The following is a 101,655-nucleotide window of genomic DNA, read 5'->3' on the forward strand; positions in this document are numbered from 1 at the left end:
TATCGATCATCGGGTCGTCATTGCTAGATGGTTACATCGATTGATATAGAAAGTTGTTCCTATGTGACGACTTATGTTCGAATCTATAGGGTCACACCATCAGAAGATTTAATCAGATCATATGGCTGAAGAGTCCAATTGGATTGTGATCTGGTGAAGAATCCTACTCCGACTAAGACTCTGGGGGAGAGTCCCATTGGGACTAAGACTCAACTATTTTTAAAAATTAATTAGTAATTAGATTACTAATTAACTTAATTTGATTGAGCAAAGAGCTTTGGATTAAGTCTAATTGAATTAGATTCAGTTCGACTCTGATTGGGTTTGATATGATCGAGTCCGATTACAAAAAAATTTGATCCTGATTCGATCAGATTTTAACTCGGCTAATTCTTAATTGGATTATAAATTTGATAAGATATTTAGATTTTTAATTGAATTAGGTTCATTTCTATTAGTGGATTCAATTCAAATTTGATTTGGATTAGAATTGAATTAGAAATGAAGAGTCTAAGTCAAACTAGGACTCTATCCTTATCTCCTGCACCACTTCTGAACCCATGCCAATCTCTCCATGCTAATTGATTTGGGTTTGATTTTTGGTGTCATGATAGAGGGTCCAATAAGAGTGGGCGGCAATAGCTGATGAGTCATAATATTATCTCTTGTCTAATTTGAATGCGATCCGAATTAAAGATAAGAGGTAAACTAGAAAAAAAAAATTTCATATATGAAATATTGTTGATGCCATTATTATTTTTTTTTTGGAGAATCCTTTAGTACATGAGACTCCAGAATCCTTCTTGACATCCTAATGATTTTTTTGAAATTTTTTGGGATGCCAAAAGGAAGTTTTGGCGTTGACTCTTGGTGCTCTTCCTTGGAAAACTCTAATTCCTAGTCTATAAAAAGAGTCCTCTCTCTTGGACGTCCCATGATCTATCCCTTGCTGGTTTTTATTTTCAGAGCCTCTTCTCCTCCTCCTCTATTCCTCCTCTTGATCCTCTCTTACTTTGGAGTGTACAAGATACTTAAAGAAGGAGGAACAAATCAGCTGTCGAAGTTGCTTGCAGGCTAGCACCTCTAAGTTTCTGATCTACGCCTGTCTTCGCATGGATCTTTCTGTAGAGGCTAGATGACTCTATGTGGCTGCGAGCAACCTGAAGAAACCTTCTCCAACTATTGGACCAGAGGAGATCAAGATCAAATTTGTTTGGTAACGATCTCTAACTTGTTTTGATTTTTATGGTAGATCTAATAGTTGATCTAGAATTTTAGCATCGATGAGATCGATGTGATTTTTATTTTCAGATCTAAAGTGAATATTTTCATATCAAAGATCATGATGTGGTAGTCTAAGATAGGATCTTATACATGTGATTATGATTAAATTTTTAATCAATTATTTTCACTATACAAAATTTTAAAATTGCATGTACTGCACTACCGCATATTTCTTTAAGCAGCAACATCCTCATCTAATGGGTCATGTGCTACTGCATCATCTCCCAACGGTGGCTGGTGGTTCCTATCCTGAAGAGCACCCTATCTGCCGTCTGACATGTAAATGCTCCCATACCCACAGTTGCAGTAACACCAGTAGTCCAGTTATCTCACGTGCATCTACCCTGATGGCCCTGTAGAGCTCACGGTATAAAAAAGCTAATATAGCACTGGCCCAACTTATCTGCCCACATACCTGGAGATCACATAGCAAGGGTAAGTACAACAACTGCATGTGGGATCCAAACTTATCAGTGAATAGATGGCTATCGATAAGGATAGAATAAATGCTCGAGTATGCCGCTGCACGGTCTCATCATCTGCATCATCTGGTAAGTGCTGAAATGTATCATACAGCCAGTAAAATCTCAACGAAGATCCTGACAACATCATAGCTGGTGGTGCAATCCTAAATAACTCCTCACATAGATTTGGCCAGATGATGTGTATAGTACGGTGATGGGAGGCCCATACACCCATAACCCGAGTAGAATAGCAACATCTTGCAGTATGATCATTGCCTCTCCAACATGGAGGTGGACAGTGTATGTCTCCTGACACCATCGCTCTACCATGACTGTGATGAGGATCCAATTAAACTGAATATCGTAAATCCAAAATATACCATAAAAATCAGCATCATGAAGATGCTCTCTGATCATCTCATGTGGCCGCCAGACACATATAGCAATAGATCTTCTGTGTCTACAGCGTAGGGGTCCTGTATCCTCTCCAGAGTATATACGATCACTGTGATGTCGATGCTATAGATACAGCACGGTAGGATATATCGGCCCGGATGTATGTCAGAGTCAGAACCAACCATGTCTAACGTATAAAATGAACATCATAAGCAACACAAATGATACATAAGATAATTTCATAATTTTTTTTTAAGTCTTTACACAACATGATTGTATAACTAAAATATTTTAAAAAAAATAGAAAATGATACATAAAGACAGTTTACCTTCACTAAGTATTAAATTAGAACCAAACACCCTTTCATCCAAAAAAAAAAAAACAAGCATCCTATAGCATTTCATTATGGAGACGAATTTGCCTTCTATAACCCAATATGAGAAATAGCTTCTACTAACCACCTAAGGAATAGATTTGTCAAAACCTATAAATGTAAAAAAAAAAATCTAATAATCCAACATTCATGCTCATTTTCCCATAACAAACAAAAAAAAAATTACCTTCGATCATGAGACAGAGATCTCGTCGGCCGCACGCACGACAGGGAGAGGGAGGGGGAGCTATCGTATGAGAGAGAGAGAGAGGGAAAGGGAGTTGATCGATCGTGAGATAGGGATCTCATCGATCGCACGCATGAGAGGGAGAGAGAGAGGGGGAGCTATCGCACGAGAGGGAGAGAGAGGGGGAGCCGATTGACTGTGAGACAAGGACCTTGTCGGTCGCACGCACGAGAGGAGAGGGAGAATGAGATGTTCGACCATAAGAGAAGGAGAGGAAGAGTTAAGGGTTTTGAAAGGAATGAAGTGGTCAAACGGGCGAAGGGAGTCTCGGGTGTTAAACTGAGTGAGTCACCCTATGATAGGATGACTTATTGTAAGGCAACTTATAGAGTTATTCTATATAATATGACGACTTATATTGTTCGACCTGTCCACCAGTTGGCATAAAGGGTGCTGAGTCAGCATACAAAATGTCCTATGATAGGACGATTTTGGTTGGACAGTATTTTGGTAAATATTTTTGAAGAGCATTATTTTGATAAATACTTTTTAAATCAGCATTAAATTGGTAAAAAATCTCAAAAAATATTGCTAAAGAATTATTTATTTTGTATGCATTTTCCAAAAGTTATTCATGAAACTACAAATGTATGTAACGAGCAGCCTAACTAATAACTAAGCAAACCTCTGGGCAAATAAACATTGCGGAGACTACTTGAGTTCGAGCTAAACTTGAACACCCTCGAACTAGTTTCGCAAGAAAACTTCATTTGTTTTCCTTTTTAGCAAAAGACAAATGGTGGAACTAAGACAATTCTTATTCTGACCACTTTCCCAGTCTCTCACATTGAGCGTGTCATCTTTTCAGGTTGCCGGGTGGCCGTGACGTGCATGGATGCCCGCCGGTGGGTGGTGTACCATGCAAGCGACGACACCGATCGACGAGCGCGATGAATTCGACCTGCCGGTGACCAAATATATCTACGGCAAGGAGCTCCGACGGAGGGCTGCACCGTGAGGCTCGTCTCCTCGCCTGGCCACACCTGCAATATTTTGACCAACTTCGGCAGTGGCCGGTCGGTGTGAAGCTCCACCGCCCCTCCCACGTGTACCCTGGCCTGGTCAAGTACACGGTGGGCCCTTCTACTTCACATCCTCCATGTGCGATGAGCCCTGCCAGTTACGTGGCTACTGATGCTCCCACCTCTTGTATCGGCCTAATTTGTTTTGTTGTGTGATTGCCTTAACAAGGATTAAGGCAATCCCAAATTTTATCCTTATTCTCATCCCTCCCGATATTCCGAATCCGACTCTGACATCAATCGAACCCTTGATCTCGGGTGCTATCATCCCAACGAAAGTTGGGATTTTCTTTCTTTTTTTTTTTTTGAAGAAATGAAAGAATAGCTATTTTATTCCAGAAATCCTTCGAGAATAATTTTAATTGTTGGATAGCCCAAAATGTTGTTTGATTGTAGTAAGTGCTAGTCCAAAATATTAGCTGTAATACGGGCCGAAATAATGAAATCAAAGTTCATATATTTTTTTCAAAAAATTGATAAAATTATTCTTATCCATTTTTTAATTTTGGCAAAGCATCAGACTCCTATTTCGATCTGCAAAATATTGTTATATCTATTATTACTTTGGTAATTTATAATACTAGTATTGGAAAGGCAAGTGAATAATCCCACATTCAAAGATTATAAGAAAGGAAAGTACTTTATATACATTTAAACTAACCTAGTTCTAAAAAGATATGGTGGGAATTTTGGTGGAAAATTCAAATTTTCTTTCAAAAGCAACTCTTTGAAATATTATATATATATATAGACTTGGCACTTGGCAATGGCAGTTAACTAATTTTTTTTTTTAATCTATCATAATATTTTTTTATTGTAACTATTAATTGAACAATCATATCTGTTTTTGAATATACAGGATTTTTATATTGAACAGATACGACTATTGAATTGAACAGATGTAACTATTAGAGTTAACAGACACGATCTATCTTTATATATAGTATCATTTGTAGATGATAAAATATAAATTAAAAAATTTTTATTCTTTCCCTCATATTATCTTTTATCAAATCACACAAATATAAGAAATTAAGAAGTTTTGAAGAGAAATTTCTAAAGTTGCTATTTGTAGATTTTTAGGGCTTTGTTATATCATGGAAGTGATTTGCCATTAATCTTGCAGCAATTATAGTGAGAGCAAATATTACTTTAAGGATATTAATAGTTCATGCCTCAAAGCCTATAAATTCTTGTTAAGATCTCCTCAATTTTCAAACAAATATGACTTTCTAGTAAACATAACAAGTCTCCAGCAGTTTAGGATGGGCCTCCAAAGACTCTCTCTCCCTCTCTCCTCCTTTCCTCCCCCTTCTTTTTCTTTTCCTCTCGTTCCTTCTCCCTCCCATCGCCGGTCATAGGAAGTAGTGACCCTTCGGAGACTCTCTCTTTGCCTTTAATTCCTCTCTTTTCTTCTATTTCCTTCTCCCTCCATCTTGCTATGTCAGTTCAAATCCAACATTGAATGATATGATACAAAGATGTACTGAACCATACTGCCGATCGATCAGTCTGAATTCCAATATGGCATAGCAGGCCTTCAGTATAGCTAGTAGATATTACCTCATAAGTGCTTGGCCTTTAAGAGGTCTCGTATTTAAACTTTGATAGCAATATATTACTACTGTATTATCCAATAATAATTATGTTGGGTTGTTGAACATTGGAAGAGACCTTAGGATATTTGTCAATAGGATGTAATTTGAATTTTCTATAATGATTTTTTGCATTGTCTAACAGGTAAATGATAGTTCTATATCACTATCTTTTGTCATTCCATAACTTCAATCTTTAATTTATATTTGAAGAACTTTAGCAAAATCCTTATTACAATTCACTAATATAGCATACTCATGACAATCAAATTGATTATTTGAATGTGTTTCCATGAAGCTTCTTTCGTATGGCTTCTTAATCTCAGCATTGTTTTTATTAAAAAATAAGGAAAGAACCCAGTTAGTGAACAACATAGGCTATCGTGAAAGTCCTCTTGCCTAATATTTGTACCCATCAGATTTGATCTTTAATAAACAATATATCAAATAAAACATGGAGCATGCTTATCTTTTTTTTTTTTCCCCCTTTTTTTCCCTAAAATTAGGATGAGCTAGAGCCCATAAAAGAGAAAAATAGGCGAGATAATATCAAACCTAGCTTATTAGTGTCCAACATTCTATTAACTTTAGCAACTTAAGTCAATGCATCCTTACACTTATGTATAGTTGTTATGTTTTTAAGTTTTAGTCCATAGAATTTTGATCAATGAAATCACATCTATTCATAAAAATATATATTTTTAAATAAATCATATGCATCATCATTATCATTTTTCATGTCCTTATATTCAATAGGAGACATTATGGTGCCAAGTTCTCTTATATTTTTATATTTTTTTAATAAAAAATATATTTTCGGATAGAACTACACAACATAAGACAGCTAATTTATGTTAATAGCCTACCAAGTTAAAAGTGGCAACTTGCTCCACCATATCTTATACCCTACCCAAACCGACTTTAATGAAGTATATTTTATCCAACTCGCAATTTTGATCTCAGATGAATGTGGGTAATAGCAAAATTTACCTCAAATCCAACATATATATATATATATATATATATATATATAATATATATATATATATATATATATATATATATATATATATATCCCAACACAAATTTCCTCTCTAAGATAATAAAAAAATAATTTATATGAAAAAAAATAATTTTTATAACTTTACTCAATCCAATTCATTCAACCCTCCCCATCCTGCCCGTTTTTAAGGCATAAATGGGATGGATAGAATAATGATCTACTCGATCCATTGCCGTATCTACACTTAGTCAAAATAATTATTATTTTTTGCCAACTAACCGGTGAAAACCAAATCTTAACCACCGTGAAATCTTAAATAAACTGGATCAGTTACCTAATTGTGATGCTGGGGGACCAACAGAGTACTAAAAGTGAGCTTGATGCCATATGGCATGAGCCTATTGGAGAAACGTACAAGCTCATCGCCGTTCGCACGATATATTTATGCAGGGTGGCTGTGGAGATTTTGAATCTTCGCACGAAATAGGCCCAAAGCATTTTGCTCAATAAATGATCTTTTATCATACCGATTCAATGTAAACCGTCCATCTGGAAAATAAAGGATGTTATAGACCTGAGGTTAAAATTAAATGGATCGCTAATGATGTAATTAGTTACCATCATTAATTAACACCAGAGACGGTTAGTAACCCAAATCAAGAAGGAAATTCCAGTAAGAGCCTTCGCCATTAAATTGAACTCCCCTCGATCCTTTTTTAACCCCTTTTGTTCCCCGCCCCCCCCCGTGCATGCCGCCCGCTGCTAAAGTGCGCCGGACACGGATACTTTATAACCCCGCGTCGCCATTTCTCCGTCGGCTTCTCTTCTCCTTCCTCCGAGAAACCAAGAAGATAAGTGGAGAGAGAGGAAGCGATGGCTCGGGAGCTCTTCTCCCGGCGGGGTCCGCATCTGGCGGGCTCCCGGCTCCCCTCTGACAGCACGCATCGACCGGCGATGGATCGCCGGCACCGGGCCCATGCGGCGGCGCGGAAGGGCTCGACGTGCCGGCCGTCGCGCGTCGTCATCATCGGCGGCCTCGGCCTCGCCGTCATCGTTTTCTTCGCCCTGGGGTTCTGGCAGCAGAGCACCATGATCGACGGGCCCGTGGACGACGGTCCGCGGCGCCGGCCCCTCGGTAGTGTGCTGCGATTCGTTCCGGCGGATCTGCAGAGGCGGTTCGAGGAGCAGGGCGGGCTGGATAGGCTGAGATCTGAGCGGGAGCCCGGCATCCGGCGGCCAAGGGTGGCACTGGTGAGTGATACTTGATCCCTTGGGATTGCTTCTTGATCTCTTCTTTCAGGTCCTTGGTTCAAGATTCTGGGTTTTGAGCGTTATTCGTCTCTTGTCATTACTGTTGGATTTGATTAGAGGGAATCTGTGCCAAGAATCTTGCATCTTAGTTCATCGTTCTTTCATGCTTGATTTCTTTTCTCTAGAGCTGGAAATTTCTTTCCACTACAGTTCTGGTGGATCTTGAGGATACACCAGAGACTGTTGTCACTTACCATCACTTGCATTTGGTTTTGCTCTATGCTCTGATTGCAGCTGAACCTAAATGAATTCTGTTGTCTTATAATCCGAACAACTACAGTGCTGTCAGTTTCCAATTCGAACCTTCTTGACGTATTAGGTATTCTTATTACATTACTCTTCTCTCGTCATGTTAATGATGTGAGAGTAGTGGTGGTAGAAGCGAATTATGCAATATAGGTTACATGTGAAGTAAGTGGCACAAACCACAAACTAATACTAATCTGTCATGGAAATGACTGAACTATAATATCTTTTATTTCGTTCCAAATTCATCATGCCCATCAGATCTATATATTGGAATGCTTTCAACAACCCTTATTCCTAGGGAGTATGGCAAGAAAAGAATTTGATCTTAGACTAGTAGTTATTTGAGATTCACCTGCTCACCAGATGAGATCACAATAATTGAACCGACAACCAAGGAATCATAAAGAAAGTACAAGGGCTCAAAGTCAGCTTTGAATAGTATTATTAGCTGTACAATTGAATTGGAATGAAAGCCAAGAATGATAAAAGACATTTGACCTGTACTATCTGTAAATTCACTTCTTCACTTGACCTATCTTTTTGGTCATTTGATGCCAAAACTGAATGCTGATTGAGGTTTACAGTCCTTAGAAATCCTGCTATCTTGATGTATAAACTAGAAGGATCAGGTGGAGCTTTCGGAAGTTTCAGTTGCTTCTCCGAGCCATTGGCCTTTGCTATTTTGATTCAAGAAACTTTTAACATAAAAATGTTTAAGTTTTTTTGCTGGAAAAATCAATCTCTTGGAGAGAATCTTAAGAGTTGCTTTGTTTTATTTCAACAACCTCAACGAGTTAGGATGGTAATAAGATTGATCTTATTTTGCAGATGATGCATTTAAACCATTATGATGTTCTACTACTTGTTTTTAACATTGATCCTAGGGTGCTGAACTGCTGATCTGTCATTGTATAATTAGCCTTCATCCAACATGAATATGGCTTGATTTAGATCCAACCTAGATTTGAGACCCAGCTCCATGTATCAAAATTTGGTTACCATGAAGTTTAAAATCTGCAGTATGGTCTGGTATGGTACCTATCATTGTGTTATATTGTACCAACATAGGGAATTGGCCATATTAAAAATTTTGGAAAAAAAAGTTCAGAAACACTATTAGGGTTCATATCGAGTGGTATGGGGTTGGTATGATGTGGTTTGAGTCCAGGCATATAATTTGGTTTTTAGGTTGGTTATCTTGCGAAATTGTTCCTAGAGATGCTGTATACTAACCGCTGGTTGTTAAGGCACACCACTGGTTGGTATGAAATATTACATGTGATATTTGAAACTTTGGTTCCAATTTTGACTTGGCTTTCCTGTTGGGCCATGCAATTTCATTCAAAACTAGAATGGACTTGCTAACCTAAACTTGACTCAATGAGACCTACTAGGAATCATTAAAAATGCTAGTAGCATAGTACCAAAAAGATCAAGTTTTTTTTAAAAATGTAGAATCACATTTGGGTTTGAATGGTTGATAAAAACCAATTTAGGTTGGTTAGAGTTCATACTAGACCTGGTCGAGGTACATTTCATGTCAAACTTGAACCCTTATGTCTCATTTCCAACACCGTTTAGAACTTCTAATCACAAATTAATAAAATGAATAGCCATCATCAATGCAAATCAACGATTAAATGCATCAAAATCTAGGAAGCATAGATACAGGTACGTGGTACGGGTATTTTATGATACGGATACGCCGATATGGCAAAAATTTAAAATATCATGATACGGGTATGGCTAGATATTTTATATTTTTATTAATATTTGAATATATATATATAATATTTCAATATTAATAAGAATATATGAAAAAATTGAATCATATATATAATATTCAAATGTTAATAAAATTAAGTTCTTAAATCTCAACTAAATTTATAAGTATCATTATAAAAAACAAACAAACACTTGCAATTAATGAAAAGAAAAAAACTAGCAGTCTAAATAAGCAGAAGAAATCAAAATAGTAAGTTTTGATAATCAAGTGATAATAGTTTCAACTGCTTTATTTTTTGCATCATCAGCAAAAAGCTTCTTTCCATATCTGATTTATTAAGGGACAAACTTGCAATCTCAAGAATGCAGAGATAGGAGTATCGGTGCCGCACCGGAAACGTATCTGCATCGGAAACATACTCCGTGTTGGTACACGCCTGAAATAGGAGTACCGGTGCTTCATATTCAAAATTATTTCCTAAAGCAAATTGATTTCTAAAATTCAAGGACTGTAAAAATGTATATTGTTAGCTCATGTATTTGATAGAATAAGTAACGATGCATGTCTGATAGATATTTGAGATGGGTCATTTTTCCAATCCAAGCCTGATCTTTTGATTGAATCAAGTTATTCTTGGGTTAGTTCCTACCTATGGTCACATATGTATTGAACTTTGCTTCATTAATACTTTTTTCTCATCTAAGATGCATTTTTACTGGTTGTTTCTTTGAGATATTAGATTCAGAATTATGTAACATAATTTCTGTTGTATTTTTATTATGAGAGTTTGCTTCCCGTACCTTGGCCTTATAATTGTATATAAAAGATACAGAAAGATCACTTTATTTAACTCCAGTATGAAACACTACATTATTAAAGAATGTGATGCTGCTAGAAAATCCTCTCAGACACTGGTTATGTGGACTTCCTCTTAACATCATAAATCTTTCAGTTGATTTACAGAGCTGGTCTTAATTGTTCTGCATCCCCAACCTTCTTTTTGTCCACCAATCACATGACACCATTTAAAAATAAATGGCTCTAAGTTGAAAATTTCTTAACTCATCTCAATAATTGGGTGGAGGTTTTATGTTCTGAGTTTAATATTAAATCCCTGAGACTGAGAATAATATATTTTTCATTGTGCTGTACTGAGAACAATGGTCTAGAAAGCCTTGTGCACTAAGCCACTATTTCTATACCATGACACAACAATGATAATTTTCTGTCAACTAACTTTTGTGATGTTCATTATCTCAGGTCATAGGAAGTATGGATAAAGATTCACGAAGTTTGATGCTATTAACTTTGGTGAAGTATCTTACAGAGCTGGGATATAAATTTACAGTGAGTTACTTTCACATTCTCCTAGAGAATCTTGTGTCATTTACATGGTGGAAGCTCTTGCAATGCCACATCTCTATATATGTTTGTGTATGCTAATTTCTATGTAGCAACATTGTCAAAACCCAACTGCATTAAACTCATATTGAAAATACATTATCCAAAAGGGTAATGTTGTTAATGCTAAAAAAAATTTCCTATTCTTATCCATAAATGAAATTTGATTTTAATGTCATATAGCTTTACAAGTAATTTATTGGATATGTTCCTGTATCTTGTCTGGAAGTTCTGCTAACAAATTTTAGATACCAAAGTTTTAAATCCTGTGGGACAGGGCTCCCTTGGTTTTCCGTTGGAACAGAATGAGCCGCTATCCTGCCCCGTCCCAACACTTGGGACAAGGGATGTCCCAAGATGTCGCAATTGGGATGTTGGTGGGATGGATTTATCTTGACACATGGGATAGTACTCCATCCCGGTGTCTCGTGGGACATCCCATCAAGATCTGAATTCTTTAATGGTATAATCCAAAGTGCTGACTTTTTCTTGTAAATCTTGTGGTCTTCCATGGATTTAGTTTATCTTAGATTTTGCCTTGCTTATATAGAAACAATAATCATTTCACAGGTTCCAGTTGCTTCTTCAAGAAAGCCAAGACTATTTGGAGTCTGATTTTTATGAGGGCTTTTTAAATAGGGGAAAGTTGTAGGATTGTTGAAGAATTATCATTAGTGGGAGATTCTACATGATCATACAAGAGAATATGAAGTTCACTAGGGCAAATTCTAAAATGATATCAAGGAAACTTCTCTTCTAAGTTGCTGTGGTGTAATTTTTGACTACAATCTGTCATTCCATGTTAATTTTCCTTCTAGAAATGGTAGTTATGGATTTATGGATAATGTTCTTGTTGTAATTTGGAAACTCCATTCAATACTCTAATGTTTGGATAAACTTTCTTGTTTCTGTGACATCAGTACCATTTGTGCATTTTTAACTAAGTGTATCGTTAAGATGAGATCATTGCCAAGATTAAGTGTCCAGTTTTCAATTATGGTAGTCAGTTGGTGTATCTTTTCATGATGTGGTGCTTAAGCCATTAATCTTGATGTTTTGAGTAGAGTTGTTTTTTCAATTCTTCATCTGTGGATACAGTTTTATTGAAAACAATTAGAAATGTTAGGATGGTAAGTTAGTTTCTTTATTTGATCCCTTTATTTGCATTAATGTAATTTCTACTAATATATGCTTATTTCTTAATTGGAAAAATATCATTTTAATGTCATGACTGAAATAAACTTAATAAAAGCTGGAGGCCTACGGGAACAGTGTTCTAATGAAGCTGAACAGTTCTAGAGTAGACGGAATAATGCTTTTGAGGAGCCTTAGTGGATTTATAGAATCATAGTTGATAAATAAGGGATGAAGGGGGGAAGAAAACAAAGGTAATTAGGAGACAGGATGGAGTGAAGGTGGAACTTTGCAGAATGCCGAGTGGACTTTGTGATGACATAGATTCCATTTGTCTAACTTGTGTAGATAGTCTTTAAGAAAGCTTTAGAGTTTAGACAAAGTATGCTTGTAGTAAGTCTGCTAGGTGATACTACCAACTAGAACTAGATGGGACTAAGCATAGCTATGAAGGTGTTGTAGTGAAAAAGATGGAAAATGGCTTAAAAGCTGTTTGTGGAGCACAAGAACTCATGCTGTAGATGCATTGGTTGCCTTGGTAGTACCTAAAAGCAAATAGCAGGTGAGATGCTTTAACTTTTTGGTAATTAAGGCTTCAAATCTGGTATTTTTTTCTCTAAGAAAGTCAAGCAACAGATGGCGATAGGTCCAAGGGAAATCTTAAAATTCTACAAACTATATGCTTGTGTAGTGGGAGAACTTGCAGTAGAGGAGATGTGAAAAAGTATTTAGGATAGAAAATAGAATTGGTGGTTCAACAATTTATTGAAGGCTTGTTTGTTAAGAACTTGATCAAGAAAGATTGAAGAGCTGATTAGGAAAAAGTTGCTTAACATGGGATGGGTATCCTATTGTATTATATGATGAAGATTAGACCTTCAAAAAAATGGGATAGATGGAATAAATTAGAATTCTCGTATTTTCCCATGATAATTTGTTACAATTTGTTTATTATTAGATCAAAAGCTAAAGGACATTTCAAATAAAAATATACATGGCAATCTTGTCTTTCATGGCATGCATAGCAAAAGATCATCTTAAGATATACAATTGGAAGAAAAAAGACAGTGTGGAAGCCATTATTGTCAAGGATGCACCTAGGTGCAAGGTGCATGCAAGGCTTAGCCTAAGCGCCTGGCTTAGTCTTATAGCCCTAGGCAGGGCTTCTTTGTTTAGGTGCTGGAAAAGAATGCTGTTTTAGCACTTTGATGAAAGCCTGAGTGCAAAGGAAAAGTGTGCCCCTCCAACTTTTATCCTCGTCATAGGATTTCAACCACATCTGATAATGATGACAGGCTAAAAAACAAGAATGGGAGAGAGGATTAGGATCCGAAGTCTTCCAGTGAACTGGAAGCTTCTTCTTTTTCTTCTTCTTCTTGTTATTCTCCTTCTCCTTCTTCTCCTTCTCTTTTCTTCTTCTTCCTTTTCTCCTTCTCCTTCTCCTCCTAAATCTCCTTTGCCTTCCTTTCCTTTTCCTCCTCCTCCTCCTCCTCCTTCTGCTCCTCTTCCTCCTCCTCCTCCTTAATCCCTCTCTCCTCCTCCTTCACCTGAAGGCAAGGGTGGAGTAATAGAGATAAGAAGATAGGCAGAGGACATGGCTATTGAAAACCTGATGCATTCCTCTACCATCTCTGTCTGATTTCGATTTTATGTACGCCTGGCTCTTGATAAGTACTGTATCACACCAGTAACTTATCCCACTTATGATTACCATCATTATATCACGTAAACTAATTCCATATATTGTGAGATATTAGCTAATATTATATATTGCTGGTTTTATAATCAACTTTTTTGCTTTAAATATTTTTAAGATTTTATTCAAAAAGTATTTTGATTAATGCAATTTAAAAGTAAATAATAAATTTTCTCCTCCTCCTCCTCTCCTCCTTCACCTCTACCTTCTCCTTCCCCTTCTCCTTTTCCTCCTTCTACTTCGGCTTCTTCTTCTTCTTCTTGCTCTCCTCTGCCGTTCTTGTTCTTGTTCTCCTTTTTTCTATTGTTTTCTTATAAGACAGCCTTACATGTCATGTGAAGGCATGGCAGAACTCATAGAGGTAAGGGGTGGGTTGCGGAAGTGGCTGTTGAAAACCTGAAGTGTTCCTCTGCGAGCTATTACCTTTTGACCTGGATATTTTGATTGGTATAAAGCAGGTTCTTGGTAGTGTTTGTTTCTCATATTCTATATATGCATTCTAGAATTTTGTACATGCTCTTGATATTTCAGATTTCTTTCCTACTCTATTAGGAAAGTGCATCTCTACTAATTCTTTGCTTGGTGTTCTGAAAGTGAGATAAAACTAGATCTTTGGCTTCTAATTCCTAGTTGTTTATGCTTCTTCTTGTCTCTATAATATTCCTTATTATTTTTCCCCAGTTTAGTGATGCTAACATGCTTATGTGATTATTTTTCTTTCTGACCATCTTTTTGTACCATGCTATATAAACTTTAAATCTTAAACAGATTTTCGCACTCAAACATGGGGAAGCTCACAGTTTGTGGACATTTTCTGGTTATGAAGTATCGTTTGTAAGTACTAAGCAAGATTCCAAACTGGAGTATGGCTCTGTTGACTGGTCAAAGTGAGTTTTATTTTGTGACATGCATGCATCCATGAACATTTCTGTCATTATTTCTTTTGAATTGAGTATTTCAACTAAATCTTTTCATTAAGTGTCCTTTGCTTGCATTGGCATGTAGCATGGTTGAATTATCCTTCTGTTTTGGTCATGTTGGCAATGATGGTATTTTCTTGACTATTCTAAAAACTCTCTGTTCATTTGTGATAGTTTCGAAGGTGTAATTCTAAGCTCTCTTGAAGGCAAACAAGTGATTTCAAGGTACGTACCAGTTTTCTTAACTTACATATTTAAACCCCTACACACTTTTTGGGCTGTCAAACCTGTCCAGTTATTGTACCGTGTTCATGATATTGATGTTCACATTTATTGACAAGGGAATCACAAAGGTGAGTAATATTCTCGAAATATTCAGCCATTTTTTTCATATAATAGAGGAATTATAATTCTTTTTTAGGATTAATTTCTACATGGAAGAAACATTATGATGGATTAGTCAAATTAGTGATCATTAAGCCAACTATAGGGGCTGAATTTACGTATCCTTCGATGCAAACCCCTCATTGAGCTGCATGTTCCATTGATTATGGCTTCCTATTTATGTGCGATTTTCTTAAAATTGGTTCAAACTGAAAACAGTGTCCAACTAACATGAAATCCAATTATAATAGCTGAGTTCCATACGCATACCTAAATGCATGCATAAATACTTGTATATATGCAATGATTTATCAAGATGATTTGTTAGTCATGTGTACAAAAGTATATAGGTGTACACACTACACAGGGTTTTATAGTGCTAGAAGTTGGTGTCATGCTGGACTGGCACTACTGTACTATGTGCCACATGCCATGCTTTGCTGTGTTGCATGTAGTTAAGTTTCACGGTCATGCGCTAGAATAATGAAAATACTCTTTCTAAAAATAATTGACCATGTTAAACTTCTTGTTGAGGCTTTTAAATGTTGTTTCATCCAGAAAAAAAAAAAGAAAAACAATGTACAATTTGAGGTAAAATAAGATGGTTTTACCCCTAACAATGCATTGGAGCCAAAAAATGACACTAGGTTACAAAAATAGACAAAACTGTGCTAAAACATGTAAAATCATGAAAAGTAGACAACTCATGATGGAATATCAATTTAATAATTAATAATATCCAAAGTTATGCCTTTACCTTACAACACTTGTAAGTGTTAACATATTAGTTCACAATAACATGTGTCCATAATATCAAATACACGTTTTGCCTCACCTTTGTGCCATATTGAATGTTTATAAACCTGCTCAACATTCTCTTCAGCTTGTGGGTCCATGTTTTATATCATGTATATTATAGAGGTACTGCCACTATTATAAGAAACTTATGTATTATTCATAATAGTATAATGCCATAGCCATAACCATGTGAATCAAGCATTCTTCTAATTATTTGGATTATCACATGTAGTTAATATGTGAGCACCCCTATATCATGCCAATGACTTGCTAACATGGTAGAGTTGCAATTATAGCCTTCTTGAGGTGGCTAATTTAATTGTTTTCTGTTTCTGTGCCTGTTGTGCCAACAAATGGCTGATTCAAATTGGACCCCATTAAGTTGAGTTTATTGAATCCTTTTGACCCAATCATCTGGTTACAACATGCCTAGGTACTTAACTGAATAATCAGCTCAGATTTGGTTTTGGGTCATGGGTCAATTTAACCTAATTATGACTTGTTCAGAAGAGAGGTGTGTGTGTGTAACACAAAACAAATATTATAGATCTAATATTTAAATTTATTTGATTTAAATTGTTAGATGTAGATCAAAACCTAATGGTATGGGTGATGACATTTCAAAGATGAGCGAGGGGAGAGACACTTTACATAAACATCTCCATTCCTTGTCCTAGTGTCAATTCCAGTTCTCCCCTGCCTTTCAACCATAGGATGTCCTCATCCGCTATGGGCATCCATCAACCTTTGATGACCATTGGTGAGACGAGCAGACATTGACAGCCAGTGGCAATCACCTTAGGCCTAATAAACACGCTCTTCATCTCCCTCTCTTTCATCAGCTGACTGGGGCCTCCATCTCTCTTTGTGTACACCCACCTTCAACCGGTATTCCCACCTCTAGTCTTGCTGCCCTCATCCCCATCTCAGCAACTCCAACACTACCCTCGATCACCCAAAAATACCTCCATGTCAAATACAAACACGGACTCTAGTTCAAAATCTTAATCAGATCAGGTTAGCTTATGATGTCAAATACCTGATTTTTGGTCTGATTATGTTTGCAGTGACTTTTTGGCAGCTTGTCCCTTATAAGTGGTTGACCTTACAATAACAGACTGCTAATGTGCCAGTTCCTTATTTCTTACTTTGTTATTCTTTTCCTTACTAACACTTAATCCTTTTCCAATCAAGTATGTCATTGCTTGCCTAAGTTATGTTGTTGGCACAAAAATCTAATAATTGATGAGGTTTGCTATCTTGGTATCGGATATCGTACTGGTACCATCCTATTACAGTGTTGGTATGCAGTTTGGTATGGTCCAAGATAGCATACGGAGTATCGGTATGGTATGAGACACGGTATGCTAATGGTATAGGGTGTACCGGTCAGTTCGCCTCTATAGGCATTCTACGGTTTTCCATTTGCTTAAATCTCTTCTTGTTATGCAAAATCAAATTTGGCATTTGGCATTGTGTGCCATTTTCCTTCAAACTTTGTTTAATTCAGTGTTTACTAACCAAAAGCTCACTAAAATGTTAAGATATTCAAGCTCATTTATGGTAATATGGTTTATAATTTAATTTTCTATTTGCCCATTTCTCTTGCATTTCCGTGTCTATTGCACTCTCTTATTTCTATATGCTAAATATTTTTCCTTAAATTTTTAATTTTTCAAGTTATTCATGTTGTTGTTGGAAAATACTAATTCTTTTTACTCGTGCATGTATATAACATTCCACCATAATGTCACTTTGTTTCTATGCATATTAGTGTTTAGGCTCTCTATTTGTTGTATTTTTGAATTGGTTTTATTTTCTGTGATCATGTTTTGCATCTATCTAGTGCCATATAAAACTAATAATACGTCAGACTCCCTCTGTCTCTCTGACACCTTAAATTCTACAGCTTGAATAAGGGCAAATCCTTCTATCAACTTGGCTTTCACCCAAGGTTTTATGTCCTGATTGGATGGGGGTGTCCTGCTTGTCCCATCCCATTCTTATAAGAAAACGGGATCGGGGATCGGACCTGAAGCCCATCCATGTAGGGAAAAAAGAAAAAAAAGAAAAGAAAGATGAAAGAAGGGAAAAGTGAAAAGAAAGAAAAAGAAGAAAAATGAAAGAAAGAAAGGAAGGGAGAAGAAAAGAAAGGAAGCAAAAAAGGTAAGGAAAGAGAAAAAAAAGAAAAAGGGATGAGATGACAAAAAGAAAGAGAAAAAGGAAAGAAAGGAAGATAGAAGAAAAAAAAGAAAAGAAGGAAAAGAAAGAAAAAAAGGAAAAGAAAAAAGAAAGAAAGAAGGAAAAAAGAAGGAAAGAGAGATGAGGGATATCTATCAGATGCATGACTGAGACGGCTGTCAAGACGGGATGGGACCGCGGGGCATCTTGTTCCATGGAGATACTGGGATATCTCTGTCCCATGGGATTTAAAACCTTGCTTTCACCTACATGAATTGAGAAAATATTTTCTATATTGTATTTGATGAATCTTCATTCAGACAGCTATTATTATTCTCATAATTTTTATTATATCTTACTATATGGTGGTGTTTGAAACATAAAATAATTAAAACATTCTATGAGCTCAAGGTTTGCTGTGCCGGTATTGAGGTTCGTATCGATCGGCCAGTGGCACGGTTCAATATGCCCCCATATTGTTTTGTGCTAAGCTTGAAGAGACATAGCAGAGTAAACAGGGAAGAGGGAGAACTGGAGAGAGGGGGGAGGGAGGGAGAGAGGGAGAGGATAGGGAGGCCGGTGGTGGCCGCTGGAGGGCTGAAGAGGCCCTCGAATATTCAGAGGAGTGAGGGAGAGGGAGAACTGAAGAGAGGAAAAGAGAGAGAGGGGGGAGGAAGGAGGGGGAGAGGGTGGCAAGGATGGCGATGGCTGTCGAAGGGCCACGGAGGCCCCTTGGATGGTCGAATATTCCTCTCCGCCTTCTATCAGATTGAAATAGGGGCGACTCATTCCTGTTTCAATTGAGATTTATTTATTTATTTTTTGTTGACTCAAGGAAGTTGGCAACCCTCTCCACCTCTGCAATTGAAACAGGATTGTTGACTTCAATGTTAGTTGGCAAAAAAAATTAAATCGCTATTAAAACATGGGTGAGTTGCTCTTGTTTCAATCCAATGGAGGGTGGGGAGAAATATTTGGCCATTCGGGGGCTTGCACAGCCCTTCGATGGCCACTATGGCTTCTTCGCCCTCTCCCCCTTCTTACCTCCCTCTCCCTCCCATCTCTCTCTGTATATATTTTTCGAGGGTAGAGCTTTGGAGGCCTCAATGGCTCTCTAGCCGCCTTGGTGGCCTTTCCTTCTCCTTCCCTCCCCCCTCTCCTATTCCTCTCTTTCCTTCTCCCTCCTCCCTCATCGGTGTTTCGCTTCGAATGCTAGATCCATTCTAGATAGCTATTGGTACGGTTCGGTATATGCCCCAAACCGGCTTTAGGATGGTTCAGTGAATGTTGTATGAGATATTTTAAGCATTTATAATTCATTAAGTGTATAATGAATATAATTCTCAAAAGAACTTGCACCAACTAGTTGTTGGTAATTGTGTTAATTTTATAAAATTGTGTTAGTTTTATAAACATTGATCAGGATTCACTTATTTTTATTGTGACATTATTATATATTTATGAGTCTTCTAATATGTAATTATATACGTCATTGTTATAAGTTCACAAGTTATTGCGGATGGACAAGATCACTGTTTGGAACCGTCCCGAACTGGACGGTTTAAGTCATGCCAAACTATACCGACAGGAAATCGGTCCGTTCCGGCATAAAAACGGCACAACAGCCACCTTGGAGGGAGGGAGAAGAAAGAGAGGAAGAGAGGGGGGGAGAGGAGAGGGAGAGGCCATCGGAGGTCGTCCGAGCTCGCGCCGAGGGCGAAGTCAGCAATTGGGTTGCTGACTTGGTGTGATAAAATCCAAAAAAAAAAGCAAAATAGGGGCGAACTGCCCCTGTTTTGCAGTAGAGGAGGGCCTCTAGCCTCGGCCTCCCTCAGGCCCCTTGGCGCGAGCTCGCCGGCTGTCGGAGATGTTGTAGCGGTGTCGTCCTTTATCTGGAGGCCTTCAACGGCCTCTAGACACTCAGTAACTAGAGGAGGGCCTTTGGCCTCGGCCTCCCTTAGGCCCCTCGGTGCGGGGTTGCCGGCCGTCGGAGATGTCGCGGCAGTGTCGTCATTCGTCTGGAAAGCCTCCAACGGTCTCTGGACACTCGGTAAGGACCTCCTCTCTCTTTCTCCTTCCCTCCCTCCACCCTTATCGAGCTCGACAAGAGCTCGGATGGCCTTTGGAGCCCTTCTCTTCCTCTGCCTCTACTTCTTCCCCTCTCTCTCTTCCTCTCTTTCTTCTCCCTCTCCCCTTCTCTGCCCTATCGGTTTGGCCTAGCACAGACCGGCAGGGACCTATACCGAACCATATCACCGGTCGGTCGCACGGGGTCCGGTTCTAGTTCGGCGGTCTTTGGACAAGATAGTAGAATCCTTGATGGACAATTGTTAAAATTAGAGTGAAGACACATTATTTAACATTTTGAAATACGATGAGAAAATATCAGGATGCATTATCTGATTTTGCAATTCAATTTTTCCTCTCTTACATCTTAAGAAATGTTACAGCACATTGCTCTGATATCTTGTTGTTATATCATGTAATGCTATGTTTTCATTTTGTAAGATACCTAAGAAAGCTTGAACAAAATATGTTTAGTTGCTGTAATATGAACTTTTTAATTGAATGAAACATATGAAGTTTAACTTATGTTTTACTTTGATCTCTTTTTTTCTTCTTCTCCTTATTCTAGAAGATATTTATGGTTCATTCTGTTGTTATCTTGTTCTACATGGGTACTTCACATTGTATTAATAACTTGTGTACTGGATGCAGTCTTATGCAGGAGCCTTTCGTATCTGTACCACTTATCTGGCTTATTCAAGAAGATATCCTTGGGAAACACATTTCACATTATACAGAATGGGGCTGGCAGGATCTAATCAGTGAGTGGAGAAGTGCTTTTAGTAGGGCTGATGTCGTGGTGTTTCCAGATTACTCTCTTCCGGTAAAAACCCAGTGCTCTTTATTTTCTGTAAAAGCAGTCACAGTTGACTTCTTTTTAAAAATTAAATAAAGTTTTTTTTTTTTTTTTGACTACCTTCCTATTTATTTTTCAGTTGTTGTATAGTCTGCTTGATATTGGGAACTTTTTTGTGATTTCTGGATCTCCTGTGGATGTCTGGGCAACTCAAGGCTATATTAAATCCCATTCGCGATATGAGTTGCGGAAAAAATATGGATTTGGTGAAGATGACCTACTAATTCTAGTCACTGGAAGCCATTTATTCTATGATGAGTTACCATGGGATTATGTCGCAGCTATGCATGCCTTAGCACCTCAAGTTAAGACACATGCAAGATTAAAAGATCTAGGAGGAATGATTAAGTTTGTCTTTCTGTGTGGCAATTCTACAGATGCCTCTGGCTCTTTTCAGGTACGTTATTAAGTGCATGACTATATGTTTCTACTATCCTTTTGTATAAATTACCTGCAAGAAGCAAATGTTGTCGTTGTTGTTTTCATTATTATTTATGGGCAACTTTTTGCAAGTGACAGATGGTGAAAAAACTTCTCTATGTATATAATTTGTCTTTGTTCTTCAATAAATCTATCAGCATATAGGGTAGTAATATATAACAGTTAGTAAGTTTTTTTTTTTTTTAAATAATTAAGATATCTTTCTTTGAGCTTTACTCATCCTTTTGATGTATTTGTCAACATATGTACTTTGGTGTGTATATGTATATCCATGTGTTAAGAAGCAAAATGAACAATTTATTTGTTTTTGTTCATAGCTTGTTTGAGGCATAGAGCTGTATTTGTATCCATATTTTAATGTGAATGCTGTGAATAGCAATGCATTTGGTATTAACATGTGTCTAGAAATTTAGTCATTATTTATTTGTTTTCTAGTCATTATTTTTTGTCATGTAACTTTCATGCTGGATTTACTAAGAGTTGTTCATTGCTTTACACGTGAGAAATTATAACTATCAATATCAATCAAACTCATAATATCACTTAAGTTTGAATCTTTTATGATGTTAACTAGATGATAGCATAGGCCATACATTTAGTTGTTGCACATTTGAATGCCATCAATTTATCTTGAGATTTCTAACATAAAGGGCTTTTATTATTTTATGTTTTTGAAAATGTGAATGAGGAAATATTTTCTTGGTTAGCTATCTCATGTCCATTTCATCCATCCTAAGTAGGTGCCTAACATGCCCAGGCTATTTAGGGGTATGTTGAGGAAGACATTAATCCTTCCTAACCTAAATGCCTGTGCCCCTACCACCACACAGCCATCTCCTTAACAGTGGTGCGCAAGGTTTGCCATTTTGGTACCATACTCTGTAATGGTGCCATGCTAGTACAGTGTCGATACACCTAGTATGGAGTTTGGTTTGGTATATTGAGACTTGATATGCCCACCGTAATGAGTCTTGGTTAGTTGCTAGTATGGTATGCCCAATTAGGGGTACACAAGATGAAATATTGAGTCTTGATGATGTAATTTGATGCCATGCAAAGCCTAAGTTCTTTCCTTGAACTTAGTCTTGGCAAGTATACCTCGATGATTTTGGATTCAACCCACCCTAGTAATAGCCCAACTTGATGTTGAGTTATTATGGATTGTATCTACAGATTTGTTATTAATGGATGTGATAAGTGAATTTTTGACATTTATTGGAGTTTCTTGGCAAAATAGCATGTAATGCTTAAAATATCTTGGGTGTGGCTAAACGACAGCCTTGTTTATTGTAACTTCATATATGATTATATTTTTACTATGGCAATATCGATCTTGATTCTCATAGTGTGTATGTTTTCTAGCTATACCTAGATGAAAAGTAAATGGCTTGCAAGATTTTCATCTTAGCTAAGACATTTGTTTGCATCATTATTATGTATTTAGGTTTGTATGGTTACTAGGTACTTAACAATATGATGTAGATAAGATATTGGTCCTGGCTACCTTGACCAATATAAAATGATATATCACAATATACTAGCCAAAGTGATATTAATTTATAGGCCAGTATCACTTCATCATCTTCCATGTTAGCCACTACCTTGGTGGCACATGTATCACCTAGGATGTTAAGGACATCATAGAAATGGAAGTTGTTGACTAGTAGGCATATTGGTGGGTGTGGAACATAGGGAAGAAGGGAGAGAGAGCATTAGGTGGAGCATGAAGGAAAGTTGCCAAGGCATCATCTCATATTTCACATCCTAGATCCGAATTTGTCAGTAGGGGATGCGAGAACTGTCGCACACTTGTAGAAAATTTTTCTCATAAGCATGCAAGGCATCTCATCATAATGTCATAAAGCAAGTAGTGGAATTAAATATCAATAAAAATAGTAAAATATGAGTATAAATAGTAAAATTTCATAAAGTGCTAGATAGCCCAGTAAACAAGGAACACTTTAAATATATAGATTAGGCAATAAGATAAATAATAATCTATCAAAAATAATGATATGAAATATATTAGTTCAAAATCAAATATAGACAGGCACCATGAGCAAAACATTGTACAAGTGAAATCAATCTTTCTGAAAATTTAAATTTCATTCATAAATCCAATATCATTCGGAACATCAAATTTATTTTGTTAGCCATGAACTATAACCACATACCATGTGGTTGGGCTAGTTAATGAGCTTAGATAAAGTCGCATTGCTAATGCATATCTCCAATGGCAAGATATCGAAATGCCAACATATAACCTCCACTGGTTGGGTATGGAAGTAGCCACATATAACTCCTATTGATTGGGAATCAAAATGCCAACGTATAACCCATACTAGCAGGATATTAAAATGCTAATATATAATCCTCAATGACGGGATATCAAAGTGCCAATGTATAACCCCTATTGATAGGGTATCGAAGTGCAACGTATAGCCCTTATTGATAGGGTATCGAAATGCCAACATATAATCCTTACTAGTAGGATATTATAATGCTAACATATAACTTTACTGGTAGGGTATCAAATATAGTTAGGTTGTATATCCAAATTCTTCTCAAATTAAAGCTATTTTTCTGAAAAATATATTTTTTGTTCCAAATCAAAAGATAAAATCATGCAATATCAAAATCAATCGAGCATACTATGTCTAAATCAATATGTTGGATCATGAGTCATATAATATTCTAGAAAAAGGTATATTCAATAATAAAATACTATGCATCAAGTTCATAAATCATAAGTGATTTGGCTTCAAAATCTATAATATTTTATAAATTACTAATATAATCTAGAAAAGTAAAGCATTACTTACCTCGCAAAATCAAAAACTAGACTAACTTTGGGAATAGTCTTCAATACCTAATATCCAAAAATTACATCTCTATTAGAATTAATCATGATAAATCCTAAAATTAAATCTGAAATCGTGACACCCTAACATCGAGTTGAGCCCAATAACTAGAGATGGGTTGCTTAGAGGTAGTGTCCTACAAACCGAGTTGAATCATGGATAAAAAGAGAGAAGTGACCTTTCATGGTTCTCACAAAACAGGAAAGAGACGGGCCTATGGTTGAGGGGGGAGAGTGATGGTCCGTAGTGACTGCAGGTGCCATTGAACAATAGAAAGCATGGCAAAAGCTGGAGAAAGGATAGAAAGTAGAAGAAAAGGGCAACAAAATATGAAGAATTTCTCCAAAATAGGGAATCATGAGGGTTAGGTGCTAGATCATCAATTGTTCATCGTTAGCTGAGCTCATGGTCACTAAGGACTCAATTGAGGCCGGCATAGGATATATGGTAGCCAAAAAAGGGGACTTCTTTGATTTTTTTCCTTTTTTTTAAATGAAAAGAGTAGCTTCATGGCCTCCTAAAACTAGGGGAAGATGGGAGGACTAGTGGCTTGAGGGTGGTAGTGGCTAGAGCGTTGTAGTCTGCAACAACTAGGGGTGGCGGCGGATGACTAGTGATGGTAGTCAATGAGAGATAGGTCTAAAAATAACTAACATATAGCTAGAAAGAGGGTTTGATTAGCTCGATTTTGAGCTTTAGCTTGCTTGCCTGTGGTTGGGCTTTGGAATATGGCCTTGGTTGATTGATAGAAAACGGTGGAGATGGTAGCCAAAAAAAGAAAAGAAATTGGCCAAAAATGATGCTGAAATAGGGGATGTCTTACCAATCCAAATTTGGTGATCTCTCTATGGGATCCAAGTCGGTTCCGACTTTTCAATAAAGGGTGAGGTTAGGGAAGATGGTGGCAAAGTCCCACAGCTTCATCAAGGCATCAATGAGGGCGATATTGCAAGAGGCGACGAAACCACCAAGGGGAGCATCGACGATTTTGATGGTTGTCGGTGGTGGGACTCAAGAGGCTATGGTGCATCCTCTCGAGGGATGATGGAGATCTGATATAGTCAGTGGAGGCTAGCTTTTCTAGTCCCAATCAGAGATTAAGGAGTCTGCCTCTTTGGATTGAAAAAAGGATTTTCATCTCAATTTCCGCCACATTGACCCCGTTTCAAGCCAAGCACCAGGCCAAAGCTAGGTCATGACTCAAAGAAAACACTAGGTTGGTTATGTGCAAGGTTTTAAATCCCATGGGATGGGATTGTCTCGATTTTTTCATGGAATGAGACGTGCCGCTGTCCCACCCCATTTCGATACTTGGGATGGAGGATGTTCCAAGATATCTCGATCGAGATGTTGGGACGCTAGCAGGATGGCCCTATCCTGACACATGGGATGGTACCCTATCTCGGTGTCCCGCGGGACATCCCGTTGGGACTGAATCCTTGTTCATATGGACTAGGCTGGATGTTACATCATATTATCCCTGGAGGTTGAGAGAGATATATATATATATATAGGTAGAGGAAACCTAAAATTAGAGGTGGGGGGATGGAGTAATGGAAACATGTTCATGGACTTGTGGTGCTAGTATAGAGGATTGATGCGGTTTTTTTTTGGGGGGGGGTTTGTAGCTGAGCTTGCCTCCATGGAACATTTGAATGGATCAAAGATGTTTTTTTCCCAATATTGATTTCATTGGTCAAGATTTTGATAATTGTACATATGAGATTTAACTTCTTTACTAAGATTAACCAAATGCTTTGTCTTGATTGAGATGAACAAGGTGATTCATCTTGCTATCCTAGTATTGGATTGAGATTAACCATCATCTTGACCAAGATAAATGGGATGTTTGCCTTGGTATTGGGTCACGATCACAATGACTGAGATATCATACTTTAAAACCTTGAGGGTTAGTTTAAGTTGCTAGTCGTAGATTAGTAAGATATCCTTCTTTAAAAACATGATTGTTATATTTATGTATAACTATTGGTTTATTACTAAATTGTGTCAAATATATTGTTTAATAATTTATTGAAAGTTAATGGTTAAATTTTTGGATTCAATAAACTGTTTTGGTTTGCAGATGAATGCGGTGTATGAATTATGCACCATGAGCATGTACCATATTTGTGAGGCCCAGCCTCATGTTGAATGGGCCGGCCTCTTGTCCAGCCCACCAGACTGAGGCTGGAAGGACTGACCCATACAAGGCAGGCCCTTTTCTCTAACATAGGAGGAGGACAAGTCCTCATCTATGGACTTCGTCGGAGGCTAGGAAACCCTAGCCTCCACTGTTATTTAAAGGTCTCAAAACCCTTGTTCTTCCTCACAAGAAATCATTGCATCCACTGCCCTTTTCTTTCCTTTCCTTTGGAAATTGTCGATTGGGCTTACCATCCAAGTAAGGAACTTGATCTTTTTCCCTTCAATTTCTCTTTCACAAGTCCTGCTGCTAGCTCAGATTTTGTTGGAAACATTCAAGGAGAAGAAGTCCTGTTTATCCCCTATTTTCAAAAAACCCCTTTATCCTCCTTTCTTCAGCCTTTCTTTGCTACAGCGCTTGTCGCTAGAGATGGGGATCTGTCTTTTGTGCCGTTCTTGGCTATCATCAGAGCCCCTCAACCAGGGAACATGGAAATATGGAGAAAAGGGCCCAACCCTTTGTTCTTTTTGGCCGTTCCATCTCTTTTTTGTCGCTGACCATCCTATCGTCGACCATTGGTGGCCTCTTGTCTTCTAGCTATTGACCACCACCGTGGTCATCTGGCGATCCTCTTCTTCTTTCTCTTCCTTTTCTTCTCTTGCTTCTTTATTCTTCTTTTGTTTTATTCCTCTCTCCTCTCTCTTCTTTTCTCTCTTTTAACCTTCTCCTTTCTTTGGTTAGGCATTGGCTCTAGGGGGTCCCTCTCTTATAATATGTGTTGTTATCGGTAGAACAACCTTTGGCCATGGGGTAGCGCACTAGTCTTCACCTTGGTCTTTGTTAGACCCTCCTAGATCTGGACATCCTCAATCATTATAAGCCATTTGTACTCTAGTCTAACCTTTGATTTGATGAAATTAGCTAGACCGGACCTAATCGGCTTGTTGGGCCCTACCCCTCAGCCAACGTTGTCCTTCTTCATCCTTGTCATGCATCAAGCTGAATCCCTAATAGTACCTCAATTTTCAACTTTGCTTGGCTTCTAAGATAATGATAAAATTAATTATGTCATAACGATATTGAATAGGTGAAGCTAATCAGTCGAACTGAAGTAGGGATTTTGAACTGAAAGGAAGAAAGTAACCTAATGCTTCAAAGTATGTTTTCTAATGAACTTTGGAAAATTATCATTAGCTTATTGAATTTGGTTATGATCTCTATTTTATGTATGATTAAGTGGATCAAGCATGCTATTATTACTATTATAATTGTTTCGAAAACTGTGATGTATTCTTGTAAGATGAATTTTGGAAAATTTGATTGGGCAATCTATGAAATTTGTTATATATATATACACACACACATACAAACACACACACATACATATATATATTCTCAGTATGGCTATGATTTGGTCCCACCAATGGAGATTATATGTTGGACTTGTTGACTTGTAATTGGAGAAACTAATTTCAACACCAAGCAACTAGTGATTAAAACAGTTTCACTTGTTATGTGGCACTTGTTGCACTATGTATCTATTATCTGACCTTACCATTGGGTTATATGGCCATAGCTTGATGTTGAGTCTATTATCAATGTATGAAAAAATAGATTTTGAAAAAAAAATATGTATTTTGTTTGAGATTTGATTTCTTCCTGGTCAATATTATCCTATTTGATTATTTATTTGTTTGGCATGCTTAGACCTTATTTTGATGTGTTATGTTGCTTACTGGGCTGGCGTAGCTCGTTACTCTTTCTTCTATTTTTAGATCCTGAATCATGTTTGCTTGAGACTCGAGGGAGTGCGCTAGATTGCTTGGAGAAACCTGAGCCATCTGGATTTTTAGTTTAGCCTAATTCAATTTAGTTTTGGATATTGTTTTCAGTTTGAATGATAATAATTGGTTGGAATAGTATGACTCTTGCTACTTTAGGGTATTTGATTATGAGAATGATTTGATTGGATTTTTATTAAATTGATTTTTCGAGGATTGAAGAATTATTGTTATTATCTTGAACAAGGTTCGTTGTACCGGTACCGGACGGTGTGCTGGTGCTGGATCGATACGGTACGGTACGGTACCGACACATGGTACGTCTAGGCGTACCGATTTGGTATCGGTACACAATATTTTTTTTGAATTTTTAATTTTTTTTGAAGTTTTTGAAGTAATATTTGATAAATACAACCTCAAAATGGTATTATATTGCATATTATTGATATATTTGTGTTCAATTTGGAGTTAGATTGCGGTACAAAGACTCTTGATCTAAAATTTCAAACATATATTTATTTACATTATATTTCAACTATGTCATCTTAAAATTAAAAAAAAATATATATAAAATACGCATTAAAATGTGTCTAAATATTTAAGTACAAAACGCAATAACTGATATACGAATCTTAAGATGTACTCTGCACTTAATTTCTTGTCGAGTGTCTGTGACGTTCGTAGATGTCTGGATCATCAACATAGTCTGAAGGGACATCAGTCCAACCCTATAGCCAAGCTGCACCGTACTCTCGAATATTCATCATCCCATAAGGCATCCTCTTTGGATTGTAAGACATTTCAGACCTCTCGCTAAAATTCTGACTCTGAGAAGTATCCTCGAGATGATGGTACGGTTGTGGAGGAGTCCATCCAAATATGCCAGTAGCAAAATCTGATCCGTAAGATGGTCCAGGTTGTATAGGGTAGTAACTACTAGAAGATGATGCCTCGGATGCACCATATGTATATGGATCATAAGGTGGCTGTGGATAATAGGATCCATAATGCGATGATGATCTAGATACATCCATGGATTCTACTCCATGTGCAAGATCGTCCGCAGCTGCATCATGTGCTGGACGACCTCTAGGAGCCCGTCGTCTATATGAAATCGGCTCCCCACGATCTCTACCGATTCGTCCACCATGATCCCTATCCTGTGTGACATGCGTAAACTGACTCATCGATGAATCGAATATCATCCTGTGGCTGTCTCATAAACGGTGGTCTTCTGTCCTCCAGTTCCTCCCTGATCATCAGATCCATAGCTACTACTACCAGTATCATCATCACTCTTCCTGGTGTCCGTATCTGAATCAGATAGCTCCTGTACTCTCGAGAGTGGTGCACGTACAACTGTCTTTTCCTTTCCCTCTTTGTGTCCCTCTGTGACTGAGTTTCCTGTGATTGGGAGGATGGATGCTTTCTTGCTGGCGCCGGGAGGATCGTCTATATATATCTCGTTCGAATCTCTGAGAAGATGTATCGGATAACGAGTTATGTGATGAATGAGTCCCTTGTGTTCCCTCAGACTGTGGCTGATCAGTTGGAACCCTATATGGAATATTTTTTTTCTATCCATTGCCCTGGATTCACCCTGATCTTCTTCGCCACCACACTGGCTGGTCGTGGAGGGGATCCTAGCTCATCAAGCTCTGGCTCCTGCTGCTGACCTGCAAGCCATTCGATGATCGGATCGTCATTCTCGTCAGCATAATCATCCAATGTCGGATCAGTGTACTTCAACTGAACTTCTCCTGAATACATTTTAGCCTCAACCTCAGATTGTAGTGAACATATACAAGATCGTCGAGGCGTTTTTGTGTCAGACGATTTCTCTGTTTGCTGTGGATAAGGGTGAAAGTGGATCAATTACGCTCACAGCCACTAGCAGAGACCATCTGAGAAAGAATACGGATAGTCATATATCTCAAATTTTTTGCTGACGTTCTAAAATAAATCCACCATTCAGCTACAAAAGCAAAATTACATATCAAATTTGATAATATTATTAAGCAAAATTATATATCAATCTATATTACTCATTATTGATATGTAATTTATCTGGATTTATCTGTTTTTTGCTTACGACAGCTGATGGGACTCCAAAACTGTCCGATCCCTCTCTAAACTGTTTCGTCTGAAACAAAATATATTTATTATTTATAAATATATCAGATCGAATTCAGTTGAATAATTATATCTGTTTTAAACTAGCATACCTCTTACAGACACAACGACGCGATTTCTGGATCGGACACCATCTTATATATGACATTGCGAAGAGCAGCAAGAAGCTCGCTATCCATATCTATCCCCGAAATAGTATACTGAAATTTCGGATTCAAGTAATAAGCTGCAGATAAATTTCAAGACTGATTAAGCATACTTTTATTTTCATACTTCGAAAAAATATTTTAAAACATTCTTGAATCCAAACTTACCAGCTAGATGTAAATCTCTGCCCATCTGATAGTCCCAACGGCGCTCAATAATGTTAATGAATTCTTGAGCATGCTTGGGATCATTCTCACTGTTCTGTTTCTTTGTCCTCTCCATCATGTAATATAGGAAGCCCATCTGGGGGTATCTCTCGCTGTCCACGACGCGAAGCACCTCATATAAAGGCTTGATAGCCTTCACTACCTTCTCAGTCCGCTGCCAAAATGACTGACTCGTCATCAAGTTCTCCACATGATTTCCATCAGTGTCGGTCCTCGCATATCTGCTCTCCTGCCACTCGGCACTGACAAACATCTGACGTAGAGCTATTTTTTTCTGAAGAAGACTATCAAGTGCTATGTAGTTGATAGCAAACCGTGTGATACCCGATCGTAAGATCTCCCCCTAGTATACGTCCGCATCAATGAAAGAACCCATGTGTGGTTGTAGATGAATCTAGTAATGGTCTGGGCAATCTCCATTACCTGCTGCACCCTGCGAATCTTTCCGATATCCATCAATATAAGATCAATGCAATGTGCAGCACATGGGGTCTAGTATATCTGCGGTCGCTGCTCCATCAGCAACTCTCCGACAGCCTTATATTATGGTCCATTATTTGCGATGACCTGCACGACATGCTGCTCACCCATTGAATCAATCACTTCCTCCATCAAACCAAGGATATATGTGGCATCGTGCATCTTATTTGAAGCATCAATTGATTTGTGAACAAATATTTTTTCATCACAGTATGTCAAAAAATTAATGATGCTCCGCCTAGTAAGATCTGTCCAACTATCACACATCACTGTCAGACCGTATGTAGACTATTTATTTTTGTAAGAAGCAATCCATCTCTTCAGATCCTTCTTGTTGCTGTCAAGAAGCTGACCATAGATATCCTTAGGTCCTAGAGGATTTACACCCTGGCCGGCAGCCTTTATGGTTGAAATGGCAGATCGGTGGTAAGGATTGGCTGCTGCATTTGCTGGAATATGGCTGAAATGAAATCATGATCCAATAGCTCGCCACATATCCTTCTTCTTATCTTTTTTCAGCATACTGTCAATTCTCTGCTGTTTTGAATCCTTGCTGGGCAAAGTATGTGGATCCAAATCCTGAATGCTAGCTCCTGTTGGAATATCTCTGGAGGACTTCCTCCTACTGCCAAAAGCTCCCAACAAAGAAGACATACTGTGTCTGCTTCCTCTACCACCAGGCTCTTTGACTGAAGTAGTCCTCCTTAACTCGAATTTTCTTCCACCAGTCTCTGATCCAGACTCCAATTCGTAGCATGATGATCCAAATCGCTCTATACCTAGCCATCTCCTTCTGCTGGTACTGATCCGTCAAGCTCGTCTGAATGACAGCCTCAATCTGTGCCTTATCATCTGGAGCAGAAGCCTCCTCTGACTCTCTAGAGTGACAAGAAGATGGCTCTGCAGCTCGACGGTCTACTTCGGTCTTTTTCTGCTGTCTTTTCCTTCGCTGCTTTCGAATCAGCAAAGTACTTTTTCATCAATTGTCGGACCTTTTGCGGATATTTCCGATACATGGACACATCAGGATAACCACCAGCCAGATGCTGTTTCAACCTAGTCATCCCTCTTTCCTTGAATTCTGTGTTGCACCATTTGCATCTCCAATGATGTCGAGCTGAGAGCACTCGTCATGATCCCAACCAATGTCACATTCTAAATCTTTCTTCTTACTCATTTCTGCAAGTATAATAAAATACGACAGTTTAATAATTATTAAAAAAATATTATATATAAATTCAAAAAAATTTCAATAATAATTTTAAAACTCATAAATTCAACAAAATATGTTATATTCTTCAAATAATATTTTTGAATTAACTATAATATAATACTAATTTTGCATATTTTTTATTTGATAATATTTTTTTATTATTTAAATAATTATAAAAATATTTTTAATTTCAAAAATTTAAAAAAAAATTGAGGTTAGATTTAAGTAGCTTGAATCATTCTAAACATAATTCTAAAACTCTGATTTTTTATTTTTTTAATTTATTTTTTTAATATTTTTTTATGAATAAATATATATTTAAAAAATATATAATTAATGAAAGTCAACAAATGTCATGCTCTGAATTTTTTTTCTTACAAATTTCTGTAAGTATAATAAAAGGTAATTTAATAATTATTAAAAAAATATTATATATAAAGTTAAAAAAATTTCAATAATAATTTTAAAACTTATAAATTCAAAAAAATATGTTATATGCTTCAAATAATATTTTTGAATTAAGTAAAATATAACACTATTTTTACATATTTTTTATTTGATAATATTTTTTTATTATTTAAATAATTATAAAAATATTTTTTAATTTCAAAAAATTGAAAAAAATTCGAGGTTAGATTTAAGTAGTTTGAATCATTCTAAACATGATTCTGAAACTCTGATTTTTTATTTTTCTGAATTTATTTTTTAATAATTTTTTATGAATAAATATATATAAATATTTTAAAAAATATAATTAATAAAAATCAATGATTTTAATGTCATCATGTAGATCTTCCAAAGATCTATCATATATGATCAAATCATACCAAAATCAAAAAATTTTGGCATGATTTTCTCTTATTTTCATACTTCTTCATTCTTATCTTTTTTTTAACAACAAAAACATAAAAAATAAAATATTTACTAAAAGAATAATATAGTACCTTACATCCGGCCAAAAATCAGCGTCTCGACCCAGTGCTGCAAGTTGATGAAATTTTTCTTTTTTTCTAATTTTTCAGCATCTTGTTTTCCTCTTAGGCGAGCTCAGGAGTTCTGAGAGAGCTCTCGGATCTCTTAGACAAACCACCTGGGCTGTCACTAAAAGACAGCCCAGACCCCACTACAACCCCCCACACCCCCCACCCCCCCACGTGAAGCTTGTTGGTACGGTTCCGTTCAACATCGAACCGAACCGAACCGTACTGAGCTATACCGCCTGATTTCGAGCGATGTGGCGTCGAACCGCACTGAACTAGGTGTATTGAGCCATACCACCCGATTTTGGGCGGTTTGGCGTCGAACCGTGCCAAACCGCCCGGTTTGATGCAATTCGGAGCTATTTTTCGAGAAAAATGGTCGAACCGGATCGGCTGGCCGTCGGTTAGGTTCGGTATGCCCCGTATCGGGCCAAATGGCCCGATACGGCATTCCTTGGTTCCCAGTAAGATATAAGGCAAATGGTTCAATTGAAAGGTACAAGGCCAGATTAGTGGCAAAAGACTTCATATAGACCTATAGAGTGAATTATCAGGAGATCTTTGCCTCTGTTGCAAAGATGAATACTATCAGAATCCTGTTATCCTGTGCAGCAAATCTTGAGTGGGATTTACGACAGCTTGATGTCAAGAATGCTTTTTTGCATGAAGATTTAAAGGAAGAAGTGTACATGGAGATTCCTCGAGGATTTGATGATAAGAAAATCAAAGAAAAGGTTTGCACATTGAAGAAGGCATTATATGGTTTGAAGCAATCACCAAGAGCATGGTTTGATAGATTCAACAAAACCATGATTTCTTTTGGCTATCATCAAAGCAATGCTGATCATACCTTGTTTATGAAATACTGTAGAGATAAGATCACATTACTTATTGTTTATGTTGATGATATAGTTGTGACTGGGGATAACAAGGAGGAGATTGCCCATTTAAAAAAGCTCTTAGCCCAAGAATTTGAAATTAAAGATTTGGGTAAGATGTAGTATTTTTTTGGAATAGAGATTGCCAAGTCAGATAAAGAGATCTTTATATATCAGGGAAAATATATTTGGATCTCCTGGAAGAAACTGGCATGTTGGGATGTAAGCCTGTAGATTCTCCTATTGAGGCTAATCACAGATTGCAAGCAGGAGTTTGGGAACTCGGTTGACTTGGGAAGATATTAGAGGTTAGTTGGGAGATTGATTTATCTCTCACACACTAGACCAAATATAGCTTATGCTGTGAGTTTGGTGAGCCAATATATGCATGATCCTCGAGAATCCCAGTTAGAAGCTGTGTTTCGCATTTTGAGATTCCTGAAATCTGCACCGAGGAAAGGGCTACTTTTCTCAAAAGCATGGCCACCTACAAATAAAAGCTTTTACTGATATAGATTGGGCTGGATCTCTTGACGATAGAAGGTCAACATCTAATTATTGTACATTTGTTGGAGGTAACCTGATTATCTGGAGAAGCAAGAAACAGAATGTTATAGCAAGATCCAATACAGAAGCAGAATATAAAGCTATGGCTCAGGGTATCTGTGAATTGTTATGGTTGCGAAAATTGATGGAAGAGTTGAAGTTATCAGAAACAAATAGTTTATCCTTGTTTTGTGACAACAAGACTACTATTAGTATTGTCCACAATCCAGTTCAGCATGATCGGACCAAACATATAGAGATTGATCAACACTTCATAGAGGAGAAGATAGTGGATGGCTCATTAACTGTTTCTCATGTGACTTCGATGGAGCAGTTGGCTGATGTATTTACTAAGGGACTAAGCAGTAGAGTATTTCACACTATTAGACGGAGCATCATTAATTTTTTGACATATTGTGATGGAAAATATTTTTTCACAAATCAATTGATGCTTCAGATAAGATGCACGATGCCACATATATCTTTGGTCTGATGGAGGAGGTGATTGATTTAGTGGGTGAGCAGCATGTCGTGCAGGTCATCATAGATAACGGACCACAATATAAGGCTGTCGGAGAGTTGCTGATAGAGCAGCGACCGCAGATATACTAGACTCCATGTGCTGTACATTGCATTGATCTTATATTGATGGTTATCGAAAAGATGGGTAGAGATTTGCATCTAGCCGGTAAGCACGGATTCAAAAATATTTAAAAATATTTTTTTAATACTTGTAAAAGTATACTTAATCAATTATAGAATTTATCTGCAGCTTATTATTTGAATCCGAGATTTCGGTATACCATTCTTGGGATAGATATGGATAACGAGCTTCTTGCTGCTTTTGTAATGTGATATATAAGATGGTGTCTGATTCAGAAATCGCATCGTTGTGTCTGCAAAAGGTATGCTAGTTTAAAACAGATGTGATTATTCAACTGAATTCGATCTGTACTCAATGATATATTTATAAATTTAATAAATATATTTTTTTACAGACGAAACAGTTTAGAAAGAGATCAGACAGCTTTGGAGTCCCATCAGCTGTCGTAAGTAAAAAGCAAATGAATTCAGGTAAATTACATATCAATAATGAGCAGCATAGATTGACATCAAATGCTAATAATATCATAAAATTTGATATGTAATTTTGCTTTTGCAGCTGAACGATGGATTCATTTTGGAATGTTCGTAGAATATTTGAGAGGTGTGGCTGTCCGCATTCTTTTTCAGACGATCTCTGCTAGTGGCTGTGAGTGCAATTGGTCGACTTTCGTCCTTATCCACAACAAGCAGAGAAATCGTCTGACACAAAAGTATCTCGATGATCTTGTATATGTTCACTATAATCTGAGATTGAGGTTAAAATACATTCAAGAGGAAGTACAACTGAAGTACACTGATCTGACACTAGATGATTATGCTGACGAAGATGACGATCTGATCATCGGATGGCTTGCAGGTGAACAGCAGGAGCCAGAGTTTCATGAGTCGGGGTCTCCTCTACGACCAGCCAATGTGGTAGCTAGGGAGATCGGGGTGGATCCAGGACAATGGGTAGAAAGATATTTCACATAAAGTTTCAGCTGATTAGCCACAGTCTGAGGGGACACAGGGGACTCATTCATCACATGACTCTTTGTCCGATACATCTTCGCAGAGGTTTGAGCGATAAATATTTAGACGAGGTCGGCAGTCAGCAATAAGACATCCATCTTCCCAATCACAGAAAACTCAGTCACAGAGGGGCACAGGGAGAGAAAGATAGTTGCACGTGTACCACTCTCGAGAGTACAGGAGCTATCTGGCTCAGAGTCAGAGACTAGGGAGAGTGATGATGATACTAGTACTAGTAGTCATGGATCTGATGATCAGAGAGAAACTGGAGGACAGGAGATCACTGCTTATAAGACACAGCCACAGGATGATATTCGATTCACTGGTGAGTCTCAGTTTACACATACCACACAAGATAGGGACCATGGTGGACGAGTCGGTAGAGATCGTGGAGAGCCGATTTTATATAGACGACAAGCTCTTAGAGGTCGTCCAGCACACGATGCAGCTATAGACGATCTTGCATGTGGAGTAAGATCTATGGATGTATTTGGATCATCCTCGCATTATGGATCTTATTATCCACAGTCACCTTATGATCCATATGGATATGGTGCATTCGAGGCATCATCTTCTAGTGGTTACTATTCTATGCAGTCTGGAGCATCTTACGGATTAGATTTTGCTACCGACATATTTGGATGGGCTCCTCCACAGTCATACATCATCCGGAGGATACTTCTCAGAGTCAAAATTTGATTGAGAGATCTGAGATATCTTACAATCCAGAGAAGATGCCTTATGGGCTGAATATTCAGGAGTACAGTATATCTTGATTAGAGGGTTGGACTGATGTTTCCCAGATTATGTCAATGATCCAGATATCTACGAGCGTTATAGACACTCGACGAGATATTAAATGCAGAGCAGATCTTGAGTTAGTATATTATTTTTTGTGCTTTGTACTTTAAAAGTTTAGATACATTTTAATGCATTTTTATATATTTTTTTAAATTTTAGGATGTTAGAGTTGTAATATAATTAAATAAATGTATATTTGAAATTTTGGATCAAAAATCCCTATACCGCTATCGAACTCAAAAATTGAACCCAAATATATCAATAATATGTAATATAATATAATTTTGGGGCTGTATTTATGAATTAATAACTTGGAGACCCAAAAAAAGAAACAAAAAAAAATTATACCGGTTCCGAATCGGTACGCTGGAGCATACAATGTGTCGGTATGGTACGGTACCGGTACCATACCGGCCCAGCATTGGTACACACTCCGGTATCAGTACAGCGGATGTTGCTGTGAACATCCACTTGCATCCCACTGGTCTCTTTCCCAATGGAAGAGTAACAAGGTCCCATGTCTCATTTTTTGCCAAAGCCCTCGTCTCAACCATAGTTGCCTTCCATTTTGGATCAAGGTACGCTTCCTTTCAACCTTGTAGGATAGAAACAGAAGAAACAGACAAGACAAAGGTCTATAGGAAGAAGACAGAATCATAGGAAACAAAATTGGAAATAGGATGTTAGACAAGTTCTGACTTCTTTTCTGATAGCAATGGGAACATCAAGATCATCAGTAGAAGAATTAGGATTAGAATCAGAATTAGAATCATCAAGGATCAGAGGGAACTCACCACATAAATCTTCAGAATGTTCAAAAACTGAATTCAAGGATGCCGGTTGATTAGGTGTATTATGCTCAATGGCTGTATCTGTCTTGTTCTGATGTGTGTAAGTTCTCAAATCCAGTCATCCAATCTCCCTAGGGGTTGAGGTGGTTGGTCCTTGTTATCCTTATTAAGGTCCGTCTCAAGGTCTATCCCAAGTCTAAGAATCTCCCCTGAAAAGGGTAACAAGAGGACACCTCTTCATTCTTATGCTCCCCTTGAAGAGGTGACTGAGTGGAGAAATAAGGCTCAGATTCCCTAAATGTGACATCCATGCTAACAAAATATTTCTTTGAAGGTGGGTGGTAATATTTATCTCTCTTTTGAGTACCAGCGTAACCCACAAACACACATTTAAGAGCTCTGGGTTCTAACTTTCCAACATTTGTCTTATAAACAAAACAAACACAACCAAAGATCTTTGGAGAAACAGTATAAGAATTACTATCCTATAAAATCTCTAAAGGACTCTTAAAGTTTAGTATTCTAAGAGGCATTCTATTGATAAGATATGCTGCAGAAAGAACAGCATCCCTCCGGTAAGTGTAGGAAGGTTCATGGTAAACATAAGGGATCGAGCCATCTCAAGTAAATGTTTATTCTTTCTCTCTGACACTCTATTTTGTGCACCAATATTTACACAACTAGTCTGATGTACAATTCCATTTGAATCTAAATAGGCATGAAAGACTCTATTTATATATTCAGTACCATTATCAGTTCTTAAAATCTTAACCTAAGCATCAAACTATGTACAAATCATCTTGTGAAACTATTGAAAGCAAGAAAACACTTCATTTTTTGCTTTCATCAAGTAAACCCAAGTCAATCTAGTGCAACAATCAATAAAAGTGACAAACCATCTATAATCGGACAAAGAACCTATTTAGGATAGTCATAAAAGGAACCAAACTCTTATTATTTATTGGAGGATAAGAATGTCTTGTATGTTTAGTAAATTCACAAGCATCACAAACTAGCGGTTCTGGTTTGCATTGTCTAAACAAAATAGAATATGACCCTTTTAAAGCAGAAAAAGAAGGATGTCTTGTCGCCTATGCCACTGGATGATCTTTTGTTCAGCACTCATAGATTGTCCTAGCAAAGCTTGGTTGGGATCAGCATTTGAGAGACTACAATTGTCATCCAAAAGATACAGGCCATCTTGCAATCTACCACTACCAATCATTCTCCCTGTTTTCAACTCCTGAAATATGCAATGAGTAGGAAAAAATTCAATTTTGCAATTAAGGGCTTTAGTAATAGAACTAACAGGCAAAAGATTAATAAGAATGCTAAGAACATGAAGAATTGAAGCTAGATTTATGGTGGTAGTACGTTTAACAGAACTTGTTTCAGAAATAGTGGCTAAGGACCCATCCGCTATGCGGACTTTTTCTTTTCCTGAACATGGACAATAGGTTGAAAATTTATTTGGAGAGTTTGTCATGTGTTTGTTTGCTCCAGAATCTATAACCCAAAAAAATTTTTCAAGATTTGCAAGAAAAGCATTACCTGATTTGACAAAATTAGAAGAGGTAGCAGTAGTAGATTGAGACACAAGCTGAGACAACAAACGTCTTAGGGATTGAACTTCTTCATTGGAAAAAATTTCAGTATTATTTATTTCCTCAGAGAAATCCACTGTTTTAGACACATTCGCTTATGGTCTTAATGAACCTATCCGCTTACCACCACGTCCTTTGGTTGGGCGACCATGCAGTTTCCAGCAATGTTTTTTAGTATGCTAAGACTTGCCACAGTAGTCACAGTGTAATTGATCCTTGTCCGGAGGACTTTGATGAAGAACATATGATTGCTCTCGTGAAGAGGCAGCTACTAGCCCTGCCTTGTCAACAAAGGATGAATGGATCATGACACTCCAACTCTCCTCCTATTGGACATATAAGTATGTTTGCCTTAAGGAAGGTATAGGATCCTTTCCAAGTACTTGGACCCGTATCTGATCATACTCTATATTCAAGCCAGCAAGAAAATCATATATGCATTTTTTTCAATCAATTTTTGAAATTAACAATATCCGCAGCATATGTGGCTTGAAAGTCCTGATAGTAATCCAGTTCCTGTCATAAACCACTTAATTCATCAAAGTACTGTGCAATAGTTATCTCATATTGTTTCATTGCATGAACTTTGTTGCGGAGCTTATAAATCTGTGCATCATTGCCCATTTGAGAATATGTTTGAAAAATTGCATTCCAAATAGTGGCTGCACTGTTCAACAACAAATATCCCTGAGCAATTTGAGGTTGCATAGAATTGATGAACCAAGACATCACAAGTGAAATTTTCGATTCCCACTGAGTATAATTAGAACTGGTAATTTCTGTTTTTGGACTATCCCCAGTAATATACCCTTGTAGTCCCCTAATTTGAATGAACAAATGGCAGGATCTGGACCATGCCAGATAATTAGTTCCATCGAGCTTAATGGGACTGATTTGTAAAGATGGGTTATCACTCACAAATCCCATTTTTGTTTCAGTCACAGTCGTCTTTCCCTCAGTCATATTTTAGCAAATAGGAGAAAAAGCACTGAAGAAATAAAACACTTAGCACCAATAAAAAGAAAAGCAAACCAGATCAAGAATCAAGGCTGGGCAGAGGCGTGACACACGAAAACAAAAATAATAATGCTCTTTACATAGCTCCTATTTATATACATCCACTGGTCCTAGAATAGGAGGCTAAATAATTACAAAAGGAAACATAAATAATTAGGTGAATCAGCTATATACAGAAACTGAAATTAATTCCTAATAATTTGGGATTTCTATAATCATGAGATTCCAATAGATACCATAATTTGGGATTCCTATAATCATGGGATTCCAACATAACCCCTCTTTGTAGTCAGAAGGGTGTTCTTAACATTAAAATGGTAAATAGAAAGAGACTTCCTACCAAGTGTGTTCTACAAGCTAGAAGGGATGGTATACTTTTGAAACGGTTGTGCAAGCTTTTATATATTAATCAAGAATTTAGGAATCATCCATGCTGGTCCATACTGGTATGTTATGTGCCATACCGTCAGAGAATTGGGACCTGGCAACTAGTATTTAAGGTTCTTAGGCGAATTGCTTCAGGGCAATAGTGGCTAAGGAACACCTGTTGATGTTGCTCTATAACAAGTTTAAATGTATGAGGACGCTTATTCTACTACTTCTTTTAAATAGGCCTTCTCAATAGGCATGGCATATCAGTGTGCCACAGCATAGTAGAGTGCGAAATATAAAACTAGTGGTCAGTGGTTTTCCAATTACCAAATTTGAATCCGGCTGCCATTGCCAACCATACAAGAGAAGGGCACCAAAGCATTGAGAAAATGCATTGAGTTGACTACTGTTGGTATCTTGGGATGCCTTGGTCATTGGAATTCATTGACCAATTGGTGAATGCTATTGGCAAGGTCAAAACACTACTGATGTCCTCTTGATTCCTTCTGAAGGTGGGATTAGATCTATCATTGCCAAATCTTTCCATATTATGTCTTCAGAGCTTCAAATTTGTACCAGGCAACCACTGGCTTTCATACCTTTAAACTTTTGGAGCTAAGAATATTTTCATAAGGTCATGGGGCCAAATTATACACTTGAAGCTTCTGAGCATGATCTCAGAATAGGGTTCCTTATTTATCACATACAAACTATCATCTACATTATTTGACAGCATTGTTACATGTATATTCTCTGATGTGTATGCAGTAAAATAAGCTGCTGGATATCTTAAAACTGTGTATGCTAATTTTGCCACATTATTAGTGTTGGTCAATCCTTTTGCTCCTCTGTGATAGTTTGCCCCATTACACATGCATAGAAGGATTCCTTATCCTTGTGTCACTGTACTGCTTTTCAAGCAGGTCCAATTTCTACATTTTTGCATCCAATCCAGTTCATGCTTTTATTTTGGGTTCAAACAGATTCCATTGGGCTAATTATGCATAAATAGTTTACATCTTGTCTTTACTCTCATTTTTCTGTGAAACCTTAACACTAGAAGTTTTTGTTTGAAAAATTGAAAGAGCAAAGTTTTGCTTTGCTTTGGTTTAATAGTTCCCATCTTTCTTCACTCTATCTGACTGTCAAACCATGAAATACTTGTATAGCCATATTACAGACTCTCTTGTCATGTTGCTTGGACTATCAGCCTTCCTGTCGGATTATCTCAGTATAAGTATTAATACATGGCGCATGGATTTTTTCAAGTAGTTAAATTTCTTAATGATGCACTGTTTTTCTTTTCTTGCATTCTTCACAGTTTGATCTTGCATGTACGTTTCAGATTGAATATGTTCTAATGTCAAAATGTTGACTGTTGTCAGCCTTGAGAATATTGGCCTTTAGGTCTTTTCTTGTGGAGTTATACTATATGTTAGTGGACTGATCTTTGATACTGTTGGGACAGGAAATTGCTACTCATTTGGGATTTCCAGAAGGTTCTGTGAGGCAATATGGTATGGATCATGATGTGAACAACTTGCTATTGATGGCTGACTCTGTTCTTTATGGGTCTTTTGAGGAGGAACAGAGCTTTCCTCCACTGCTATTGCGAGCCATGTCTTTTGGAATTCCCATTGTCGCCCCTGATCTGACTACAATAAAGAAATATGTGAGCCTAATTCTGAATCAGCTACTGGTTTTATTTTTCGTCGCATTCTTGATCACTTTTCCTTATTAAAACAATATTTGTACTGCAGGTTGTTGATCAGACCCATGGCTTTATTTTTCATCCTAGTGATCCAGAATCATTGGCTACAGCTTTTTCACATTTAATAAAAGATAAGAAGCTGTCATCTTTGGCTCATGTTGCTGCATCTAATGCCAGAGAACTCTCTATGGACATGCAAGCATCGGATTGCATTGCTGGTTATGCAAAGCTTCTTGAAAATGTACTCCAGTTTCCATCAGATGTAATGCTCCCACAATCCTTTTCTCCAACCCGACAAACATCTTGGTTATGGGGCCTTTTTGTGGGGGATGTCGAAGAAAGAGATTATCATATGCAAACTGAAGGTTATCTTTCAAGACAAAGATCCAGCATTGTATATTTGCTTGAGGAACAATATGCTAAAAATCATATGGATAACAGATCTAGAGTTGAAAAGAAGGCTTATACAGAGGAGTTCCCAACTCAGTTAGATTGGGATATCGTAAGTGAAATGGAAATATCTGAGGACTTAGAGAGACGAGAGATACAGGAGGTAAGCTGTTTATCAGCATTTCTATGTTTGATATTTTGTTGAATCATCATTGCTGAAATGATGTTTTCTTTTTTTTTTTTTTTGTTAATCTATAGCTTGAGGAAAGGATGGAGAGAACTTTGGGGTCATGGGAGGATGTATACCGCAATGCTAAGAAAGCTGAAAAGCTGAAATTCGAAGCAAATGAACGTGATGAAGGTGAACTAGAAAGGACTGGGCGGCCGTTGTGTATATATGAAATCTACAATGGAGAGGGGGCATGGCCGTTTTTGCATCGTGGTTCTATATACCGTGGAATAACTCTTGTAAGCTTTGTTAGCTTAAATAACTTTCCATCTATCAGTTATTCCACTTATTCATTTAGCAATTCTTTGAATTCTTGCTAGTTAGTATAGTAGTCAGAATTCAGAACCCAAATTTTCTACTTATCCTGACCACCTTTTTTGTTTTAAACTTTTATCCTGAATCTAATGATTCTTTCATGCCATAATGCCGAATTTTCTATCTTTTATCTGTTTGATGTTGCCATCTAGGTGATGTAACAAGTCTTGACTTGAGAATTGAGTCTCCTTTTATTGTACTCTGCCATCATTGTTATTTCTTTTTTATAGCTTGTTGCTTCCCCCCTCTAGCTCATGAAGTGTAATTCTGCCCCTATATTTACCTTTCATGATTCTTTCATGCCCTAATGTAGAATTTTCTATTCTTTTTCTATTTGATGTTGCCATCTAGTTGATGTAATAAGTCCTGAGTTGAGAGTTGAGTCTCCTTTTCTTGTACTCTGCTATTATTGTTGCTTCTTTTTATGGCTTGTTGCTTCCCCCTTTTAGCTCATTAGTGTCATTCTGCCCCTGTATTGACCTGTTTTACCATTTTTGTGCTTGCACATGCTGATATGCAGAGCTGGTCTTGACACTTTTTAGATCCGGGGCCAAATAAAAAAAAAAAGAGCCTTCTCTATTTAAAACTAACATATTTTAAACATTAATTATCATTGAAAAATTAATCTATGTGCAATAATTTTCTATAGATATATTCGTTAAGCAGTGTGTAAAACCATTATTAACCTATTTAATTATTTTTCTTGTTATAATATTGTAAAGCCATCCTTATACCCCATTGGAACATCAATGCATGGCCTAGGACGATCGTCCAGTTCGATCTGCCCCAGGGCCGGCCCTGCTGATATGTTTATTGTAGATGCTTGATATGCATACTGCAAGCAATTGTTTTTTTTTTTTTCATTTCGATATATGTCTTCTACTATTTGGTAACATGGAAATTATTTTTTTATTAATTTTAACATGTTTGACACTTCTTTATAGGTATCATCCTCTTTGGGGCCTAAATCACATTTGTGCTAGTTATAGGGCTTTATTAGAAGTGTGATGTGAGGGGACTATATAATGGAAGAATGAAATAACATGTATCTGATCAAGGTTTGCTGTACTGGTTGGTATTGTATTGTACCGTATCATACCGTATCGGATATTGAATCGATATGTACAATCTCATGCCACATTGACACTTGATATGTCTCGTCGATTCATATCGTACCGTATACTGACATTATAACAGGATGATACTAGTATGAGATTCGGTACCAAGACAGCAAACCAGTCAGTACTGTATCATTACTGTATCGGTATTGAATCGATGCACCGTTTCATATCATACCGATACTTGGTATGCCTTGCTGACCCATACCATTCTACATGTTGACACTACAATAGGATGATATAAGTACAAGATCCGATATCGAGATGGCAAACCTTGATTTGGAGATTCTGTAATAGGATGATACTAGTATGAGATTTGGTACTGAGACAGCAAACCAGTCAGTACTGTATCATTACCATATCGGTATTGAACTGATGCACCATTTTGTATCGTACCGATACTTGGTATGCCTTGCCGACCCATACCATTCTACATATTGACACTACAATAGGATGATACAAGTACAAGATCCGATATCGAGATGGCAAATCTTGATCTGGAGGTTTTGTTATGCGTTCTCCAGTAATTAAGAAAATTTTTCAAGACCTACAATCTCGATATCGGTGATTGCAGGTACCAATATAGTTTTGTACCGAGTTGAACCATGCCAATACGTTATGCAGATGTATACAATACTAGTTCACTGCTTTTCTGCCCTTTCTTTTTCGATTTTTTGGTTTTTTAGATCATTTTAACCTTTGTAGATCTTTAAATTATGATTTTAAGTGCATTTTAATGTTATTTTATTCCATATTGATCCTGAGAGATGGTATGATTACTTAATAGATGCAATTATAATAATTAAAATACATGCTTGCCTCTAACTTCTCTGTGTCTATGTTGTTTGTAGACATTGGCATCTTATCCGTACTTGGGCCTTTAGATATGACTCCAACCCATATACTGTGCCAATCCTGCATTCAATAACTTGAGCCTCCATGATTGCCACCCTATTACTGGTCCTCTATCTGAGTTGTGTTGGCCATCCCAATCTCTTCTAAGGATATATGGTGGCAGCAAGATCCGACCTACAATCTGATTGAGACTATGGAGGATAGTAGCTATCCCAATATGATGTCTTAGTCAAACAATATGTTTATGGGTCATACTTTGGTTGTGTAGAATAGGATCTAGTGTATGATAAAGATCCAGATACATGCATGTACCCTACTTTGTGTTCTATATTAGTAGCAGTCATGGTTCGCCGTACCAGGCCGAACCGTCCGGTATGGGCGTACCGAGCCGGACCGGTCCTTTATCGGTCCGGTTCGGGCCTGTTTTTCGGAAAAGGACCCCGAACCGCACCGAACCGTCCGGTTCGGGTGGCCCCATACCGCCCGGAATCGGAGGTACGGCTCGGTTCTGGATCGTTCGGGGTGAACCGAACCGTATCGCCCAGAGAAAGGGGGGAGGGGGGAAGGTGGGGCCTTTTCACGTGGTTGGGGGAGAGAAATGGGCGTGGCCCACTTCATGGGGGGAGGGTTTGGTGTTTTAATAAGCACCAGACTTTTGGTGTTCTTTGAGAGTTCTCAGAGAGCACTCATGGCCGTGGGCAACTTAATCGTTGAGACCTCCAAAAAATTAGAAAAGAAGGCAAAATTTCGTGAAATTGGAGGAGTGATTTGAGAAGAGACTGATCTTTGACCGGAGGTAAGATAATCTGTTATTTTGTTAGTAAATATTTTTTTTGTTTTTGTTGTTAGAAATAGGATAAAAATGAGGTAAAATAAAAATAGGAGAAAATCATGCCAAAATCTTATGATTTTGGTATGATTTAATTATACGTAAAAGATCTTTAGAAGATCTACACGATGACACCAAAATTGTTAATTTTTGTTAATTATATATTTTTTAAATATTTTTAAATATTTATTTATTTAAAAATTAAAAAAAAATAAATTTTAGGAAAAAAATTAGAGTTTAGGAATCATGTTTAGAATGATTCAAGCTACTTAAATCTAATTTCAAATTTTTTTTTCAAATATTTGAAATTAAAAAATTATTTTTTTAATTATTTAAATTAAAAATTTAATTATAAAATAAAAAATATATAAAAATAGTGTTATATTTTAGTTAATTTAAAAATATTATTTGAAGCATATAACATATTTATTTTGAATTTATAAGTTTTAAAATAATTATTAAAATTATTTTAAAATTATATATAATTATTTTAATTATCATTAAACTATCGTGTTTTGTTATACTTGCATATATTTTAATTATATATATATACTGCGGACGATCTTGCACGTGGAGTAGGGTCCATGGATGTATCGGATCATCCTCGCATTATGGATCCTATTATCCATAGCCACCTTATGATCCATATGCATATGGTGCATCCGAGGCATCATCTTCTAGTGGTTACTACCCTATGCAGCTTGGAGCATCTTACGGATCAGATTTTGCTACTGGCATATTTAGATGGGCTCCTCCACAACCGTACCATCATCTCGAGATATTTCTCAGAGTCAGAATTTTAGCGAGAGATCTGAGATGTCTTACAATACAGAGAGGATGCCTTATGGGATGATGAATATTCGAGAGTACGGTGCTGCTTAGCTAGAGGGTTGGACTGATATCCCTTCAGACTATGTTGATGATCCAGACATCTACGAGCGTCACAGACACTCAACAAGAAATTAAATGCAGAGTACATCTTAAGGTTCGTATATCAGTTATTGCGCTTTGTATTAAATATTTAGATACATTTTAATGCGTATTTTATATATTTTTTCTTTAGTTTTAAGATGACATAGTTGAAATATAATGTAAATAAATATATATTTGAAATTTTGGATCAAGAGTCTTTGTACCGCAACCTAACTCCAAATTGAACCCAAATATGTCAATAATATGCAATATAATGCCATATTGAAGTTGTATTTATCAATTATTAACTTCAAAAATCCAAAAAAAAAATTAAAAATCGAATAAAATATTGTGTACCATATTGGACCGGTACGCCTAGGCATACCGTGTATCAGTATGGTACCGGTACTGTACCGTACCGGTCCGAGATCGGCACGCCGTCCGGTACCGGTACAGCGAACCTTGGTAGCAGTAGCATCTTGCCTTGAACCACCTCAAAAGGCCCATCTTCTATATAATATTGTATCCTTGCAGGCCTCACGGGTGTCGTGGTTCGTATCTTGCATGGCATGAGGAAAATGCGACTTATTAGTGAATTGACCCAAATTAGATGGCTGAGTCATATACACCCCCATGTCCATCTCTACCTCCTTACTGCCAGATGTGTTATTGCTTGAATTGTTATTAGTATCATTATTCATATCGCAAGATGATCTGGCCAACCGGTCATCTAAGGATGCAGTGATCTCAAAATCTGAGTAAACAGTCTTCTAGTCAACCCTTTATAGTGGATGTGCAACTTTCTTTACCTTCCCTTTCCTATCATTCTGAAAATTATTTTTTTCCTTGTTGGACCATGTGCCATGATGGCCTCTCCTTAGCATTTCCATCCTCATATCTCCGGATGGATATATCAGGCATAGAACCTTGCTATCTTGATGGACTCCACCTGACCTTTGCTCCTACTGCTAGTCATTGGCTGGTTGTGTGGCATGTATCGCTTTGCCTCTTTGAATTTATCGAAGCCTCCTTAGCCATGACTAGCAAGTTGAAGCAATGATCCGGACTCATCAAACTCTTGTTGCTGTTGCTAGCCTTCAAGCCAACGAATTATGGAACCCTCCTCTTTATATACAAAGTCATTACGAAGTGGGTCATCGCACTTCACTCCCTCCTGAATGCACTTTAATCTGAGCCATAGACTGCAGTGCACATATACTAAGTCATGTGGTCTCTTCTGTGTTATACGGTTCCTTTGTTTGCTATATATTAAGGAGAAGGTTGATCAGTTGCACTCACAGCTACTGGAAGAGATCACCTGAGAGGATTCAAATCGCTAAGCTCTTGAGACTTTTAGATGAAAGCCTAAACATAAACAACATCCAACTGCAAATGCAATCAAGTAAATTGGATATTAGATACTATTTATCATAAAACTTGGACCAATTGAAGTTGGTGTCCAAAGACATAATGTCTTTACTTGCCATAGTTGTCTTGTCACTAAAGCTTTGAGGGCCCTCTGTAAAAGCTTTATTTTGAAAGACATGTGACATATAACATCATGTATCTGCTTGAACTGGCAGTTATTTTCCCACCTGTTAAATTAACTTTCCTCCTTTGACATTCGGCATCAATGAGCTTATCAGGCTCCATCTTCTAAATGACATTGTGCAGGGCAATCAATAATTCGTCTTCTATGTCCATTCACGGGATGCTATATTAGTACTTTGGGTCGAAGTAATAAGTTGCCAGGATATGTAATTGATTTAGTTACCAAATAAAGGATTGCATCATTATATTTTATAAAAATAAACAAGTATATCAATATTCTCCCAACTATCTGGTAATCCCATCTCTCAATGATGTCAATATAATCGTTAAGATATTTCGGTTATACCTGCTTGATCTTGCACTTGGCAGTCATATAATTTGATGCAAGAAGCCCAACTGGAGTTACCTGTTGTTATTCACAATACTACGCACTTGTCATAGGGTTGCGATTGTCATAACTACTCTCTCAGCTCACTTCCGAACTGCTGGCTTGTCATTGATCCCTCCATATGACTCCCTTCCATCCCATTACAGGCATATCTGCTCTTTGCCTGCTCAACACTCATGAACATCAGAAGCGGAGTTGTCTCCTTTCAAATGAGGCTATAGAGTGCGATTAGTGCATGGAGAAGCAGGTGATTGCCGGACTCAATATCTCACGCCCCATGTGCTTCCTTATCAAAGTGAACACTCATGTGTAGTAGTGATAGCTTGGGCTATCTCCATCATCTGCTTTGTCCTGTGAATCCTACCCATGTCCATTAGCATCAAGTCTATGTAGTTGGCAGCACATGCAGTCCAGAAGATCCATGCATCGTGATCATCAGAATATATCTGACGGCTTTGTACTATACAATGGTCCATTGTTGGTAACCACTTGCAAGACATGCATCTCTCTTATCTACTCAATCACCTACTCCACCAAGCTCAGGATGTATGGGACATCATGCACCTTGTCACAAAGATCAATTGATTTATGAAAAGATGTATTTTTTTCATAACATATCAAAAGATGGTATTCATCATCTCATGGGTCTTGTCCAACCATGACACATCAATGTCACATCATAAATCTCCTGCATGGTCTTGTATGTGGTTATCCTTCTTTTTGGCTCTTCATTATCTTCAAGTAGTTCACTATGGAAACACTTGGACCTGGGAGGATCGGCATCCTGATCGGCTTTCTAGATGGAGTTGATAAAAATGGTAGTCGGTGTTGTCAGCGATATTTACAAGGATGTAGGTATAGTGGAATCACGAAGCACTAGCTCTCCACATGTCCTTTTTCCTATCACTGAGGAGCATAGAATCAGTTCTCTGCTGCATGTGGATCTAAGTCATAAATGGTGGCCCCTGCTGATATATATTGGGGCTCCTTGCTCTTCTTGCTGGTAAAGACCCCAAATATAGATGCTATCTAGCTACTACCTTTGCCAACAGCCTTTCTCACGAACTGTCTCCTCTTTAGCCTAGATCTGGGATAGCAGATTTGGAACTAGAACCCATGACATAATGGACCCAAATTATGCATGTTGCTAGCAACCTCCTCCCTCTACCAATGATGTTCAGCATGTCTCATATGACAGCCAAACTCTGATCCTCCTCCATATCATGTGGACTTGTGCCTACAGTGGAATTCTGAAATTATGTGGTGTCTCAGCAACCCAATGATCAATCTTTGCTTATTTCTCCAAACTTTTTTTTTCCTTGCTCTGCCTAATGTCAAGACTAAAAGCATGCTTCTTCATTAACTGTCGGACTGTTTGTTGACTTCTCTTACTTGCAGCCACATGGGGGTAACCGCTGAGCTGATGCTGCATTAATCTTGTCAACCCACCTGCCTCCATTATGCATCTTACCACTTTCACCTTCAATGGTGCCATCCCGAAGTCACTACAACATTCTTTCAACCTATATTAGTTTCTTTACCTTCTTGAATCTATTTCTGCAAGTTTGATGAACGCTTATCACAAACCACCACATTTATTATCATAAATTGGACGAAGTGGATCTACACTTTAAAAATATATAAAATTTATATTTTTAGATAGATAATGATTTTAATAATTTAATTTCATTTAATACATAATATACATTTGATAATTTATAAATTATGTAGAACTATGTTATTGTCCTAGAAAATATGTGCTAATTACTAATACGCATTACTATATTTATCATGAACTTTAGTAGATTTAATAATTATTTAACTAAATACTTAAAGATTAGGCATTTAGATTATATTGAAAAAATTGTTGAACTACTTAATAGAATACTTCTACATTATCTCATTCTATACAAATACCAATTTTCATATTTCTAATTTTGAAATTTTAATTTCTTTTTAATAAATATTGATATTTAATTATAAAATCTTAAATTAGTTTAATTCAACTTAATGTAGAATCCTACTGACAATACTGCATATATTTTTTCAACAAATGGGCATGATGTCTTAATTACCACCTATTTTTGAAATTTATTTGAATTTGGGCTTAGATTTGGTTTAGCCACAACCATGCTCAAATTTGAACAAATTTCTAATAAAACAAATAGCATGGACACCCCCAAACATGCTACCATTTTTCGCAAAGTTTTTGAACTATTTTATTATTATTATAGATCTAATTATATTTTTAATCTAAACAATTACATGGTCATTGAAAAATCATGATTTCTTCTTCAATATGTAAATCACCCTTGAATCTATAGCATATCATGAAATCATGTCAAACTGCAAAATTTTGAAATGATTTTCTCTAATTTTACCCCCTTTTTTGCCTAATTTATGCCTACAAATAAATTTAAAAAAAAAGGAAAATGAAGAGGAGAGAGGGGATTATACCTTGGATTTGGGCTCAAAATCAACAAATTATGCTGCTTCCATGATTTTTCCTCACAAAATCTACTACTAAAAGCTCTCATTATGAAGAAAAGAGAGAATGTCATCTTGTGACTGCCTCTCTTATTAGTGAATGGGGGACTGAACTGGCCCAAATTGCTGACCTGAGTGGACATACCAACATGGTTCTTGGTAGCTAGGGTTGGTACACCCCAAATCTGTTGGTTCTAGTCAGTATGCCAGACTGAAACTACCTTATTGTGTGAGTTTGATTTGTTCAATTTGGACCCTTTTTTCAATTGATTTAGAATTTTTCTTTGCAGTTGCATACTCAAGAAAGATTCAGGCAGATTATCCATCCCTTGTACACTCACCAAGTTGCTTCTTAGATCTGCTTCATTTACTTGGAAAGGCCTCCAGAATTGATAAACAGAAAAAGTGTTGGAAAGACAAAAAAACTGAAGATGTTAAATTTGCAAAAGACATTACATCTGCCTCCATTTCTCTTCCATTTGGGAAAGATAAATCAGATCAGACTTATCATGGTAGCTTTAATCTTTATTCTACTAAAAATCTGGATTTCACAGATCTAATCTAAATTATCTTAATGTTGATAAATCAGATCAGTTTTAGCATGACAGCATTGATCTTTGATCTACTGCTTAAAAAGTAGAGTTTCACCGATCTAATGTTAACTTATCTTGATATTTTTCTGAGAAGCTTCTTTCCATATATAACTATCACACAAAGGTTATTTCCATTTTGTATATTTAATGGAGTTAGACTGCACACTAAAAGTTAAATTTTTGAAAAAATATTTAACAATTCCAAACATAAATGGGATTGAAGATCCACACTGTTAGGTTGGATCTACACCTCTAAAAAATGGGCGAAAATCATAAATTATATATTTTGGAGATCTTTAAGCTACACGTGAAGTGACCACCATTATGAATGGCATCAATTGCACTAGAGTGCCAAAATATCCAATAAGACACATAAATTGAAGATCCATTTCATCGATCATGATCTAGATATTTTAAGACATGGGTAGATTTGAATTCAATTGGTTTGATGATTAGATCATAACAAAACATGGTAATGTGCTACTGGAACATTTTGTCTTTTTTCCCATTTGGTGCTTGTGTGAAGGACTACCAAAGCACATGATTTTTGGTTTAAGGCATTTTTTTAGTGTTGTTCATGTTCATTATTTTGTATCTTTAAACATGGTAATGTGCTACTGGAACCTTTCGTCTTTTTTCCCATTTGGTGCTTGTGTGAAGGACTACCAAAGCACATGATTTTTGGTTTAAGGCATTTTTTTAGTGTTGTTCATGTTCAATATTTTGTATCTTTAAATTAGGTGGTCCATCATTAATATTGAATTATTATATCTTTTACCAAAGATTTAATATTTAGTGTTTAGTCCAACTATATTTAATATATCAATTTATTTTGTCTGTAGACTGTTTTTTACTTTTTTATTATTTTTAGAGGGAACTACTGCCCCTATTAGTTACTAAGTTATTCAATCATGGCCCTCCCTTTTGATATTTATGTCTGATCTGCTTGCTTCAGCTAAGAAGTGCCCAAAGATCAAGAGCAGATGACCTGGATGCTGTTAGTCGTCTTCCTATCTTAAATGAGACATACTACAGAGATATTCTTTGTGAGCTTGGTGCCATGTTTGCGGTTGCAAATGGGGTGGATAATGTTCACAAATTACCCTGGATTGGTTTCCAGTCATGGCGGGCTGCTGGAAAGAAGGTATGTACTGTAATATGGTTTGAAATGCAGTTAATCCTTTTGCTTAAATGCTGTCTAGATTTATACTGTTGGAGTAAGTGTCAGCAATTTATTATGCCAGAATTTGACGGCATAAGTTTATTGTTGACAGCCATTGATCTGAAATCTTCTTTATTTGCTTTGATTTTGTTCTTTATCGACTATACAGGCAGATCAGGGTGAAAACAGAAATCATGTTTCAATTTATGTAACATAGCAAAATGTTCTCTAATTTTCTAATTGAAACTTATTTATCTTAGAATGTATGAACTTTTCTTTTTTATTCTTTTTCTTTTTTCTTTTTTTGGCGGAGTGTGGGTGGGTGGGTTGCATTTGAAGTGCATCCAGAAATTAAAATTAATCTATTCAGACAGTAATTTAATGATGTATTATGGTCAAACATGTAGTACAACCGATGCATAGATGTTTCCCTTTTCCTAAAACAAAAGAAAATAAAAATCTGTATATACTTTGGCGGGACTGGTGTTTTATTTGAAAGATAAAATAGAAATAGTGTATTTTACATTGCAGAGAAGTCATCTATAGACCTTGCACCAATCAGATACATGTACAATAATTCTATTTAGTGCAAAGAAGTAATTGCATTGATGTCTTATAGAAGTTTTACTGGAATTTAGCAGATGTGAAGCTCATTATTTAATGAGAGGGCACGATTGATTTGTAGCTCTCAATCAAGTGGTTGGCCCAACTGGCCTATGAGATGGAAGCATGGCTGGGTGTGATTATAATCTTTTGTTAGCTGTGTACTAAATAAATGTATTTCCACTTCCATTGGTGCAGATCTCATGATTCTTTACCTCAAATAGAACAAAATGAAACTATGGCTGTTCATTAATAGGTGAATGCTTATGGATGGGTGATGCAAGGGTTTAGGAGATGTGGATTACCAAGTCATGGTAGAGGTAGAGATGTTATTTTTGTCTTTTGACATTGGTGCTCTCAGGCCACATGGTGTCATGGAAGGCCTTTTCCATTACAATAGCAGGGAGAACAGCAGGAAAATTAGATTAATTTTTCAATGTTTTTGCCTCATGTATTTTTTACTGCTTTTCTTAGGAAAATAGACATTGTAGTGAACCACATAAACCTTTTATGTGTAAAGTCATGATGGTGATCTTGTCACCAAATTTGAGAAGTTTCCCATCCCAAGCCGAGTCAAGGTTATCAGGAACTTTATTTCCAATTTACTGTGACTGCATAACACAAATACAAACAATAATGCCTTTCTTATATTTTTAATATGTTTTGATAGAAGGTAATCTGATAATAGGCTAGCAGCATTTTTCTTTGCATATTAAGCAAGGCCTTGCTGAAATCTTACAATGGATACGGTTTGTGTCACACCTGTTGGACTCATAGGTCTCAGCATTTAGAAGCTTTGGTGCACATTTAGGGCTTTCTTAAGGGAAGATCACCAATAACCAATATTTCATCAATAATAATATTTAGAAATCAAAAAGCTTGGTATAGAATGTACTAAACCTGAAAACCAATTTGGACAACTATATTATAAATTCAATCTTCCAAAGCAAAATATGTAAATAAAAGAAAATATCAATTTATTTCTTTTCCCTTAGATGAACTTGTATTATTAAGCTACATTAAAACATTTCTATAGTATTAAAACAATTTAGAATCTCAGTTATTATCATTTGACATCTTGATTATTGATAGTTTGGTGCCAAATGCAATGGAAGCTCGATCTGAACCGTTCAATCACATTTGTCCGTTAATTAAAAAAAGAGATAGTATGATTCTTGATCCTTAGGGTAGGTTGTACTGCAATAATGTATTAGTGCAATAATGATAACTGATAACTGATATATTTACTTCATGTTGGTGTGTTGCTTACGGATTAGAATACTTATTCATATGTGAGAATCCCAAATGAAGATGATACAATAAATGTAGATTAGTGCACTTATTAGATACTTGAAGTGAGCTTAATTATGTGTTCTCATTGTGAATCAGAGTCCACAGAATAGATTGTAGTGAAACAATGTATATTAGTGCAACAGTGGTAACCAACATTATATATCATATCTGTGGTTACATATGGATTAGAATACCCAGTTCACATATAAGATCCATATGTTCACATATAAGAATCCATGTGAATATGATGCAATAAATGTAAATGTGGAAGGTTATTTACATCTCCAGCATCTCATTTCAAACTATGGAGCAAATGCAAAGTGATCCCATATTAGATGCCTGAAGTGAGCTAAAGTATGTGTTCTCATTCATGAGTTGTGACCTATCTTGTAGATCCGACATAAGGAAGCAAGCATGTATGCAAATAGGTTTCCACAAAGCAGCTCCAATATGCAGGTAGCTGGAATACCACATAATACAGATGCCATGTGTAGGTTAGAAAATCTGGTTGGTATTTTGGAAGTATTAAAAAAACAAATGAGTTCTACATGTTAAAGGAAAAAGAATTAGATGCATGCTTTTTTGCACATTTAACATTCTTGTTTAGTATAGTAAGACTAAGACATGTCAATAGGGAAAAAATGTTGTCAAGATCTACATCAATCTAGGCACAATGGTGTATTGAGCTAGTTAGCATGTTACTGGATCCAAACAAAATACTTAGTAAACAAGGATTAAAGATTGGTTAACATACCTTACCATCATCCAACATTTCCTTCTCTCTCTCATTCATTTCATAACCTCTCTCTTCTCTTTGTACTTGTAGCATTTATGACCAATTTTTGAGCTTCATACTATATCTGGAGACATTCTCTCACAAGAATGAAGGTTTTACACCCGCTAATTTATATGCTTTGTCATCTTGTTGTATGCTCAAAAGTCAAAAACATTTTATTCTACCAATATACATACCTATATATTTGTTGTACAGATTTGGTTAGAAATCTCACTGCTGTCTCATTTGAGACCTTAATTTTTCAGGCCTTGTAATGGGCAACTATTTTCTATTATCATTTGTTTTCTCCTAACTTGATCTTTAACAAAAGCCATTTAAATGATTAGAAATTTGTTGATCGATGTTTCATCCTTTTCTCAAACAGGTTTCCTTATCTGATAAAGCAGCAGAAATACTAGAGAAGACTATACAATCAGAAAATAAAGGAGATGTCGTCTACTATTGGGCACTGATGGCTATGGACCCGAGGGATGTGGAAACAGAAGACACTGACTTTTGGTCTATGTGTGACAGCTTAAATAATGGGCATTGCAGGTATCTTCTGTCTTTTCTTTTAGAAAAGATAAATGCTCGACTTCTTTAGGCGTGCCATTTTATATGCTTGTAAACTTTGATCAGGCTATCCGTGTTGTTTAGATTACCTTTCAAGTTGTTTCAACTGATATTTGTTTTTAACAATATGGAGGCATGTTGGTATGTGCTCCTCCACTCAATTGCTTAAAATTTTATTTTGGGGGTATAGGTATAATGTTCCAACAAAGGCAGCATGTTTTGATTTTATTTGATGACTTATACAATGGAAAACTTAATTATGCCATAAAAATGTTCAGAATTACTCAAAATGTTCCAGCTTAAGGGTCTTTGTCATGATGCAAGGTCCCCATTGCTGTCTCATATGTCCCTCTATGAATGTTTTTGCAAATAGTATTCATTTAGTATGTTGTTCTTCTCGAAGGTCATTTCATTTTGAAGTATGTTTTTAGTTGATTGCAAGACAATGATTTTTTTTTTCGATAAAGTGAGGGGGATCCCCCACCCAACCCCACCTAGCCGCCGAAGGATAGGTGGGATTTGAACCCAGGTCATTGAATAACATCTCCCAATGACTTTACGAGCTCAACAAGTTGGCACCTGCAGCTATAGTGATAACATGTATGCTAATGCCTTGAGTATGGGTGGACCTTCACTAGGGGTGTTATCATGCGAGAAAGCATAGCATCCAAATTTTTTAATGAGTCAGACTAGAGATTCAATGATAAATACAACAAAATTTAAGCCTGAAGAGGCCTTGGCCTTTGCTACATAGATCCAGAATTATATTCACTAGAATTTGGAGGTTCATGATCACCAAGTCCTTTATGGTATTACTATCTTCTATTTTACATCAGTGGACAATTTAAATTAAGTCATTGATGTTACTAATTGTTCCATGAGCTTGTATGGTTTACAATGTGTAGTTGCCCAAGTCACAATATCTAATATTCTAAATGTAATTTGTGCTTCCATTGGAAGCATTTATTTACATTTCTACTTTTTCATATCATATATTTACACATTCCCTTCTTTCAAAGTCTCTGAAATTTGATGTGTATTAAATGATATTATGTATTGTTTGGTTTTTATACTATAGTTGCACATTCATTCTTTTTCAAGAATTACTGCAAACCAAGATTTGCAGACTCGGTACCGAAATCCATGCCGGTTGTCGATCAATATGGTACTGTACCGTACTGGATATAAAAAAAATCAAAAAAATCCCACTCAATAGCACAAAAAAAAATTGGGCTAAACCGGATCGAACCATATCGAACCGGACCAAACAATTCGGTATCGGGCGGTTCGGGTTGATACTGTACCGAACCGATCGGGTTGGTCCGATTCAAGCCATTTTTCAAAAATTCGAACCTAAACCCGATCTGTTTTCAATCGATATGGTACGGTACAGGATGTATCGGTCGGTTCAAACCGGTATGGAATACCATACTGCAAACAATCTGCTCCATTCATGTGGCATGAATGTGAAGGAACTAAATCTTTGAAAGCATGGATGTGGGGTTTGGATCACTTATTAGGGTCTAGCATTCACTGACACTGACACACCCCCAACCTGAAAACACAGGCTAGGATCGTGGTAACCACTGCATAGTCATGGAAAACTCTCCCTATAAGCTTGCCAGGCATTCCAATAATGATATTATAAAGCAAGCAGAGGAATAAATAATCAATCTAATAAGCCCAAATTTTAAATAACTAAATCCAAACTAAATGTATCACAAAATTCCAAGAGTATCCAATAGTCTTGCTTCATACTTTTATAAAACCTTGAAATAAAATGACTAGAACTCTGTTTCTAATCACTCCCAAAATAAATCCCCATGCTATCTTAGTTCTTAGGATATGTAAAAATAGTAAAATATCAAACAATAAGCTAGATAGTTGAGCAAGCAATGAATACTTTAACTAGACAAGTAAGACAATAAAATAATAATAAATTTGCATAAAATAAGATTGTGGAAATACATAGTTCAAAATCAAAACCAAATATGTGGGATTATCAAGACATCATACATGTGAATTCAATTTTTCTCAAAATTCAATTTGCATTCATGAATCCAATTTCTTTCAAAAAAATCAAATTTATCTTGTTGGCCATGGGCTATGACATGTTTTTTCTATTGTAGGGTTATGATACTGTGCATCTTCTTGTGGTACAGTCCTTCGAGATAAAATGAATGCCAATGTTTAACCTCCATTGGTGGGGTCCTTATGCCAATGTAAACCCCATTTGTGAGGATCTTTACATTTTCAAGCTAAGATTCAAAACCATCTCAAATCAAAACTCCAAAATATGTTTTATATTTTAGATCAACAAAAATGCACAACTATATGGCATCAAAATCATTCAAGACTCGTTTGGTTAACGGAAAGTTGAGAGAGGAAGAGGTAGTTTTTGGGAAGTAGAGAGGGGGCCTCTTGTTTGGTTGAAGTTCTAAGAGGAGAGAGAGTGAAAAAATCTTTGTCGATGGGAAGTTACTTCTCACATTTCATGAGAAGTGGAAACCCAAGGGGCAGATAGGTTTTGGCACTTTCCATGAGAGAGAAGTGGTGGTATTTTTTTTTTCAAAATATTCTTGTAAGATTCATGGCTAAGATTTTGCAAAATATCAGTGAATATTTAGGATAAAATACTGAATAATGATATAATATTATATTAATATTATCTTAATATTAATGTTAACATTTATATTATATTTATATCTATATTAATAAATTTATTATATTAAATATTAATATATATTAGTATTATGTTAACACAATAAATTATTATGGTCTAATCTTATATTATAATATATTAATATTATATTTATATTAATATAAATATAATATTTATATTTATATAAAGTTTGGGAACAAAAAAGTATGGTTTTATATCTACTAAGGGTATAATAGGTATTTTACATAGTTTTTTCAAAAAAATGGGTGCTCAACCAAACATAAGCTATTTTGTAATAAGTCACTTGCTCATGATCAACCAAATATGTCAAAATCTTATTTTCGAAAAATAACTTCCTAGGAAGTAACTTTTTGAGAAGTTACTTTCTGAAAAAAATTCTTTTCACGAACCAAACGAGTCCTTAAGCAAGCTCAATTTGTCGATCATGCATCATATAATATCCCAAACTATAACATATTTAATGGTAAAATATTATGCTTCGGTTTATAAATAATGAATAATTTGACTTAGAAAATATTAATAATTTGCCGATACATCTAGAAAATAGGGTTATATTACTTCCCTTGCAAATGAAATCAACTAACAAGTCCAATTAACTTCGAAAATCTCTCTTAGAGCCTAGTATTCAAAAATTATACTTTTAGCAAAATTTAGCCATGATTGTTTTAAGAATAAAAATCTTAACTGCTAACATCTTTACAGGGCTAGCCTAGTAGGAGTGTCCGACACCCCAGTCGGTCTAAACAAGATGATCTAATCTCATCAAAGTTAGACTAAAGTAAGGTGGCTCAGTCGAAATCGAGGGTAACCAAATCTAGCATTGTCCAACAAGGGCCAAGGTGGAGGCCGGCAAATTACCTAGCGGCCATGGGTCAGGACCCCCTTCACTAGGGTCAATCAAAGTCATTAAGGAGAAGTCTTTATTTAGGATCAAACAAAACCCTAGAGAGATAGTAAAGAAAAAAAACCATGTAGAGAAAAACAAGAAAGAGTGAGGAAAGGAGAGAAGTGAGATAGAGAGAGAGAGAGGAATCCCTTCTCTCTCCAATAGAGGAAGAAGAAGACGTTAGTTGTGACTGCTGGTTGGAGGACCAGTAGTCGGCCACTATGTATAACAACCACGATATCAAATGGCCGACAGCAAAGAAACTAATTGAAAAAAGTGTCAGCTTGAACAAGGGGGTTAATTTTTTGTTCCAGCCACTCGCCAGCGGTTGGGACTCTGGCAATGTGTACAAGGTGGTGCGGAGGACTGGCCATAAGCTTTGGTGACAAGCGCCAATGATGAGGATGGCCAGAAAAAGAGAAAGATGGATGGAATCAAATCAAAACAAGAATCAAAACAAACTCCCTTCTCGACCAAAATGCAACGATTGATCGGTGGAAACGATGATGTGAGAGTCAAGGAAATGGGAAAAACAAGATCAGTTAGAAGATTAGAGGTCATTACCTTGGTTTTGGTGAGATCTAGTAGTGGCACACAGAACTGGTGCTGCAGTGGTGTTCAAGATTGAGAGGAGGAATACCCTAGTGAGGAGGCCTAAGATTTGTTATGAGAGGTTGATGGGAAGCTATGGTGGTCTTAAAAAGAGCCTAGATCCGGGGTAGAGCCCTTCTTGGTGTCAAACTCCTGCTACAGTCGAGGCAGAAGATGGCTCCCATTGGGAGTCCCATCTTCTCTTCAGCACGTGTGGCACATGTGCACCCCAAGTCCAAACCTAGCATGTGCAAAAGATGTGCTGGGCTTAAAAGTCCTTTTTTTAACCCCGGTTTCGGGCCTGATGAGTCTTGGGTCAAGGGGGTTTTGGGTCTAATGGACTTTGGTTGATCCACTTTTTTTCTGTTTTGGGCTGAACTATGCTTCTAGGCCAATCAAACGGACTAGGCCCAGTTCATTTTGGGCCGGGTACTACATTCACGTTGATCATATTGCTGTAAATATATCAATTATGCCATCCATTCATTCATGATGATGCATTGCAAGTAGGGCTTTGGCGTAGTAGGTTATTAGTCGTATTATGTCATCCGCTTTATTGTATCCCACTAATGGCTGAAATATATCAAGTATGCATAAACATGCTTGTTTTCATATGAGCATTCATGTTGCACCAGAACTTTGCTTGCTATCTATATGTTTTCCCATCAAAATCATCCCCAATTTGGCAACTCACTGCATCAGTTTCCATGTAGGCCTTGAGGACTTGCTAACTCTACTGAGCTCATATGGTGTTTGTTTACAAAGCCTGCCATCTTTTTGTAACTTCCATTTGTCTGGACTTTGAGCATGATATTCCAGACTGGAATTTTGTGTCATCCTTTACCCATCACTTTGTCCATCTTAAGCCCTATTAGCTTTGCTTATTTTCCATGCATGTTATGCTGTGAGTTGAGTTTTCAGAGCATTTATGTTCCATACTTGGTTTAGGACTTAAATTTATCTGAGTGTTGGTCCAAGATGAACTTTCAAATGTATACCCAAATTTTTCCCTTTGTATGTATTCACAATGATGTAACTGCAAGTTAGTTACCTCATTTTGCATGATTTACTTGCCTTACCCCCACCCCCTCCTTTGTGAGAATTGTCTCTATAGTGTCCCAATCAACACATATCTACGTACTGATGAGGCTTTGTTTTACACTTTTTAAGTTTACCTGGAGCTTTGATCCTTATCCAGTCATTGCCTTTTTCATCTGATTAGGTTCATATTTACTGGCTATACTTTATGCTTTTGGAGATGGAACGCTTCCACAATTATCTGTGAATTACCTGCCCTTGAAATAAATTCTTCAATTCTGTCACTGATCAAATCTTTATCAACCCTTTTTGGGATTTGAATGTAACTTGTACGCTACATCTCCTTTGCCTTGCCATCTTTGCAAAAGAGGATTAATTGTGCCCACTTCTTTGCCCTCCTCTTTTAACCTCTCAGCCATTTTCTTTGTGTTTCTCTATAAGGTTGTTGCACATCTTGGCATAAATGGCATGTTCATCTTCAATTAACATTCTGCAATCTTAGGTTTATGCAACATATATAACTCCTAGAGCAATTCTAGATTAATCTTTATAGTTACCTAAAGAAGATGACCTTTTGTCTAGATAAGGGTTTGATGTACTGTACTGAATCGGATAGTACGGAATGTACCATGTACCAATTGGTACCAATATGTGGTATAGAGGGTGTACAGACACTCAGTTCACCAAACCGGCTCTATTACCAACACAGTAATAGGTTAGCACTGGCATGGGATCTGGTGCCGTGACGACGAACCTTGATTTAGATCATCTATGTTCATCATAAGGTTTTACGTCCTAGTTGAATGGGGGGTGTCCCGGTCATCCTGTTCTGTTAACGGGACCGGCATGAGGTCGGGACTCCGAAACCCATTTATGCAAGGAGAGAAGAAGAAAAAGGAAAGAAAGAAAGGAAAAAAGTGAAAGGAAAGAAGAGGAAAAATGAAGAAGAAAAAGAAAGGAAAGGAGGAGGAAAGAGAAAGAATAAGAAAAAGGAAAAAAGAAAGAAAGAGATAAGAAAATGAAACAGAAAGAAAAGAAAAGAAAATTAGAAGAAAACGAAAGAAAAGAAGAAAATAATGAAAGAAGAAGAGGAAAGAAAAGGAAGATATCTATTGGGATGCATGATTGGGACAACTGTCGGGATAGGATGGGACAGTGGGGCATTCCGTTCCATGAAGATACCGAGACACCTCCATCCCACGGGACTTGAAACCTTGGTTCATCATATTCATGAGCATCCAAACCTTCCATGGAATTATATTAAACAGATTTTCTACCAAACACCAAGCCTTATCAATAAGCAACAGTGTAATGGTAGACCTGGATACAAGGGTCACAATGGGTTCCCTTCAGTATAAATTCAGTGGGAAAGAATCCGTGGCATTTAAAAGATGAATGCAGTCTAGGAGGCAGTCTTATAAGTGTTGTGATGGAGGAACAGTGGTATAGTTGCATGCAAGTTGTGCAATTTTGTTTCTATGATGTTTTCCTCCCCTTAAACATGGGGTAAAATGAATCATATAGTTCAAACATGTACAGTCCTGATTACTGAATATGTGTTAATGCTGAATTCTACAGTTAGATTCCACACATGAGATGTTTTTTTAAAGAAAAATGTTTCTTTTATCTTTTGGATGTTAGAAAGAACTACCTGTTATGATCGTTTTTAATGTCAGTCTGGAAGTTGCATACATGGATTGCAAAGCTTAATGTTATTTCATTTTCTTACAGAGCTGTATTTGAGGATGCATTCAGAAGGATGTATGGGCTGCCTGATGATGTGGAAGCCCTGCCCCCAATGCCTGTTACCGGTGGCCAGTGGTCTGTTCTCCACAGCTGGGTGATGCCAACCCCTTCCTTCCTAGAATTTGTAATGTTTTCCAGGTAAGTTTTTATAGTGTGACTCGAAATGCTGTACTTCAAATATAACATTTGCTTAACACCTTTTCTACTGAATTACAGAATGTTTGCCGATTCACTTGATAGCTTGAATAAGAATAATAGCAGCACCACTGAATGTGTGCTGGGATCTTCAATGTTAGAGGTAGATTAATGTTTTTTATGATGATATTGGAGTTTAGGTCATTGATGATATTGGAGTTTAGGTGATTGATACTTATTGTTACCTGTCTGTAATTTGTTTCCACTTATTGTAATCTCAGAAAAGGCATTGCTACTGTCGGATTTTTGAAGTCCTGGTCAATGTCTGGGCTTATCACAGTGCCAGAAGGATGGTTTACCTCAACCCAAGCAATGGGAATCTCAGCGAACAGCACCCTCTTGAGCATAGGGATATGTGGGTCAAGTACTTCAGCTTTCCATTGCTGAAGAGTATGGATGAAGATTTGGCTGAAGAAGCAGATGATGGCATGCATCCAGTCGATAAATGGTTGTGGCCTTCAACTGGTGAAGTTCTATGGCAGGGGATCTTAGACAGGGAGAGGGAGCAGAGGTACAGGCGTAAAATGGATAAAAAGAGAAAAACGAAGGAGAAATTGTTAGAGAGACAGAAGTATGGATACAAACAGAAAACCTTAGGGCAGGAACAGAAAGATAAGGTATGATAGCAGGTCCAACAATTCCACAATATTAACCAATCAAAACCTTTAAACTCCAACTGCTATGTCCATATGGAGGTCAAAAGGGTTCATGCAGCTTGAACAGCGATTCTACACAACACTGCCACAGGTACAAAGGCTACATCCTTGGTGTACATATATTCTTCCCCCCTCCACCGCTTCGGATTTTGCCCTGAAGGAGTAGAAGAGATAAAGAACCATGCTGCCAAAGTTTCAGATTTTTCTTTTTTGGGTTCCTTTTCCCTATTTTTGTTAATTCACCAAGGTAGAAGTACCTGAAATTTTTTTTCCCTTATAGCCAATTGACATTCTTTGATTACTGATATAATGAAGCAGCTATACACACAGAACTTTTGCTCTGCTCATGTAATCTTCGCTTCTTGTACATTCAGGATATTAGAGGTGATTTCCACTGAGAATGGTAATTCTTTGCGGAGACAGTGGTCTCTAGTCTATGGCATTTTTCCACCTTAGGTGGACCTCTATTTTTTCCATTTTTAACAACTTTTCAGCAGAGGTTAAGCTTTCATAATATTAAGAGCCATGTGAGAAGGCAGCCTTTTTTTTCCCTTTTTTTTTTTTTTTTGTGTGTGCGCGTGTGCGTGCGTGCGTGTGTGAAACCACACCTTTTCTCAACTCTTGGAAGCCCACCACGGTTCCGATAGGCTGACTGGTTGGCCTCACGGATCAAAGTTGTGGGAACAATTGATGTTGCAATATATTATAATCAGATGGCTAGAAGAATACATGGATGATACCAAGTTTTTTTTTTTTTTTTCTGGTAGAAATGGATGATTCCAAGTTACCAGTATATTTTGAACCTGCATTGCACGTGGAATGAAATAGAATTCGAATTATTAAACTTTTTTTTTTTTTGAGAAAAGATAATTGTGTGAGAGATGAGTGCTTAATTGGAAGGCGGATTTTTTTCCCCCAAATTTTATTATGAGACAGGACTAGCTATTTCAATCAAAAATAAAAAAGAGGAGAGGAAATAGACGATTAGTTAGGAACCAGCTCTCTCTCTCTCTCTCTCTCTAACCATATTCTTATTATGAGTTGGAATCCAGTTTGAAATCTGACTTTTCTATATTAATTTTTCACTTAACCATTTGATCCTATTCCTTTTATGGTGTAATATGACCATTCGCTCGAGTTCTAGTGGAATTTTGTTTTTCTTGCCCGCCAGATGTTGAAGAGGCTCGAAGGGAGCAAGGACTTGAAAGCCTTCATCAAAACAAACCCCAGTTTCATCCCTCTATCTCCCCTGGCCTCTCTCCCTCCCTCCATTCGTCCCTCTCCCACCATCCCTCCCTCTCTCTGTCCTTCTCCCTCTCTCCTCTCTTTGGTTCTCTCTTCGTAGGTGTGCCTTAGAACATGATAGTATGGATCTATACCATATGGAATTGGTCATAGGCCTACATGCCCTTAGATGTCGGTTGGATAGACCTTTTGTAGAATGGCACGTCATTCAGAGTAGATGGAATGTGTTGGTTCAAGATTGAAAATAAATACTAAAAGCAAAGAGAAGAAATGTTGGAAAAAAAATAAATTAAAAAAAAAAATTATTAAAAAAATTAAATTATACAAAGAAACTCCTTCATACCTCACAAAAAAGGATATCTTTATCTCTCTCTTTCTTCTCACAATCTTCTACGTACATCTTTTCTACCGTATTCCACATTATCCACATACGAACAGCATACTAATGATCCTTCTAAATAGAGCATCATATAGATGAGAGTTTGACTCCTATATTAATTCAAAAAGTAAGACTACTAAAACACAAACTCTATCGATCTTTATAAGACAATAATTAAATAGATAATAGTAAGAATAGAATTTTAAAGTTATTAAAATTAGTGATCAATTAAAAATAGAATCCTAATTAGATTGCAAAGTCCATATTAATAATGTTGAATTTATTGATGTCGATAAATACCATAGTAGCCATTGTCATCATTGCTACAATAATAGTAATATATAACAAACTATTGAATCAATAATTAAATAGCAAAATTCTTTTATTGGCTTGAATAATAATTTCTTTGCTGGCCCATTTTCTTTGATGCATATATCGAAGATGATGATATCTTATAGCACTTTCTCTCGGCACTGACTCCACAGTCATGATTTCAAAATTCCTTCGCGTATCTAATTTATGCTAATGAACATCAAGTTGTCGCAGCAATAACTGTGAGCATCAATCATTACCTATAAATAAGTAAAATCAAAAATAAAAATTTGGACATATCCACATGCCTCCATTTGAAGAGTTTCAAGTATCTGTATATTGTTGGCTTCCACATAAATCTTCAAGTATCGAGTCGTTTAATAGCTTAAACTTAGTAGCTTCAAAATTAATTGATGCACCAAAAACCTTGTCAAACACCAAGGCACAATAAGCATCATGTTCACCAAGTGTATGACTTTGCTGCTTGATCTCTAGAATGATTTCAAAATTAGTTAAATTTTCATCCTCATAAATGACTAAATCTCCATATGAAATATCCAAATCTTGGATATCTTCAATACAAGACTCTTCTATATGATTCGGTTCTTCAGTATGGTTCCCCACAACTAAATCAATCGTAGCATCCTTTAACTCTTTTTCAGCAATTTCAAAATTAGTAGATTCTTCAATCACTATCTCTTCTGATATAGTATCTACTTGATCAAGTTTCTCTTACTCAAGATTTTTTTCTGGACTTAATTGATCCTTAAGTTGATCAATCTTACCATACTCTAAGTCTTCAGAAATTGATCCAGTCTCTAATTGATTAAACTCTCCATGTTTCAAATCTTCGTCTTTAAACCAATTTTGTTATTCTTTTAGGGGGTGTTTGATTGGAGGGAGTGGGGGTCCGAAATTTGAATGGGAATGGATGACTTCCATTCCAATCATTTGATTAGGATTAGTTCTATTTTAATTTTGATTCTGATTTCGAAGTGGAATGGGAATGGCCTAATTTATCTAAAATTCAATCTCCACTCTTCCCTATGGATTCAAATTTTCATTTTGATTCCGATTCTGATCACGAACCAAACATTTTGGGAGATTTGGCCATTTTGATTTCAATTCTAATCCATTTCGATTTTCATTTTGATTCCAATATCGGCTATGAACCAAGCACCCCCTTAGATCTCTGGGAAAGTCTGTGACTAAAATCCACTCTTCACATAGTTTTTGTTTAGGGTGCATCATCTTGCTAGAACTTGAGTTGACAGTAACAAGAATATTCTATGCTACCTTTGGCTTCTTTACATCCTGAATATAGAGCTAATATTTTTTGTTAACTGAATTGTGAAGAATCTACATTATCTTTTTAGATTTCAGATTTTACTTTCTTTTCACAATTTCATCTACTGGTGTTGCCTTTGACTCATCCAAAAAATCCTAAAAATCTTGGCCTTTCCAATATGTATAACATCTATTGTTCAACTTATGGAGAAAAGTGATATTAATAAAAGCAATCTTATTGATGTAGGTAAGATCAGACATCGTATGCATGAACCCATTAATAGAGAAGGTACTTGCAACGGCCAAGATGATTTACCTCTTAAACCTCCAAATAAGAATATACATATTTGCACCACTGCAAAATGAATTATTGGAAGCTCTTCAACTACACCAAGCTACGAACATGGGAACTACCAACAATCAAGCTGCTACTTAAAACAAATATATGCCAAATAAATCTAATCGAAGCCGCAAACCTTTCAATCACCCTCCAAGCCTATGACTCTAATACTATATAGAGCCACAAACATAAAGGCTATCAATCTCAAAACCTTAGCTCTGATATCATGTAGAACTACAAATACATGAACCATTGATCTCAAGCCTATATCTCTAATACTATATAGAACCACAAATATATAGGCCGCCAATATCAAAACTTTAGCTCTGATATCATATGGAATAGCAAGCTATCCAGAGTAGATTGAATATGTCGATCGAGATCTAAAATAAATACTAAAAAAATAAAAAAAAAATTGGAAAAAAATAAATTTAGGATAAAAAAAACTTTGTGAAAAAATTTGAGCTACACAAAGAAGCTCCCTCACACCTATAAAAAAGAACACCTCTGACTCTCTCTTGTAGTATGATTTCTCATAGGATTGAGTGCATGATTATTAGAATACTGAAACAATTAGTCAAAAGTTAAAGGAATACCTGTTTGCGCCATTGTGGAATACATAGATGCGTATTTGGTGCTTGATTTTTTTCTCCAGAAATCTTGCTTGAATGACGGCTATCAATGGGGCAAGCATCTAAAAATTAGATTTTGAAGAGGGGATTTAGCCTATTATAATGGTTTACTAGTCCCTCCCATTATGGGTCCAGTAAAACCCAATAGCTCCACGTACCATCTAGCCAGATTTTAAATAAAAGGTGCATTAGGCTTTTTAATTTTATAATTACAAATAGCCTATAATTTTATCTCATTGGACTATGTTATAACTCGATTTTATTAAATACAAATCATACAATTAATAATAGCACAAATTTTAATAAAATTTTCTAACATTCTCCTACTTGGGTAATAATAATTGTAATTTTTTTTTTAAAATAAAACTAGCTCCCAGGTAGACAAGAAAGTTTTGACATGGCCATATCTTAAAAAACATCCTGAGATAACACCTCAATAATAATCCTGCCAATATGACCATCAGTAATGAATCATGGTAATTATTATGCCATTCTACTGACACAAGATCAATCTATAGTTACAATTACCAACAACCATACCGACATAGTTCACTACTCTAGTAATGTGGCAGGAATAGCACCCAATAAGTGATCTCAAAATACATGCTATATCTATGTCAGTCCTCATCATAATTTCTCTTTAACCTCATGCTTTAATAAAAGCTAAGGAAATCCCAAGACTTCAAAAGAAGATGGTATGTCTCCAAATAAATATATTGAGATCTCATAATAGTAAAATGAGACATACCCATATAACTGTTATCCTTAAGATAAATATTTATTCTTGAGATACCATATTGTATTTTATTTCATATATGCATATAAATCATACAAGAATAAAATCCATCAATTAATAAAGTAATCAATTATAAATAAAATTTGTCTATCAAGTCAACACATAAACTCAAATACATCAAACTCCCACGAAACTAAAAAATCAAAAGACTCTAAAATACCCATATTCTCAACATGGTTCTTGAAAATTATGGATCTTAGTCCTTTGGTTAAGGGACCAGCTAGTATTGACTCTGTACTAATGTACTCTACTAGAATATCACATTTCTTCAGCATGTCCTTGACTGTGAGATATATAATCTCCACATGTTTGGATCTACTACTGGTCTTGTTGTTCTTCGAATAAATGACCGCTGCATTATGATCACAGTAGATCATCAGTGATTTTAATATGGAGCCGACCATAAGGAGCCTAGAAATAAAATTCTTCAATCATATAGCTTGAAAGGCTGCTCCACAGCATGCAACGAACTCAGCATACATATTTGAAGACGTGATCGATGTCTACTTGACACTTTTCCAAAATATGGCTCCTCTAGTAAGCATAAATATGTATCCTAAAATAGATTTTAGATCCTCTAAGTAGCCACCAAAATCTGAATTAGTGTATCCAACCACGTCAAAATTATCTACCTTTCTACGCACGAGCTTAAAATCTTTTGTCTTCTATAGATACCTCATAACCTTTTTAGCTGCAATCCAATGGTCAGGTCCTGAGTTTGAGAGATACTGACCAAGAATATTTATAGCAAAGGAAATATTTGATCTGGTGTATACTTGTACATATATCAAGTTTCCAATGACACTGGCATAAGGGACTTCTTCATAGATTTTCTTTCAACATTATTCTTATATCACCGCTTGTTGCTGAGCTTGTCTCCTTTCACAATAGGTGCATTTCTAGACTTGTTGTTTTGCCTGTTGAACCTTTTAAGCACACGCTCAATATAAGCCCTCTGAGACAATCTAAGCAGGCCACGAGACCTATCATGATGAATCTTAATACGAAGAACAAAAGATGCATTTCTAAGATCTTTCACATGAAAAGTCTTGGACAAAAACTCTTTGATCTCATGAAGCAAACTCATATCACTACTAGCAAGTATTATGTCATCAACATAGAGTACAAAAAAGATGAATCTGCTTCCACTGACCTTCGTATACACACACTGGTCAAACTTGTTCTTAGTGAAGCTGAATCATGTCACAATCTCATCAAATTTGAGGTGCCACTACTGAAAAGCTTGCTTGAGCCCATAAATAGACTTCTTCAGCTTGTATACCATATGCTCCTTTCTTTTTTCTTTGAATCCATCAAGTTGTACCATATAGACTTTCTCATGAAGATCTCTATTCAGAAAAGCTGTCTTCACCTCTATTTGATGAAACTCTAGATCAAAATGAGCTATAAATGCCATCACTATTCTGAATAAGTCTTTAGTAGAAACTGGTGAGAAGGTCTCATTGTAATCAATGCCTTCTTTTTATGAGAAGTCTTTTGCAACCAGTCTGGCTTTGAAACTGTTAATTCTATTTTTTGAGTTTTTCTTAGTCTTGAATACCCATTTGTAGCCTATGGGCTTGTAACCTTCAGGCAATTCCATAAGTTCTTAGAGTTATTTGCCATGGATCTCATTTTCTCTTTCATCGCATCTAACCACATATTAGATTAAGGACTTAAGATAGCTTCATTATAATTTATGCGATACATTATTTGGCCAGTATCATAATCTACCCCCGAAAGATAGACAGTAATCATTGGGACTTCTGATCTTCTCTCTTTTATGAATCTCTTCATCTCTATAATAGGCTCATCTATAACAGGAGCTCCTTTTATAGTAGCTTTAAAATCTGATGGAATCTCATTAACAGTCAAAACATCTTGAGTTTCTACATTGTGCTGACTCATCCCTTCTACAGATTCCACCATATTATTATTTTGTTCGTAGATAAGGGAATTATAATAGAAGTGCTTGGCTTATTCTCAATCATAAGTTGAGAGCAGCTTTCATCAGCTACATCGAGCTCCAAGAATTTTACTGTCACTAATTCAACTATTCTGGTGCCTCAAGTTGGACAATAAAATTTATACCCCTTGAAGTACTCTAAGTGTCCAATAAAATAATAGCGAATAGTTCTGAGATCCAACTTTCTCTCAGAAGAATTATAAATTCTTACTTTAGCAGGACACCCCCAAACTCGAAAATGATTTAGACTAGATTTTCTTTCTATCCATAATTCAAAAAGAGTCTTGGATGCAGACTTATTTGGAACTTTGTTTAGAATATGCCTTGCTGTCTTAATAGCTTCACCCCACAAATGCTCCGGTAGACTAGACCTACTCATTATGCTCCTCATCAAATCCTTGAGGATGTGATTGTGTCTCTCAGCCATGCCATTCTATTCAGGAGTCTCAGGCATGGTATATTGGACAATAATCTTATAATTCTATAAGAACTTGGCAAATGGACCCATCTACTGTCTAGCTTCGTCATGCTTGTCATAATACTTACCATTGCGGTTAGACCTAACTATCTTTATGAACTTTTCTTATTTGCTTCTCAACTTCAGTCTTAAAAACTTTACACTTTTCAGCACATTGGATTTTTCTTTTATTAAAAAGACACTCATATCGAGAGAAGTCATCAATGAATGTGATAAAATATTTATTATCATATATGATAGTTGAGTATGGCCCACTAACATCTGTGTGTATGATTTTCAGAAGGCTTTGATTGTGCGTTGCACCTTTTTTTAGTCTTAGTCAACTTTTTCCTAATATAATCAACATATATTCTCAAGTCCTAAAAATCAAGGAGAGAAAGGATTTCTTCCTTTATTAGTATGTCAACTCTTTTCCTGGAAATGTGGCCCAACCGTTTGTGCCATAGTAGGAAAGACTTTTTCTTGATTTTGGATCTCTTTGACTCAATATTTTTTACATTAAAAAAATAAGTCAAAACTATTAGGAGCCAAGCACATTCTGTACAATTCATCAGATAAAACACAACTACCAATAACTTAGGAATTAAAACTTAAATTTATTCTTCCATTGCTGATAATAAAATTGTATCCAATATTATCATGCAAAGAAATTGAAATTAAATTTCTCCTAAATAAGGATACATAGAAAATGTTCTTCAAAATTAATTCAAATCTCGAATCTAACTTCAACTTTATAGTTCCTACATAGCTGGCTCTGACTTCCACATAATTCTCCACTTTTAGTTCAAACTCCATCTCACTTGGCTTCCATCTCCTTATGAACCCCTGCAAGGTAGATGCCACATGAATAGTGGCACCACTGTCAAGCCACCAAGAATCTAAGGAAATATTGATCAAATTTGATTCAAAATAGACATAGGCTAGTAAGTTACTTTATTCCTTATTTTTCTTTTCTAGCCAAGCTCTAAACTTAGTGCACTCAGCCTTCTTGTGACCCCTTTTCTTGTAGACATGGCACTTGTTCTTTATATCACTCTTTTGCCCTTCTCCACCCTGTGGCTGACCATTATCTTGCTTCTTAAAATCCTGATTTTTCTTAGGAGCAAAAGACTTAGATTTCTTATTGTTCTATTTTCCCATAAAGCTAGATTTGGATTGAGCAATAAAGTGAGCACTCTCGATCTTGTCCTTCTTTAGCTTTTCTTCTTCAACCACACACTTGGTGATCAAATCATTGATGCTCCAAAACTGATTCTAAGTGTTGTAGGCTATCTTGATCTGATTGAAATCAGCTAGTAATGAGTTGAGGGCATGATGGATAATAAAGTTATAATTGATTGGGATCTAAAAATTCTTGAGCTTAGATTAAGATTCAAGCGAAAATTTAGTGCAGGGGCAAAATGATAATTTTAAAACTTTTTCAAAATTACTATTTTACAGCGGAATTATTAATTAATCTCATTAATTAATACTAATTAACCCTACACTAGGATCTAAATATGATACAACAGCATGCATTTAAATTTGAAATTCAAATTTGAATCAGTAAACGTTTTACAGTACTGTGTTCAGAACACATCACCTTTTGCGGGTAGTCGATCACCGCAATCTGATCATCGTCGGAGGGCTCTGATCATCACGTCGCAGCCACCCAACTGTCTGGCCTCTGCGGATCATCCACACGAAGCTCCCGTCTGATCAGCTCCTCACGAATGCTAGTTCGTGATTTCACCCTTTTGATGACAGATGTTGATCGAACTCCTTCGATCGATGTGTGCCGACTTCTCGGATGCTCTGGATCATCTGCACAGTTACTTGAGAGGCTGATGGATCTCTCTCTGAAATTTGGTGGACTCACGACACTCGTGGCACACCAATCTCACTTCCCGAACCCTAGGTAGAAACCCTAGGGTACACACCAAAAACCCTGCGCCCAATTTTCTCTCTTTTCTTTCTTTTTCTCTCGGAAGGTTTTGGACCTTCACCATGTGCAGAAGCCTTCCTCACACCCCAAAGTTTCTCTCCTAATTTTTTTTACGCACGTCCCACCTTTCTCCTCTTTTTAAAAACAACGTCAAACGTGTCTTATCCGCGTGAGAGGATAAAGACAAGAGGTTATACATTTGAATTCAAATCAAATTTGAATTCAAACGTAAACCAACTTATCCCTATCCTTTTGGGCGTGAGAAGAGAAGGGGCGTGGCTCTTTGTGCGTGAAAAAAGTTTCACGGGAAACCTTGGATAAGGATGAAAGGGCAAGTGATAAGTTATCCATTCAAATTCAAACATGCTTTGAATTTGAATGGCTAACTAATTATTTTATCCATCCATATGGCGCACAAATGAGGTCTCAGTGAGTTGCTTGCAAGTCACCGTGGCGGTCTCAGGTCGGAGGGACATTTATACCCATATCCCATCGGAGAAAATCTTGACAGCAGAAATAGCTCCGGAGTTGGTCACGTTCAGTGCAGATGTACCATTACATCTCACCTGTATGCCATACCAGTGTCTCCACACTCTTTGGTTATGAGGACAACCAACCCATATGGCACACAACGACCTATGCTCGATAAATATTGTCGTCCTTGGTAACAACGTATCATTTGGTCGCGAACATGTTTAAGGACTAAACGACAAATCCTCCTTTGTCGAGTCTAAATAGTCCTAAGGACTTCACCACAACATAGGAGTTCATTAGAAGATGAAACATTTGTGATGAAAAAATACCAAAATAATTTTTATTTATTTACAATTCATGTACTAATACAAAAGGAGTACAACCGTCAACAGGCTGACGATTGGCTTTGGGACACTATTCCCAACAATCTTCCACTTGGCCTAAAGCCTATCGGTGCAGTATCTAATACCCATCTTCGACTTGTAGTCGTTGAACTCCTTCACCGCAATGGCTTTAGTGAATGGGTCGGCCAGGTTCTCCTTCCCGTCGATCTTCTGAAGGTCGACGTCACCTCGATCCACGATCTCCCGGATGAGATGGTAGCGGCGCAGAATATGCTTCGTTCGCTGGTGTGCCTTTGGTTCCTTCGCCTGAGCAATGGCTCCAGAGCTGTCGCAGTAGAGCAGAACTGGACCAACAAGGGAGGGTGCTACTCCGAGCTCGGTGATAAATTTTCTCAGCCACACCGCTTCTTTGGCAGCAACTGATGCAGCAATATACTCCACCTCGCATACTGAATCAGCCACAGTGTGCTGCTTGGAACTCTTCCAGCAGACAGCCCCACCATTAAGGGTAAAAATAAATCCTGACACACTCTTGCTATCATCGCGATAAGACTGGAAACTAGAGTTTGTAAACCCTATAAGTCTCAAGTCTGATTCACCATATATAAGCCACTGGTCCTTAGTATTCCTTAAATACTTCAGGATGGTTTTAACAACCTTCCAGTGATTCTCTCCTGGATCAGATTGGTATCTACTCACTACCCCTAGTGAGTATGCCACATCTGGTCGTGTACATGTCATGGCGTACATGATAGATCCCACTGCCGAAGCATATGGAATCCTATCCATACGCTCTCTCTCTTGAGGTGTTGTCGGACAATCCCTCTTCGAGAGAGAAATTCCATGACCTATCGGTAGATAGCCTTTCTTGGAATTTTTCATGCTGAACCTTTTCAGCATAGTATCAATGTACGTAGACTGGGATAAGCCAAGCAACTTTTTGGATCTATCCCTATAGATCCTCATCCCTAGGATGTAGGAAGCTTCTCCCAAATCCTTCATGGAGAACTGTGACGATAGCCAAATCTTTATTCCCTGTAATGCAGGGACATCATTCCCGATTAAGAGAATGTCATCCACATACAATACAAGAAATACTACTGCTGGACCATTAGCCCACTTATAAATGCAGGGTTCTTCTCCGTTCTTAACGAAGCCATACGTTTTGATCGTCCTATCAAAACGTATGTTCCAACTCCGAGATGCCTGCTTAAGTCCATAAATGGACCTCTGTAGCTTGCACACCTTAGACTCATCTGTGGATGTGAACCCTTCAGGTTGTATCATATACACCTCTTCGTCCAGCTCTCCGTTTAGGAAAGCTGTCTTCACATCCATCTGCCAGATTTCATAGTCCAGATGGGCAGCTATCGCAAGCATAATCCGAATAGATTTGAGCATTGCCACAGGAGAAAACGTCTCGTCATAGTCTATACCATAATGTTGACGATATCCCTTGGCAACCAGACGGGCTTTATAGGTCTCCACCTTTCCGTCTGCGCCCCTCTTCCTTTTGAAGACCCACTTACACCCTATGGGTTTTACTCCTTTGGGTGGGTCAACCAATGTCCACACATCGTTGACCTTCATGGACTCCATTTCGAATTTCATGGCCTCTAGCCATTTCTCAGAGTCAGGTCTCTGCATTGCATCCATGTAGGTGATTGGATCCTCATCATTTTCATCAAGTTCGATAGGATCACCATCCCGGACCAAGAAACCATAGTATCTGTCCGGTTGATGTGGTACTCTACCAGACCGCCTTAAGGGTGCATAATCAATGGGCTCCAGATCTGATCTAATCAAATCCGGTTCAGGTTCAGTAACATGTGTCGGTTTTTCCACCTGTCGAACTTCGTCAAGTTCGACTTTAGAGGCAACAGTTCCTTCACTAAGGAATTCCTTTTCTAAAAAGATTGCCTTAAGGCTGACAAACACCTTTTGCTCATCAGCAAGGTAGAAATAATACCCTTTGGTCTCTTTTGGGTACCCTATAAAATTACACTTGTCAGACCTAGGTCCAAGCTTGTCTGTAATTAAACGTTTAACATAAGTCGGACACCCCCAAACCCTAAGGTGCGAGAGTACTGGCTTACGTCCTATCCATATCTCATATGGCGTTTTGGCTACAGACTTACTCGGAACTCTATTTAGAAGGTAACAAGCCGATTCGAGCGCATATCCCCAGAGGGAGATCGGCAGACCAGCAAACCCCATCATGGATCGAACCATGTCTAACAGGGTCCGATTCCTCCTTTCAGACACACCATTATGCTGTGATGTTCCAGGAGGAGTCCACTGAGAGAGAATCCCATTCTCCCCTAGATACGTCAGAAACTCATTGGAAAGGTATTCACCTCCTCGATCAGATCGAAGAGTTTTAATACACTTCCCAGTTTGTTTTTCTACCTCATTTTGGAATAGTTTGAACATTTCAAATGATTCCGACTTATGCTTCATTAAATAGACATACCCATACCTAGATAGGTCGTCTGTGAAGGTTATGAAGTAGAAAAATCCACCTCTTGCACTTGAGCTCATGGGTCCACATACATCAGAATGTACCAGACCTAAGAGTTCACTGGCTCGCTCACCTTTTCCAGTAAAAGGTGACTTGGTCATCTTTCCAAGAAGACAGGACTCACAGATTGGAAGTGATTCACAATCACTAACTTCAAGAATTCCTTCTTGAGCCAACCTGTTTATCCTGTTCTTATTGATATGACCTAGCCTACAGTGCCAAAGGTAGACTTCTGACACATTATCTATTCTAGAGCGTTTACCAAATTTTGAACCACATTAACAGGCTGTGATAGTAAGTAAATTCTATTATTTAATTGTCCAACAAATATTGTAACACCATTCAAAATGATATTGCAAATATTTCCTTTTATTAAAAAATCATAACCGTACATGGCCAAAAGGCCTACAGAAATAATATTTAATAAAAAACTTGGACAATAGTGACATTCACTCAGAATTATATTACGAGAATTGATTACAAGACTCATGATTCCTAAAGCTAGAACTGGAACTTTGCTTCCATCTCCAACATTCAGGAACCTCTCGCCTTTATCAAATCTCCTACTGACCTGCAGACCCTGCATCGAATTACAAATATGATAAGGGCTTTCGGTATCCAATACCCAGGCAGTAGTATCACAAATCGAAAAGTTGCAAGGAGTTATCATATAATTACCTTGCTTCTTCTTTGGCCTATTCGGATCCAGGGAGGCAATGTATTGAGGACAGTTCCTCTTCCAATGCCCGTGCTTCTTGCAAAAGAAGCACTCCGCCTGGCTCTGGTCATGCTTGCGCTTCTTGGTCTGACCCCGTGCTACTGTCCCAGCATGAGATTGCACCTTCTTATTTTTCTTCTTCTTGTTCTTCTTCCCCTTCCCAAAGGGTTGACGACGAGAAGAAGACCCTCCCACTACATTCACCGACTCCTTTTGGAGTTGATGATCCTTCTCAAAGTTCTGCAGCAACCCCAACAATCCGTAGTAGTTTACTGCAGACTTTGTCATTCGAAAATGAGTAAGGAATGGGAGGAAGGACTTGGGCAAGGAATTAAGGATCGCATCCTTACCGAGCTGCTCGTGCAGAGGAAAGTCCAATTTGCTTAGGCGCTCAATCATCTCGATCATATACAGTACATGATCAGTGACTGAGGCCCTATCCCTCATCCGAGCATTGAAAATAGCACAACTAGTTTTGTGCCTTTCAACATCGTCAGGCATGCCAAAGGAGTCGTTCAACATTTGAAGCATCTCCTGTGGCTGGGCGTTCTCAAACCTTCGGCTGAACTCGTCATTCATTGCTGCCAGCATAATACATCGAACGGTGGTGCGGTCATTGAGCCACTTCAAGTAAGTGTCTCGGATCGCCTTACTAGCGTTCGGAGCTGGCTCCTCAGGTGCTGGATCCGTTACTACATAAAGGATCTGCTCATGCTCAAGGATGATTTTCAATTTTCGATACCAGCTATCGAAATTGGGTCCCATGAGCTTGTCATTATCTAATAATGACCGGAGCGACAGGGTAGTGGCCATAGCTGCTTAAAGAAAAACGAGACCTCTATTAGTACATAAATTAATACTAAAGACTTGGACTTTAGTCTAAAGTTTTTTCCAATATTTTTACGAACTGGTAGCCTCATCCTCCAATTCGAGGAATTACTTTAATTCCTTAATGGGTACTAGAATCCACACAGACTACACACGAGCCCAACTTTGGTTGGTCAACCCATGTGCATCTATGGGTAGGTTCTTAACCAGTTGTTTCTCTAAACAACTTCTAGTAATTTATTTTGCTTCAGAACCTAATCAGTAGGCTTTGGCCTCCACTGAAAAAATCTGGTTAGGTCCAACCATTAACATGACTTAATTTAGTGAATCGGACCAATAAATGATCCGGCCCGACTTTGGCCGGCCAACCTAACCACCATCAGAAAGACTCAATCAAATTATCATATTATGAATAATAATTCCATTGGCCAATGAGCACCAGGCCTTTGGGCCTCCAATGATCATTGAACTAATGGACTCATTATCATTCACTTAATGGGAGGCTATGACTTAGTTATCATTATAACTTAATCATTTTAGGGACCTAATAATTTTGAGGATTTTATTAAAGAATAGTAGAGAAGAAATCATCCAGCCAATTTCAATCCTCCCACTGACTTCACCAAGTCAGATTAAAAAAGGATTTAATTAAAGCTGGCATTAGGAGCACCTAAATCAGTCTTACTGATTTACCTAATGACATGGGTGAGCTCTAATCACCAAGTGATCTAATCAAAATCTAACTTACCAGATTGGCCAGGTAAGTGAGATCAGTGGTGGGGATTTGCCATTAACTCGTCAATGATCGAATCAATGCGAGTAGCTCCCGCTTAAGAACCACTGGTCAAAACTGCCGAACTTACCTTAGACACCAACCGGTTCATTAGTTTTAATTTTGATCAACTTAGTAAATAGAGCTCCACCGCGTAGCCATGAATTAAGTCCATCTTGGTCTAGTTAAAGACATGGACCCATTCAACTACAACTATTGAAGTTGAGTCTAGAGTATCCTTGACCTAATCTAATTCAACTTTTGATTAGATTTGACCAATTACTCCAATTCGTCCATTTTTTAAACTAACCTTAGGTCTAACCCAATTATGGACCTAATTCATCTAACCCATTGACCCAAAAGTTTATGCAATTATCTTAGGTCTTAATTCACAATTCTAGACCTACTAGACAACACTTAATTCTTTTAATTAAGTACTTGGGCTGATGGGTTAGGGTTTGACATTTCGAAAATAATTTTCAAATTTGAAAGATTTTATTTTCTGTTCACCAAATGTGTTAACTCATTTCACAAACGGGTCAGCACATTTCATAAACAGCAATTCTATTGCTCATTTCATAACAGAAAATAACTCAAAATAAATCATAAATTTTCTTTTAGATCTAATCTAACACATTCATGATAAATTTCTTAATTAAGTCCTTTCGCTGCTTCATCGGCATGGGATATAATTGCATCGGCACCCCTACCGCCATAGGAGACCCCATCGAATGGGAAGAGAGGGCCTTTAAACCCTACTTTTCTCCTATGACCGGACGGCCATGGCAACCAACCCAATTAGATTACTTGCTACTTGGATCAAGTATATCTAAATATATAAATTTCAAAATTTAAATTTTAAATTTCAAATTTTAAATTTCAAATTTCAAATTTTAAATTTCAAATTTGAGATTTCAACCAAATTTTAAATTTCGAATTTTCAATCTTTGAATTTTAAATTTTGAATTTTGAATTTTGAATTTCAAATTTCAAATTTCAAATTTCAAATTTCAAATTTCAAATTTGAGATTTCAACCAAATTTCAAATTTCAAATTTCAAATTTTGAATTTCAAATTTCAAATTTCGAATTTCAAATTTCAAATTTCAAATTTGAGATTTCAACCAAATTTCAAATTTCAAATTTTGAATTTCAAATTTGAAACTTCTAACAAATTTCAAATTTCAAATCTTTTTAAATTTTGAATTTCAAATTTTGAATTTCAAATTTAAACTTATAGATTACACCTTAATCTACGCATGCATATGTATATCATATTCTAGAACCAGCTCTGATACCAATTCAAGCGAAAATTTAGTGCAGGGGCAAAATGGTAATTTTAAAACTTTTTTAAAATTACTATTTTACAGCGAAATTATTAATTAATCTCATTAATTAATACTAATTAACCCTACACTAGGATCTAAATATGATACAACAGCATGCATTTAAATTTGAAATTCAAATTTGAATCAGTAAACGTTTTACAGTACTGTGTTCAGAACACATCACCTTTTGTGGGTAGTCGATCACCGCAATCTGATCACCGTCGGAGGGCTCTGATCGTCACGTCGCAGCCACCCAACTGTGGCTCATCAATCTACAGAGCTAAATCAATGTCCACAATTTCAAATGCGAACTCAATGTCTTGCTTCCACTTCTTGTAATTGGTGCCCGTCAGGATCTCTATGGTGGCATTATTATAGTTCACATTGAGAGGGGCTAAACATAAATACAACATATTAGTGATCCAGGCAATAAATAAATGAGCAAAAATATCTTTTAAATATTGTAAGCTGTTCTTCACAAAAGCATCAGGTACATCATCATAAACTCTCCTTCGGGTAGAGAACATGACATGCTATTGGCTCCAAGTATGAGGTCAAAATAATGAGAATACAAGACGTTTGAAAATCTATCCCCTTTAAGCAGACAAATTTTTTAGGCCCAATATACCTCTTTACAAAATTAAAGATAATACATGTTCATCGAAAAATTTATTACTTTTAGGTTAATAGATTTCTCAGGACTAATGTATTTCCACCATCAAATCTCATGATATTTTCAATTTTAATACACATAATAACCTCCTTTGCATAAAAAATTGCATGTATTAATATAAAGAATATCTCATAAAAATAAAAAAAAATTATGAGCTTTGAATCAATGTATTATTTTGGTGATGATATTCATAACAATTCACAAAATTCTTAATTGAGATCAAAATTATTGCCAAAATATGATTTCATGAAATATTCATTAAAAATTATCTCTGACAATTATAATTTAATATTTATTACATTCAATTTTATGAACAATAATTTTACCTAAAATTTAAATTCTAACTGATATCTTGTGATGTTGTCGTCAGGATATTGTAATTATCAGTTTAAATTTGATTTCTTAAAAAAAATTAAAAATATATAGAAAGTAATGAGTCAGATTGATTTCACAGAGAAGACAGTGCTGATTTAAAAATTTTAATTTAATAAAAAAAATATTCAAAAAAATAATTTAAGTTAAAAAATAAAAATTCAAAGTATGAAAAAAATTAGTACTAAGCTCTACGATCTAGATCTTAGCTTCTACTTACAATAAAAATAAATAATAAAAGTTTAAAGGACTGGTACTAAGATCTACTATATAGATCTTATCTTCTACTTGCGATAAAAATAAAGAGTAGCAATTTAAAGTGCATAAAAATAATTTTTATATTAATTAAAAATAAATTTTAATTATAAAAAAATTTAAAATAGTAAGTAAATAAATAAATAAAATTATAATAAAAATTTAAAAGAATAAGTAAATAAAATAAAAACTATAACAAAAACTATAACAAAGATTCTGTAGTCGATTGGTGCAGCCTCATCAGGAAGATGGTTGATAAACTCTCTCTTCTTCTTTCAAACTTCTTAGAGCATGCTGAGTTTCCTCTTCTTCTTTCTCTTTGGATCTAATCTTTGAGATGGTGTAAGTATGAAGATAGTGCAGGAATAAAGCTCTCTTCTAAGTATTTTTTTCTTAGAAGCCTTCTCACAACCCAAAGCTTACTTGCTGCCCTCTCTATGCCTCTCTCTCTTTTGGATAATTTTTCTTGTATGCCTGGACCCCTTTTTATAGCCTTACTAGCTTTCTGGTATCAGATCTCCTTGTTACCCATGGAATACTTGCATTATAGGTCTCCTAGATAGGTTAAACCTCTCAAATCATGTCCAAAATGTGTGTCCCAGGTGAAACAGATTTTCTGACCATCAGATTTTGATCAAACAGCTCAGATCACACCTCAAACAATCCTAAATCAGGTCAGAATAAATGCTGGTTGTTGGATCGGACTTTAGATTGGATTTGGACCATCAGATAGTGCTCAAAATCTCTTCTCTGGTTTAATTCTCAGCCGACATCAACCATAACCATCTGATCGTGCGTCAGATTCAATCTCTAATCGTTGGATCATGCCAAATCGGTGGGCCACCACCACTGGATATGGGATCATGCATTTCTAACCATCCGATCAGATGTTCCATGCCTTCTCAGCCGTTGATCAGCGCATAAATCAGCTCGCTCACCCCATGCACTGTGATAGTAGATCAGAGGAATTATTCCAATGTGTGCTGGCTCATGGACTGCATAGTAGACCGTGCCCTGCTCTTTGGACCGCCCATGGACTGACCAGCTAGTCCATAGTGTATCGAAAGCCATTTTGGATTGATTTTTGGGAGGTTTTTGGGCCTCTTGGTTTGTTCTCCATTTCCAACATTTTTTGCTATTATGAAATTGAGCTTGAATTTGAGCTTAGTTGGGTTTGATGTGATAAAATCTTCATGACTAATAATTTCTAAAAAAGAGCATAATAATATTTAATATAAAATAATAAATATTAAATACTAAATATTTCAATATTTTTATGTCATATTTAATACACTGATCATACCCTCCAACTTGAACTTTGCTTGTTCTCGAGTAAAAAAAAGATTTAGAGTTAGATATCTTTTAACTTAGAGTTTCGAATTTCATCCGATAATTTTCAAAAAGGACCATTGATGTTCAGTAAAGCATGAGTGAGTTATGTCATTAGGATATTAGTACTAATCAATGTGAGAGTTAAACTAAGAATACTAAATTTTTTTCTAAATTATCCCAACCTTTATCTCTAAATTGTCCATCTTTCATATGGGCGAGTGTATTATTATTTCCGTCCTTCATTTATTACAAAACTTTTTTGATGCGAATCACAACACTTACTTAGACGAAGGGATCCGATTACTCAGTGGGAGACTAATGTGTAGACTTTGTTCTTCTTTTTTTTTTAATATTGTACTACTATTGAGTGTCTTAATCCCTTAAGCTTTCTGTTCGACCCATATAATGATTTTTTAGCCAATGACTTCCAAATCAAATAATTTTAGGACACTAAGTATAAAATATCTCTCAGACCTTTTTACTCGAATCAAATAGGCTACAAGTTAAAACTAGCTTTACAACAGAACTTCTTTGCCCTCCATATTTTTTGACGTGAAACTTAATGCTTACTTAGACAAAGAGGCCTGATTACTCAGCATGAAGTGCTTGAATTCTTTTTAAAAATTTTATAAAGAAATGCATAGTTATCCTACACAAACTCATAGGAAGTAAACTCTTCTTTGATGCTAGTATGCGAATTTAAAAATATTCAAAAAAAATATTTATGTTTAAAACTTAACTATTTATTGAGTTTTCTTAATACTTGATCTCTCGATATCTCACAAATCTTCTGATCTGTGCATCAATTTACTTTTAAAAAAATACTTAGTTCAACTCGATTCTTAAGTATAATTGGATGCCTAACTACTAAATACTAACTTATTTGAGGACTTAATTTTTTTTTTATTGTTATTCTTCTCTCCAACTTAATCAATATTGTCCTTAATAGAGTAAAAAAAATAAAGTATGGCACACAAAGAGGAAGAAAAGGAGAGATGTCATCTGATCTAGATGTGTACTTGATTCAGTCTGGCCTTCATGATTCCACTCGAAGTTTTTTCAAAATTGATTTTATCCCTAAATTAATCCTAAACTCAAAAAAAAAGTAAGCTAAAAATAATAAAAAAAAGATTTAAATGTAAAAGCTGGGTTGTCTCACAACAAGTGCTAAGTTTACCATCTTCAGTCAGATATGAATCAGATTCTTAAATAAACTAAAAAAATAAAAATAAAATATAAGGATCTGAGTCGCCTTCTAGGAGTGCTAAGTTTAAAGTCTTTAGTCAAACTATGCTGATTCTCTCGCCTACCCAGGATCAAATACTGGATTGAAAAATATCGGTAGCTCAATTCTCATTGACCAAGGCAGTGGGTAAGGTGGGTGAGGTGAATCAAGTAGGGCATTCACCTCCTGGACTTGGGTTTCTTCAATGGACTTATTCAAAAAATCATCTTTCATCAAATCTAAGGAGGAATCTGTCTCAATTATCTCATCTATCAGATCAGAGCATGTTTCCTCCTTTTAAACATACTTTGAGATATTAAAAATACTGATTCTCACTTTTTGATCTCCAAAAAAAATATCCATTTCTTCTATTTTATAGTTGATGTTGGTATTGGCAGTGGCTAGGAATGGATGACCTAGAATTATGGGATTCTGATTTAGCTTTGGGATGGTTCCATATCAAGTATGAGAAAGTCTATTGAAAAATAATATTTATTTACTCTAACTAGGATATCCTCAATCAGATCATGTGGCATCTTTACATATCTATCAGCTCGTTGCAAAATAACTGACGTGCATTTCAGTTTTTCTATCTCAAATTTTTCATAGACCAAGGTTGGAAGTAGGTTCACACTAGCTCCTAAATCTAACAGGGCTTGGTCAAAGGTGATGCCTCCTATAACATATAAAATCAAAGGAGCATCGGGATCTTTCATTTTCTGAGACTGTGGGTTCAACAGGACTATATTTACATCCTCAGACAGCATAATTTTCTTTGTGGTTTGCGACTCACACTTTTAGGTACAAAGTTTCTTGAGAAATTTAGTATAAGTCGAAACATGCTGAATCACATCGAAGAGGAATAAATTAATATGAACTTACTAAAATAATTTCATTAGCTTCTCATTGTGTGCTCCTTGCTCTTTATGAAAAGAACCGGCTTCTAGGGCTGAACTGAATGAAACTCTAGGTTTATATGTCTCGAATAACCATCTGCTCTCTTCTTCTCTTTATCTTTCTTACTCAAATTGGAACCAGCATCAGTATCAGTTCGAGCTTAGGTTCTTCTATGCTGTTAATCTTAGCACTAACCTCTTCTTCTAAGTTCACATTTTAGCTAGCATTAATACTAGTCTCTTTCATCTGATCATGGTATGGGTCTTTAAAAATCCTATCACTTCTAAACTCAAAAATTACTTTGGTATTTTCAAATTGAAGATTCTTAGGTAAAACATTAGATTGATGACTAAGTCTAGATGGTTGGTGGATATTGGGTGGGTTATTCCTGGGATTCACTATCAGTTGGCTCAAAAATTGACCTGGTTCTCTCCGTATGGTGGACTCGGCTAACTATCTTATTTGTACTTCTAGCCTAACGATGGATTGCTGTTGGGTCATAATCTGTTATTGAAGTTGAGTAAACCTATCATCGACTAGATTGATCTGTTGAGGAGGTGGGTATGATGGTTGATTATAATAGGATGGCTGGATAGGCTAATTAGGCTAACCTTTATTATAAATATAATTCTGGTATTGAGGCCTATTTTAAAAATTTTATATGAGAAAAAATTGGGTCTGAGTCTGAGTTTGTTGGGATTTTCAAGAAAAATTAGAGTGACCTCCAATCTGGATTATATGTGTTTGCAAATGGACATTAATCATTTTGGAGTAGTCTTGTACAGCTTGAACTTATTCTTAGATGAAGGTGAAAACTGTGCAGCCGTGGGACATTCACTCATATGATGGGTTGGGCTAGCACAGATAGAACAAATCTTCAGATAATTAGAAGGTGATGTGTATTATATAGGATATTATTGATCTTGGAATAGAACTTGATCTAACTTTTGAGCAAAAAGGTTGACTTTTTCAAATTTATGCACCATCAGATTCAAGTTAGCCTTAGAACTAGAGTCTGAATGTTTGATCTCAAAAATTTCTTTCCACTTTTGGTGAAGAATCGATCTTTCATAGAAAGATAATGAAGCATGGTTGATCGAGTTTTCACTCAAGATTTCAAACAAAGCATAGGCTTAATTCATTCTCACTTTTGCTCATGAATGTACCTCCACAAGTTGCATCTACCATCTATCTATGTTGGTCTTTTAAATCCTCATAAAAAGCTTGAACGATTTGCCACTTAGATAGACCATGGTGTGGGATTTTCTAAGAAGTTTCTTAAGTCTCTCTCATGACTCATAAATTTGTTCTCCTGAAAGTTGAGCAAATCCAGTGATGGCTCACCTCATGGTTTTGGTTCGACCTATGGGATAAATTTTTTTAAGAAACTCGTATTGCATATCAGCCCAAATTCAGATTAGTCTCCCTATTGTGCCAAGCCAATGCTTGGCTTTGTCCTTTGGTGAAAAAGAGAACAAGATCAGTCTAAGTGCATCATCAATAAAATTTTAGATCTTCACTATGGAATAGATTTACAAGAACTTATGTAGATGCTTGTAAGGATCTTCATTGGTATTCCTATAGAAAGATGGGAGCATCTGAATTATGGTTGACTTGATCTCATAATGGCTTGCAAGAATACCAGGTAAGTGGATGCAAGTCGATGGATTATAGATGAAAGGAATAAAGTATTCCTTCATCTGTCTAAGTGGATAGATGGAAGGAATAAAGATTTCCAACTACTTAATTATCTGATTTAATGTGGATCAGCCGTTCAATTTCAAGATTAGGTTCAACTAGGTCAGAAAAAAGTGATCTCCTACTGTGCATGTACCAGTGCATACCCTAATGTGTATGGTTCAGATTTTTTTTAAAAGAAGAGAGAGAGAGAGAGAAAGAAGAAGAGAAGTTCTGAAGAGGAGAATCCTGAGAGAGTCCTAGACTTAGAGACGATAGATGAGAAGAATTAGTTATGGTTAGATTGTTAATTACAATCAAGTTAGTATAAAGTGGACTCTCTATCCTAAGATTATTCTAAATATAGACAACTCCTAATTATTCCAAGTGCACCATCAAGTACTCTAATTGCGAACTTAATCAACCAACTGATCAGATAAGTGTAAGGTAGGTGGGGGTATCCCATTGCTTTCCTTAGACACTAATTAAGCTGGTCAGGTCAGCGAATGAAATCAATTAAATAATCATTTTTCTTCAGAATGTAGTCTCTAAATCATTTTTCTAAACACTAATTGATCAACTAGGCCCGATCGGGTTCAATTTTCGAGGTCACTATCCTATTGAGCTTGAGTTCCTTAGGGGCTGACGTCTAGTTAGTTTTAATTAGGCTTAGGTTAATGAGGGATGCTGGTTTGTTGTTTTTGGACTAAGAAAGGATGATAAAATTTTCATCTTATTTTATTAATGGGTGTTGTCCTTAAGTTGATTTGAAATGAATATGCACAACTAATTTTAAACAAAGAGTTTTATGCAACTAGATTAGATACATAAAACTAATTAAACTTGAGAGGCTCATCTTGTCTCCAGCAATCACTAAAAGAAAAAATCTAAATGATGGATGCTCTAAGCAATTAGGGTTCTACTCGTGTCATGAATTTTGATTAGGTTTAAGTGGATTATTTTTAAGTTAATTTTAAAAGAAAATAATTAATACTAAAAAGAGAAATAAATCTAGGGTTAGGATTGATCTCACCAAGCAAAATTAAAAGTTTTCTTTCACCTTTTTTTTCTACAAGAAAAATAAAAAAAAGTTAGTAAGCTATATTCATAAAAAATCAAAGAAGTTAAAAACTTTAGCATTCATGCACTCCCCAGCAACGACGTCAAAAACTTGATATTTCGTAATGTTGTCATTAAGACATCATGATTATTAGTTTAAATCTGACTTTTAAAAAAAATTAAAAATATATAAAAAGCAATGAACTAGATCGATTCCATAGAGATGACAATGCTGATTTAAAAATTTTTGATTTTATAAAAGAAAAGAAAGATTCAAAAAAATAATTTAAGTCAGAAAATAGAAATTAAAAGTATGAAAAAAAATTTGATACTAAGATCTACTATCTAGATTTTAGCTTCTACTTTTAATAAAAATAAATAACAAAAATTTAAAGGGTTGGTACTAAGATCTATTATTTAGATCTTTGCTTTTACTTGTGATAAAAATAAAGAGCAGCAATTTAAAGTACATAAAAATAATTTTTGTATTAATTAAAAATAGAATTGAAGTATAAAAAATTTAAAAGACTAAGTAAATAAGTAAATAAAACTATAACAAAAATTTAAAAGAATAAATAAATAAAATAAAATTTGTAACAAAAACTGTAACAAAGATTCTGTAGTCAATTGGCACAGCCTCATCGGAAAGATGGTTGATGAACTCTTCCTTTTTCCTTCAGACTCCTTAGAGTATACTGGGCTTCCTCTTTTTTTTTCTCTTTAGATCTAATCTTTGAGATGGTATAAGCATGGAGATAGTGCAAAAACAAAACTTTCTTTTAAGCACCTCTTTCTTAGAAACCTTCTCGCAATCCAAAGCTTGCTTGCTGCCCCCTCTATGCCTCTCTTTTTCTTGGATAATTTTTTTTGTATGCCTGGATCTCCTTTTATAGCCTTACTGGCCTCCTAGTATCAGATCTCCTTGTTACCCATATAATACTCGTGTTATAGATCTCCTAGATAGGTTAAACCTCTCAAATCGCATCCAAAACACGTGTCCTCAATGAAACAGACTTTCTGGCCATCGAATTTTGATCAAACAACCCAGATCACGTCTTAAACAATCCTAAATCAGGTCGGAATCAATGCTGACTATTGGATCAGACTTCAGATTGGATTTGGACCATCAGATGGCACTCAAATCTCTTCTCTAGTTTAGTTCTTAGCCGGCATCAACCATAACCGTCCGATCGTGCATCAGATTCAATCTCCAACTATTGGATCGTGTCAAACCAGTGGGCCACCACTGCTAAATATGGGATTGCACATTTTTGACCATCCGATCGAGTGTTCCACGCCTTCTCAACTATTGATCAGTACATAAATCAGCCTGCTCGCCCATGCATCGTGACAGTAGATCAGAGGAACTATTCCCCTGCACTGAATGTAGACCCGACGTGTGCCGACTCATGGACCATGTGGTAAACCGCGTCCTGCTCTGTGGACTGCCTATGGATCGATCGGCTGGTCCATGGTGCACCGAAAGTCATATTGGGTTGATTTTTGGATGGTTTTTGGGTTTCTTGGCTTGTTCTCCATTTTCAACATTTTTTACTATATACGTGATGAATTGAGCTCGAATTTGGACTTAATTAGGTTTGATGTGATAAAATCTTCATGATTAATAATTTTTGAAAAAGAACATAACAAGTATCAAATATAAAAAAATAAAAATAAAAATTAAATATCAAATATTTTAATATTTTTTATGTCACATTTAATGCACTGGTTACAAACCTTATATAAAATATGTACTACACCAAGGTTAAGAGTATAATTTTGATATTCTCATATAAGGAGAGTACAATATGCAATCATATTTAATCGATATTAAAATAATTTTTTGAACCTTTATTTTTGGACTCCAAAAAAGCCTGCATGCGCACATGCGCACCACATGACGTGAGTGGGCTTGGTTTGATGCAATTCAACCTCCAGTCGGATCCATCCGATCAGGATCCAGTTCATCCCCACATGGATCGTGACCCGACTAAAAGAACTTCAAATTTATGCCTTTTAAGCCCCAAAAATTCAATGAGTTTCATTTAAAGCTTGATTTGTACTTGAAATCCATATTTTAATCACACAAAATATGAAGGATTTGGATGATTTTTGGATCATAAAGTTTTTTAAAAAAAAGTAAACCCTTGCTCGATTTTTTTTATAAAAAAATATATGATTTCGTGCAGTTAATCAAGTTCTTTAATATTATAATCATCCAAACAATCAACCACAAGCAACAAACTTCATTCAAACTCAAAAATCTGATGGTTTCCTATGATTTGAAAGATCAGTTTATACATAAAATAACAAAATTCTAATACAGATTTTTTACAAAACTTTTAGCCAACAAAAGATAACAGATTTTGAGTTTTAAGTAATACACGACTTGCTCTGATACCACATATAGGATGATTTCTCATAGGATCGAGTGCATGATTATTAAAACACCGAAATAGTTAGTCAAAAGTTAGAAGAATATCTGCTTGTGCCATTATGGAATACACAAATGCATATTTGGTGCTTGATTTTCCTCTCCAAAAATTTTGCTCGAATGACAACTATCAATAGGACAAGCATCTAAAAAGTAGGTTTTAGAGAGAGGATCTAGCCTATTTATAATGGTTTACTGATCCCTTCCATTATGGATCCAGTAAAACTCAATAGCCCACACTTGCCATCTATCTAGATTTTAAATAAAAAGTACATTGATTTTTTAATTTTATGATTACAAACAGCCCATAATTTTATCTCATTGGACTATGTCACAACCCGATTTTGTTAAATACAAATCATACAATTAATGAAAGTCTAAATTTTAATAAAATTCTTTAATATCTCTTCCCACCACAATCTTCCACATTCATTTTTTCCATCATTTTTCACATCATTCATGTACAAAGAAGACCCTAAAGATTTATTTAAAACTATGTGAGTGCGAGCCTCCTATCTTAACTCAAAAATTAAAAACTCACTAGAACATAAACTTTGCTAACCTTTAGAAGGAATTAATTAAATAAAGTAATACTAGGAATAAAATCCTAAAGTCATTAAAACTAATGACTCATTAAAAATGGAATCCTAATTAGATTGAGATTTGGCAATGAATCTCAACACCTTACTCTTACGAGCTAGAATGAGAGTGCAATTTTCTTATTGCGAAAAGCATGAGTAGAATGAGTTCTACACGTGATCTAACAAGTAAAAGAGGTTCAACGCAACTATCAGTGAAGGCCCTCTTCCATTTGAAGGTCCTTTCCTCAGCTAATCTCTTCCTTTTTGATATTTTTTCCAACTAATATAATCTTATAAAACATAGGGGTGGCATTTTTTAACCTTTACTTGATTTAGATTCAGCCCACTTAATCTAATTCGTTGAGTTTGTGGTTGGGGTATGGATCTGCCAATACCGACTCCTTAAAATCAAGTTGGATTGGGCTAGGGCTCTCAATATAGAGGATTATAAAGGAGGATTACACTATTACTATATATCCACATACACACACACATATTCGGTTTGAAATTATATATTTTAGGAAGCTTTTGAATATATAAGCTATTGGGCCATTTATGTAGTGATTTAGAACTAAAAGGAGAGACAGGTTATAGCACAAATAGTTCAAAATCTGTACAAAAATAACACACTCGTTTAATATATAGCTTCAAATTGAATGGGGTTGGGCCTTAAGTAGGTCAATGGGTTGTTGCAGGTTAGTGGGTTGCTTGTGGTTAGGGTGTAGGCCATCTAGGATTGAATATACGAGATCAACTTGATCCAAACTTGATTAGACCTTTTGATTGCCACCTTTAATATAATATGAAGACTTTTGCATTCAACATAGCAATCTATTTTCCAAAAATAATTAAGATTTAGGATAAAAATAATGAAAATTAGATTCACCTCCCTAAGATAATTATAAAGTATTGATAGTGTCATGCTCCGAATCTGGTACCACAGATCGGATACGCCATGGCCGCATATCCCTTAGGAAAAGTCCTAAAGAATATGCAAGGCCAATAAAATTTCTTACAATACCCCCAATATCCAAAAATAATAACGATCTACTTTCGTAATACGTAACAAAATTTTACACAATTACATATTCAATTCTTTCAATCATTTGATTAGGTATCAATGACGCTCTATCTATTCATCTGTTCATTCGTGAACTCAAACCATAGCTAATCATAAATATCCTGCAACTCTGAGAAAAAAAGAAAAATAGAAGGGCTGAGCTTTACAGTTCAATAAGAATTTTTACGCACCAACATCAATATAATAATAATAGATGAGAAAATAATAATAATTATTACTTATATCAATCTCATGCCAAAAAATATCATGATTCATAAAACATATACTTTAGCAAATATCTTTTTATGCAATGAGTCACATCATATAATTATTTCAAACCAATATACATCATATTCGATCATATCAAGATGCTCGGCTCTAGACTACCATAGCCACGTTTCAAACCCGTGGGTAAGATAATAAAAATGACTAGTTCTGTAAACTATCACAATCATTCATGCAAAGAATAATAAAATGGCTAGTCCTATAGACTACCACAGTCACGTTTCTAGCCCGTGGATAGGCAATACAGGTAGCTAGCCCAAGAGATCATAGGTTCTCAACTCTGAACTACTACAACTATATTTCAAGCTCATGGGTAGATAGCACAAAAATAAAGTCATTAACCTGAAGGACCACGAGTGCTCGACCCTAAACTACTACAGCTATGTATCAAGCCCATAGATAGGCAGCAGTAAAGTGACTAGTTCAAAGCACCGCAATGCCATATACAATCACACAACTCAATTACAGACTCATTAGATATTGCAATTCACAATCACATCCTTTGGCAAAACTTGATGCACATGATTATCAAAATCCATCTAAATCAATATCAGTGATATGTCATACATAATTTCATACGAATCATACATATACTTAACAAATAAGTATATATATGCACCGTCAAAAATCACATAAATCAAAATCATAGATGCACAAAATAATTTTTATATAACTGAGTGATTAATATCCAAAAATTCTTACTTTTATCGGTTTCTGACTCAAGCACGGTAATCAATCAACCCCTTGATCCATGAACTCCAGGTCAAGACATTCCACTCGACACCTTGTATGAATAATTACATCAGGATTAAATATAAAAATCATAGATGATTAGGGATGGTGAAAATTATGGTGAATGATTCTAATATTAGAAATCCAAGTCCCCTCTTAGGGTCAACCACGATCTAGATTTGTTTAAGTACCTAGATCCTCCACTGATCATAAGATATCTAGAGAGAAGAAGTCTAGAGAGAAAAAATTCTAAAAAAAAAATAGAGAGAGAAAGTGGAGAGAGAGGAGAGAGGAAAGAGAGAGAAACTTCCTCTCTCTCTTTTTTCATTCTTTTCTTTTCCTTGTCCTTTTGTTTCTTTTCCTTCACGTCTTCTTTTTTCTTTGTTGAAATAGGGGAAGGAGGTATTTGGAAGCAGGCCACCTCCCATGACAGTGACCTCCGACGAGCGGTGACACTTTGGCACTGACAATGATGGCCCCACTCCTTGGTGACCACAGCAAGGCCATGTTCCGTGATGACAACCATTCCAATAGGAGAAAGAAGAGGGATAAAAACAGGCAAAGTTTGAACCCCTATGAAATTCGACAGTTGGTGGCTGATCAATACCTCAGGTCTAATCACTAATTAGTAGTAACTCATCGAAAATTACTTAGCAGAAAGAAGCCTCATAACCCATGATTTCACTAGCGGTTGACTGAAAATTTGGGCGATGCATTGAGGAGGATGGGAAGGGGATTTATAGATGGGAGATCTAAGGTCTTTGTCAAAGTTTGAATGGGCTTAGAACCCCTCTCCCGACTCAAAAGAGGAGACGGACTCCATCGGGAATCCTTTCCAAGCCCCTTTTTCTTTTTTTTTTTTTTTTTGCCCTGCTTTAAGATTGGTGCAGGGGAAAATCTAGGTTATTACAGATAGACTTGGATTACCTCTTTATAGTAGGCATGTATCCATGGATCTATATTAGTATAGGAGATGGACAAGCTCAAGATCTAATAAATGACCTAACATTGAAATTCACCTCCAAAATCTTCCTATCGAAACCCTTTGTAGGCTTTATGAGTGTTGCGGCCAATCCCCTATTACGCCTATTACCGATGAAGAGCATCTACAAAATGAAGTTCATACTGATCGAAATTGTGTCCGACAGAAATCCTCCAATGCTTAAGTCAGTGGAGAGTAGTGAACAGTGGATAAGTGTTTAGAGAAGCAGAGTTTCAGCTCTCAAGAGTCCTTACCAAATGCTGTTCATTTACCTCTTTTTATAGACGAGTTGTTAATAATCGTTTGCAATGGTTAGGCATGTGGGTCCCGCTTATCTCGGTATTATGTGATCATGGGATGGGTGGTTACACCCATCACTGATCATATTCTGGACATTATGCACTTTCTACGCCGGCAGTTTCTGGTTTGCTAACTATATGTTGGTAGTCTGAAGATGTCGATTGTATGTCGGTAATTGAGAAAATCTGAATGACCATTAGTTGGTAACTCTAATATACAGACGGTCATCGGTCTGAAATCAGTCGAGTCATCATAGTTGGAGTTTGCCAAAGAAGATTGAGGATAGCCGACTGTCAGTCAGTCCACCAATTGATAGTTAGTAGTTCATGCTAATCAGACCGATTGAAAGTTGGAATCAGAGAGTCGGCTGAATTATCCCAACAGTTGCCCCCCACTTTCAAGTCCAAAATAGTCTGACATATGGATTGTCATGTAGTCTGACACATTGGACGAATGGAGTTGCCACATATTGTCTCGAGCTCCGATTCGATTGCAGATATTAATGATTTTTTGAAATACAAAGGGTCTCCCGTCATTTTATCATTTCGATAACTATGAAATCATCATTGGGATATCGCTTTGAGAAGATAATCCGACGTTCGGCGAATCCAAACAATTCGATTCTGACTGGTCAATTTCAACCACATGTCCAGATATCATTGGCTTTGTGCCATTTACACGGATAGTGATGAGATGGCATGATCTGAGGGTAGGTGCATCGAACCATTCGATCAATGGTTGATTTTGATGTAGCCACGTATCGAAATCTAGAGAAGCTCTGATTTAAATAACCTCATCCAGGCTGTTGAAGGATCCTATATATATAATATCTATTTCCTTTGGACTTTCTGTTTTTGTATTCATCATTTTCTTCTGCAACAGAAGGTTTGCCCCAAGTGCTGAGAACTTTCTCCGTTCATGTTATTTCTAGTTCTAGGTCGAGCTCTCGTTTCTTCTTAGATTTTTTCTTCTTTTCTTCTTCTAGGTTCTTTTATTTTCAATGGCAAATAGGGGTAAGAAAGCGAAGGCTTCATCTTCTCGAGATAGTCAGTTGGAGAATCTGACTGACGATTCACCTTCGAATCCGAAGACAGAGGTTTCTTCTTTGTCTGGACCCAATGTCGATTGGCTCTGGGAACAATACTGTATTCCCAAGCAATTTTAGTTTTTTGCTCCTGATCTGGATAGTTGGGTAAACTCTCCTCCTTTGGATCAGGTCACATTTTATGTAGAGGACCTTCAGACCGGTCTTCGATTTTTGATTTTGAAGTTCATCTGGAATCTTCTTAACTATTTCCATCTTTGCCCCACTCAGCTAGCTCCGAACTCCATTCGACTGATTATCAGCTTTACTTTGTTGTGTCGTCTTATTCCGACCAACCATTGTCCTTCTCTTTTTCGAGCATTTTTTATCCTTCGTCCTCACCCCAAAGCCTAGGATTGGTGGTTTTTTAATCCGAGAAAGGGTCTTTCCTTTATTTCGATCTTCTATCGTCCATTCATGGGTGGAAGAATCAATTTTTTTTAATTTTTTCTTCATCTTCTTGGGGCTTTCCTGCATCCTGGGGTGATTTGAGAACCGGCCCCAATGAACATAGTCGGGTTGACATCATTGATCGAGAGAATTTTCTCCAACTTAAAGATATAGAAGTCCCAGCGCAGCGAGAGCTGATGATAGAGCAGGCTCTCTATGATGCCGAATTTAGTTCGATAACTTCTTTAGGTATAATATAGTCAGTCGCTTTGTTTTTCATTTGCTTCTGAATTTTGTACTGAACTTCTGTTTTTTGATTATAGCTATATGGTTGACAGCATGAGTTTCAGCTATCAATTTTCATCTGCATGCTGCTAGAAAGAGAGCAGCGACCAACACAGAATCATCCCAAATGGTGAAGAAAAGTTAGGCTGATCCTGGGTTGGTACCGATGAGGGAGGCTGACATTCCATCGGTGATAGCTCCCAGCACTTAGCTGGTTATTGCATTGTTAGCTCTGACAAACTTCCTTCTACTGAAGTGCCATCAGTCAGAGTACAGATGGTGAGGGATGAAGATACCACACCAGACCATTAGTAGCTCCATCAGTCGAGGTTCGGACCAATTCTGTAATCGCGGCCGAACCAGAACAATCTGCTACTGTGCAAGCCATTCCTCAAGTGGTGCACTCTCGAGTGCAGTTGAGCACCGACTTTATGACGGTTTCTAGCGAACGACCGCCGACTAGGGAGCGAGAAAAGGTGTCGGCTACTTCCACCGATAATGGATTGTCAGTGGGTCTCCCCACCCTCTTTGACATCAGAATTTTGATCGATGAGTCAACTTTGGCCAACCCGATATTGACGAATTGACTCATCGAGGTAGCTCTTCTCTCGACTGACAGGGAGAGTAGAAAAGATCGGACAGTATTTGAGATGTTTTCTTTTTTTTATCCGATGATGCATGGGGTAAGTTAACAATATTTTTCTCTTTTTTTTTATCTGACTTGACTTGTCTTTTCTTTTCAGCTGGCACACGATATATATGCTCTAGAGAGCGGATATCAAAAATTCACTGAGCTTCGTTGGGCATGGATAGACAAGGTCGTGTCACCAACATTGAAAAATCTGCTACCATCGAACAACTTCAAGCAACAGCTGAATGGGAGAAGATGCTTCAGAAAGAGATCTCTCGTGTGATGGTCGAAGCAATCTCTAGAGCTGAATTAGGGTTAGCTCAATAGAACATCGCATCCCTAGAATCTCAAATCAAAAGTAAGAATCATTCAATCAATCGGCTTAGGAGAGAGAGGGATGAATGCATCGAAGAACTCGAGGCAGAACACGGAAGGCATCGAGTCACTTAGGAGAGGTTGGCACTGACCGATGCAGAGTCAGCCTTTGCCAAAGAAGAAGCTGAATCGGTGAAAGATACTCTAAGTTTGGCCATCGAGAATTTCAAAGAATCACAAAAATACAAGAATGAAATTCTCGATGGTGGATTCACCTCCTACTATGTCGGATATGAAGATGATAGAGATACAGTCATAAAATTATATCTGAACTTGGATCTGAATAGCATCGTTCCCCCTAGTTCGAGAGAAGAGGTTGCTGAGGAGGCCACCACACTGAATGCAGGCACCAACTGCACCAAAATCTACTCCAACCATCAAAGTTATACCGGAGCAAGGTGAAGAAGAAGCTGACTGGTGATCGGTGTAATATATATATATTTTTTTTGTAATCGGATGATAAGTCCAACTTTGTAATTGGATCTTGGGTCCAATTTTGTAATATCTTTTTCAATGAATGAAAAAAAAAAATTAAGTATGGAATCCTTTTTAAACTTATGCTATCAATGTCGTTGAGTAATAGTTGGATTACTGATCATCTATCGATGAATTGAATGTCGATCAATAATCGTAGTAGAGTTTGTCCGTTAGTCAGGTATCAGCCGACTTAGCTTGTATACTTTTTAGGTATTTGATAGACGGTGATAAGTCAAATATCCTTCGACTGACCGTAATCAAGTCGGTGTATTTTCTACTTGATCGAGATCGGTCGGCATAATATTCTCCTGAGCTAAAGCTAGGTTGACATGAGTAGTCACTTGACTTAAATCGATTTTTACAATAAAAGATCGAGATATAGTCGGTACAAGCTGATCGATTATTTATTGATGCTGTCGTTCGACTTAAGTTAGTTTTTACAGTAAAAAATCGAGATATAATCGATAAAAATTGACTGTTCATTTATTGATTTGATGCCTTTTTATAGATAACTTGTAGATGATTGAAGCTTTCACGATTTTGAATCTCAACATTTCATTCCAAATATATCATATATATGAATAATTTTATTAATAGTACATCTTCAAATTATCGGCATTCCAAATCCGAGGGATAGTCATCTCATCGAGGGTTTCTAGTCGATATGCACCTGGACGAAGTGTCTCGATTACTTTGTAGGGTCCTTTCTAGTTTGGAGATAATTTTTTTTGATCCAAAGACTTTGAAACTTCTACTTTTTTTAAGACCAAGTCTTCTAGACAAAAGACCTTCGGTTTGAGTTTTGCAATTTAATACTGGGCTATTCTCTATCGAAATACTGTCATCCAAATTTGAGCTTGCTGTCGAACTTCTAAAAGTAAATCTAGATTGATTCTTCGATATTTAAAATTGCTCGACTCATTATATTGTTCAACTCTTACTGATGGCAATTTGATCTCAAATGGAATCATCGCCTCAATTCTATAAGCTAGGTTGAATGATGATTCTCCTGTCGGCATACGAGGAGTTATTCGATATGCCTATAAGACCAGATATAACTCTTTCACCCAAAAGCCTTTAGCTTCATTCAATTTGATCTTAAGACCATGTAAAATTGTTCGATTTGTTACTTCCATTTTATCGTTGGATTGTGGATGACCGACTGAGATGAGCTTGTGCATAACATAAAATTTCGTACAAAACTCTTTGAAATTTTGATTGTCGAATTATCGACTATTGTCGGTGATGATGGTGTGTGGTAGATCAAATTTACATATGATTGATTTCTGAATGAAGTCTTCCATCTTACTTTCAATGATTTTTGCCAAGGATTCAGCTTATATCCATTTGGTGAAGTAATCAATGGCAACCACTATAAATTTTTTCTAATCGGATGTCAGAGGAAAAGGATCAAATATATCGATTCTTCGTTGTGCGAAGGACTATGGTGTAACAATTGATGTCAGCTGGCTGACCGGTTGATTCATATGTTAGCATACTTCTGACATGATTCACGTCTTTGGACAAGTTCAGCTGCATCTTTGTTCATGGTAAGTCAATAATATCCTTGTCGTAAAACTTTATAAGCCAATAATTTGTCCTCCAAATGATTTTCACAAATTTCTTCATGAACTTCTCGGAGTGCATAGTCGGCATCTGTTGGTCTCAAACACTTTAGTAAGGGAAGAGAGAATAATCTTTTATAGAGTTATTCATTTATTAAAATATATTGCGAGGCCATCCACCATAGTTATTTGGCTTCTGAAGGATCTGCAGGTAAAGTTCCATCAGTTAAATACTGGATGATCGGGTCTATCCAGCTTGATTTATCATTGATTTGTAGTACTTCTTTGACTTTGACAATACTCGGTTGTTCAAGATATTCAATGAACATCTGATCAAGTGAACTGAATAAAGTAGTTGCGAGTCGAAAAAGTACATCAGCTCGAGCATTCTCTGCTCTTGAAATGTAAGAAATCTCAAAATATTTCAAAATCGATATAAGATCTTTCACTTTCTAAATATACTTCATCATAACAGGGTCTCGGACTTCAAACTTGTCCTTAATTTGCCCGGTAATCAATTGTAAGTTGGTGAAAACCTTTAAGTTATTGATGTTAAGTTCTTTGACAATCTTCAAGCCGGCTAGGAGAGCTTTATACTTGGCTTGATTATTAGAGACTTTAAAATTGAATCGAAGGACATATTCAGTTACGATCCCTTCGAAATTGATGAGAATGAGACCGGCTCCACTGCCTTATGTGTTGGATGCTCCATCAATATATAGCACCTAAACCGATGCTAGGTCAGCCTCAAGAGTTTCAATTTACTTCAATTTGTCGTCGAGCTCATCCTTAGGATTATTGTTGGATATAGTGCACTCAACGATAAAATCGATCAAAATTTGTGCCTTCATTGACGGTCACAGATGATATTGAATATCAAACTCACTGAGTTTTATTATTCATTTTACAATTCGACTTAAAGTATCAGATCGGTATAGAATTGCCTTCAGCAGTTGATCTGTCAAGATTGGATATGTCTGGAAGTATGGACAAAATTATTGTGATGATATGATCAGAGCATAGATCATCTTTTTTGCTCTTGAATATCATATTTCAGTATTATGAAGTACCTTGCTGGTGTAATAAATCAGCTGTTGAATTCGATTTTCATCCCTTGAATAAGTACCAAACTAACCATCTCTGCTAAAGTCACCAGATAAAGATACAATATTTCTTCCACTTTTGATTTTATGAGTAATGGTGGAGATGTCAAATATTTCTTTAGATCCTCGAAGGACCGTCGATACTTATTTGACCATGAAAAGTCTTTTGCTTGTCTCAAATTTTGAAGAAAGGTAAACATCTTTCTGTCGATCTTGAAATGAATCGGCTGAGTGCGGCGATCTTTCCAATGAGTTGTTGTATTTCTTTTTTAAAGCTTGGATGCTTCATATTGATGATAGCTTTTATTTTCTTGAGATTAGCTTCAATTACTCGTTGCGATACGAGAAATTCAAAATTTTTTTTGAAAGTTACTCCGAATGTATACTAAGTTAGATTTAATTTCATTTAATATCGTCAAAGTATGTCGAAGGCTTCTTTCAAATCCCAAACATGATCAAAAGTTTGAAAATTTTTCACTAGCATATCATCAACATAGACTTTCATATTACGTCCAATTTATACTTTGAACAGTTTGTTGACCAGCCGTTGATAAGTAGCTCCAACATTCTTTAAACCGAATGGCATAACTTGATAACAGTAGATACCTTGTCAGTTATGAAGGTAGTGTGTTCCTCATCTTCGGGTGCCATCCGAATCTGATTGTAGCCCGCGAAGGCATCCATAAAGCTCAAAAGTCGATGTTCCGAAGTTGTATTAACTAGTTGGTCGATCTTTGATAAAAGAATGTCCTTCGGACAAGCTTCATTTAAATTTATGTAGTCAATGCAGATTTTTTATTTTTCATTGGTTTTTCTCAC

General features: G+C 36.5%; 1 protein-coding gene across 1 annotated transcript; it reads left to right on the top strand.

Moving 5' to 3' along the window:
* The first annotated feature begins 7,132 nt into the window (after positions 1 to 7,132).
* LOC105042926 (uncharacterized) lies at positions 7,133 to 65,064 on the top strand. The gene is made up of 14 exons (XM_010920295.4): positions 7,133 to 7,636; positions 10,932 to 11,018; positions 14,671 to 14,789; positions 14,997 to 15,047; positions 20,904 to 21,075; positions 21,188 to 21,505; positions 42,609 to 42,812; positions 42,901 to 43,404; positions 43,500 to 43,709; positions 53,474 to 53,662; positions 56,737 to 56,906; positions 63,854 to 64,006; positions 64,085 to 64,166; positions 64,285 to 65,064. Exons 1-14 carry the CDS (start codon positions 7,259 to 7,261, stop codon positions 64,684 to 64,686), a joined length of 3,039 nt encoding a protein of 1,012 aa, XP_010918597.2. The 5' UTR covers positions 7,133 to 7,258; the 3' UTR covers positions 64,687 to 65,064.
* Positions 65,065 to 101,655: the final 36,591 nt, after the last annotated feature.

Source organism: Elaeis guineensis, chromosome 4 (assembly GCF_000442705.2).
Source record: "Elaeis guineensis isolate ETL-2024a chromosome 4, EG11, whole genome shotgun sequence".
Classification (NCBI taxonomy): domain Eukaryota; kingdom Viridiplantae; phylum Streptophyta; class Magnoliopsida; order Arecales; family Arecaceae; genus Elaeis; species Elaeis guineensis.

What these genes read in the sequence shown, in the direction of transcription:
- LOC105042926 (XM_010920295.4), top strand. Translation starts at nt 7,259, where the DNA reads ATGGCTCGGGAGCTCTTCTCCCGGCGGGGTCCGCATCTGGCGGGCTCC. An exon ending in ATGCCTCTGGCTCTTTTCAG is followed by an intron (nt 21,506 to 42,608) that starts GTACGTTATTAA and finishes CTGTTGGGACAG; the next exon opens with GAAATTGCTACTCATTTGGG. An exon ending in TATACCGTGGAATAACTCTT is followed by an intron (nt 43,710 to 53,473) that starts GTAAGCTTTGTT and finishes TGCTTGCTTCAG; the next exon opens with CTAAGAAGTGCCCAAAGATC.